Source organism: Leguminivora glycinivorella, chromosome 11, assembly GCF_023078275.1.
Source record: "Leguminivora glycinivorella isolate SPB_JAAS2020 chromosome 11, LegGlyc_1.1, whole genome shotgun sequence".
NCBI lineage: Eukaryota > Metazoa > Arthropoda > Insecta > Lepidoptera > Tortricidae > Leguminivora > Leguminivora glycinivorella.
Window position 1 is genome coordinate 14,918,251 of NC_062981.1, and position 144,179 is coordinate 15,062,429.

The window sequence follows — 144,179 nt, forward strand, 5'->3', positions numbered from 1 at the left end:
CCGTCATTTTCACAGATCGTGGCACCCCTAGTTCGCGGCGGGTGACATGTCAAAACAAAATGGCTGCTGATCAAGGTCAGACGTGACTGCAAATTAGCGACGGCGATTTACACCAATCATGACACGGGAGTTTGGGTTCAGGTAAAATTAATTAATAACCTTAAGTAAATTGTTTTAAGTATAATAACTAATAAGCGAAAAAATAATCTTTTGAATCGGGTGAGTTGTAAATTACTGTACTCATTCCTATGATCATTTTTTTCTATGAAAGCAACCATGAAACCTAAAAGGAAACATGTCGTCACTACTTTAAAAAAAACTTGTATCTTCGTCTGTCAATGAAAAGAAAATTGTAGTTAGTATGTATGGAATGCATATAGACTTACTGCCTTTTAACTTTAAGGAGCAGCGTGAGATACGAGGTTTTTTCAAAGTAGTGACGATGTGTTCCTTAACCTGCGTTATTGTGGATGTTACATAATGAACATTATAAGTACTGACCGAGTATAAAAGCTTTTAAAGTTTTCATTCTGTAATAAGTGTGCACTGCAAATTATACGCATTTCTAAACATCGGTTGTACGGTTCAGCAGATACCATTTATTTTCGACTTGACATAGCTTCATCAATTTCGCTTTTGTCCTCCCACGCTCGGCTCGGGATGAACGTCTGTATTCGCAGTTCAAAGGTCTCAGTCCGTTTTGACATTCAATAGCTAATATTGGAACACGTTATTAATAATAGATTACATTTTATCAATGTTTCATATTGATCTCGTATTTTCTATGAGATTGATTTTATTGCATTTTTTGCGTCTAATAGAAAAGTATATGAAGAGTGTCTTGTCAAATGAGATCTTCGATGAAATCTATACAGAAGTCTTATCCTTTTGAAAATACACTTCTCAAATATGCTGTTTATTTATTTAGATAATTATGTACTCAGCAATAGAAATGAAATACGTTTATTGTATCAAGTGTTTGATCTTGCGCTCTCGTTACCTACCTACGCAATGTTTAAAATGTATTAAGTTTATGTATTAAAAAAACAAAATGCAAATGTCGCTAACTAGCGAATTATCATTTCAACATAATGTATAGGTTATAAAAATATATCTGAAAACTTTGCTTTTATAGATTTTTCTCAAAATATCTCACATCTCGCTACAGTCGTTACTCTTAATTCTGAAATAGAAAACAGCGAGACAACCGCCCGCCAAAACTTTCCTTCCTAACTGTCAAACTTGGCGCGCTGAAGCCTCCCTAGGATGATGTTCCTAATAGCTACAGAATACCGCTTCCCAGATTCTTCTTTCAAACCAGTATAAAGAAGCTTTTCGTTGCTATGGAATTAAAGGTCTCATGTTGGCATTGTCTGTGTTAAGTAAGTTGTGATAATGAGACGATTGCGCGCGCATATCGTTCCTCTCTTTTTCTTACACGGTAAGACGTATCTATTGTCTCGTTCTGCGTCTGCGGGTCGCGGCTAACCCTCGGCGCGAGGTTTGCGGCGGCAAAAATGTGTGTTTTGGTGTGCCGATAGCGGGGCGCCGCAGCCCTCAGCCCCGCCTCTGCTAACGCGTCTTCGGCCACTTAGTCGCTAAGACGTCGCGCACACTGCGTGTTTTCAGCGTCTTTGTTCTTCCACTCGCTAAGAGATGGTGCAGTAGGAAATGTTTCGATGTGTTTATGCTTTACTGATCATATTGTAAGGTTGTTTTAGATACTTACCTATATAGCTAGGTCGATGTCCCTTTGTAGTTATGGGCTGCTTATTTTTTTGTTAAGATAATAATGTTAATAATTGTGCCCACGTTGTTATGTTTAAAACTTTAGAGATTGATTTAAAAGGATACTCTGCTAACGCGTTTGCAGTCAATTGCAAGTCGGTAAGACGTCGCGTCACACACTTTGCGTAGTTTCTGCGTTTTTATTCTTTCAATCGCTAATAGATGGTGCGGAATAGAGATTAAGTAAATTGACAGGATACTTTCAGTTTCAGATTTTGATATGACTGTCTTTTGGGATTGTGGATACTTAATATTTTGTTAAGTATTATTATCTGGTTGGAGCTTAGATAAATTGACGTACCTTGGAATATTTCTTTTTGTCTTTGTGTACTTAACAGTTACATTGTTTTTTGTAGTGTAGTATTTTTATCGAACAATTTTGGATGTGTCTTTTCTTAGGCAATTTTCTAACTTGTCGATTGGGTTTGAGAGGATAGTCTAAGGCGTTGGTCATATCGTGGATTTTCCGATATGTACCGAAACATTTCGTAGAGATGATGAAGAGCTATAATGTGGCACGGTAACTTTAGGAGAGGTAGTAACTGAAAAGCAATAAATTACCTTTTATTCTCAAGCATCTGTGAACGCTGTCTTATTTTCCGGCCAGATATGGAGCCGCGAGCTGTCAAAATGGAGTGGGAAAAAAGGCGGGAATGTGGCTCCGCTTTATGTGAAGCTCGTCATCGCGGGACAGAGACAGCCGCAGGGGATGTGGCGGGTGAGAGCGGGACGTCGAACACAACGTGGTTTATAAGAAAACCCAAGACGTTGGGCGTGTTTGGCGGGTGGGCGTGTGGTTCGCGCGCCTGTGTGCGTGACGCGATCATTTGCGGTGGCGGTGTGGGTGAGGTGGGCTCCTTTTGTCAACGATACAGCGCTATATCGGCTTGGCTTTAGTTATTAAAGTGCGCACTTAAATTTTATGACGGTATAAAATTTCCATTTTCGGGTTTTAGGGGTTGTAAAGTTTTTTTCATAACGTGGAAACACTTGAGATTCGGATTGGGTGTTTTAAATTTTGTATGACTTCTGCCCTACAATAGATTGGAATAAAGAATTAAACACTTATTTATGACAAATACTTGAAGGTATCATTCACGGGAGAAAATTATCATTGCATATCTTCAGTGAAATATATTAAGTACTTAACTGTAACTTTGTGAAGCATTCGCAATATAAGTCTCAAATTTCATTTGGCATTGCCATTTTTTGAACAAATGTAACTTTTTTTGGTGGATTACTCCCACTGCGACGAGCTACTTTCTAACCAAGGAAATGTTATTTAGGAATATGGAGACTTATAATTATGGAGGCTATAAAAAATAATTTACATTAAAGTTGTTATCAGTTATGAATTCTAAATATCGTAAATTCAATTTTTTCTCATTCTCATTTTAAATCACATTTGAAACGTAACCATTTAAGGCCACTAATTGGTAACCAGTTAAAAAGATAATTATCACCCGGTGAACCTCGTAAGCGAGCGTAACCGCAAAGGTCGGGCGTAGCGGTTCGTAGCGCGTAGACCGGCTACGAGGAGCTACGAAATAATGTTTGGGAATTTTGACATACATAGTTTATGATATTGAGAAATATTTTATGAAAGATTGTAGGCTTTAGATTAAATTAAAGATTTTATTGTTTTTTTTATTAAGTAGTAAGTAATAAAGTTGTTACCCTTCGGGTTGGAAGGTCAGATGGCAGTCGCTTTCGTAAAACCGGTGCTTACGGCAAATTTTGGGATTAGTTGTCATAGCGGACCCCAGGTTCCCTCGAGCCGTGGCCATTGCCGGGATAACGCAAGGAGGATGATAAGTAATAAAGTTGTATTTTTTTCCAAACTTCGAAACAAAAAAAACTTTCGAAAAAAAAACTTTCTGATATGGATTTTGAATCTTCAGTTTTCACCATACAATATAAAAACCTATTATTTATTGAAGTAAACAGTGATTAAATTAGTAGCTAAATTCAGGTATGTACTCTCTGTACTTCAAAAATGGACGCATTTAAACGATAACTATTTCTACTTATAATAATTTATTTACTACAAATATTACGTAAAATAATATCATATTAACTCAGTACATTAAAAAAATACGTTTGGGCACCAGGGCCATTTTTTTCATAGTTGTCCCCCCACACTTGTTTTGGATTTGGAAATTTTTATGTAGTTTCCACTCAGAATCGCGAGCTCTTTCAATTCTAATAGGAGAAAAAATGTATGGAAATCTTGGGACATTTTTTTTCTCCTATCAGAATCGAAAGACCTCGCGATTCTGAGTATTAATCGCGTATATAACCCATGTTACAAAAAAAGTGGAATGGACAACTTTGAAAAAAAAATGGCCCACCAGCACCACGATTTAGATTTAGAGCCCTCTTGGCGTAGCAAGCTACGAACTCGCTACGAAAAGCCAAGCCAGAGGACATGGATTTGTTATGAATTGGTAACTATTTCAGCCTTGCAGATTGTTCCATATTTTGTTGTCACCGCTGCATAAATTCTATTGGAATCTTATACTTACATACACTATCAACTGTATGTTAAAATGTATGTATGTGTAAATGTATTTCGTAGCACTTCATTCCTTTCTGTCTTGTTGTTATTATGTGTATTTTGTCTTGTCTGTGTTCATGAATAAAGGTTTATTCTATTCTATTCTATTAATTCGTGGATAACGTTGTTGACTGTGCATAAAACAATACTTATTATGTAATTCCATTTATAAAATGTATTTATCGTTGTTATTATAGTTCTTTGTTATCCCTTAAAAATAATAAAATAAAATAAATAATAAAATATCTTCACTAGAGAGTTCAGAATTCAGAATTTACGAATGAAATAAGAGAAGATCTGTTTGTTTAAGGGCATTTTCGCGAGAAAAAACCTAATATTTTTTTTATCTTGCATAGATAGGTAAAATTAATGTTTTTCCTACACAGAACCATAAGCCGTTTCGAACCTACTAGGTGAAGAAAAGTATCTGATATTTAATTTTTCCAATTCGTTATCATTTCTTCAAATACTTAGTACTGCTGTTACAAAGTGGAAAGTATGCAAAATATAAAATTTTGAGACCATTTTTAACTTCCCTGTTTTTGTCATAGGACGAATGAGCTCGTGATTCTGATATATGATATGAATGTCTATTTCAGAGCTTTCTCATGTAACTTTAAAGTGGAAACTGTTTTGGCTTGTGAGCTACCTTTAATTTGTAAGACATATGTATTATTAATGCTGTGTGTTTCCCAAATCAATAAAAAAAAAAAATAAAATGGACCTACCTTAACAAAAAAAAATTGGTGTTTTTTTCTTCTCAAGTGATGTATTTGGGATGTGACAATCGAAGCTTCTGTTATTTCGATCATAATACGCCACATGTACGAGACATTAACACTTTCAGTGCCAAGCGCACTTACACGGTGAACACACTTAACGTGTTCTTGGCAGTGAACGGGTTAGACATTATTATAAACCACTGGCGATTTCAGAGAGAGAAACTTAATTACCTTACCTCGACTGCCTTGGCAGTGTAAAACTATAATATTCGAGCATTTTATAGGTGTGTAATAATAATAAGTTATAGGTGCTACGTAATAGAAGAGTAAGTATTTTTTAAATTTGTTTTTTTTTAAACCCTTTGGATATACGTAACTAAGGACTATTTCTTTACTCATGTTGTATGTTATTGGAAGTTCTGTCACAATTAGAAATTCTTCTGGAGTAGGTAATGTCTATTTGTAAAAGGACAAATGAAAATCTAAATTTTTAAAGAACCATTAAAAACTTTTTCCTTTTTTACAGTATTATTTCCCTGATAGCGTAGGTACAGTCAACCTGATAAGTAATCAGTATTTATGGGTAATTTATTTATATTAAGTTTCTAAAGTCTATTAATATATGGAAGTGACTGTACGGCTCATGTGCAAGGTACTAGCCCAACTATCTCTTTTAATACTTATTTCTATCCTACCCCACGCACACAGGCGCACCGTCCCCCCATCTTACCCTGTGCCGTGTATTTCCCCCGCGTCTGTGTGGGTGGACTTCTTTCGCGCTGGCTCTGTGTGCGAATTTCTTTCGAGACGTAATAAGGGGACGGTTTCTTTCCCGCTAAGGTTTTAATGTCGACCACGATTCGGCGGCAGACGCGCGCCTTCGCGGTTGCAACTTTCAGTGCAGTGTTTTGTGGCTAAGGATTTTTTTATCCAGGTAAATGAAAAAAAAAAGTTTGTTATTTTTTTCTTCTGTGTTCGACTGTAAGGGTATAATTGTAAAGTTAGTTGGAAGTTGGGTAAGGCGCGCGACCGCAGACTCATTAGCCCGGGCGCACACTGGCGATTAAACTTCGCAGATAAGGCACACGTGATAAACCGCTTTCTCTAAGTAATTACAACTTTAATATATGGGTGATTATGTTTAATTTTATTTTTTTGTAAATGATTAGTCTTGAATTTTGGTAAATCGAAATTGAGTTTATAAAGTAACTGTTATTTTTTATAATGTAAATTTATATATGAGGCAAGTAATTAATTTAATAAACATTTTTTTTGTTATTTCAGTGTTAAAATTTAACTGATAAAATAATTTACGTTTAGTTATATTTAGTTCAGATTATTAATTTACATTATGTTTAAAGTCATAGTTTGGAACATATATTATCATTTGCGCACCTCAGAAAATATTTTAAAGATATTATTTAGAACAATAATTTTGACGTGTGACCAAAAACTATTTGATTATTACGTACTAAAAAAATATTTCATAGAAATACTTTGTTATTAAACTAAAAATACAAATAACACATTTGCATGAAAAATATAAAACTTTTGTAAGAAAGAATAAAGACGAAGTTCATGTAAACGCAATTATTAAGTAACAAGGTTGGAAACCAATCGTAAACTCATAGAACAGATCCACGGAGCGGACCTCGGCGGGAAGTTGTTAAAAAGCGAGGCAACTGCCATTAAGGGCAACTTTACCTGTAATTGCCGCGTGCGAAACGACGTACGTCCCACTTTTGGGTGACAATGTTCTTGGTTTTATACAATAAAAGTTCAATAAATTATATTACTAAGAGATATAATAGTACATTACGATACAAGTACGAAAAAAAGGAACCGAACTTAAAACACGACCGAAGGGAGTGTTTTAAATCGACACGAGTCACGAATTTCCTTTTCCCACGTGTATCGTACGACGTTTTTCAGTACAGATGGCCATCCGAAGTTTCGACCTGACATATAATGACCCACTTCTCGCACTAGTGCGTAAAAAGCACCATCTGTACTGAAAACAATATTTTGATATCTATAGAGACAGTTTTGCATTTTTATTATTTACATTACACTTATTTTTTTGTGTACTGTATTTTATGTCGTGGTAGATTATTTTATGTAAAAAAAATACTGAGTGATCGTTTACGTTTGAAAACCAACCGAGCTTTTGTAATAATTTGTTAATTTATTTTATTTTATTAATGTATGTATCATATGGTATATCTAACACTTTATTACCTAAGTATGTATGTTTAAAATTTAAACAACATTAAAAATATAAAAAAAATATTTGTATTGAAAATTTTGTTAACATATAAAATTTAGGACGCACAAAGTCACGCGACTCTAACAATAAACCTGTCAATCCGATCTAAAATCAATAACGTGATTTAATTTTAATTCGCACCGTGATAACGACAGAGGGGAGCCCGTGTAAGATAATTCCTTCATCGGGTTCACATTTTACCCTTTTAACCATACGCCCTAATCCACTTGAAAATTCATTCAAATTATTACCTTACACCGTCAAAATACGTTGCATACTCCAATGGTTTTTTGAAAGTAGTTAAGACGTATTTGATTTTCGTGTCAGCATTGTTCGCGCCCCCGACTTGTTTTCGCGGCATTTGAATTTCGAACATTGAATGTTTTGAATTTGGAAGTCAGTCGGAGATAAATGAAGAAGCTGATGTGTACACGCCTTTACTTATAGGTACAGTTGTGCGTAAAATTAGTATGAAATATAAAGTTTAGTAGAAACCAAAAACATATATAACTCCGTATAGACAGATAATGTCTAAGAAAAAAAGCGTTACACCTTTGGAGTACGCTCAGCTAGATGGTGCTAATATTAATATTACTTATTTGACATTTTAACACATATCAAGCTAAGAATATGGGCCAAATTGTCAAAACTGAGGTTCAAAAGCTTTAAGCTTGTGTCGAGAGATGGCAGTCTATGCACTGTGATTACACATTTTACTTCGACAGTAACTCTTTATAATACTCGATCCTCTTTGGTAGAAACTGATAGCGTGATTTAATAAAATAAAATTGTTAGTTTCAAAAACTGCTTCAGCACCTAACTCATATTGTTGTTTATTTGTTGGTCTGGCTCAGTCGGTAGTGACCCTGCCTGCTGAGCCGCGGTTCCAGGTTCGAATCCCGGTAAGGGCATTTATTTGTGTGATGAGCACAGATATTTGTTTCTGAGTCATGGATGTTTTATATGTATTTATCTATTTAAGTATGTAAATATATCGTCGCTTAGCACCCATAGTACAAGCTTTGCTTAGTTTGGGGCTAAGTTGATCTGTGTAAGGTGTCCCCCAATATTTATTTATTTATTTATTTAATTACTGTGTCTACTCTCTATTGTGAAATCATCAGTCAGTACTTTTGCATTTAATTAGAAAATTACATTATCTCCTTACATTATTACATTAAGTACTTCATGACTTTCATGAGTTTTACCCGACTGCCAGGAAGTGATTATTGTTTAATTTTTACACTTGGAAAATTAATTAAAATCCATACTAATATTATAAATGGGAAAGTGTGTGTGTCTGTTTGTTTGTCCGTCTTTCACGGCAAAACGGAGCGACGAATTGACGTGATTTTTTAAGTGGAGATAGTTGAAGGGATGGAGAGTGACATAGGCTACTTTTTGTCTCTTTCTAACGCGAGCGAAGTCGCGGGAAAAAGCTAGTATTATATAAGTGAATTATTGGAGTACACGGTTTTAGCGCTGCGAAGCGCTGTTAGTGTATAGGTCCGGGAGCTATAGTTAGACTGTTTGTCATTAATATTGAAACACAAATACCTATAGATATTAAATTTTAAACATCACGTACATACTACCCGTTTGTTTTAAGAGTGCTTTACCCTAATGCAGTGTTATTAATTATTAAACTCAAATGCAAAGACATGCATGTACTAGACTAAGGGCCACTTGCACCACCCGCTTAACTCAAGGTTAATGGTGAGTTGACCTCGGGTTGACCCTGCATTTTCGGTGGTGCATGACGTGCAAGTGACCCTAATGACCCTATTTCATAAAAACAGTAGGCAGATTGTATCACAAGGGGTATGTGTGTAAGTGCGAAATTTACGACAAGAAGTTTAGAATATTTTATAATTTTATCATCACTCATAGGAAAATAGTTATGATTAAAAATATATATATTTAAAGCTAAAGAAAATTGTATCTACACCGTGTTTTTATTGAATTCCGTTAATTTTAAGGGAAGATTATTTAGTTCAAATACAATTAATTTCTCTAAGTAACTAGCGTCTTAAGTAACTCTTACGGTTATCGAATTATTAAAAAAATTTTATTATTTAATTACTGAACATGTGTGTGGCATCCTTTATCACTTCCTAATGTTATTTGTTTTGACATGTGCCGTCAAAAACTTGACAATGACTTTAATGTTATGATTACGGTCCTCTCACACTAATTAATCCATTTATTATGTATGTAATATTGTACTTAATGTACCTACATAAACCAGTGTGACAAAAAAAACAAAAAGCAAGTCATTTGTGCGATGCTGACGAAGTAAATATCATTTGTCAATGTTCTCTATCAACTAGTAGTACATATACGGAGGTCGTTGCGCGTTAGTAGATTTATGCGTATTATGGAGATGCGCTTTACGGGCTTATACCGGCAGTGGAAGGGTTAGGGGAGCGATGTGCTTTTTATACCTCTACTTTAATTATGTTGATAGCTTATGTTTTTAATTGGCTAATTGGTATCCCTTAGAAAAAAAATTTTTTTTTGAAGAACAAGTGCTATTCTATTGATGTAAGTATGTGCGAGTACCTACTTTGTGTCAGTTGAAAACAAAAAGATTTTAGTTGGCATAGTTGGAAACTAAATTTACGTATGTATTTGTAACTATAACGTAACGCTTCATGATTGACCCTACATGATTTGTCACAGTAAAATTTGTAGTCATGTTGCATTGACTGCTATCTGTCAACACAGGGTTAAAATATTTCAAGTTAAACAATTCATCCATAATTATCTCTTTTCTAATGTTGTTGAATATGAATATAAGCGCCATTTAAACGAATATAGAGGTTACCCGTGTGGTGACGGGTTAAGAATTTCACCACCCCCTTTCTTCCCGTGGGTGTCGTAGAAGTCGACTGTGGGATATGGGTTCAATTGTGGCGTAGGCGAGAGGCTGGAAACCTGTCACTGCAATGTCACAATTCCAATTTTTTCAACCCTTTTTTGCCAAGAGTGGCACTGAAACTTAGTAGTTCATGTGCTCTGCCTACCCCTTTATGGGATACAGGCGTGATTATATGTATGTATGTATGTATAGAGGTACATACATTTAATTATAGTTCAAGATAAGCTTTTTTAGTCTTTATTTGTCTTTTACGGAGTAATACAGTTTACTCAGCAAGCAGGCTTTTTATAAGGGAGCGTAATTTAACATAGTTATTTAAATAAACCATGCCTTTAATTTAATTAATAAACAAATATGTTGACTTTATAACAAATATTTGATTACAAGCAGTGTGAGCGATGTGAGTAATGACAAATACGAAGTGGACGCGGTACATTGAATGTGTGGATTTCGGAAAATGACTATGACTTGCTGATACGTGCAAACGCTAGCTAATGAACCATATTATTATTGGTTTTAATAAATGCCCTGCCCACGGTGGTAACACACTGTAGTCTTCGATCGCAGTGATGAGAATATTTCCAGTGTGCGTAGCCGAATGGCTTTTTTGCGACGCGAAACGAAAACGAAACGCCGTGAAAGTACTCTGGCTCTGTCGCGCCAATACGCAAGAGCGATAGAGATAGATATCTACGAGCGTTTCGTTTCGTGAGCGTTTGTACCATACGGCTACGTACCCAGAAATGTAAAACCACTAGCGTCGGGTACAGACTACAGGGTGCGTCTAATAAATGACGTCGCCCGCGTGCCGCGCATTCTTCTTTAACAGGCTGATTGTGCCATCTTGTTTATGCGCTGGGGTGCTTGAGATTAAAACTTTTAATCTCTGGTTAGGGTGCCTTATTGTTTTTTTTAACGGTCGGTTAACTAAATGTACTAGGGACACATTAAAAAAGCTTACTACAAAGTTTTGAGAGGTTCAGTCTTTCCACGTAAGATATACTTAGGGCCGGTTTTTCAATCGCCAGATAAATATATCTATCAGATAAAGTTATCACTATCCTTTTCATCACACGTATAAATGACAATGACAGCTAACATTTATCTGACAGATATTATTTATTTGGCGATTGAAAAACCAGCCCTTAATTATGTTATTTGAAAAGGTTACTCGACTTTTTTTAAATGATATTATTTTACCATTGTCCTCTTCGTTGTATAAAGTATGTTGGTCGTAGAAATCATGCCCTTATGGCTCTTTAAATAAGATCATGCAGATATGTTTGCGGTCTTCGGCGTGCAACATATTATTGAAAGCAATTGTTTAGGCATTTCTTTTTCCCCTCACTAGCTCGGAAACACGTGTTTTGTCCTTTAATACCAGCCGGTAAAAACGCATTTTATCACTAGTGGGTAAAGTAATTTGACCTCGAATAAAGTCAAATTAACTGCTTTAAAATTGATAAAAGTAGGTGAATCTAGTAATAAAGATGATTTACCACCTGTGGAACTACTGGAAGCAGTGATAAACGCATTTTTTGCGTTGTAGTGTCCTCGCTATACGTGAGGGGAAAAGTTTTGTGTTACACTCGGGTGCAATAGTTATTTGTTATACAAGGGGGCAAAGTTGTATTTTAACGCCGAGTGTGGAATTGAAAAACGAGCAAGTGAAAGGATTTTATAGTTGAACCACGAGCGAAGCGAGTGGTTCGAGAATAGAATCCTGAACTTGCGAGTTTTTTAACACAGGAGAAGTAAAATACATTTGCACCCGAGTGTAACACAAAACTTTTCGCCTCACTATAGCGAGGAAACTACAACGCAAAAAATGCGTTTATCACTGCTTCCAGTAGTTTCACAGGTGGTAAATCATCTTTATTAGTAGATTCACCTACTTTTATCAATTTTAAAGCAGTTAATTTGACTTTATACAAGGTCAAATTACTTTACCCACTAGTGGATAAAATGCGTTTTTACCCGCTGGTATTAAAGGACAAAACACGTGTTTCCGAGCTAGTGAGGAGAAAATGTATTTTACTTCTCGTGTGTTAAAAAACTCGCAAGTCAGGATTCTATTCTCGAACCACTCGCTTCGCTCGTGGTTCAACTATAGAATCCTTTCACTTGCTCGTTTTTCAATTCCACACTCGGCGTTAAAATACAACTTTGCCCCCTTGTATAACAAACTAGCTTTTACCCGCGGCTTCGCCCGCGTAATAAAAGTATTCTTATTGAAACTTTTACAAAAGAATAAGATTTTCATTTGGATCCGTAGGTTTCTTTGTAGGTACATCTGTCCGCGATTATTTCGATTAAGGTAAAGCGGGGCAATTCTCGACTGGGGTGCCATTGTAACTGATCTATTTGCTGTACGGTCAGCCAAGAACCTTACACTGCTTTTTGGCTGACTGTACCTTACACATATTACTATTGTTTTAAAAGAAATTCTTGCAATGATTGTAGAATTGTTACACAGCGACCACAGCGTAGGTAGTAGGTACGAATATGTATGTATTTTACCTATATAAATATTTATACTGGGGAAACTTCATACAACCCACATAGCCAGTATCTCGACGCTATGGTCGGTAGGGTAAAAAGTACTTCCTTGCATTATCGCTTACAATTTTTTCCATTTTGCTTATACTTATTGCAAATGTAAACATATAAAAGGCAAGCAAACAACGATCTTCTTACAGCACATTGAATATAATAGTTATCACGGATGCAGGATACTCGCCGATGCCTACTTACTAATCCCTTCCCGCTGAGCCACCTGACGCCCCCAATCCCTATTCTTATCCCCGTCCCTATCTGTATCCTTGTCCCCGTCCCCATCCCCGTCTCGTCCCTATCCCTATCCCTATCCCTATCCCTATCCCTATCCCTATCCCTATCCCTATCCCTATCCCTATCCCTATCCCTATCCCTATCCCTATCCCTATCCCTATCCCTATCCCTATCCCTATCCCTATCCCTATCCCTATCCCTATCCCTATCCCTATCCCTATCCCTATCCCTATCCCTATCCCTATCCCTATCCCTATCCCTATCCCTATCCCTATCCCTATCCCTATCCCTATCCCTATCCCTATCCCTATCCCTATCCCTATCCCTATCCCTATCCTATCCCTATCCCTATCCCTATCCCTATCCCTATCCCTATCCCTATCCCTATCCCTATCCCTATCCCTATCCCTATCCCTATCCCTATCCCTATCCCTATCCCTATCCCTATCCCTATCCTATCCCTATCCCTATCCCTATCCCTATCCTATCCTATCCCTATCCCTATCCCTATCCCTATCCCTATCCCTATCCCTATCCCTATCCCTATCCCTATCCCTATCCCTATCCTATCCCTATCCCTATCCCTATCCCTATCCCTATCCCTATCCCTATCCCTATCCCTATCCCTATCCCTATCCCTATCCTATCCCTATCCCTATCCCTATCCCTATCCCTATCCCTATCCCTATCCCTATCCCTATCCCTATCCCTATCCCTATCCCTATCCCTATCCCTATCCCTATCCCTATCCCTATCCCTATCCCTATCCCTATCCCTATCCCTATCCCTATCCCTATCCCTATCCCTATCCCTATCCCTATCCCTATCCCTATCCCTATCCCTATCCCTATCCCTATCCCTATCCCTATCCCTATCCCTATCGATAAACCATAAAAACGATACCCATATTGATTTTTGACTTTATCACCCCCTTTTCACCCTTTTAGGGGTTAAATTTTCAAAAAACCTGAAACACGTATTCAGTCATATGTCTTAAGGAATCTTCCTGTGAAGTTTCGAATAAAATAGTCAAACTAATCTTGTTTCCCCATACAAACTTTGAACGCCCATTTGACCCCCTTAGGAGGTGAATTTTGGAAAATCCTTTCTTAGTGCTCCTCTACACTACATAAGAAACCTACGTGCCAAATTTGAAATCTCTAGGACCAGCGGTTTCGGCTGTGCGTTGATGTCAGTCAGTCAGTCAATATCTTCTTTTATATATATTTTTGATATTTAAACCCCATTGCACCACAACAGGGGAGAAGGTATTTCACTTCCGCCTCGTTAGATTTTAAAAACGTTGTATTTATCGTGATCAGCGACCCGATAAATCATAAAAACGATACCCATATTGATTTTTTGACTTTATCACCCCCTTTTCACCCTTTTAGGGGTTAAATTTTCAAAAAACCTGAAACACGTTTTCAGTCATATGTCTTAAGGAATCTTCCTGTGAAGTTTCGAATAAAATAGTCAAACTAATCTTGTTTCCCCATACAAACTTTGAACCCCCATTTGACCCCCTTAGGAGGTGAATTTTGGAAAATCCTTTCTTAGTGCTCCTCTACACTACATAAGGAACCTACGTGCCAAATTTGAAATCTCTAGGACCAGCGGTTTCGGCTGTGCGTTGATATGTCAGTCAGTCAGTCAGTCAGTCAGTCAGTCAGTCAGTCAGTCAGTCAGTCAGTCAGTCAGTCAGTCAGCTTCTTCTTTTATATATTTAGATAACTATTACACTTTCAATGGACTCAAGTTTGTAGCCGTTTTTCATTATTTTGCAGGATAGCTAGCTTTTGTCCGCGACTGTTCCCACGTGCTAACGTCATAATATACATTTAGCCATACCCCTGTAATGTTTCGAATAAAATAGTCAAACTAATCTTGTTTTATCATACAAACTTTGGACCCCTATTTCGAACCCTTAGGAGGTGAATTTTGAAAAGTCCTTTTTTCAGCGCTCCTCTACTCCTCATAAGGTTGCTAAATTTGTGAAAATCTCTAGGACCAGGAGGGCGATTTTTACATTTAAACGGATAAAAACATTAAGGAATATATATGTAATATTAATATTTATCGTAATAATAAATGAATAACCATAAATTAACTGAGTATTATGCTCCTTAAATTAATAACAACGATTAATACTATATTATTAATTTTAACATTGTATAAACCATTTCAAATGTAAACGCATAATTATTTTTATCTTTTAAAAAAATATCACCACTAATCCCTAATGTGTATCCCGCCTTATAAATAGTTGCAACAACCGGTCGACCGCATGCTCGCCGCGCGTTATCAGCTCAGCTGTGTCGCTAACCAAAATGCTCGAGTAGTTTTAAGAATTGAATTTAAAAATACCGACATCCATTTTTATTAAATAGGTACATAAATTGATGAAATTGTAAATTTTAATTTTAGTATAATTAATGTTTTGCTCGCTTATGGCTTACTTGTAATTTATGTAATTACTTAAATGTTGTTTGTTTCTCGCTTAAGTGATTTGTAATCTTAGAGAAATAAATATATTTGAACTATTTTTGAATCTCGCATAGGGGATTTTGTCACTAAAATAGCTGTTGAAAACGGTGACTTGTATTGGTCGAAGCTATTGGTGCATGTTCTATTCGGTAGGGATGTAGTAGAGTTTAATAAATGAAACACATGTTGACTCTCCAAGGCATCAATATGTAATGTCGATTAGAATACAGATAGAATAAGCTGATCATTATGAGCTATATATAGCTGTCATATTAAGCTGTCATATTAGCTGTTATATTAAGCTGGTCATTTTTGGAGTTGGATAATTTTTAATCGCTAAAATTTTGCTTGGATCTGGTTTGATTCCATCTGACGTAACTAAATGGCCTAAATATAAAATTTCCTTTTTTAGAAACGTACATTTTAGTGGGTTAAGTTTAAAGTTGACTTTCCTCAGCCTCGAAAATACGTCTATTAAATTTTTGCTATGCTCCTGAAGATTTCGTCCCATGACGATAATATCGTCAAGGTAAACGATACATTGTAAGTAATTCAAACCCGTCATTGCAACTGTCATCGCTCTGCTAAACGCACTAGCACTCGTTTTTAGACCCATTGGGAGGCGCTTCATTTGGTAGTGCTTATCAGCCAAAAATGCCGTGTATTGCCTACTCTTAGGGTCGAGTTTTACTTGATAGTATCCTTGATTAAGGTCCAAGGTGCTGAAATAAATTGCACCAGACAGTGAATCCAATATCTCGGTAATATTCGGTAATGGAAATTTGTCGTTCTCTATACGCTCGTTAACTTTTCTGTAGTCAATTACGACCCTCCATTTCTTTTCCCCGCTGGAATCTGCTTTTTTAGGTACTATTAACAAAGGACTAGCCCATTCCGAATAGGACTCTTCGATTATGTCATCTCGTAACATTTGATCGATTTGTTTTTTAATTTCCGCTTTTTGAGAGTGAGGCAATCTGTATGGCTTACTGTAAACTGGAGATTCATTAGGCTTTAAATGGATTTTTTGTTCGTAAAGGTTCATGGTATTCAGCTTATCACCTGGTAGGTGAAAAATATCGGCAAACTTAGCGCAAATACTTGAGATGCTGGCGTTTTCTTCCGAATTTAAATAATTCAATTTTAACAAAGAAAGCAACAGTTTCACTCTTTCGGCGTTATTTGGACATTCATCAAAATTAAGAACGTCAAATTCCTCCAGTCGCCTAATTTCGGGAGTAACACACTTAATCCTCACAACCTGCTCTCGCGTGTTCAATAGTTTAACAGTCAAATTACCATCCGTACTTCTAGACAAAGAATTTGCTATGAAAATACCCTCGCATACTTCGCTGGCATAAACAACAAAATCTCCCGCGACATTAATGGGAACTTTTACAAAAATTTCACTTCGCGAAGGTAACTCAATGAATGATTGTTCGTTACTGCTATGTGTAGAGTAAACGCGTACCGGTATAAAGGATGTGCGGTTACCGTTTTTCAATTTCAAAACGTCCGTTTCAAAATCTATATTGCCTCTATATTTTTTTAAGAAATCCTGACCCAGGATCCCGTCCGCGTCAACCGGTAAATTTTCAAAAACATGAAATTTGTGACTAAATGATTCATTTGTCTCATAAAATAAATCGAGATAGCTGTAACCAACAGATGTAATTACACCGCCTAGCCCATTTACGTTTGTTGTGTGTGGGTGAATCATCGGAGCTGTTGGTCTTATCGAACCATACTTGACTGCACTCAATGACGCTCCGGTGTCCAATAGCCATGTCAACGACTTTCCATTTACGTGAAGCTGAACTGAATTCACGTTACCGAAGGCCATAATATAAGGTAAGGTGTTAGTTACGAAAAAACTGAAGATCAGACGATCTGGCTGGTGACTCGTTCGTGTCATTGCACTCACGAGCCGTGTTTACGTACTGCTTATTATGGGGCTTACGGGGTCCGAAACCGTTACCATTATGCCCGTAGCTCTTACGATATCCATGGCCGCGTAAACCACCCCTGAAAGCGCCACCGCCTCTGCCTCTGGGCAAGTAGGAAGCGCGTCCTTCGGTTTTCCTGTACTCGTACTGCGGGTGTCTCGCTGCACCTACCCTACTGTTGAAATATACATTTCCACGACCCGAAGCTATTTGGGCTCTTGCACCCCTACCGCGCACCGCGAACACCTGCTCTGAGGGTGTTGGTGTCATCGCAATCTCTTCATCCTTAGCACCCTGTATTGCGTCTTTAAGAGACGTGTAATTGCGAGCCGATATTACCGTACTTAACCGGTCATTTCGCAAACCACTGGTAAATCTGTGAATAGCCTGCCTTTCATTAAGGGGTTTTAGAACACTGTAAGCACTCGAATCACCATTGGCTTGTGAAATTGTCAGCTTGACAAAAATATCCTCCAAATCTCTACCGAACTGCTCTATACTCTTTCCCGCCTGCCTAGCCGTCTGCAACTGCTTCTGCAAAGCGGTATCCGACCTCCGAGTTAGCAGATGAAGTTTCATATCTGCAATTAAACTCGCTACTGTGGTATAGGTACCTGTTAACCGCAGTTTTGCATTGTAAGACAAACGTGTTTTCAAAACGAAATTTATCAACACCGGGATGTCAGCTTCGACTATCATTGTCCCATACAACTCTATGGCGTCGATTAATTGCAAAGAAACCTTTTCAGTATCATCCATGACGGGCAAAAGAGAGACTGCCGTCTTCAAGTCGAAATTCGATTTGGAACCCATGTTTGAATTAATTAATTGTTGCGATTCCCCGAACAGTTGCAATATTTTAGCATATGCTCTTTCGACTTCCGCAATATACTGTTGTACCTTATTGTCGAGGGGCACTTCCCCCTTTTCTACCTTTGAAATATAAATCTCTAAATAGGCATTATACTCGTTATAAACCGACTTTGCTTCCGAAAATTTTTCCTGCCCTAACTTCTCGCTTCTTCTAACTGGCCCAAGCTTAAGCAAATATTCCTTAAAATAATTAATGCGCTTATAAAATTCTAAAACATCTGGCATAACTATAACGAGCCTTAAGCTAATATAACGCCACACGATAAGGTCTACAGTCCATAGGAAAATAATTCACTACACTTACATGATTTCCCGGCAGGCCGATGAAAGTCTTTGTCACTTCACTACACTTACATGATTTTTCCGGTAGTCCGATGAAAGTCTTTGTCACTTAGTTCGTGGTAGGACACTCACACTGCTTTGCCGATCCGCAGCGCTCCAGGAATCCCCACGACAGCCGCTGCCCGCCACCTTAGACGGACGCACGCCTGCGCATCACCATAGCAGCCGCCTGGCGCTCGATCTTCTGCGTCAGACACTTGTGGATCCTTTTCCAGACGAGATAGACGAAGATAACGGTGATCATCACTCCCATAGCCATCGTTATGTATGATTGCCCATCCGCGTGGCTGATGTCCTGACTCGTCCTGGCGCTATTGCCCTGACCGGCCTGAGCTATGATGACCTCTTCCTTCTCCACTCTAGACACAGTTTTCCCCATCTTGAAAATAGCAAACCGACGAAATGCTGCAGAGAAGCCTTAGTGGTCGTAGTTCCTCAACACGCTGACACGCTTTGGCAAGGTCGCCATGTATTGGTCGAAGCTATTGGTGCATGTTCTATTCGGTAGGGATGTAGTAGAGTTTAATAAATGAAACACATGTTGACTCTCCAAGGCATCAATATGTAATGTCGATTAGAATACAGATAGAATAAGCTGATCATTATGAGTAATACAGTTTCCATATATAAAGCATCTAGCCTACTTAATCTAATTAGGTATGCTTACACATCACAGACTTGCTTATTATTTTCAGTGTCAATTTTCTGAATTCGAACGCGTGAGACTCAAAAGTCGGTCCGCAGTGGTTTCGGCTGCGTATTGATATGTCAGTGAGTTAGTCTCTTTTTAGGGTTCCGTAGTCAACTAGGAACCCTTATAGTTTCGCCATGTCTGTCTCTCTTCTTGTCTGTCTGTCTTCGCCATCTCAGTAACCGTTAGCACTAGAAAGCTGAAATTTGGTACCAATATGTATATCAATCACGCCGACAAAGTGCAAAAATAAAAAACGGAAAAAAATGTTTTATTAGGGTACTCCCCCTACATGTAAAGTGGGGGCTGATATTTTTTTCATTTCAACCCCAACGTGTGATATATTATTGGATAGGTATTCAAAAATGAATAAGGGTTTACTAAGATCGTTTTTTGATAATATTAATATTTTCGGAAATAATCGCTCCTAAAGGAAAAAAAGTGCGTCCCCCCCCCCTCTAACTTTTGAACCATATGTTTAAAAAATATGAAAAAAATCACAAAAGTAGAACTTTATAAAGACTTTCTAGGAAAATTGTTTTGATCTTGATAGGTTCAGTAGTTTTTGAGAAAAATACGGAAAACTACGGAACCCTACACTGAGCGTGGCCCGACACGCTCTTGGCCGGTTTTTTATACATACATACAATCACGCCTGTATCCCATAAAGGGGTAGGCAGAGCACATGAAACTACTAAAGCTTCAGTGCCACTCTTGGCAAAAAAGGGGTCGAAAGGAAACTCTTTTTTATATATTTAGATATTGGATCTATTATTTGGAATTTTGGTTCGCTACCAAATTTATCCTGATATGTACACTTCTCCCTTTTCCCAGTTAAAGTAACCAGCCCCATCCAAATTCAGCCCGTGTCCCACAATCAGGACATCCGGCGTCCGTCTTGCGTCCAAGACGCCATTTGAATATCACCTAGGGTCGACGGTCGGATATTACATTTGCTAACCCATTTGTAACCGTCACTGCCCGTATCATTATCCTTGTATCCCTTGGGAGACCCTTAGGAATTTGTCCCATTGATTCCCTCTTTAAAATTGGTCCGATAATCGATGTTATTGGGAGGGAGGAATTTTTTATTAGTCGCGCAGATGTGACGCGAATGTGTGATTGAGTAAATCAGGGGCTCATGTATTGCGATGAACGTGCATTGAAAATTTTTCGAACTTTTATTCTTTAATTCTTCTGAGCTTTCTACCAAGATAATCTACCACTCGTTTCGTTTCGACTATTTTCATATTTAGAGGGTAGGCTTTGAAGGATAAAATTGTTTTAAAAATAAGACTACATACCAAATAATTAATTTCTTAAATATAGGTACAAACAACATGGGTACAAAAATACAATAGGGTGCATTGGGGTAATTCCGAAAGTCGTCTAATTTCGAAAGTCACATAAAATCACCATTATTTCCATCATATCAAGATTCCCCTTTCGAAATTACCCGAGCATTTCTGTGATTCGAAATTACCCCAATGCACCTTAACAACTTATTATTCGCTATGTGGCATACAAATAGTTGTAATTACAGACATGTAGAATACATTTAATACTAAAGTTTCTTCTGAAGTTGTAAGTTACTAATAGGTATATTGAGACAGTATCATTTAGCTGACTAGCCAATTATTATTAACTTCAAGTATTAGTCGTCCCCTAAACAATTTTTCCATTTTACCAGTACCATTTTCATCAAAACCCGGGTCTACTCAACTGTACGAACATCAAGACATGTATCAATTGTAACAGCCAGTAAAGGGTGCAACACACTCTCGTACGCAACCCCGCGGCCCTACAAGCTTTATTATTTACGACTCAGCCCTTTATATGTTTTACGCTAAGATTTTATTGCAATCGTATTCATGAGCCCTGTGGAACCGGAATCACGACTGTGTTTTGTTTTTGAATTGTTTTGATTGTATGTTGTAGGGATATGAAATTAACGAAAAAATAAAACCGCCTTCAAAAAAAGCGTGTTACAAAACACGGAGAAACTAAAAAGCCAAAAATAATAAACTTTCGAATTCAGATTTCTTATCGGATTGCAATAATCTAAACATCCAAATTATAAACAAATCAATTATTTTTGTAGTCGGTACCAGACCTGTTCGTCGCCTTGCTATTTCCTGTTTGCCCCACCCAACCATACGCAGGCTGGCCCCGACTCCAAAAATAATTGATTTGTTTATAATTTGGATGTTTAGATTATTGCAATCCGATAAGAAATCAGAATTCGAAAGTTTATTATTTTTGGCTTTTTAGTTTCTCCGTGTTTTGTAACACGCTTTTTTTGAAGGCGAATTTATTTGTTGATTTTTATTAGTGGTTCCTAGTGATATTATATGTATCAGTCCGAATATGTGTACAGTAGTGAAAGAATTATCCTTTAACTCCTAACCGTTGAGGAGTTGACCTTCCATCATCAGCTCAGCCACATAAAATTATTACCATCAGGCGTAAATACTGGTGTACCTTTGAAAAATACACTAAGAACATTACATGTGCCTATAACATTTGAAGAGTTCCCTCGATTTCTCCAAGATCCCATCATCAGACCCCGACTTGGTGCCAATGGGACCATCTCGGGGTTAGACCCGTTCGATCAAAAAAAAAAATTTTGAAAATCGGTCCACGATCCTCGGAGATATCGAGTAACATACATACAAAAAAAAAACCGGCCAAGTGCGAGTCGGGCTCGCGCACAAAGGGTTCCGTAGCAGCAAATATAATAAACCAATAACTTAACCAAAATTACAGTTAAATCAACCTATCTCAAAAACTATAAGAGATACTTTGATCAAACCAAAAATCGTTGAAAGAGTTAATTAGCATGCATCACCTCTATTTTTTTTAGAATTTTATACCCCGTAGTTATAAAAATAGAGGGGGGGGACATACTTTTTACGACTTTGAGAGCTGATATCTCAAAAACCGTTCACTTTAAGAAAAATGTTTTTTAGAAAACTTTATATCATTTTAAAAGACCTTTCCATTGATACCCCACACGGGTATGTACATCGAAAAAAAAATTTTCATCCCTCAGTTACATGTATGGGGGCCCCACCCCCAATTCTTTTTTTTACTATTTAGTGTCATAATTTTGTAGCGGTTCATACAACACATATTCCCATCAAATTTCATCACTGTAGTACTTATAGTTTCCGAGTAAATCGGCTGTGACAGACGGACAGACGGACAGACGGACAGACGGACAGACGGACAGACGGACAGACGGACAGACGGACATGACGAAACTATAAGGGTTCCGTTTTTGCCATTTTGGCTACGGAACCCTAAAAAATCAGTCGAATTGAGAACCTCCTCCTTTTTTGAAGTCGGTTAAAAAATGATTTTGATTAGTGCAAGCCTAACTGTAATTTTAAACGTCGAATTCGTCGAAGATGTTTTTTTGGCGTTATTGATAAATATAAAGTATAATGTAAACTATATGAAACTTGTCCATTGTTATAAGGCCTCCAATACATTTGCAAATCGTACCGAAAAGAACATATAATTAACGTAGGACAAAAACTCTATAAAACGTTTTAAATAAAATTTTGAATAAAAAAAATTATACATGGTCTTGTGAAAACATGATATCTTAAGCAAACAGCGCTGTCATATAACAACGTAAAACGAAAACTAAAAAAACAGGGATAAAATATTTAGTAACACTTGTTGCAAATGTCGCAACTCAAAAGTCGTGACTTCCTATCTCGGCCAGCTAATATCAAAACATCCCTCATAACTTATCGATACACCTGCAGTATTATCGACAAATTGTCTAAACGTTTACGACAAAGAGTAAACACGGCGACATGTTACTCGTACCCTACCGGAATTAGGTTTACACGATCGACATATCGACGATCTCCGTTCGAAAACGTCTTATCCTCTCAATATGTTGGTGTTATTCCTATTAGGGTATAGCGTTCGCTTCAAAACCAGTTTTTCAAAACTAAAAGTTAGAGGAAGTATATTTTCAACTTGTCTTATTAGACAGCGACTACCACTTGTAATTTTGTAACTTATAGCTTCGAGAAGTGAGATGCAGTAAACACAATTCGAGATAAAATGCACATTCGGAGATCACTTATAGACTGGTGAGGATGTCACTAAGTCGCTCGCATCTTACATCATCCTCCTTGCGTTATCCCCGGCATTTGCCACGGCTCATGGGAGCCTGGGGCCCGCTTTGACAACTAATCCCAAGATTTGGCGTAGGTACTAGTTTTACGAAAGCGACTGCCATCTGACCTTCCAACCCGAAGGTAACTAGACCATATTGGAATTAGTCCGGTTTCCTCGCGATGTTTTCCTTCACCGAAAAGCGACTGGCAAATATCAAATGACATTTCGCACATAAGTTCCGAAAAACTCATTGGTGCGAGCCGGGGTTCGAACCTGCGACCTCCCGAACGAAAGTCGCACGCACTTACTGCTAGGCTACCAGCGCTTCAAGTCGCTCGCATCGTACATGCTTTGAAAACCAGTGTAAGGGCTGATTTAAACGGTACGATATCTGGAATGCGAGTTTCATAATAATTCAGCTTTTGATGGGTCAGCTGAATTGGTTGTCACCTCAATAGAAATAGAAATAGTTAGAAATAGAAATAATTTATTATGAATAACATAAGTGTAGTACAGTGGTTATTCTTAAAGACTAAGAATTTTATAAGGGATGATTTATACAAATGCCTGAGCTAGGATAGTTCCTGTGTTTCAGGCAATAACAAGGACTTAATTGGTAAATTATTTTGAATTATTCACTAGAATGAAGCTAATTATTTTAATTATAAATAAACAAAAAACATATTACAGCAGGTTCTCAACTAGGTAATTAACTATTTTACAACCATAAGCAAAATTTCTGTATCATCGTACCTACGTCATACAGTAAACATAGCTACATAGGTGGATATGAGTAAATCAATAATATATCTCAAATCGTATGCGAGTTCGCACGCCGTATAAATAAGCTTTAAATATGTAGGTAATTTAGAATCCAGACAGCCTTACATAATGTTATTTGGCCATTGGTTATAAGATGACTATAACTCGCTTGCGTAAGACTCTTCAATAACTTAAGACATTCTCCAAAGGAGTATGTTATCGACGACTGCATTTGAAAGAGGAAGTGCCCCCAAAGTGGGTTGTGGGGTGATATGCCGTTTTAGACGCGAGAGATAAAGCGTAGTAACGGCCTATTTGCGCCCCCGGCAAGGGTGTAAGTATTATCGCCGGTGTGTTAAACGTAGTCTCAGGAAATACGAGCACGTATCAATTTTATTTGGACTTGTCACATCATCACATTTCAATGATTCCTCTGATATTGTGGCTATCTATCCTAGTTTATAATACGTTCCAAATTCAAATCAAGGGTGAACAAAGCCCCTTCTGAGCGAGTTCGCTTCATCGTAGGCCATGTTTTCGCTTAGACTATTCTGTGGCCATGAGTAAACCTCATCTATATTAAATAAAATAAAAAGTTACAGATATAGTGAGGACGTCACAAAATGTGAGTAATTTTTGGTTCTAGTAAATAACCGCTAGAGAGCGCTGTTCACTTTTCTTCATAACACTGAAACATCAAAGAAGCACATACAATAAAGTGACATCTAACCAACCATGTCGAAGGGTGCACTTCTTATTTCCATAAACGACTTTGAAATACGCACGGCAAATATAAATTGGTAGCAAAGGTTATCGATACGTATTTTCATTGTATGTCTCTTTTCTATATTTAGGTACTATCGGTGATGTTGCTTTTAAATTTTTAACCGACTTCAAAATATTATTTTTGGAGTCGGGGCCAGCCGCAGCCTGCGTATGGTTGGGTGGGGCAAACAGGAAATAGCAAGGCTCGTGAACAGGTCAGGTACCGACTACAAAAATAATTGATTTGTTTATAATTTGGATGTTTAGATTATTGCAATCCGATAAGAAATCTGAATTCAAAGGTTTATTATTTTTTGCTTTTTAGTTTCTCCGTGTTTTGTAACGCGCTTATTTTTGAAGGCGGTTTTATTTTTTGTTAAAAAGTTTATTTATATAATTACTAAGTAAATACAAAATGACATTTGACAAAAGTTAAGAACGAATCATCTGTACATTAAAACTTAATATGCAAGTGAAATAATGATTTGATTAAGTCTAAAGACAGACTCAGAGTATTAGGTACACGACATTTTCTTAGATAGTTCTGCTGATAACTTTATATTTTTTCTATAAACTGAAACTTGTTTATTCCCAAACTTGCATAACTTTAATCTTCTTCTTCATTCTAGCGTTTTCCCGGCTTAGCGCCAGGGTCCGCTTTCTTGCTCAGTCTTTTCCACTTGCGTAACTTTTAATATTAATAAAAAAATCCTAAACAGAAACTTAAGGAAACGAGGGCCTACCAAAGGCCTATCCTGCAAAAGGATTCATATAGGAGGTGCAAGCACAAATTGCTCGCCCTTAGAGTTGGTCAAAGGCGCCTAGCCTTCAGAGATAACATACACTAGAGAAATTTCGACGGGTACCACGGCGGTCGAGGTGGTGTAGCGGTTTATCACGTCAGCCGCGTTAGCTGGAGACCCGGGTTCGATACCCGGCTTCGCCACCAGTGGGCTTGATCGCTTTTTCTTTAGTGTATGGTATCTATTTCAGTTTATAATTTATATATAGTAGTGTTACTACTTAAAAAAACAAATAAAAAAAAAATTAATAAAATAATTTGATTTGTTCCCTACATCGAGGGCCTACCAGTCATAAATAAAAAATAATCAAACAAGATATCCTTTTTTCCTACAAATGTAAGCAAATAATGTGTATACATACTCGTACGCACTGTGTATAGTAGCAATCCCGTGCGGAAGTGGGCCCGGCTAGTTCGATTGTCAAAGCAAATTGCGCTTCAAAACGCGTTCACTTTCATGTTTTCCCTTTTCTGTGTCTGTGAAAAATGGGATAGTTAGGGACGCGTGCGGCCGGGAGGTATGCAGCATACTATAACACTTTTTAGAAGCCATTTTGCAATATCTGCTTCTTTTTTTGAGACTATTAAAATATTTCAAATTAAACCCTCTTAGGTGAATGTACCATGTTTCATATAGTACCTAATCATATTTATTTTAAATATGAATGACAAGTTTGCTTCGAGTATAGAATGTTTCTTATCGTGGTAACTTAGTAGTCGGATGTAAAACCTCAAAAATGGTCTAAAGTAAAGAATTTAGGCATTACTTTAGTCCCGATTTCAAAAATAAACCGGTATTTGTAGTTTCTCCTATCGACAGGTATCTCTTACTATTGTTCCTAATTTTTATAATTTTTGCTACAAAATAATAATGCAAGATATTTTCTTACAGGTCTGGCCATTTAAAATGTCTGCGTCATCATTACTACACCGGCAAGCTAAAGCCGATTCAAGCACGAAGCTTCTTACATCGGATATGTGACAGACTATGTGTTCATAGACAAGTGAATGTGCAGAACAATAAAGTGTTTAGACGATGCATTTATCGAGTGAAGTGACGTCAACCACCAGTGGGTTGGGGCATGAAGCGCCATCTTCAAGTTACGGGACTTTGCCTAGCCAGCCGTTGACAGCTGAGTTGTTAGCTGAGCGAACGTTGGAAGGTCTGTTGGCTGACCATCCAGGGGAGCTTGTGAAGACTGGCAGTCCGCATGTGGTAAGTTGTGATATATTCTGTTCTTTATCGCCCACTGCCGAGCATAGACTTCCACTAATATGACCCACTGTATTCCGGAGGGCTACTATCGTCCAGATCTAAAAGTTACCCCACAATCATTCAAATGGCCAATCACCCAATATGCCAACATTGCCAACGTAAGCCAGGCCTCCTTTATCAAAATGTGGCAACAATTTCGCTAACTTTTCATCCTCTTGCCTTCACACTGCTTAACTACTCCCACCCAACTATTTAGCTTGGTGATAGTTACAGTGTAGTCCGTATCTTGTGTCGAACCTCGACATTCCTCTCTCAATATTATAGCTATCAATCATGCATTTACCAGCATACCATTCTCTTCTCCCAGGTCTGCACAGTCCTGCCCCCACACTGGCGCTCCAACAAGACCCTCCCCGTCGCCTTCAAGGTGGTTGCCCTTGGCGACGTGGGCGACGGAACCCTGGTCACAGTGCGGGCAGGGAACGATGAGAACTGCTCCGCGGAGCTACGGAACTGCACGGCGGTGATGAAGAACCAGGTGGCCAAGTTCAATGACCTGAGGTTCGTTGGGAGGAGTGGAAGGGGTGAGTGAATTATATTTGTTATCTACTTGGTGTAACTCAGGTGTTCCCAAATTAAACTATTTTTCTCATAGACCAGTTTCAAAAGTTAACTGTTTCTGGTGGACCCCCTACACCACATTTCTACCATACTTGTTTTCCCTTACGAATTGTGAACCCTCGTGTTTTTGTCACGTAGATCCCCATCGACCCCCTTGGGGGGTCCACCTGAACAACTTTGGTAACCCCTGGTAGCTTGATGAGACCTTGAGATGGTCACAGGTTCACCAATGACACCGGGTTTAAATAAAGTCCTAGCATTAGGAGGTAGCTGCATGTCAATTTATGACTTTAGTGACTAAGTTCAATTTTAATCAGAATGAGCTAGACGTTCTTTGTTGGATAACTTATCTAATAAATGAGTGATCTGCCAGAGAAAAAGTGAATACATGGCATGAGTATCGATTTGTAAGTAAGTATATAGTTTCAGAGGTATTTCAACCAAGCTTGAGAAGGTTTAGTGGAAAAAAATCTTGTACTCCGGCATACCGATAACAACCCGCCTTCAAAAATTCACCTGATGCGCCTGTTTTAAATAATTACCTACTTACTCTTTGAGCAACCTCATCCATCAAGCTCTTTACATTTATCTCAGATCAATTACCCCATCGACTTAATATAGCAAAGAGAGCCCGTTCAAATATTCACCAGGTTGCCGCTCCGGGCTTTGTCTTGAGTGCTTGGGCTTACTTAGGGGAGGTTTTTTATGATCCCATGTCTGTATTATTGTAAACATCCATATTTGTTTGTATACATGAATCGAACTTAAGATGAAACAAGTTCAAAATTGTCGAATTTGTTGGGACTGCTTTAACTCGAGATCTCTTTATATAAATTTGTATTGGATTAGATATTATTTTGTTCCTCTTTTTATTATTTAAACCTGGATTTATCTCTGAAGGTCATTTCCAAAAATTAATGAATCTAGTTAAAGCTCAGAAATTAGCCATGGAAATAAAAAAATGACATAAATATATATGTAGGTATTTAGTGGAAAAAGCGGAGTCTGCCGTTTTAGTTTGACTTTTCCAGGCAAAAAAATGTCTAAATGGTAGTCTGGTACAATTATAAAAATATTCCACATCCACTCCACATCTAGTTACTCGTAAAAAGACTGAAATTACATTATTTAGAAAAGGTTGGGAAACTTTTTTTTCTTAAATGTTTCATCTTTCCGAAATATCAAGTTTCTCGTATAACCCCACAACGTGCAGTTGGTAAACTAACAGACTGAAACAATGCTGTTGGGTTAATGCGCGGTCAACCGCCCCGACGTGACGCGACCGACGCGAGTCACGGCACTTCTACTGATTCCCGACGGCTAAGGGCCGATACAGACATACAATCTAACCGCAACTTGTATGAGAGCTGCACGCCAACATTGTATCGTGCAGTCGCTGCTTTTTAGAACCTTGCACATCTGTAACGTCAATAGTTTACCCTAAAAACAGGCTGAAGCAATGTTGTGGGGTTAACGCGCGGTCAACCGCTCCGGTATGATGCGACCGACGCGAGTCGCGGTACTTCCCGACGGCTGAAACGGGAAATTATTAATAAATAAATATTATAGGACGTGTGGTGACGGGTTAAGAATTTAACCACCCCCTTTCTTCCCGTGGGTGTCGTAGAAGCCGACTGTGGGATATGGGTTAAATTGTGGCGTAGGCGAGAGGCTGGCAACCTGTCACTGTGCTCTGCCTACCCCTTTATGGGATACAGGCGTGATTGTATGTATGTATGTATGTTAATATTATAGGACATTTTTTTCACACAGATTGACTGAATCCCACGGTAAGCTCAAAACGGATTGTACTGTAATTCATGCGTTCCATGATCGCATGCGTTTAACTCGTCTACCGCATAAAATGAAACAACCGCATCCAAGAAATGGAACCTAGTTTCGTTGACTCTAGCGGCTGGTGAAGCTTTTCTAGTAAACTGGCGAGATTGCGGGTGAGTATTTTGTGCGTTTCCTCGCCTTATAGCAAGGAGACGGCGACAGAGGGGTTTTCTTGGGCAAACCACGGGTCTCTTCAGCCTAGGGATTCTCACATAACCATCCCAGACCCGACCTCGTGCCTGGGTGGTATGCGTAATGCATTTCCCCTTTAAAAAGTTCTTTGTAATTAAAAATTGATCACAGTTACTGTGCTAACCCTTTCACATTGATAGTATATCATTGTTAACCAGTTGTGCAATTGGTATAATCGCCTTAATCGGTTAAGTCGAGTGAAGTGCGGTCAACTGCCTCTTGCACTTGTGTTGCTTCCTAGACGGATCAACGCGGGACTATATACTTAGCGAATTACTTCCCGTAATACTGGTAATATACGCTATGTTAATGCAAGACTTTTAGGATTTTTCCCTCAGTATCCTACTCAACAAAACACCCTCTGTAATTAGGTTGAAGTAAGAAATTCCTGTGGAACCGAGATACTTCTCTAACTAGTATTAAGGTAACGGACCCAATCATGGACAGTTTAAGATAAAATTTTGCCTATTTTGGATATTTCACTGATACATGTAAAAATTCAACCGCTAACCGTGTTAAAACTTTAATGCCCTATCCTTCTTTTACATTTCAAGCGTATAGCAGAATAGATTCTCCTATTGGTTTATTTTCTTTTATTTATAAAAATTAGTTTGAAATAAGAAATTCGTTTTGAACTAGTATTACCTCGTTTTGTCCATCGATCAATCCAGAACAACGGAAAGCGCAAACGGAAACTTTAGGGTCGCAAACAGCCGAACTCATATTCAAATAGTGCACTAACGAAGGGGCAAGTTGTAAGAAATACTCGGATGGGGGCAGGTTGTTGTCTGTTATTATTGTCTGACGGGCGTTGGTGTGGGTAAAACCAGTATATCGCGACCTTGAGATCAAAGTATTATACTTCAGAGATGTGTCACTCAACTCGTATTAAATTGGTAACAATTATTTTCCTTCTTCTTGTTGAGGATAATAAGTGATGATGATTTTGGTTCTCTTGCTCATCCCATATTTTGGGTAAGGTGTTTGTGTCTTAACAAGTGATCTCATACTTCAGAGCTGACAATTACGAGTAGTTATTACGTGACTCAAATCAGAGAGAGAATTTAGGCTTATGAGCTTCGTAAAACACACCGGGACACGTCCCTGTTAGAAGATTGATCAAGAAGAGATTTTGTCACCGCCAGGGTCAGATCCGTAGTCTCAATGCGTATAGAGTGAGCACCCACTCTTACTTAATTCTCTATGGTTCGACTAAACCCTCACGAGGTCTCGGCTAGCAAGTGTAATGTCACCCAAAATGTTAGTTTAGGCGTGCTATCACAATTAGGGATCTCGTCAGTTTAACTTGTAATCTTAAGTGATGTACGCACTTTTGTAAAGTATTTATGCCATTTTGTTGAAATTATAAAGTAAATCCCATTCGAAAGTGCGTACGATCGCATTAATTGATTAAATTAAATCGTACTTATTTGTTTGTATTGATTATTTAATGAATTTCTCTTGGGACTATTTAATAAATGGCACGCATTTTAGTCAACGAATTTACTTATTTCTTTCTGGTCAAATCCACGACATTTATCTGTTCGAAATGTGATATATACTACCATTAATATTTTTATACTAGGACGTGTGCTGCAATTGATTAATACTTTCCTGTCACAAAGCTCTAACAAGCGATATGTTGCAGTTATATTTGAAGATTCTCCCGTTGTATTTTAAAATATTCTTACGTCTTACTTGCAATTTATTCATTGCTTGTATCTCTGCGAAGTGAGACTTGAAAGAAACAGGTGAGAGTGCGTAATTCGAAAAAAATGTTTAATTGTGATCGACACGTGCCAGAAAAAGCACGGGCTCCCCAGGCAACACAATAAAAATGCTCATTAACATTTCCTTAAACAAACAAAAGCTTTCTGGTAGCACACGGAAAAAACCAATATAGCTCAGAGCGGCTAAAGTGGAAAAGAAGTTAAGAGGTGTCTATTTGTCACGTTCCTTCCTGAATAACGCTCTGCTTTCCAATTAAGGGTAAGCGCTCTCTTTGTTTATCTTAAATTGCGAGAAAATCTCACTCAAATTATCGAGTGAAAAGACAAAGGGGAGATAGGTGCCCCGCGAACATAACTTTTGTTTCGTTCCGGGATAAAAAGTTGGCTATCTGATGCCGAGGGAAGGGGCGCGGGGAATTTTTAATAAGCGAAAAATTTAATGAGGGCCCCCGACGTTTTTTGCTTCGGTTTGCCGTGTCAGCGGGGGCCTTCACTTTCATTTAGCTGGGAATTATTAATTACAGAAAAGTTTTCATTCTAACAAACCGAATTGATGATTGAAATAATAGGGTAAGTTTGGGGCAAGCTCGAGGGAAAATTTTATCTTTTCTTAGACACGTGTCGATATAATTTTTACATTTTCTCCTCATTGTTGTTTGATTTAAAATTAGCTTTCATGTCATTAGATACTCGTAAGTCATAAGTAGGTATTTTTTTAAGTCACAAGTACCTATTAAAAAAATATAATTCCCTTTTTTCACACAAAGCTCACAAAAATTCACCAAAGATAAAGAATCAAAGTTCCAAAATGAAATTTCGCATTTAACTAACGATCCGTCCTGCCTTATTATGCCGTGCAAGCCCAATTTACCGCACCAGTAGTCAAGGAGTGACATCTGCTAATCGATGGTTGACCCCCGCCTTGGAGTCTCGGTAAAAAACACCCTCGCTCGCCCCCACACGTCTTTAATTGGCTGACGGTAGATTTTAAGTGTGCTTTGAATGTTTCGAAAAAATATATATATATCAAGGTCGCGCTGTTTGAGTGTAGGTGTGCTGCTCATGTTTTCAGAGGTAAAATGTTTTTAGACACGCAGACGAGTTGAGATGACCAATACCAGTCAAGTGCTGCTTCGGCATTAGATTTTAGAGGTATAGATTTTTAGGATTAAGCTGACTTTTTGATGGCGCATAACTTGGATATTATAAACTGTTTGTAAGTATGCTGTTGTTATTAGGCTTCGCCATTATTTTATTCATAATCTACAAAATTATAAATCTAATTAAAATATGTTGCAAACTCTTGGAACAAAGATGTAAGTTGTAACACCTTCTTGGATCCAGCGTTTGACTAGTAGAACTAGATGTATCCGGTGATAAAAGTTTTCTTCTAACTTTTACTCCAGTTTTTTATTCAATCCAGTTTTATCTAGTTAATACTAGTTCATACCTGATAGATGTAGATGTAGATGTAGTGTAGGGACGCCTGGCCGGATACAGGCGGGCTGTCGATCGCTGGTGCGTTCATTCAGCTCAATTCCCTGGAGTTGGAGCTGCAGGTTACTGTCCCGGCTGCCCTCCCACACTTCTCTCCTCAAATCTTCTTGTTTTCCTGCAGAACAGAAGGACATCTTTAAGTTCGACATCCTTGAGTTCATCTTCTCCCAAATTGTCTCTGCCGAATGTATCATATCGCGGTGCCGCATACATGATACATTCTGCTAGTAAGTGCAAGCTAGTCTCCTCCTTACCACAATGTGGACAGGATTCGTCGCTACTGATACCTATTAACTTCATATGTCTGTTGAGAGTGTTGTGTCCCGTTACGATGCCGGTCAACATTCTTAGACTATTCTTAGCTCTACTAACCCTCTATTATAAGTCACGTAATGCATGCAAGCGGCCGCAATTTGTCACTAAATTAAATATAAACAAACTGGAGGATGATTTGCGACATATTGACTTTGACCCTGTTTACAATTCTGCTGATGCAGAAAATAGCATGTTGTACTTTATTAAAAATGTGCAACAAGCTATATTAGATAACACCAGAAAAACACGTATAAGTAGTAAGAATTTCAACATAAAACCGTGGATTACCCCTGGACTTCTTCGATCTATGAGACACAGGGATAAATTACATTTGAAAGCCAAAGCGCACCCGGAAAACCTTATATTACAAATATCGTATAAAAGATATCGTAATTTTTGTAACAACCTACTAAAAAAGGTAAAAGCCAATTACGACAAAACACAGCTGGAAACTGCAGGAAAAAACAGTAAACTAGTATGGAAATATATTAAAAACGTAACATATACAGCAAAACAACGTGAGTCATCGGCATGCTTGTTGCAAACAGGCTCGTCAGAGTTTTCGGCTGCTAATTACGCAAATGAGTTCTTCGTAAATATAGGGAAAAATCTAGCAGAAAAAGTCCAAGGCCCGTTTCCGTCCACCACACACTCCCACTCGAGTACAAATAAATCCTCTAACTCTTTCGTGTTGTTAAACACGGATGAGGCTGAAGTTGAAAGGATTATCATGAGCCTGAAAAACGATAGCGCAGTTGGTTGGGATGGCATATCGAATAAAATACTAAAATGTTTCAGACACATCCTAGTCCCCCCATTAGCGTTCATTTTCCAAATGTGCATCTCTGAAGGAATATTTCCTAAATGTCTAAAAAAGTCCATTATAATTCCGGTTCATAAATCTGGTAGCAAATTTCAAGTGACCAATTACAGACCCATCTCCATTTTACCGGCCACATCTAAAATTCTGGAAAAAATTATTAATAATAGACTTGTTCAATACCTAGAGAAGCAGGCTATTTATCAAGCCAATTTATCAACCGCAGATGCTGTACACGAACTAACGGACTACTTAGTTCAGGAACTAGATAAGGGTAATAAGACAATCGGTATCTTCTTGGACCTTGCAAAAGCATTTGACACCGTTTCTACTGCAATCTTACTGCACAAGCTTGAATTACTTGGTATAAGGGGCACACAAAACAAATTAATCGCGAGCTACTTAGACGAAAGAACCCAATGTGTAAAAATAGATAACATTATCAGCTCCGACTTAAAAAACACAGTTTTTGGTTTACCACAAGGAAGCGTTTTGGCCTCTACCCTATTTTTGGTTTATATTAATGACTTATGCAATCTAAACTTAGACTGTGGCAAAATTATTTCATACGCAGATGATACTGCCCTACTTTTTTCCGCAAAGTCAACAAATGAGGTACACGAGCATGCCCAGCACGGATTTAATATTGTAACTAACTGGCTAAAACTTCACCTACTAACATTGAACTCTGACAAAACGAATTTTATAAGTTTTGCCATGCGGAAATCCTACCCGATTCCCAATAATCTAAAACTCTACGCACATACTTGTGAGGATACGACAAACAACCATTGTTTATGCCCGTCTATAGCCTGTACAGATAAAATCAAGTATCTAGGAGTGATGATTGATGAAACCCTCTCTTTTAAAAATCATATTGAAGTACTGTGTAATAGAGTTAGGAAATTAATTTATGTATTCAAGAAACTTCGTTCTATCAGTGATCACAACTTAATCAAGCAAGTTTACTTTGCCCTGTGTCAATCGATATTAACATATTGCATTTCATCTTGGGGTGGCACAGCTAAAACCACTCTATTAAACTTAGAAAGAGCCCAGCGAGCGGTGCTAAAAGTAGCTACTTCCCGACCTTTTTTATACCCTACAGATCTTCTTTATCAATCATGTCAAGTACTAACTGTTCGTCAATTGTTTATTTTAAGCGCAACATTAAAGCAGCATGGCCGAATATCCTTCAACACAGATTATAATAACAAAAGGCGGAAAGATATCGTTTGTATTCAAACCGTACATAGAAAACACGTTTTCTCATCTAGATTTTTCGTCTTTCTGGGGCCATTTCTGTACAACAGGTTAAATGCAAAATTAGACTTATATCCACTTAGCTATGTTTGTTGTAAAAGTGCTCTACGACGAGGCCTGCAAAATATGACGTACGATGATACAGAAAAGTTACTTATGGTTGTAAAATAATTACCTATTGAATATACAATGAATATATATGTAATGTAATAGTTCGGAATCTACGAAAATAAGTCTTGTGTTTATTTTCTTATAAGTTTTATTTTAGTGAATAATTAAAAATAAATCACTAATTTAGTCCTTCCTCTGCCTGAAACACAGGAACTATCCTAGCTCAGGCATTTGTATAAAACATCTCTTATATGTATAACAATTCTTAGCCTTTAAGAACAATCACTGTACAATTATGTTTTTATTAATAAATTATTTGTATTGTATTGTATTTGTATTCTTACCTAGTTTCAAAAGATACCTAGTTCTCCTTTGGTCTCTACCTTCTATCATCATCTTCGTTTGTCTACAACTGGTCTCTTTTTCCCAGTCTCTTTGTGCTTCCATCTCTTTTATCTTCTCAATGACTCCTTTCGTGACGTCAGCTGACATCGGCAGAGCCGGTTCCGGACCCAAGAATTCCGTCTCCGCCCCCGCCCTTGCCAACTCGTCCGCTTTCTCATTACCTGTAACTCCCTGGTGTCCCGGTACCCACGCAACCGTTACACTTCTATCCTTGCTTATCGAGTTGAGCTCTTCCCTACATTCTTTCACCAGGGACGAGGTCACCGATATTCTCTTCAGAGCCTTTAGCGCCGCTTGGCTATCAGTGTATATTACCACGGCTCCATCTTGTATGTCACTTTCTTTTATTATACGTGCACAGCGCGCTATGGCACATACCTCTGCTTGAAACACGCTAGTGTATCTCCCTAGTGGTATTGACACCTTTTCTCCTAGTTTCGGGATTACTATTCCCACCCCTGCTAACTTTGTAGAGCTTCTCCTAGAGCCATCTGTGAAGCATATAGTCGTTGGGTGCACGACCCCTACCTTCCAGTTGTCTCTTTCTCCTATATGTACCCTGTACTTCTTATCGAAAATCTCCTCCCTCTTTATGAGGTCATTATTGGCCATCAGCATTTCTAGTTTTGATAGTGCCTCTCTTTGTATCAGTGCATGTCTCTTGTCCACACAACTTCCTCTCCATTCCTTACATGCTTTCATTCTGTACCACTGTTCCATGGCTCTCTTCTCTGCCTCAATCCAAAGGGGCTTTAAGCCTATCAGCACCTCCATAGCATGAGTCGGGGTGGTTCTCATAGCCCCCGTCGTCATGAGGCAGGCTAGTCTTTGTACTTTTGTCAGATTCTTCCGATATTCTCCAATATGGGTCCTGTGCCACCAGATCACTGCCCCATATAGCACCCTGGGTAGGATAATAGCCTTGTAAATCCAGTGGATCATACCCGGCTTCAGTCCCCAGTTCTTCCCCACTGCCCTTTTACATTGATACAGCGTTCTTATGGCCTTAGCCGTCTGCTCTCTGATATGAGTCCTGTATCACAAACCAGTCTTGCTTATGACAATTATATTAAGCATATTCAAGCCAGAGTCACTAGCAATCCACGCGATTTTTGGCGTCACGTTAATAGTCTTAAAACTAAAGGTGGGTTCGACTCGAAAGTTGCCTTCGGTGGGGAACAATTTGAGGGTCATGATGCGGCTCAAGCATTTGCGAACTTCTTCTCTAGTGTCTTCCTGCCTGGCGAACCTATTCTTGACCCTCTCAGTACTGCACGAGTGGAGCTTTCCACCAATGCCAATTACATTCACATTAATAAAATCACTCCTCTTGAAGTGGAGCGTGGCATAGCCAGTCTCAAACCTCGTAGCTCCCCTGGTCCAGATAGAATTCCATCCTATATCTTGAAGGGTTGCCAGGAGTGGTTGATAGCACCGCTAACTTATATCTTCAACCAAATTCTGCATTCTGGAGAGTATCCTTCTCAATGGAAGGTCACTCGTGTAACGCCCATCCCGAAGTCGAGTGATACGGCCAACGTGGAAAATCACCGCCCCATTGCCATTCTCTCCGCGGTTGCTAAAATATTTGAAAGTATTTTGAGCAGGATTATCTCTCCTCAACTAAAACCTTTCCTTTGTGAGGCACAACATGGTTTCAGGCCAAAGCGCTCTGTTGAATCGAATCTCTTAACCTTGGTTGATTCCGTTTCGGGCTACTTAGACAGAGGGATGCAGGTTGACGTGCTGTACTTCGATTTCAAAAAAGCCTTTGATCGCGTAGATAACGATGTACTCTTAAGCAAATTATGCAGCATTGGTTTCTCGCCTAAACTGCTTTGCCTTTTTGCTAGTTATCTACGTGATAGACGGCAATATGTGCAGCACGGATGCTTTGTGTCGGGTGCCTACCCCACCCGTTCCGGGGTCAGTCAGGGCTCTATTTTGGGCCCTCTGCTCTTTGGCGTTATGGTCAATGATCTGGCCTTGGTGCCTAAGCATGCGCAATGCCTACTCTATGCTGACGACCTGAAACTGATTTACCGGGTCCAGGAAGAGTCTGACTTACAATCTTTACAAAGTGATATTGATCGGGTTTATGAATGGAGTCTTGTAAACAAACTTCAGTTCAATGTTGACAAATGTGCGGTTATTACTTTTAGTAAAGTGCGTAGTCCCCTGTGTAGGCAGTATCTCATGGGGTGGAAACCCATCGCCCGTGTCACATCAATACGTGACTTGGGGGTTGTTTTAGATTCCCACCTTAACTTTCATGAGCATATGACAATGCTTGCTGCAGACTGTTACCGCAGGCTTGGGTTTGTTGTCCGCAACGCCAAAGAATTTGACGATCCCAGGGCCATAAAGCTTCTTTATGCTGCCCTCGTGAGAAGTAAGCTAGAGACAGCCTCAGCCGTTTGGAATCCCCATGAAGCGTCCTATATCCTTCTGCTTGAAAAGGTCCAAAAAACATTTTTGCGCTTCTTTTATAAAAAAATGTACGGGTATTACCCATTCTTGTACCCAACAAAATTCCTTTTGGGGACGTTGGGTTTCTTCTCGTTAGAAGTTAGGCGTAATTTCGTGCTGATGTCTGTTGCTTGTGGTATTTTGAAGGGGGAGTCAGATTGCCCGGTTTTAGTATCCCAGCTGGTACGTCTGTTTGTTCCTCCTGTGACGAAATATGCCTTCCGTGAACGTAGGCACCCTTTACTGGCGGTGCCGGCCGCACGGACCGTGTCTCGCCGCAAGTCACCGTTAGTTCGTGCAATACAAATGGTGAATGAGTTTTTAGACGGGGCACCTAATGTAGATATTTTTGCGAGCAGATGGGCGTTTGTACGTGACGAATGCCTGAGGTTTTGTGTGAGATTGGATGCTAGGCCTTCATCTGTTATTTAGTATATTTAGTGTGTTATGTTATGTTTAATTTTGCTGTTTAATATTTTATTTTGTGTTACTTGTTGTAATGTTTATTTAAAATTCACGGTGCTTTAGTTTTATTTACTGTCATACTGTGTAATTTTCTTTGTGTAAATAAATAAATAAATAAAAATAAATAAATAAATCTGAGTGAACTGTCAAGAGTAATACCCAGATATTTGAGCTCGTCTACCATTTCTAATTCTACACCCTCTATCTTTATGGGTTCCATCTCTTTTTTCCTCTTGTTAGTGAATAACACCAGCTTAGTTTTCGACGGATTGAGATCCAGTCCTCTCCCTCTACAGTGTAGAGTCTACACCATCCCAGTACCTGCCTGAGACCTCTTACCATTATGTTCCTCATGACACTAAGGACCATACCTCTCACCAGTAGTACTCCGTCATCAGAGTAGGCCTGCATATACAAGCCTCCCCTGTTGAGTTCTCTTACCATAGAATCCAGAAGTAGACACCACATCAAGGGTGACAAGCAGCCTCCCTGCGGGAACCCCCTCCTGGGACTAATCGTCTTTGTTGTACCTCCCAACTCCGCCGTTATAGACCTGCACCTAAGCATACTGCCTATCCACTGCGTTAATGTCGGTCGGATGCCTTCTCTCTCTAGACTCTCTTCAACGGCCTGGAAAGTAGCCCTGTCAAAGGCCCCCTCCACGTCGAAGAAGCAGCCTAGAGCGTACTGTTTTGATTCTAGTGCCCTTTCTACCCGCACAGCTAGGTTATGAAGAGCCGTCTCCGTTGACTTCCCAGCCATATATGCATGCTGAATCCCGTGAAGCGGGTGTTCACTGCAGTTGACCTTCTCTCTAATATGCTTGTCCATCACCTTCTCTAGGGTCTTTAGGACAAAAGACGATAGACTTATGCTTCTAAATGATTTGACCTCTTGATATGATTTCTTGCCTGGTTTAGGTAGAAAGACCGCCCTTACCTCTCTCCACACCTTTGGAATGTATCTGAGAGCAATACTTGCCCTGTATAATTCCAGTAGGTCGTCTTTTATGTGCTCATACCCTTTCTGCAGTAGTACCGGTAGGACTCCGTCCGGACCCGCAGACTTGAAGGGTGCAAAGGAGAAGAGCGCCCACTCTATCCTGCTCTCCTCCACCACTTCCGCTGCTCCCTCCCAGTCGGCCTCCTCCCGGCTTAACTGCTCATCTGTCTCTGTCACCTCTTCACAGCCCGGAAAATGTGTGCTCAGCATAATACTCAGTACCCTCTCCGGTTCTGTGATTAAGTCTCCGTCCACTCTTAGGCTCCCCAGTTGGCACGCCCGGTCTCCAGCTAACAGCTTTACCACCCTCGCACCTTCTGAGTAGCTGTCTATGTCTTCTGTAAATCTTCTCCAGCTCTCCTGTCTAGCTCTCTCTCTTAGTCTGGTATACTTATTCCTGACCGCTCTATACTCGTCCCAGCTATGAGCGTCGCCTTTCTTTACCGCTACCCTCATAGCCTTGCGAACCTTCTTCCTTACCTTCTGTAATTCTTTGCTCCACCATGGCTGACCTTTACCTGCCTGCACGAGTCTCTCTGGACATGCCTTGTGGTATGCTGCTGTTACTAGCTCCTTTAGCCTGAGTGCTCCTTTTTCCAGGTCGTCAATACATTCGTACCTTCCACCCGAGACGGACGCTCTCTTTAGCTCCTCTCCGAACTTCGTCCAGTCTGTTTTACGTGGATTTCTTACCTTCATCTTTTCTACCCGACAATCAATGCTGTAGAGTATCCTACGGTGGTCAGACATGCTGTCCTCCTCGTCCACCCTCCAACATTTTACCTTGCCTGATATCTCCCTTGATGCTACGGTGATGTCCAGCACTTCTCTCCTCGCCCTTGTTATAAACGTAGGTGTATCTCCTGTGTTTATAATTTCCAGGTCATTGCTTATTATGAATTCTAATAGAGATTCCCCCCTTTCGTTGGTGTCGGTGCTACCCCACACCTCATGATGTGAGTTAGCATCGCAACCAACTATCAGGGGTATATTCCTACCTCTATACCTCAGAACCGTTTCTTCCAATTCCTTTGTAGGTGTCTCTGCGTCGCCCGGCTGATAGCAGGACGCCAGCGCCACCTTGCATCTCTTCCCTTCGTCATTGATGAAGTAGGTCTCCACCACGACAAGGTCTCTGCAACACATGGTCATGAAACATCCCATATTTCTCACTTTATTACTCACATATATGCATGCTCTAGGAGGTAGCTCACCATTTCCTTCATAGTACAGAGCTCCCCCCAGATGTCCCAGGCCTGCCACCCGGTTTCTCCATGCATAAGGTTCTTGCAGCAGTGCTATTTCAACTTTGGCCCTCCTACCATATTGTCCTAGCTCAGACATAGCGTCCTTGCAGTGTTGGAGGTTTACTTGGCATATGTTTGTGTGTGTGTTTGTGTGTAGGTGCTTGTGTAGTGTTCTTTGTGTGTCCATAGTGTTAGTTGTGTGTAGTGTTGTTGTCCCCGGACTGTTACTCGGAGAGCTCGCCCCCGTCGACGACGTCCATACCCTCCTTCTCTTCCGTATTGACGCCGCTCGGTGCCGTGCCCTCCTTTCTCAGTTCGGGTTCTTCTGTATCAGGTTCTGAGGGTTGTTGAGTGGTGTTGGCCCTCAGAATCCTGACTCTCACACTGGTGGCGGAGAAGTCCATGACCTTCGTCTTCTCTTCGCCCCAGATCTCCTCTACTCCTTCCGGGACCAAAAAGGTCAACCGGGTCCCTAGCTCTAGAGTGTCCCTGCCTGCAGCCTTCCACTCCAGGAATTTGAGATCCCGGCGATCCGGATTCTGAGCGTAAAGGAATTCCTTAACGTACTCCGTATCCGCATCGCCCGGAACCCAAACTTGCACCCTAGTCTGCTCCAGCTTAAGCACGATGATTCGGTGTCCGCCCAGCACTCCGAAGTCCTGACCCAGCAGCCAGTCCCTAGCCTCCGTCGACTTTGGTGTCACAAGGAAAAATCCTTCCGACACCAAACCCGACGCAGCGAACCTTGGTGCTACTACGCCTGGCTCCCCCCTTACTACCTGCAAGACGACCACCTCTATCAACTGCGTAAGCTTCTTCCTGATGAGCTTCGCCAGAGCCTCGTCCACCGAAGCCCCATCCTCACGACTGACAGCCACAGCCAGACCCCGGTTCGACCTAGCGACGTTCCGTGGTCCATCTGCAGCCGCCCTGCCCTGATTCTGGCGTTTCGCCGGAGGACGCTCCGAACGACCCTCATCAGTACTCTGCCTCTTCATCTTGAGACCGCGTTTGCTCGGGCCAGGTTTGGGGTCCCCCTTAAACTCCACCACCGGAACACCACCCCTTTCCCGAGCAATCGCAGCCTTTCTTCTCAGTTCCTTGGCTCTCTTCTTCTGTGCCTTGGACTCATACTTGTAGAACGGCTCGTTCTCCGCAGGTGTGGCCTCCCTAATGGTTTTCCCCCCCTTTGGCGAATCTTCCTCTTCTCTCAGAGACAGGCCTTCCAGTTGTAGGACATCCGGAGTACCCTGCCTAGCTCCTTGCCGTGGTCCACCCAGCTCCTTTTTATCGGAGCCACTCTCCAAAGCGATCGGGGGTCTGTCCGTAGACTTCCCGCCCTCACACCCTTCTACCCTTTCGGGTCGCTTCGCCGCTGACGCGGTGTTGTTTATAGTTTTCTCTAATTTGTGCGTAAGATTCTCCATATTTATCTGTGATTTATAACTATATAAGTATAGGAGTATTTCAAGACTAGAGTATATGCAGAGCCCCCGTGCATATACCCAGCAAAAAGTTAGCTCCTACGACAGTGGCGCCACCCCCCTGCGCATAGTCGTTAACGACAGCGATTGTGCTGAGTAGGCTCGCAAGCATGGTAAGACAGCTCCTGTGTTGCTTGTTGTAGTGGGAATGTGCGCGTCGGCTCACCCCTAGGAACCCGCTCATGGGCTCCCGAGGCTAGCACTTGCACACATGTTCCCCACCACTCCAGTCGACGGGTCAGAGTGGAAGTGTTTCACCCCTAGGGTATCTCTCCCCGACACCCCGGGGTTCCGCGACAACCACCCCTCCCCGCCAAACCAGACACAACACAGGTCCTGTCCCCCTCCCCTCTCCCGCTTGCGAGCCCAATCAGCACCACCCCCCGCTGCCCACAGCCGGCTGTGAGGGTCCTCGGCACGTCCTCCCACCTTGACCCTGGGGGTTTTGGGGCGAGTTGCCATGACGGGTTACCCCGAGACGACAAAACGACCATTGCACTCCTCATTTTTGTCGGGCTTGTGACCGACTCCTTCGTGTACCATGGATGAATGATACTCGAAGGAGGCTGAGTTTCATACCTGATAACCTTGCAAGCAATAAAAAAAAAATTTGATACAAATGTGGTTTACTTGTAGATCAAAGAACATAAGAAAATTCTTCACGTCGTTTTAAACCAGCACAATGTCTTTAGGTCTTTTCAAGAATATGAACATCATTCATGCACCTCAATCTTCCTTATTTCTAATGCCAGAAAGTTCAAAACTGTTTAGTTGAAGCTCCATACCAAGTTATAACACACACACTTCAATTCTTCTTATTCATAGTACCAGAAAGTTCAAAAATCTTTTATCCAAGTGCATTTTACCTGTGCCAGGGAGGCTACCCCTTGGTGAAATTATTTTTGTAAAAGCCGTGGCGAAAAAGATCTCCACCTCACCTTTCGTTATTAACTGGAGCCCCTTTGATACAGTTCACTCGGCCCTTCGCTGAACTAATGATTTTAAATTAGCCTTGTTATTTCAAAACATCTCGGATATGTTGTGGGTTGTTTTTGTACTTTTGGACGCTGAGGGCGTATTATAATTCTAATACGTGTTTAATAAGGGATACCTAAATACTTATTTTATTTTTTCTACTCCCGTTTATTATTTACAGGGTTGTCCATAAGTCTTTAAAACCCTACATATGGCGACCGGTCTGGCGCAGTTGGTAGTGACCCTGCCTGCTAAGCCGCGGTCCCGGGTTCGAATCCCGGTAAGGGCATTTATTTGTGTGATTAACACAGATATTTGTTCCTGAGTCATGGATGTTTGCTATGTATATAAGTATGTATTTATCTATATAAGTGTGTATATCGTCGCCTAGCACCCATTAGTAGAAGTTTTGCTTAGTTTGGGGCTAGGTTGATCTGTGTAGGTGGCCGCCAATATTTATTTATTAAAAGATGTCAAAATAAGCCTATTCCCCGAAAACACAGTTGTAGCAGTGTTTTTTTTTGGTTTTGAATATTAATTATCTACTGCATTTATATCCAAAATACAAAAATACCGCGTTTAAAGGAAATAATTACCCTACTGAAAAGAAAACACATTACTCCCAAGACTTTCCGGGCGGGTGCGTCAGATTAAAAATCAGCTTCATGCCGTCATAAAGAAGGAGAGTTGAGATAAGAACGTCCGCTAAATAAAAAATGTGCCACAATCGTAATGGCTGCCTCTTTGATCTGGGTTTCACGGGCTTACTGGGGATTTGTGAGCGCCAATTTGGATATAAAATAGGCTGATACGCATTAGGGATATTAGCCGATTGACTACACGTGCGTTTGACACACACGCGTAATTTTTAGCGTAACATCCCCTTAAGAATAAAACGTGTAAGAATCACTCGGCTTTTTATGGCCATGCAACTATTGCCAGAAAAAAATATAGATAAATGTAGATTTAAACCTATTAGATTGTACAAAAATAGGACTAACATTTTCCTGTATTAGAAAACAGGTTACTTAAGAAGGTATTTGTTGACCAAGATGTATGATTGTGATGGTGGTTTTTATTAAGATTATTAAGAATTGTGATTTTTAATTCAAGTGAACTGTGACTAAGAATGTAAGTACAGTCAACCAATTGGAACCCTAGGCCACTGCAGAACTATGTCACAGTGACGTTATAAATCAGATTGTAAGAAATCTCTTACTGCTTGTCATTTTGACATGGTTGCAGAGTGGCCTAGGGTTCCAATTGGTTGACTGTACATATAGGTTAAGTTAATTTTCTCAAACATGGTATGAAATATTGATGTTATGTGCCTTATAATTGGCAGCGAAGTATGACGTTGCAGGTGCGGCTAGGACGATTGATAGATAACGGAATTTCATACAAACCTTGCAGGCCAAGGCCGGCAAAGTCCTCTTTTTTAATTTCCAAACACAGATAATTGTGACATAACATCCAGGTATTTAGCCAATTAAAAAAAAAAACTATAAGGGGCTTTATAAACGTGCCGACTGCAACTGGTACGGGCCCTAGACAATATTTGATTTTGGGTGCGTTTTCATACAAAAAAAATTTTTTTCGTTTTTTTTTTGAATTTTTTTTTACTTTTTGTTTTTTTATAAGCGTATACGGGGTATCAAAGGGGAACGAAAATTCGATTATTTTTGCGCTACGACGCACCGTTTAGGAGATACAGCCATCCAAAGTTACTATTTTCAGTAGACTTTATTTATTTCATACCATGTCTGAGAAAAGCACTATACATACCTCGGCGGGAAATGGGGTTGCCCGCCTCAGACCTATCCGGCCTCGCTTCACTCGGCCGTCTATATGTCTTCGGCCGGCAACCCCATAATTAGGAATGAGTGGTTCAATAATTAAAAACGGAAAGAGAACAACCCGAAAAAGACGGGCCAAACTGTAAAGAAATTCACGCTGTCCCTCTCTGATGTTAGCTAAGTGAGTGCTTCCGTTTCGCTCGTCTCAATTTGCTTTATGAATTTTTTGCACCCCTATAGTTCCTCGTTTAAATTTATTAAAATTGTAATGAATGTTTTGGGCTGTCTGCCGTTTAAAGGAAAAGTAGGTAGGTAATATCTTTAATTATATTTGAAGAAACACGAGTCACAAGATAGATTCAGCCTTGATTTACACCAATCACCAGCTACCAGCAGTGATTTCTATCGATGCTTGAAATATGAAATTAGTACCAAAGCTTTATTGGAAGCAACACATTATCCTCCACACTATCCTCTAACATTATCCTCCGGTACCTACCCTGCTCTAAATAAGTCAAATTACATAAAAACACTTCTACATATTTATTAGATCAAATTAAATTATAAGAAACAACAACGCGTTTAAAAACGAAATCACCCCAAAGACTGAACGCCCTACAAAACTTATTATTCCATTCCTCCAAGCTAGATGGCGCTACGCGTCCCATTATGACCAAATTCGCTCTTCAAACAGAACTAAGCAATAACTGCAACTTATTTATTCAGACACAATATTTGTATGAGCCCGTGTAGGTACATTGTGGCGCCCCCTAGGGGATCAATATCAGCAGTTTATGAAGTATGTCGCACGTGCAAACTGCAATATGTTCGCGAGGGGGCAGACGAAAGCCTTTTTATGAATAACTCAGTGATTTATGTAGAAGGCGGCGAATGCCTTCATTTTTAACCGCCTTCCAAATCTCAAGGGAGGATATCAATTCGTCTGTATGTTTTTTTTTGCTTTTTAATGTTTGTTATTCGAACCGAAGGTTATTTGTAAATAAATATCAGCTTGCCCACATCGCCAGCCAGATCTCTGTATGTATGGGTATTTACGTAAGGATTCTCTCCATGGTCATGCGTCAGGCTCATGCGAAGGTCGGCAGCTACAACCACCCCTCCCCGCCAAACCAGACACAACACAGGTCCTGTCCCCCTCCCCTCTCCCGCTTGCGAGCCCAATCAGCACCACCCCCCGCTGCCCACAGCCGGCTGTGAGGGTCCTCGGCACGTCCTCCCACCTTGACCCTGGGGGTTTTGGGGCGAGTTGCCATGACGGGTTACCCCGAGACGACAAAACGACCATTGCACTCCTCATTTTTGTCGGGCTTGTGACCGACTCCTTCGTGTACCATGGATGAATGATACTCGAAGGAGGCTGAGTTTCATACCTGATAACCTTGCAAGCAATAAAAAAAAAATTTGATACAAATGTGGTTTACTTGTAGATCAAAGAACATAAGAAAATTCTTCACGTCGTTTTAAACCAGCACAATGTCTTTAGGTCTTTTCAAGAATATGAACATCATTCATGCACCTCAATCTTCCTTATTTCTAATGCCAGAAAGTTCAAAACTGTTTAGTTGAAGCTCCATACCAAGTTATAACACACACACTTCAATTCTTCTTATTCATAGTACCAGAAAGTTCAAAAATCTTTTATCCAAGTGCATTTTACCTGTGCCAGGGAGGCTACCCCTTGGTGAAATTATTTTTGTAAAAGCCGTGGCGAAAAAGATCTCCACCTCACCTTTCGTTATTAACTGGAGCCCTTTGATACAGTTCACTCGGCCCTTCGCTGAACTAATGATTTTAAATTAGCCTTGTTATTTCAAAACATCTCGGATATGTTGTGGGTTGTTTTTGTACTTTTGGACGCTGAGGGCGTATTATAATTCTAATACGTGTTTAATAAGGGATACCTAAATACTTATTTTATTTTTTCTACTCCCGTTTATTATTTACAGGGTTGTCCATAAGTCTTTAAAACCCTACATATGGCGACCGGTCTGGCGCAGTTGGTAGTGACCCTGCCTGCTAAGCCGCGGTCCCGGGTTCGAATCCCGGTAAGGGCATTTATTTGTGTGATTAACACAGATATTTGTTCCTGAGTCATGGATGTTTGCTATGTATATAAGTATGTATTTATCTATATAAGTGTGTATATCGTCGCCTAGCACCCATTAGTAGAAGTTTTGCTTAGTTTGGGGCTAGGTTGATCTGTGTAGGTGGCCGCCAATATTTATTTATTAAAAGATGTCAAAATAAGCCTATTCCCCGAAAACACAGTTGTAGCAGTGTTTTTTTTTGGTTTTGAATATTAATTATCTACTGCATTTATATCCAAAATACAAAAATACCGCGTTTAAAGGAAATAATTACCCTACTGAAAAGAAAACACATTACTCCCAAGACTTTCCGGGCGGGTGCGTCAGATTAAAAATCAGCTTCATGCCGTCATAAAGAAGGAGAGTTGAGATAAGAACGTCCGCTAAATAAAAAATGTGCCACAATCGTAATGGCTGCCTCTTTGATCTGGGTTTCACGGGCTTACTGGGGATTTGTGAGCGCCAATTTGGATATAAAATAGGCTGATACGCATTAGGGATATTAGCCGATTGACTACACGTGCGTTTGACACACACGCGTAATTTTTAGCGTAACATCCCCTTAAGAATAAAACGTGTAAGAATCACTCGGCTTTTTATGGCCATGCAACTATTGCCAGAAAAAAATATAGATAAATGTAGATTTAAACCTATTAGATTGTACAAAAATAGGACTAACATTTTCCTGTATTAGAAAACAGGTTACTTAAGAAGGTATTTGTTGACCAAGATGTATGATTGTGATGGTGGTTTTTATTAAGATTATTAAGAATTGTGATTTTTAATTCAAGTGAACTGTGACTAAGAATGTAAGTACAGTCAACCAATTGGAACCCTAGGCCACTGCAGAACTATGTCACAGTGACGTTATAAATCAGATTGTAAGAAATCTCTTACTGCTTGTCATTTTGACATGGTTGCAGAGTGGCCTAGGGTTCCAATTGGTTGACTGTACATATAGGTTAAGTTAATTTTCTCAAACATGGTATGAAATATTGATGTTATGTGCCTTATAATTGGCAGCGAAGTATGACGTTGCAGGTGCGGCTAGGACGATTGATAGATAATGGAATTTCATACAAACCTTGCAGGCCAAGGCCGGCAAAGTCCTCTTTTTTAATTTCCAAACACAGATAATTGTGACATAACATCCAGGTATTTAGCCAATTAAAAAAAAAAACTATAAGGGGCTTTATAAACGTGCCGACTGCAACTGGTACGGGCCCTAGACAATATTTGATTTTGGGTGCGTTTTCATACAAAACAAATTTTTTTCGTTTTTTTTTTGAATTTTTTTTTTACTTTTTGTTTTTTTATAAGCGTATACGGGGTATCAAAGGGGAACGAAAATTCGATTATTTTTGCGCTACGACGCACCGTTTAGGAGATACAGCCATCCAAAGTTACTATTTTCAGTAGACTTTATTTATTTCATACCATGTCTGAGAAAAGCACTATACATACCTCGGCGGGAAATGGGGTTGCCCGCCTCAGACCTATCCGGCCTCGCTTCACTCGGCCGTCTATATGTCTTCGGCCGGCAACCCCGTTAGTTCCTGATGTATGCAGATTAGAAGTTTACCTTCATTTTATAAATTCTATGTTTTAATTTGCGAAAATATTTTGACTTCTCAACTGAACGCTGTGACGTTCCTTTATTATAAGAATCATTGTGAATTTAAGTAGGTTGAGGTAGTGTACCGTAATTTAAAAAAATCTTTGTAGTTGAATCAATAATATAAGCAAGAACGATTTTTGTAGTCGTCCTTGATATAAGTTGATATAAGTATTACCTATTTACCTACTTGAACCAAAGAATTAAGTAAATATACCCGTATATAAAATACGGAGACAAAACAGGAAGAGCCGATGACTCCGCCGACGAGACTGCCTCCCCGCAACTCGCGAAATTGCTTATTTTCGCGAAAATTGCAGCCGAAAAACAATTTCTTGGTCTCTCTTAAGTTCGCGTTCACTTTATGTGGGTTTTATGAAAATAAGTGGGAGGCCGCTCATTTCGGGTCGAAGGGGGGGTTGGGTGCGGGAAGAGGGGGGTGTTTATGTCGTTTTCATGGCCCGAAGGACCACGGCTGCTGGCGAACAGCCAGACGCTGGGAATGTAACACCCTCCTTTGTTTTGAGCTTTGCGGAATTTTTAGATTCTTTTAGACGTAATTAGGATTCGAATTATTTCGAATGTGTACAATGGTCAGCTGATTCTGTATTAAATTCAATAGTTATTTGAGTGGCAACATTAGTATCTAAATATTATTCCTACTTTGCTTCAATATAAGTATTATTCGTTTTTGTAGACAGTAAAATAAACGGTAGGATGGCGTTTATTTTGTAAAATTTAACAGGTTACAACTATTGTTTTTTACCGGTTTTTCTTGCATTTTCTTAGAATTATGTTTTTAAGAAAGATAATACTCCTAAATGTACGATTGTGGCCAAAGGCAGCCAAGGAAAATATGATCGCATGGGACGTTAGGGGCAAACCGCGCGACCCGCACATGCGGCATCTTGTGCCCGCACGAAAATTATACTCGCATTTGATATAATCACAGAGTTTTGCCTATTATTTATTACTTTATAAAATGTGCTATTACCACAGAAAACTCTTGCATTTCAAGCAAGTTTTCATGCATCCGAAAATATACTAGATTGTATTTTTTACTGAAATCACTAGGTAGTAGAGGTACAATTAAGAAAAAGTAAATAAATAAAATGGCTTCATGAAAATCAGTATTATTTAGAAGTTAATGAACATTAGGTATTAATGCAATTTTTGGGGAAAATATCTGAATTTGAAATACTTAAGTGGCTTTTTTCCTCTCTTTATGAACTAGTAGCTTTTGCCCGTGGCTAAATTGGCATTTTAGGGAAGTGGTGGGTTAAAAAGAGACAAAAGTAGCCTATGTCACTCTCCATCCCTTCAACTATCTCCACTTAAAAAATCACGTCAATTCGTCGCTTCGTTTTGCCGTGAAAGACGGACAAACAAACAGACACACACACTTTCCCATTTATAATATTAGTATGGATTAGTATGGATTTTACAGAAAAATTACACATAGGTATCGGGCATCGCTTCATCATTATCACGGAAATTTTACAAAGCGCAATGGATGAGAATGTCGCATAGACCCGATTGTGGCCAAACTCAGCAAACCGAGCGCTGGGGTCAGGGTAGACCACGCTACCCGCGCTCGCGGCGTGTCTTGTGCCCGCAAATAATGTTATTATTTCATACAATTGCTTATCCGTGTTATTATGCCGTATAACTACAATTTAAAAAGGCGTTTCAACAGTGTTAAATTAAGAAGATTGATTCACGGTTATTTTCATTTTATTGACCGGGATAAAGACCGTGATTACCTTTTTGATTTTTGTCGAGCTCCCGATATTTCGATGCATCATGATCACGGAAAACTGTAACTGCGTGATTACTTGCGTGAGACTAGTGTAAAATTTTTAAGAATTATCTTTTAAAAAATTATATGGTACTAAATGTATGGAGAATTGACTGTGCCAACGGGTGCTACGAGCTATGTATGGCACTCGTAGCTACGTATTATGTATGGGAAATCTTTATATTCTACTTAACCCTTTCTACAATGGCTGTAGTGTAGCGTAGTGTATCCACGTCGCGAGATTTATTTATTTATTATTTATATATTTAATCAAAAAGTAACACAGCATTACAGTTTACACCAAGGCACTATGAAACTACAAAACAAGACATACAAAAAAAAAACAAAAGACATACAAAAAATAAACAAATTAAACATTAGATTTGGGCGACGACGTAACAGCGTGGCTCCGTTGTGTCGTCTGACCGGCGTAGGATTCGGCAGGTTGCCCCGGAACCGCCGAAATACCACACCCTTCGGCCAGAACTCGGATCTCTCACTGAGCTGCCGGGTGATTTGTGGTGTTCCGCGTGCCGACACAACCCAGTGGATTGACACAAAACGTTTGTACTTTCAGTTTTAAATCTGTAGTATATAAATAGCCAGATGATTATTCGTATTTTGCTTTAAAAAAGGGACAATTCTTCCTACAAAGGTTAAGTAGCGTAACAACGTCGGGAGATCATCTCTCACCAGCTGTCGTTTGATTTTGGTACCCCCGCGTACCGACACCACCCAGTCGATAGACACAAAACGCTTACTTTCAGACAGACACACACACACACACAGACAGACAGACAGACACGTCAAACTTATATCACCCCGTCGTTTTTGCGCCGGGGGTTAAAAAGGGACAAGCTTCCCCATTAAAGTCTCGTAGCGTAACCACGTCGCGAGATCATCTCTCAACGGACCCCGATAGCCCGCGTGCCGACACGACCCAGCCGTTTTAAATCTTAGTATTTTCTTAACCTTTATGGTGGTAGCCTAGTGGTAAGAGCGTGCGACTTTCGATCCGGAGGTCGCGGGTTCGAACCCCGGCTCGTACCAATTAGTTTTTCAGAACATATGTGTCATTTGATATTTGCTAGTCGCTTTTCGGTGAAGGAAAATATCGTGATTCGTGAGGAAACCGGACTAATTCCAATAAGGCCTAGTTACCCGGGTTGGAAGGTTAGATGGCAGTCACTTTCGTAAAACTACGCCTACGCCAAATCTTGGGATTAGTTGTCAAAGCGGGCCCCAGGCAAAGAGCCGTGGCAAATGCCGGGATAACGCAAGGAGGATGATGGTGGTAGCATACGACACAGCACCACAGCACATGAACTGGAAGCGGAAAAATTGTGTTTACTTGCGCTAGTCAGCGATAGTGCTGCAAGCTGCAACGGCATTTAGGTACTCGTATTGATACTGTATCGTGGCTACTAAATAGCCTTGCTACTAAATACTACTAAATACAATCAGCTCTCTTCTCACTCACTGAATAAAGAACACATGCTTGCAGGTCCGGAACTAGTTGAGATATGATTTTGCTATAGAAATGAGAAATAACAAATACATGATGTTTACCTTCAGATGCTACACAAACTGGTCAATAACCGATATACATAGATTTAATAAGTTAAAACTATTATGTAATACTTCACCTTGGCTACGAGACAATACTATTTGGTCTATTTGCCATCTTCTACAGTCGACTACAAAGATATGTATCCACTTTTTCACCTTATTGCATTGTAATAAGGTGAAAAAGTGGATACATCTCTTTGTAGTCGACTGTACCTAACAGCTCTCGAGAATTTGCCCGGGGCGTTATGTAAAACACTTGCGTCAAACACAATAACTCAGGTATCTGCATAATAATGTGCAGCGTAGTTATGACGTTGATAGCAACTGTTTACCTATTTAAATTTTCATACTTACTTCTGTACATGACATGACAGCTAAGGCATATTCTGAATGCCACGATGTATGAGTACAGGATGGAAAAATAAGTCATGCCCTCGAGGGAAACTACCATAAATCCTTAAGCTGGCTCATTTTACTTAAAGAAGATATTCTTTTTTTTTAGAACATAGGCCTTCTTGAAATTACCGTGTGGCTTAGTCTGTTTGTGTAAGAATCCATACTTCCATACTAATATTATAAATGGGAAAGTGTGTGTGTCTGTTTGTTTGGCCGTCTTTCACGGCAAAACGGAGCGACGAATTGTCGTGATTTTTTAAGTGGAGATAGTTGAAGAGACGGAGAGCGATATAGGCTACTTTTTGTCTCTTTTGCCAGCGAAGCCGCGGGCAAAAGCTAAAACCCTAATATTTCTAATATCTTTGCAGGTAAATCCTTCACGCTGACAATAATGCTGGCCACGTCACCGCCGCAAGTAGTAACGTATCAAAAGGCCATCAAGGTGACAGTGGACGGGCCTCGTGAGCCGCGCTCCAAGACACGTCATCATGGGTTCCATCCGTTCCACTTCGGACCACGGTTTGCGCCGGACCCTCTGATGGGATCACTGCCGTTCAAACTATCAGGTAAGATTAAAATTGATAATGATTATCTTAGTTATCCCAACTGCACATCAATATCGCCAAACATATTTAAAAATATTTTAAGCGGGTTACTCACGTGTTAAATGTTTCGATCCATTTTCGAGGATCTTTCTCAAGAGTAGCGACCGAGCGAGCGAGCGTGAGTATGCGTCGCGCTCTCGGTATGTAAAGGCGGGGTCGCTACTCTTGAGAAAGATCCTCGAAAATGGATCGAAACATTTAACACGTGAGTAACCCGCTTAAAATATGTTTGAGTCTCACGGAAGTTTTATAGTTAAAATCCCCAAACATATCAAAACGGAACACATATTTATCTCTATGCTGGCTATAATGGTGGTGTTATGGACACTTTGATCCAGCTTCTTGGTTTATATTCTTCCATTTTTTCTCTGACGAAGAAAGTCATCATTTGATTATCTAAGCATGAGCAAAGTGCTTAGTTAACCAACGTTCAAAGAGAATAACTAACATAAAAAGAGTGCTCATAACAGCCACGATCTTACGCAGCTAAGCCGTACCGTATCGGTAAAGTCCAACACACTTTACGTACTAGCTCTTATAACATCCCAGGAAGGTTTCATTTTATATATGAGACACATATATGGCTATAGAGGAATAGGTGTGCAGGGTACCTAGCCAACGTGACAGTTGCTTACGCTTCGTAGCTAGCTTTCCCTATCGCTTTTCTGTAGTGGCGTGACACAACCAGACGTTTCGATGGCCACGTTGCGTCAGGAACTGTCAGTTCGGCTATGTCGCAAAGGATAGGTGTGCAGTATGGCAGCTGTTAGAGTCTTCGTGTAACGATATCTGGCGCGAAGTTAGTCACGGAGACGACTCCCTGCTGCGTCCCTTTGGAAATTATAAAGTGAAAAGCGACTAGCGGGTTTTAAAAAATATAGTTGATAAGTTGTTATTAAACGTTGAAGAGTTAGTTATTGTAGGACTGATTATAGAAGTCAAAAGGCAATACTAATTAAAATAAACAGATGTCTAGAGAACCAGCAAAACAGCATGTAGCAACCATTTTCGGCTCGTATTTTAACCATGAAAGAGATTATAAAAGCCTTGAGTTAGAGCCTGGGTAGATAATGATACTAAATCAGGTCAATGGCGGAATCCGTTTGGTATGTATAGTTTTACTAGACTAACCTGTCGGAGAAGACACTGCTTAATTGACTTTATGACACCAAACAAAAAGTCGAATAAGTATAAAGAAAGAAAGAAAGAAAGAAAGGTGTTTGTTGAAAACATTAAACGTTGGGGATATTAAACCAGGTCCCCAAAGACTGGCTTACTCTGAAGAAACGGACCTCCCTAAGTATAAAGAAGTCAAAAATGTCTTGTATAGATGTACGTATGAGAGTAATATTACATTCGCATACAATAAACCAGTCTTAGCTCGCAGCCCGGGTTTGATTCACGATTCCTAAACTACGTAGCTGGCGCAGCCGGTAGGATGAACTAATATGTACTGTCAGCTGCAAAAGTGCATGGTGAATTTATCAATGAATTCATTCATATTTTCTCCATGCACTTTATTTACCTTAACAGATTTTATACCGATCAACCTAAAATGCTAAAATAGGGACACGATGTTGTAAGGAGGTTGGCCTTCTTAAATATTTTATTACATTATGCCGCTAACGCCTATATCTTAGGCCTACAAACGTAAGGTCGAGGCGGGTCGACGTTTCTATCCGCCAGATATTAAATTGTCACCGTGGACCTTTGTCAGTCGGCCGCGTCCGACGCCTCAAAAGGGATTTAATTTGCTCCAAAAGTTTTGCGAAACAATTAATTATCAATTTGGAACCCTTCTTTTGACACCAGACTGCCTCATTATTTTACCTTTGTGAAGTTTTGTTATAACTGTTCTTGTAAATAGATTGGGTCAACGCTTTTCTGTGGCCGAATATTTTACCTAAGACTACTACATTTAACCTAGTTATGAACGCAGTTTCAGTCTAGCTTTGCCTGCGCGGGTAGGTACGCTCGTTTCGGCATTACGCGTGCTATATTTAGGGTAAACTCGCCTTATTCGGTGACACGCCTAATTCGGTGAAACAACCAAAAATCGTCTTTCGGAATAGTGCTTCAAAGCTTGTATCACCGAATTAGGCGAGTTTACCCTATTTCTTCTCTTCTTTCGTCCTTTAAAAACTATCTTGTATAGGCTTTGACATCGCTATACCGGGTGTGTTCTGTAACCTAAGCTAAACTTTAACTGGAGGCTGTAAGTACCTATTCCTCAAACTTAAGTTACCGATATCCAAGTTAAAATGGTTTAACATTAACTATTTTCGTTAACAATATGAAGAGCGTGCAGGATCGGTTACAAAGGGTAGGAGAAGATACAGAAAGGTCGGTTATAAAGCTGCATTTTTTGGGATCATAGGAGAGAACGACATAGTGAGAAATTCAATCGCTTTCTCTGTTGATTTTTAATAATAATAATTCTTCTGTAGTAGCAAGAGGATAAAAAAACATAAACTAATTTATAGAGATTTGTCTACAGGTCTACATGTAGGTTTAGATATAGTTGCTAGCCGGAAATTCGTGGCAAATTAATCGGCGTAATAAGTGGCGACGGAGTAGGGCGTCGCTAGGCACCGGTTTTTCACTTGCGAGCGTATTCTCGTATTACTACCTACACTTAGGTAGCATATGGTGTTAGGTGACAATAAGTTCACATCATTGGTATCGGAAATTTTTAACTGTGAAACATTTTATATGCATATGTACCTTATGTACGAGTGAGCGAAATAGTATTTTATACAATCGTGATATAATACAAAGCTTTTCAGTCGAGTACCATGTTTAGGCCACGAAACTTGCTGAGTGGCCTAATAGTACGGTACGAGAGTGAAAAGCTTAATTATATCACTATTGTATACAATACTTTTTCTATGAGTCATCATCTTCATCATCAATGGACGAAAAATATCATCATTCAAGTTAAAATTAATGTTAATAGCGTCGTTCACCGTTGTATCAACATCGAATTACCTGGCAACCAATTGTTTGTAATAACCGTCTCTGATTGGTCGATAACGCGATAGATAAAAAAAAAGTATTTCAGATGCAGAAAAATTTGCCAGGTATCGCAAATTAGTAAAGAACTTGTATGAAGTTCTATTTTTGAAATTATTACAGTTAACTAAAAGTGAAGTGTAATGAAATATTATAGTTGACTAAGTGTCAAAGACTATCTAACACTGAAAATGGAGGCCTAATTGACAGATTAAAGTCGACGAGTAGAAAAAAGAAGACTAGAGGAATTTCAGGAGTCCGAAACATTATATTATTCTTACCGTACTATTAACGCTGATGTTAATCACCAGTCACCACAAAATAGATAACGATACATTCACCTGTCTATAAGCATCAGTCTTAAGCGATACCTACACAAACTATAGTATGTGCCTTTGTATTGCGCAGAGGCGAGAAAACCTCGTTAAGGCGAGTATCAAAGAAAACCAACCTAAGTAATAATACTTACATTATTTCCAGTATCTATGTATATTACACGAAACATTCACCTGTCCATAAGCATCAGTCTTAAGCGGCACCCACATAAACCATAGTCAAACTACGTGCCTTTGCATTGCGCATGCAGAGGCGAGAAAACCTTGTTAAGGCGAATATCAAGGGCCCTGTCTTAATTATACATACGGTCTCCCACTATCTTTACAAAAGCCAAGTACCCAAAACACATCTATTATTTTGGTTATACGTTTAACCAATACTTGTCCATAAATATCAGTCTTAAGCGGTACCCACACAAACCATAGTCAAACTACGTGCCTTTGTATTGCGCAGAGGCGAGCAAACTCCGTTAGTGCGTTTTCACACTATCCGATCCGATATCGGATGTCGGACCGATATCCCATACATTACAGGCGCCATCTTGGATTTTTTTTTAGTTCTCCCGACTTCCGATATCGGATCGGATAATGTGAAAACGGACTTAAGGCGAGTATCAAAAAAACCCTATCCTAAATTTTATAATCATATTGTAAATTAGCCTAGCCTAAGAGTTAAAATAAATCAATAATTAAACTAATAATACTTATATTCTTCCCAGTATCTGTATAGAAACATCGTGTATACGAAACATTCACCAATCCATAAGCATCGGTCTTAAGCGGCACCCATACAAACCATAGTCAAACTACGTGCCTTTGTATTGCGCAGAGGCGAGCAAACCTCGTTAAGGCGGGTGTCAAAGGGCCCTAACCTAATTACACACCTCGCGCTCCTGCGCCCAAGATCCTGCCGGAATTAATGCATGCTAATATACTTTAGCTTTTAAGCTGGACGTATATTGAGTTTGGAATAAGTTTTGTTTCGAAGGGTTTCGGCGATAATTCTGTTTGGAAGTTGGAAAGAAGTGAATGAGTTTTACGAGATAGCCCAACATGTTTGGCTTGAAGTTTGTTTTACGAAGCTTTGAAATAAGTTAATGTGTATGATTATATAGCATTATTTCAGTGATGTATTTATGCTGCGAGGGACTATACCTACCTATATTATGTAATAGAGTAAAATATGTAGTAGGTAAAACTTCTTTACATTTGTATAAATATTAGGTTTAGCACAAAATTACATAATATATAGCTGATAATATTTGTGAGTGTGTTTAGTAAAACGTCCCACTTTGTCAGTTACCATTAAGGCGAGATTTCCATGTATATTTATATGAATAAACTGACAAAGCTATAGCAATCGACAAAGTGGGAGTTATCCCGTGCACACTCACATTTATGAGTTCAAGAAAATTTAACATAGTTTCAAAAATAAATACCTAACCGATGAGTCCTAGAAAAATAACTGACTCATTCATTTTCATTTCAACACACTCGTAGGTACGATTAGCACGAGTACAATTAATTTACCTAATGGGATAAAGTGCAATTAAATAAATACTAACCTATCCATAGTTTATTATTCTCATTGACCTATTTTCTAGCCTATTTTAATCAGGTCACATCAAAATCAACCCCCCATAGCTTACATTCCATAACACACGTATATCTGTACACATCTCCCATCAACTACCAACAAACAAGCTACAAGTGCTCCCTCCGAGTCTTCTTTCAACGCTCTCATTCGCTTTGTTCCTCAGAAACAATTTAGCCCACTTCAATATGTAAATTCCCAAGCACCGTCTCTGCCCTCTTAACTGTAGTAACCCCGTAATTATAAACAGGTCGTATGTCCTGTGCCATCGCTTCTACAGTTTTTACCAAATCTTAAACCTTATTGCTTAGATTTACAGTCCATCTATAGTCTCCTTGACAGTACGGTTAAGCCGCTCACTTGTGCCGTTTCAGCGCGGGGCGGTAGTCAAGCACCAATAACCTCGTGAAATCATGATAAATTATCCACATTCGCGTGGCTTCAACATGGGAAGGTGTGGATGAGGCTTTATAACTGCTTTGCTAATTGACGAACACTTCATTGAAATGGTTAAAGAAAATTTTAGGTGTTCAAATTGTTTCGCCCACCCCGAGCCGGAAGCAGAATTTAGTCACATTTTTCTGTTGTCGCATACTTAACTAAAGAAACAGAGAAGATAATAGTCCTAGAGGGTAAAGAATCGACAAATATAATGTTTATAGAAATGGGAAAGACATTGAATACCACTCTTATAAAAAGTAAGTAACGTAATAAACGTGATTTGAATCGTATGTAGTTAGTAAAAACTGCTTACTACCCAGTCTTCCCGAACTTACTACCTAATAAACATAATATATCGATTTAATTTATGAATAGAGTTTGTATGTAAGCATTGTTAAATTGACCTTCATGAAGTTGACATAATCAAGGCCAAGACCCTGGACTATTAATCAAGCCTCAAGAAGAGAAAGCCTAAACAACTTTAAATAATAAACCCAGCTGAGTAACATCACCTGTCACCTCAAAATTGCCTTAATTACCAATTTATACCCGAATTAATGCACGCCACTCAGTACGCCGCGGTGCGTTTCTTCCAACGGCCGTATGAGCACCACTTTAAGTCGCGACTCGCATTATTAATGAGGGAGCCTTAGAGAAAATTAAATATAGCATTAGGCCCGGAAGCCCGGATCGTGGGGGAAGAAAGGTTGTGGGGGGAGAGGGGGTTAACCCTTTCGCCGCCCGCTCGCGACAATGCGGGTGCATAATTACGCATTTGTAAATTTTAAATGTCCTCATACAGCCTTTTGTACGGCGTGATTCGCTTTTACTGAGCACTGGGATAAATTCGAGATGATGACGCGGGCCCCATTAACTGGTAATGCGAGTAATTTTCGTGTCTATAGGCATGTGTATGTGTGTAAGGTGTGCAGTACTTAATCCATTAATCCTTTGAATCGTACATAAGTCGTTGATTTAAATTTTGTTTCAGTTTTAATTTATTATTATTAAATATATCATAATACGGATTCAACTAAATAAATAATTATGCTTAGATAGATGGTACAGGTTCATCGATATCCGGCCGTATTTGTACTCTTCTTAAAGATCAATGCGATATATTAATATAAGCCAGAGATCGGACGGATTTGCGACATTCTTAGTGTCTTACGTCATTTTAATGACTTTTGGTATGAGATGACGCACAAAAATCCGATCTCTGAATATAACTGATATGCACAATGCACGATACCGATCCAACTGTTGACATTGAAATTGACATCGCACCTAGAACTTATATTTGACGTATATTAAAATAAGAATCGGGCCAAAACTGTGTCTGTGGGTAAAAGTATAGTATTGTATGTTTTAAACATTTTTATGCAGGATACAATGCTTTCAGTTTCTTCATAGTCGTGTATTATTGAGTTGAATTTATGGGTTTACAGCTGAGTTAATTTAATACGTTTTGCAGTTAAGCGAAGTTGCACAAAATGTATGAACCCTTCTAATAAACATCACTATTTCATTAGATCTTTATTATGCATCTAGAGACGCGAACTGTTCAGATACTTACTTACGGAGGATTAGCATTTTAGATACCATTTAGATAAGATAACGGTGAAGACAACGGCTTATAAAAATAAACAACCATAGTTAAGCAAAATATCAAGTCAACCTTCACTCTCCCTTCAAAACCAAAGGTTAATTAAGCTAAACAAAAAGGGGTTAAACAAAATCAATAGACACAAATTCATTAAGCGCTAAGTAGATTGAAATCCAAAATGGCGGCAAGATGGCGGCGGGTTAAGGCGCGTTGACAAAGCGGAGTCGTTAGTTCGCGAGCCCTCTTATTAACCTTATGATGTACGGGGGACATCCGTCTTGTTAACCCGTGCTGTAGGCACTAATGCTGAGCAAATCACTGTGTTGTGATTGGTAAATGTACACAAATGCTAAGCAAATCAGTGTCTTGTGATGAAGACATCGTAACTTTTCCAGAGGTTTCGGTGCAGCATAATAGAAATAAGGGAATTCATACAATCATGTTTTTAGGTACCAATTAAGGCTAAAATCTTAATTAACTATTTCAGCTGTCTTCCGACAGTTCGGACATCCATTCTAATATTATAAAATTAAATGGGAAAGTGTGTGTGTCTGTTTGTTTGTTCGTCTTTCACGGCAAAACGGAGCGACCGTGTGACGTGATTTTTTAAAGTAAAAATAATTGAAGGGATGGAAAGTGACATAGGCTACTTTTTGTTTCTTTCTATCTAACTCCACACTCCCCTAAAATGGGGGGGGGGGAGTTTGTATGGAGCATTCCGCAATTATTAATTTTAACGCGAGCGAAGCCGCTGGCAAAGGCTAGTATATTATACTTCTTTAACGCGACAATTCTGCACCAAAATTACTGAAAAAGTTACGATGTCTGGATCTGGACTGATTGGTAGGTAATTGTTAGTTAGTATGGTTGAAAGTTTTTCTCTGGGTCAAGAAAGAATTGGGTCATGTTATAATCTACGAAAACTCTAAAATTTTAATGAATGTAGTAACCTACTCGCTACTAAAGCTGATGCATGAAATTTACTTATTGACTTTGTTACAAATCTTCACATTATAAACTGAAATAGATACCATACACTAAAGAACAACAAATCAAAAATATTTAATAAAATAATTTGATTTGTTCCCTAAATTTTTATATATTAAAAGTAAGTAAGTATCTATACTTCTATACTTAATATTATAAATGCACGGAGAAAAAAATCTCGTCCATGATACCTAAATACTGTAAACTGAACGATGGGAAAGTGTGTGTTTCTGTTCGTTTGTCCGTCTTTCACGGCAAAACGGGGATACTTGAAGGGATAGTGTGTGTCATAAGCTACTTTTTGTCTCTTTCTAACACGTACCCCACTTCCCTAAAATGGGGGTGGGAGTTTGTATGGAGAATTCCCCAATTTTAGAATTTAATGCGAGCGAAGCCGAGGACAGAAACTAGTTTACCTATAAGTGAAACCAGTATTTTCTTGCAATAAGCGTAAAATTTGATTAGGTAGCCCTGCCCTGTCAAAATTCTAACGAATATTTGTCATTTACGTACTTAGTCATAGTTTACTGTATAATAAAATGTGAGTGTGTTTAGTAAAACGTCCCACTTTGTCGGTTACCATTAAGGTGAGATTTACTTGTATCTTTATATGAATAAACTGACAAAACGGCTTTATAGCAATCGACAAATTGGGACGTTTTCCCGTGCACACTCACAAATGAACATAACACAGTAAAAGATAAATAAATAAAATGCGTGGTTGATATATGTATTTTCCTCTGTATTAATAAATTCCAAGTTCATTACTTTTCAAAGAAGATATTAAGTAAACCTCATAAATGCTAAGAACAGTCCGTTGTAAACATAGCTTATGCTATCGGGTCAAACTGGTTCCTGAATGATTACTTTCAATTTATAATCGGCAAGGGTTTCTGCGTCGAATCAAACTCCTGTCAAGTCGCATGTGCCCATCATTTCTCATAAGTTTCCACCATTACTCCAACCACCGACTTCCAAATGAATGTTGTAATTGCTACGCGTCACGCCTTACAACTTTACGAAAATTAATTAAACTTATAAACTTACGCTCAGAAATAATTAAATGTTAACACTTTACCAACTAGCGCTCGAGCCCTGACTCATCTTTTGAGAGTAAACATTTGCTAAATATTTTAAACTTAGCTTTACATGGTAGTCTACACCGGTTTTCAATTTTCAAGCCGTGCAAAGGGAAATCGCTCGCGCGTTAGCACTTCAATGATGTTCGAAGAAATGTAAAATAATTACTCGAAAGTGCTTCCAACCCTTTCTCTAATCACCGCGAGGGTTCGAAGAGCCGTTAAAAAATTCCTCCCTAATCTGGGACATCGGAATCACACTAAAAACGTAAATACTTTTATCCCTGTAATCCCGGTTTTCTTCGCGGATTAGCGCTATAACGGGGAAAGAAAAATGCAAGACGCAATCTAGCAAATGGCATTAAAATGTTTGGGTTCAACCCTCTCGCGGCGGCGCGATTTTTCAAAGTCGGAAAAAACCCCTTCGTCTGAGGCAATGTAGCGGACGGGCACGTCTTCGAATGCGGCCGGTACACTACTGACGGCGAGCTGATCTTGATACTTGTTTTGTTATCCTCCAATTATTTTGTGTATTATGAATGTGTGGAAAGTTCTTGGAAATAAGTATCAATGCGGTGAAATAACAATAACATGTTTCTCGTTATTAAGTAAATTAATTTAATGTTATAATTTATTTCTGATAACAATACAAATATGATTACTACTACAAAAAAACCGGCCAAGTGCGAGTCGGGCTCGCGCACAAAGGGTTCCGTAGCAGCAACCAAAATTACAGTTAAATCAACCTATCTCAAAAACTATAAGAGATACTTTGATCAAACCAAAAATCGTTGAAAGAGTTAATTAGCATGCATCACCTCTATTTTTTTTAGAATTTTATACCCCGTAGTTATAAAAATAGAGGGGGGGGGGACATACTTTTTACGACTTTGAGAGCTGATATCTCAAAAACCGTTCACTTTAAGAAAAATGTTTTTTAGAAAACTTTATATCATTTTAAAAGACCTTTCCATTGATACCCCACACGGGTATGTACATCGAAAAAAAAATTTTCATCCCTCAGTTACATGTATGGGGGGCCCCACCCCCAATTCTTTTTTTTACTATTTAGTGTCATAATTTTGTAGCGGTTCATACAACACATATTCCCATCAAATTTCATCACTGTAGTACTTATAGTTTCCGAGTAAATCGGCTGTGACAGACGGACAGACGGACAGACGGACAGACGGACATGACGAAACTATAAGGGTTCCGTTTTTGCCATTTTGGCTACGGAACCCTAAAAAAAGGTTAATAATTATTATTTATTAATTATTATACCGTTTCGCTGGCTGTGTAATGCGGCAATGCTACTGCTAGCCTTGTTTCTTTGTCTCAAATGAAAATAATTCTTACGAAAACATTGGCACGAATCTGCTAGATTGAGATTCAATTATTAGATGACAACACCACTAATTAGATGACAATCATGAATATCATGATGTTGGTTATCTTGTTTGGCGCTAATCACGTTATGTTTCTACAAAGTATTTTCGCTACGAACTAGGAAACTCAATTCTCATATTATTATAGCTCAGCGGTAAATGTGTTATCTAAATGAATGTAGTAATTACTAAGTAACATTATTTGTCTCTCTTCTAATAATAAAAACATAAAATGTAAAATATATACATTTATATGTTTTAAGTGTTATGTTATAGGTATTACGAGTAGATTCGTTTCTTCATATTTCGCAAATTCATTTAATTAAATTAACTTGGAACAAACCTATGCTTTGCTATGTTGTAAAAAAGGCTATGCTGTCGAAGCATCAAAACCGATCAGTCCCACCCGCGATTCCACATTGTGCACAGCACACAAACACGAAGTATTCCACATTTTTAACGAATGCAAATCGTCTGTAGCTGCCCTTTCTTTTGCAACTTTGATCAAGGAACACGAAACGAAAATGCCTCCTCGTTTTTCTTCCTACGGAGTTCTGTGAAAGTTGAACTTTTCAAAGGGATACGAGTACATTTTACCTAAATTAACTTTACATAATTATAATACACTTTTACTAAACACGGAGGTGTAGGTATGTACCTACAGTGTGACAGTACATTTTATCAATTGTTAATAAGTAAAATAGACATTACATAATTACAGTACATACGTTTGCATGGTTGTACCAACCCCCATCTACAAATTTCCACCCCCCATTTTAGGGAAGTGGAAGTTAGAAAGAGACAAAAAGTAGCCTATGTCACTCTCCAGCCTTCCAACTATTCCCACTTATAAAATCACGTCAATTCGTCGCTCCGTTTTGCCGTGAAAGACGGACAAACAAACAGACACACAGACTTCCTCATTATTAATATTAATATTGATTAACAACGTCCAGTGTTTTGGGGACGGCGGTGTCCTTATAGTCACGGAAAATCAGAATTTTAATTTAATTTAGGGATTTTATATAAACAGCAGTTATCTGACAATCAGGAAATTAATACTGCTGCCAACAATTTTGATTTAAAAGCAATCACAAAAAATGATAAATAACTGTTGCAATTATTTATACCAAGATCACTTATTGTCAGTCACACGAGTGTTTCACTATAAACTGTATCTAATGAACCAACTTTCGGCCGTGAGTGTACACTGCACTTCCACTCCTGAGTGGTAGTAGAACAAAACCGGGCAATCTTGAATTCAGTCCGTATTTTTTGCGTCTCGTCCGTGGATATTGTCTGAGCCGCTGCAGTATACATATCTTATACAGTACTTCGCCGCCCTAAGAGCTTATGTCGAAAGATGGCAAAAGAATAACGTAATAACAGACGGAAAGGCTTTAGAAAGTAAATTGAATATGAATGTATATTATCTGCAAGTAGGTACCTAAATTGAAAAAATATACCTATGTTATATTTTGTATTTTACCTAAAGTCGAGTTCATAAAGGTATACATTTGTCACATTAGACTTATATTGACCGGGATATAGACCGTGATTACCTTTTTGATTTTTGTCGGTCAATATAAGTCTAATGAAAATAACCGTGAATCATTCAAAACTCTTATTTGTCACATTATTGCAACGGGTTATAAGTTGAATAAATGTACAGTCAAATCTGATTTATAACGTCACTGTGACATAGTACTACAGTGGCCTATGGTTCCAATTGGTTGAATGTACACATTATGAATTGGTACATGATCTTCCATTTTACTAATGTCGTCAATGTCGTCATATAGGGAACTTGACTGTAGTTAAAATAAAATATTTTATACCATGCACGAAATAAAGCATCAGATAATTATTTTTAAATCCAATTTCTATTTAATAAGTCAGGTAGAAATATATAAAGTAACTAAGTTCCGTGACGTCACTCAATTCGATTTCATATAAATTCCGTATTAACAAGTCGATCAAATTCGTTTTGACAGTTTTTAAAAAGAAGCTGTTTTGACTAGGAGGCAAGTGCGATAATTACTAAATTACTGTTTAATAGTTATTTGTTATACAAGGGGGCAAAGTTGTATTTTAACGCCGAGTGTGGAATTGAAAAACGAGCAAGTGAAAGGATTCTATAGTTGAACCACGAGCGAAGCGAGTGGTTCGAGAATAGAATCCTGAACTTGCGAGTTTTTTAACACACGAGAAGTAAAATACATTTGCACCCGAGTGTAACACAAAAATTTTCCCCTCACTATAGCGAGGAAACTACAAAGCAAAAAATGCGTTTATCACTGCTTCCAGTAGTTCCACAGGTGGTAAATCATCTTTATTACTAGATTCACCTACGTTTATCAATTTTAAAGCAGTTAATTTGACTTTATTTAAGGTCAAATTACTTTACCCACTAGTGGATAAAATGCGTTTTTACCCGCTGGTATTAAAGGACAAAACACGTGTTTCCAAGCTAGTGAGGGGAAAATACAATTTTCTGTGCCCTGAATGCTCTTAGCTGAAGAAAGGCCGGCCTGAATAGCGACCACCCGCCTTGGCTAACACTTATTAAAATGAAATAGACATTCCTACACAATGTTTTTTATTAACATTGTGCAGGAATTAAACCTTGCAATTTCTTCAGGTGGCTGCAATAAATTGATCGACATTTTATACAGATTCTATTTTAATAAACTATAAGTTGCAATTTAATAACTCTGAAAAAAAACACTGCGTTTTACCAAGGACGATTATAAAGGACCAGCAGAGTCCATACTAAATACCGTACCCCGTTGGCAGCCGTAAATCTATGTCACTAGATGTCACTAAGAGTGTCATTTGAATAAAAATGTCGTTTTTTTTTTAAATACGCACGTGGTAGTTCAACGGCATTACAAGTGATACAGTGAAAAATATATAGATGACGCTAGGGGCCCGTGTCATGTTTCAGTCCCTGTTTACAACGCAAGCCATCGTTCTTATTTTGAATTATGACAATCATGCAAAAGAGTACCATACTGTCAAATTTTCTATCTCTTTCATTTTGAGCGTGACGTCAATAATTAGTAATATTACTTTCAATATATTTAAAATTTAGATTTTAATGAGGCCATTTCGAACGGTGTTTATGATAGATATCATATTGACAATCAATCTCCTGACCGTCTCGCTCATACCAATCCTATCCTATATTTGAACGAGTGCGACCGAAACAGTTGAGTATTATTGAAGATTTTTGAATGTCTAAAATCTTATTGGTAGTTGTCGAAAACCCGCTTTTTCCATAAAGTGTTGGCGCGACGTCAAGTGGGTGATAGGCGTACGAGCAAGTACGCTTTGGATGGTCAACTACTATGCGCAGCGGTTTTTACGCGTACTTACGGTGACACACAATCGAAAAAGGTCGTCGAGCCATAAGTACGCATACCTGCTCGTATCGTACGTTTATCACCCACTTCAGACTGCGTTTCGATCGGCGTTTAGCGACAATGATTATCAGCTCAGCTTCATGGCTTTACGAACCTTAGCTCGGACCATCGAATATGTAACTTATAAACTTCTTTATACACAAGGGTATAAAGAAGTTTATAACCAGGTGCTCCATGACACCATTGCACCAATCTGTCGCCAGCACCGCTACACTTCAACGGCCAAGTCACACAACATCCATACTAATATTATAAATGGGAAAGTGTGTGTGTCTGTTTGTTTGTCCATCTTTCACGGCAAAACGGAGCGACGTATTGACGTGATTTTTTAAGTGGAGATAGTTGAAGGGATGGAAAGTGACATAGGCTACTTTTTGTCTCTTTTTATATCTCCCTACTTCCTTAGAATGGAGGATGGAAGTTTGTGGAGAGATTTTCGAATTTAACGCGAGCGAAGCCGCGGGCAAAGGCTAGTTAACTATAATAATAAAGAAATCGCAGTAAGGAACTTTATGTAGATTTCATTACTTTTTAGAGATAAACAAGCAGCTCCATCGAGACGGCTATTTTTTACAGAATGTTTTTGGTGGGATATACATAGGCATAGGTATATAACACTAACAAGGTATCTATTGTCTTAGTCCGTTTTCACATTATCCGATCCGATATCGGATGTCGGAAGGATTTAAATGGAAAAAATCCAAGATAGCGCCTGTAATGTATGGGGTATCAGTCCTACATCCGATATCGGATTGGATAATGTGAAAACGCATTTAGTCTCATTAATTATTACTTATGTCAGAGTTTCACTAATTATTTCCTTTTATTCATTTATTATCTCAGTTTAGGTATATACGAGTACCAACGAGTAGTATACGAGTAGAAAATATATTACCAAAACAATACAAACTATCATTAATTTATTATAAAAACGTAATCCAAAGTGCCACACCTGGCGGCCTAACTATCCGCGTTGTGTCCAAGACGAAGCCTGACCGACGAAGCTAGCAAGTCTCTCTACATGTTAGCTGAAATACTGTCAAACCATTCACTGTGATTACTTAGATTATTATAAGCAAAATGATCTTCGAATGAACTTTCTGGACAATTGAGATGCATGGGCGCAGTCGAAACCAGCTCGCCCCTTCAGCCGTGTCCCGTTGAAAATCGGAAAGATTCTTTTCCTTAGCACATTTAATGTTTACAAATTGGATTCGCCTTCTGTCACCTAAACTGGTAATTTTATGTATGAGGTCATTGGTCATACAATTATTAATTTATACAGTTATTAATTCTGCGTATCTCTACTCGCATTGCTGCTGCGATTCTAAAATATTTAATATCCATATATTATGAATATTCAATAAATCATACAATGACATTTGTGATGTGACATGGATGTCAGATGTCACATCTGTTGGCACAATGATTGCGTTTTGTTGAACGTATTTGAGCTCAACATATAGGTTTATTATCACTAAGTATAATATATTAATGAACAACGAAACGGATGTGACATTTTCCTAGTCCACCAACGTCATCTAGTCATTTTATTTGGCAATAATTAGACAACATGCGAACAAACTTAGCCAGCGAAGCGATCACAACTACGTCGAGGCCGACCAAAAAATATAATTTGTAAAAATTGTGTTTTGAGCCAATATTTTGATATTAAAATAAAGTTTTTTGATAGTTATTCATAGTATAATATAAAAACAAGTAAAAATATGTGTGAAAATATGTTTTTTTCCACTCCCGGGTTACTAAACAACGCCATCTAGTTTTAAAGCAAAAACTAAGCTTTTTTCAGGGGTACGCTTTTTTGTATGGGCTATATCAGTCTAGTATTAAATGGTCCTTGGTTTTACACAACTTGTGTGAAGAAACTGTCAAAAATGGGTTTAAAACATTTGCATTCATTCCTGATTAGATAAATAATTGTTTCTACACCCATTTTTAGACATAAAATATGTGCAATTCTTTGCACATATAAGATGCATCTACGAAGCCTCAATGTGAAATTTTCGTGAGCTTAAAGCTAGTATACTCTGAATAAGGTAAGGTACAGCGGGGCAAATCTCGACCGGGGGGGCAATTGTAACTGATCTAGATTTTTTCCATTATTGCACTATGATGTTGAGTTCTACATGTATCCACTGAACACGCCTATATAACCGGTGGACACTCTATTTAATAATGCAAACATTGTAAAACATGGAGAAAATGGACCAGTTACATTTGCCCCCAGTCGAGATTTGTCCCGCTGTACCTTATATACAAATTTTATCAAAAAATATAATCATTAATTTGGCGGCGTGCTTATAAAACGATTAATAAGCTCAAAGGGTTAGATTGACGTTATAATCCGATATTGATGGTCTATTACTGAGAAACAACTTAATCTTCAGACTTTCCCCAACACTGAGCAGCCGTCATTAGTTAAATTGTCAACGGTGAACTTTCTTTAATTTTTCTCCCCAAAAATGTGAGCTGATTTTCTTCGTAAAAGTGAAGCATAAAAATGTGGAAGAAAAGTAACTACCTAATTTAACGAGTAAAGTTTTCGGAGTAATAAACTTTGCAGATGCAACGGTTCCAATCGAATCGTAAATATTTGGCATAATCTAAGAATGGCACTAGTTTTATTACCTATCTACGTACCTGTAAGACCCTGAAATAACCGTGATATTTAAAAATATGTATGACATCATACATAACCATATCGTGACGGTTAGACAAATTTTTGGCGATAACAAAGTTAAGTGTATACCTAAATCTAAAAAAAATCGAACTCGAAGATAGAAGATGATCGGTTTGGAGATAGCAAGTCTTAGAAACATTTTGCAGCAACTTTTGCACAATAACATTATGTCATTTACATAGCTCCCAAAATGAGCCATAGCCGAGCGTTTCTTTTTTTTTCGCCACTTTTATGAAATGTGATATTTTTGAAAAAAAAAATGCTATTTCTACTCAGAATCACTAGCTTTTTCAATCCTAGTAAGTAGTTAAAAAAATTGTCTCATACGATTTTTTCTTACTTCTTACCATTTTCCGTACATGTTGTGTGGGGTAACAAAAGAGGAAAGTAACAAACATGTATGGAAATTCTGGGACACTTTTTGTCGCCCAGCGAGATTGAAAGTACTCGTGATTCTGAGTACAATTGACCTAAAATTCCCTAAAAATATCAAAATAAAAAAAATGGAAAAAAAAAGAAATGCTCAACCCACCTTACGTCTTACGTCCCAGCTTACGTCTACATAAAAAGCCTTTCGTCTAATTGCAACAAGAACTATAAAGATTAACCGGCCGGATTGAAAATAATGCGTTGTACATTTTCGCAGCGGTATCTGTGACATAAAGCGGCCTGTAATTTATTCTATTGCTGAAAGGGTCGGAGGGTGGGAATTACCCAAGGTGGGTGCTAAAGGGTTAAGCCGAATGTACGGGGCCGCGCCGGCAACTTTGTTAATTTATGCGCTTAAAAATGTCAACTGTGAATTATGACGCCAAAACAAATTTCCTATGTATAAATGCTTTGCGATTATCGTGGCGCTATTTTATATCGGATTGAATACTATTGCTATTGCAGACTATTGTATATGTAATGGGAATAATATTTCTCATGATGAGGTTTTAGATGGTTCACGTTAAGTGCAAATGAGGTGAATAAAAAATAAATGTACATGATTGTATCAGAGTTAGGTATTTTCAAAGCTAGAACATAACACCTATATCTACAGGTGTTTTTGACATTGTGGGCAAAGTAACAACGAGTTTAGGTCTTTTAAGTGTCTAAAAAGATAAAAGATAACCTAACCACAAAATTAAAATTTTGAAAAAACCCCCGACCGCGACATAGTAGACAGATTTTCATGATGCATGGCTAAGAACACTCCCGACTAACTCAGCTTTCAGACAAAAAAAACTAAATCTAAATCGGTTCATCCGTTCGGGAGCTACGATGCCACAGACAGACACACACACAGACCGACAAACAGACAGACATACAGACAGACAGACAAACAGACAGACAGACAGACAGACAGACAAACACACAGACAGACACGTCAAACTTATAATGCCCCTTCGTTTTTGCGTCGGGGGATAAAAAACAGACATATTCCTAAATTGATTTTGTACTTTTACTGAATAAAGAGTTCTAAGATGATCAGAATAAGTCGCATAAACTAAATATGTTAACAAACAGCTACGTTACTCTCCAAAAACACTCAACAAACACATATAACATGATATAACTTGCTTAAAACCCGTCTTATTTTGATTCCCGATCCGCGCATTTGAAACTTGTCAGAGCCAACAATTGAGGAGTGCCGCGACGGAGATAAGGCGGGAATTGAAACAAACTTGTGGGGGAGCGAGGGAATCGTCTCACTCATTATTTAAACTCACTCATTTACCTTCTATACCTCTTATATTATGAGTGACTTTCACACAAATACTAACCTTGGCATATACAGCTTAGAGTACACGTTTTTGAAGTAGGGGACAGGTAGTAAAGATATCGTAAAGTTGGATTTTGTATGCCGGTTGCGTTAAGTATCGCGTTAAAAGCGTTATACGCCATTGTAGTGTTGATTGAGTTGTTAAAAGCAGTTGAAAATGTTCGCGTTATCAATCGTAATAAGATGCTTTTTAAAGAGAGTTTCGTTCACTGCAAAGAGGATAGAGTATTATAGAGAGTTACTGTCAAAGTAAAATGTGTAATCACAGTGCATAGACTGCCATCTCTCGACACAGGCTTAAAACTTTTGAACCTCAATTTTGACAATTTGGCCCATATTCTTAGCTTGATATGTATTAAAATGTCAAATATTAATATTAGCGCCATCTAGCCGAGCGTTCCCTAAAGGTGTAACGCCATCTAGACCACCGTACCTTTTTCTCTATGGCTTTGAGGTACGTTTTTTCTTAGACTTTATCCGTCTATACGGAGTTACATATGTCTTTGGTTCACTGGTTTCAAAGATTCTCCAGAAATCGGTTAGATAACGTCGGTTATAACGTCGTCTGGCGTTTATAATAAGAACTTGGATTTTCTAATGATTACTTCCAAGCACCTTCCAAGAATATTACGTCTCGTAATTTCTAACATTTATCCAAGGGCTTGAACGCAACACTGAATCGTGTAAGGTCATATAATTAATAAGTATTCAGCCTGACATGAAGTGTATGTATTAAAAGTTCTGTTTCCTTGTCGCCAGGCATAGCGCATCAATTGGCCGGTCTACCGAACGGCGAGTGGGGGGCGTTGGCGCGGCACTACCCCCCTCCCCTGCTGCCACCGCACGCACACTTCACCCCGCATGTGCTGCCGCCGGCCCATGCGCCTGGGCACCCTCCACCGGCACATGACACTGGTGAGCATTAGCCTATACTTAGGTACTACCTTCCCTGCTGGTTTAACTCTTTCACTGTCTTTAACTGAACTGTCAACCTTCGGCTTTGTACTCACGGGACAGTGAACGTGTTAAGAGGTATAACACTAAGTTCTCGCGCTTTTTTTACACATATTTAAAGTCACATATTATAGGTCGAACGCGATTAATTAACATTATTTTAGACGAGGAGTTATTAGCCCATGTTCAGAAGGTGCTGAGGAGAAATGGGTACTTGCAGACAATCCCGTGCAAGACTAGGAAGGGGGAGAGACATCCGCAGGTTGACAGGCAACAAGCCTTTTTGCCGTATGTGAAATGGATAACGGATAAAGTTGGATCAGTACTAAGAAAAGTCTCCATTAAGACTGTATACACACCATTAGACTTATATTGACCGGGATATAGACCGTGATTACCTTTTTGATTTTTGTCGAGCAAAAAGGTAATCACGGTCTATATCCCGGTCAATATAAGTCTAATGAAAATAAACGTGAATCATTCAAAACTCTTATTGTATACACACCGTTATCTAAAGTAGCAAGTCTCTTACGCAGTCCTAAGGATGCCATTCCGTACCAAAATCCTGGTGGCTACAAGATAGATTGCGGTTGTGGAAGTGAGTATTTTGGCCAAACAAAGCGCAGCGTTCAAAAAAGGGTGAAGGAACACATAGCCCCAATTAAAAATCGCCATATACACTTGCTTACCACGGAAACGAATCACTGGATTGAGCTACACAAACCCAAAGTTCTTTCCACCGAGCGACACTATTATCCCCCCTTTTACCTTCATTTCTTATAACACTAGTATTAAAGTGAATTGTCTTTCACAGATGTGACGTCGGAGAACCCAACAGCTGTGCACGCGCACAGCACAACAAGCCCCGCCACCTCGCGGCCCAGCTCCCCGCAGAGCGACGACATCTCCGTCACCGCCTCCGTCAGCCCGCCGCCCGACGACCGTCCAGGAGCCTTCACCTCCGTCACCAGAACCAGGAAACCCCTCCAACCACTACCAGCACCTTCCAGCCTGTTCCACAGCGCGTTAGCCGCACAACTCTTCCTAAACTCCCCTCTATTACCAACCCCGCCCGCGTGGCTTTACTCACAACTTTACGGCGGCTACGATTGGTGGCTCAGACCCCCACCCCCTCAAGAAGACTCAAATTCCAGTCCAGACAGAGAGGAAGAAGCTAACTCTTCCCCAACCAGCGGAAAAAAGCGACCCGCTTCACCAGAGTGGACGGAGCAAGGAGTCAGAACGCGCAGCAAAGCATTGACCACTTCCGAACGGAGACCCGTTGATGTGTGGCGTCCGTATTAGACAATTTTTATCTAAGGACTAGTGACAAATACAGGAAGACTTTAGTGTTCGGCTCGCTAACCGTCCGGAGTGATAAGTGTGTGGACAAGTAATAGATGTTAACGGTGGCTAAATATAGAGATTACTGTCGATAGATGGTGTTTTACGTTAGATAAATGAATGTGAACTTCAATTGTAATGTTTAACGAAATTGTTGACTGTATTATAAGATAATGCAAAAATGTGTAAATAAAGTTATTGAAATTTTCATTGTTTACTTAATTAAGTGGCGTAATTGAGTTTTTGATAAATAATTCCAGCGAATTTCGATGGCAGCGAGAGGCAAATACTGTTTTGGACCGGACCTATTATTATTCCGACCGCAACGAGAATTCATCGCTTGGATCACTATACAGGGTGTTTCAATGACCGTATACAAAACATGTTTTTCAAAGGTCGCGTGTTGTTAAACTAGTTAATAATCAATACTATCATTGTTTTCCTAAATCCTGTTATTTTGGTCACAACATGGTTACCCTACCCAGGTTGTTAAGAGAAAATAGTTCGAACCTGGTTTTGTAGTATAAACTCACCTTTTTGTTTATCTAGACTGACACTATATGAATAAAATGCATTCTGACATGTTACCTGTCACAATAATTACCTTGGATAAGTGTCGCTTAACTTCAAACCGGTAAATCCATTCTGCTTTAAGGTTGAATATATAAAAAATATAATATGACCTAAAAGATAATCAACCTTATAGCAGAATGGATTTACCCAGTTTTGAAGTTAAGCGACACATAAGACACCTACAACTGACGTCATGCCATGACGTCACAATGAGTGACCATGACCACACATCAAGAATTGGATTTATTTTTTTAGAAAATTTGCAAAATTTAATTACGAAGAATTTTAAGACCTGGATACGTGCATTATATTCTTCGTCGTTAATAGAGCCGGAATCACTTATTTTGTATTACGTTCATTGAAACATCCTGTATTTTATGGACAATTCATATGTAACAAAAATTAAATGCACTTGAATTGCAAAAGGACCGTTTTATGATGAAAATAACGATCGAGGGTTAGTAAAACAAGGTTTAGTTTATTTCAGACGCGTCGTTTGAGAAAAATTAAAGACAAATGTTGTTCATGTATTTTACTATCATTTATTAAATCTTATAAATATTTAGTATAAAATGCGTTTCTGACGACATTACTGGGTTCAGCCCATTGATTATAAACGTAATTTACAAAAGTTTTATTTCACTGTATCTACATGTAAAATATAAAATCAACCTAATTTAATAAGACTAATAAGCATTTTTGAATGAGTTACTTCCGACAGTGTGATTAAAATATATACCAGTAAAATAAATACTAAAAAGCAGATTGGTTTAATCCAAATCTCACTATGCAAATTCGTATCATCTAACTCCAAACAATAAAATGGGTTATACTCTCAATTATTTCCGCTACAAAAAAAAAACACCAGTGCTATAACTTAGAAGAAACACAACAGACCGACGTCGATTTATTTCTCTTGTCTACGAACTGCATCAACTCAGTCAGTCCACAAAATACTTCTTTCGCTGTTGGGATGATCTGTTCCTTGGGTAGGAGGAATCGGTGTTGCTTACTGGGCAGCTCGATCATGTAGGAATAGGGAATGTTGGCTACACCGTAGCTCCAGTCGACACTGGTACCGGCGGAGTAGTACATGATGTCTTTTGTGCTTCCTACTTTGTAAGTACGCCCGTTTACGCCGTGTATGGCCTGAGGATAGGTTTGTTTTTAAAAATGAAACATCAGGCTTACAGCTATTAAATAGAGCATCTATATATATAAAAATGAAATGCGTTTGTTAGTTACCTATAAACTCGAGAACGGCTGGACCGATTTACGTAATTTTGGTATTGAAATGTTTGTATTAGACCGCAGAAGGTTTAGGCAGTGTAAAAACACGTAAATATTGTGATGATAATTAGAAAACAGTGATTCTTTTTTCCCATACAAATTGTTCCTACCTGACAACTTGACAATGACGTGACGTTAATGACAGGTGCGTTCCAAACTTACATTAATGACGGATGCGTTCCAAACGCATTGTGATTTTATTAATTTATCTTGGCAAAATAATGTGAAAATTAGTAATTATTCCGTTAAAGAAATAAGGAATGGCAAAATAATGTGAAAATTAGTAATTATTCCGTTAAAGAAATAAGAAATAATACTAAATCGGAACGCACACGTCTGTTACAGCTATTTTAGTAGTCTATGAAGTTGTCATTGTCAAATTGCTTGCCAGATTTATAAATTTTCTCTAATAGCTGTAACAGACGGTTAGATTTGGTTCGGGCCGGACCGGTCGGATTTGGTCCGCGTGCTCTACAGACGGCCGGATATGGTTCGGAGCGAATTAAATCCGCTGTCCGACTCGAACTAAATCTGACAGTTTGTTACAGCTATTAATTTTATACTTCACAAAAGTAGTGATGAACCGGTACCATCGCAAATAAATAGTTACATTCGCTCCGTGCAAAACTTAGGCGAAGGAAACCGAAACGATCACAATCCTCAAGATCTCTACACACATGGCGATCGGTTGCTCGATTAGAGTGAGATAGAGCGATAGAGTGAGGCAATACATGTTTCTCCTTCTCTACCTATTGCTCCATCTCACTCTAATCGTGCAACAAGTAGTTGATTAGGTGGATGTCACACTGGCTCCGATTCGCATCGCACAACCGGAGCCAGTGTATCATCCACCTTAATATGTAGCGGCCAGGTAATGCGGCTAAAAAATATTGCTTGAAATGAAATGAATGAGAATGAGCTGTCATAACAGAAAAAAAATCTGTTAGACGTTGTCAACTGTCATTGCTGTGATTTTAGTAGGGGGAAATTAGCTAAAATTACGGCATAATTAATGGAAGGTTTTTTTTAATTGAAATATGTACGTTATAGACTGAAGTTATTTTTCATCAACCCTCCCCACTCCTCCCCCCTCTGCGTCACCCCTCTACCCTCCCTTAAAGTGCCGAAAATGCGGTTTTTCTCGATTTCTGACAAAACTGTTGAAGATACAGAAAAAGCGCGTAGGAACGAAGTAATCCTTAATAAATTTACTACAAATCATTCATTAACACTTTGGTTCTAGCACTTATAGTTTTCGCGTGATCCGTCACGAAAGTTGGTCCTTTGCTGCAATTTTCTCATTTGTTAGTCATATACCTCGAAATCAAAAAATCCTTGTAGCTTTTCACCTATTCGCTTTTCGCCGCGATCTCAAAATTTCTGAACCGATTTTTTTCTTGTAGTATGATTTTTGGTCGCTAATTACAATGGTGTATAAAATTCATAGTATATTTACTTCCCTGCCTTTCTTCACTGTAGTCGCTTTTCACCTCGATAGATATTTGTTTGTAATGCGTTATTAGATATCGTGATATTTCCTTCAAGCACTTTTCCTCAATAGTTTTGTTTTGTAAATCGGACGACCGGTCTGGCGCAGTCGGTAGTGACCCTGCCTGCTACGCCGCGGTCCCGGGTTCGAATCCCGGTAAGGGCATTTATTTGTGTGATGAGCACAGATATTTGTTCCTGAGTCATGGATGTTTTCTATGTATATAAGTATTTATATATTATACACGGTGTTTCCGGTAACACTCAAAACCTCAGACACCCCAATTGATTTTTATTTTTTTAAACTCATCTAGAGTATTCATCTTTTAATCTGATGGTTGCTTTTTTTTTAATTGAATTTTTAATTTTTTGTACAGCTCTACTTGACTTTTAGCTCTACCAGGGGCGGCTCACTCCGCGATCCTATCGCCGCGCTACAAGTACATGCCGGCGGCCGCGAGTTCGCGGCCCATTCAGTGGCGACGACCTTCGCGCGGCGCAATAGAATTCAATGTCGGCTGCTTGCGTGCGGTCCGTTTGTTAATGTAGGTAAGAATTTAGAATGGCGGCATTTTGTGAATATCAAAGGAGTGAGCCTTCTGTACTTGTACTATTATATATTCTGTGGCTCTACACTCAATAAAATAATTGCTAACTTCCACCATAAACCACAAAACTATTTATTTGTGTACGTTACTGCAACGACATAAGGTTTACCAATAGACAGCTAATATGTCACCGTAAAACACTTTAAAGCTTTGTCACAGTAAACTTCAAATTGGACAGGTAATCTAATTTAAACCCAATGTTTAAAATGACAAGGTTGTAATTAGGTACGAGTTCAATTTGTTATGACTTATGATAAACATTAAGATTAAACTGACAAACAACGTCAAACTCGTAGCGAAAAAATAATCGTCCAAGTAACCAGCCAGTATTAATACCCCTAAATACTGAAAAAGGTAAACAACCTCTAGCAATGCGATATACACAATGTTGTCTTACGAGTACAATAGAATAGGCACGTAAAAAATAACTAATAATACAAATTTAAATAAAAATATTACCCCCATCAAGATATAGCTGAATCGATTCTACTCTCGATTCTGAACAAACTGTTTTCAGGTTTTTAGTGTTAAGTGAAACACGGTGTATATATCGTTGTCTGAGTACCTGCAACACAAGCCTTCTTGAGCTTACCGTGGGACTTAGTCAATCTGTGTAACAATGTCCTATAATATTTATTATTATTTATTATTATATTTCGCATTTGTAGTTTTTCTCCTGGTTATATAACCTCGTTGTGAATATCACTGATATTACTAAAAAAATAAAAGACACAATTTGCTGTCTGTCACAGAATGCAAATGATGATGTTGATATATGTCCATTTGACCACGTATTATATCCCAGTGATAAAGCCTGTTTCCAAAACTGTTAATACAATATGCGACCCAGGTAAAATGCGACTAAAAATATTTGCGGCTAACTAAAGAGGCTATTAGTGATAAATGCTACATAAAAATCTGCTATTGTTGTAAAAATCTATTGAAATTTTACGCGGTTAACTAAATAGGCTATTGATAATATGCTACATCAAAATTTGCTACTGTTGTAATAATCTACTAAAAATATATGCGAGTAACAAAATATACCATCGATATTAAACGCTACAACAAAATACGCTATCGCGGCAAAACGCGAATAGGTGAAAAGCTACTAGGATTTTTTGATTTCGAGGTATACGACTAACAAATGAATTTTCTTTATTGAATGTTAAGTTTTCGCCCAAATGCTTACGAAATCGTCGAAATTTGTTTGATATGACTAAAATATTGTAACACATGACTAAAATAAAATTAAGGGGGAAAAATCACTACCATGAGTGGAATTTCCAATATGTCTTGGAATTCCAATAACTATTTAAGACGTAATATTTTCACAGTAGTAGTCGCTAGGAGTACCATTGATCCAAATAGTATATCGATGACTGGGGATGAGCTTTTGGTAGCTGTTGGTAGAGCCCTAGAGTTTCAATCCAGAAGCCGTGAGTTCAAGTTCCACCCATGGTAGTGATTTTTCCCCTTGAAATTCATTTGAAAAGCAATTTGGGAGAAAACTTAACATTCACTAAAGAAAATTGCAGCAAAGGACCAACTTTCGTGATGGATCACGCGAAAACTGTAAGTGCTAGAACCAAAGTTTCAATGAATGATTTGTAGTAAATTTATTAAGGATTACTTTGTTTCTACACGCTTTTTCTGTATCTTCAACTGTTTTGTTAGAAATCGCGAAAAACCGCATTTTCGGCTATTTAAGGGGGAGGAAGAGGGGTGACGCAGAGGGGGGAGAGATGGGGAGGGTTGATGAAAAATAACTTCGGCCTATAATGTACATATCCCAATCAAAAAAAATCTTCCATTAATTATGCCAATATTTTCATACAACATAACTTTCCAGAAGCAACGTACTATTTGTGTTTTGAGATAAAATAAAAATAGTATATTTTTGTAGTTGGAATAAACTAGCTTAAATGGTGTATTTTAAATGAATGGTAAAAAAACTCCAAATTGATTTCAAAAGCAATTTAAAGTATTACAGTTAGTAACTAAAACAACGCAATAACCGGATGATTGCCACAAGAGGAAAAAGGTAAGTCATCTTATCTCTTCAATAGGTATGTGCATAGCCGGGCACCGTTAATCAAATATTTAACTTCGATAATCGTTAATCCGTTACTAAAAAAGTTAACTTCGTTAATGCGATACATTTCAACAAATTTAACGTAAGTTAAAGTTAATCGATAATCCGTTAACGCGTGACAAAAAAATATTTTTACTGTAGGTATATATTTAGTTGTATCAGTAATCCACTATAATGTATTATATTACTGTAAAAGCCCGAATTACAGCAAGCCTATTGAACTCTAGGCTACATGTGGAAGGCAGTGATTGCCTGAGCTACTGCCAAGAACTGTGTCAGGAGAGCTGCAAGATCACAGCAGGCGGAAGCCGGGTAGAAGCTAGGGAAGAGAATGTGGTCTTAAATTGGGCTCGAATTTGCTGCCCTGTCACTAGAACCACAGTATAATCTAGAACAGTTGCCATGGTAAAACTTAGGATTCATCGAATCAACGTTGGTAAAAGCGAACCCATGTGAACAACAATTCTTTAGGTAATATTTGGGCTTTTGGCGATCAAAATCGGTAAAAGCTGGGATTTACCGGTTAAATCCTAGGATTTTCCGTACTTCGGACTTTTACAGTAGCGTGTTTTTCGCGGCGCTGCCCTGCTAAATTAACGATTAACGGACTCGGAGAAATTTAACGGAAGTTAACGAGTCCGTTAACATTTTTTAGAGTTAACTTAAAAGTTAATCCGTTAATCTAAATGTTAACTTCGTTAATTAACGATTAACGGATTAACGAGTTAATGCCCAGCTATGGGTATGTGTATATTAAATAGGTACGCTATAATGTAATTAATGATGTAGCTACTTAATTGTGTCAAGTAAAAATGGTCACTTCTTTGCCTTGCCCCATGTTTTGCGCTTCCAAGTATAAGGCGATACGAAGTACGCCGGGCAGCTAGTATAAATATAAATAGACGTAAATCTTTTGCGGGTGAGCAAAGAAGAAACCTATCTATCTATCAGATCAAGTTGTAAACAACAGCCCTGACTTCTTCGTTACTTGTGACTGACAATATAAATACATAGGTAGCACTTGAAATAGAAAATAAGTAATTGTTGGATTGAAAACAAATTGGGAAGGCCAAAATGATAATCTAATGGACTCATATTTTTCCTGATCAAAATATTTGCAATGTTGAGATTGGAATGATTTTGAAGTGTTACCTGCAGCTTAAGTTACGTCAGTAACGATAGGAAAAGGTAAAAATGAATACTTTTAAAATAATCATCATCATAAGGCCTCGTATATCTTGACAGATGATTTAAACAGCGTCGGAATGCGAGAGACAACTTGCCTCGTGAATATAGACCGTGACTTTTAACTTACCCTAGCCATAACAGTGCCTCCCTCCAGTAGTTCCACATAGGCCGGGCAGGGGTCGCTGGTGTAGCCCCATGGGAAAATAATCACTTCTCCGTAGCTATGAAACGAGAGGAACGCCTTGAACTCTGCTTGTGACTCGAGTATCGCTTTCTGAAAATAGTGAAATATTGCTTACTGATCGATTTACATAATGTTTATATGATCACTACTCCTAGCCCCAAACTAAGCAAAGCCTGTACTATCGGTGCTAGGCGACGATATACATACTTATATAGATAAATACATAGAAAACATCCATGACTCGGGAACATATATCTGTGTTCATCACACAAATAAATGCCCTTACCGGGATTCGAACCCGGCACCGCGGCTTAGCAGGCAGGGTCACTACCAACTACACCAGACCGGTCGCCATTGTTGTGATTAGGTAAGGCATAGGCAATAACTTATTGCTAATTGAATATGTCCGTGGTATTGTCCAAACAGCTTAGGTACTTAAGGTTAAGGGCTCCTTTAGACGGTACAATAACTCGCATGCGATTTTAGGTAGAAACATAGCGGACTATTGAGGTTACAAACAAGTGAGCACACTAATCAATAGAGAGCGGATTTCAGGTAGCGATTTAAATATTAATATGGATATGACTAGTGCAATTTTTAAAATACATGTCATGTGGTTTAAGGTACAGCGGGGCAAATCTCGACTGCGGGACAATTGTAACTGACCCATTTTTTCCATGATTATAAAAGTAAAATACAAAACCACATACAAAACAATACAAAATATATAAACACATTATAAAAAACCTAACCTAGGGTGCCGCCAGCAGCGGGGCATGGCCCAAGCTGCCGGTGGTTAGGGCTGCAGAGAGAGGAACCGTCGGACTATCCGCGCCGTGTCCAAGATCACCGCCTTCTGCATCTGACCCTTGATCCAACCACCTAGCGAGAGTCTCTCGAGATGTTGGTCGAGACTCTTCGCTATGAGACCGTTCGCTGAAACGACTATCGGGACAATGACCGTCGAATCAACATCCCACACGGCGGTTATCTCGTAAGCCAAGTCTAGGTACTTACTGGACTTGTCCTTCTCGGCTTTCACGAGTTACAATCTATTATTATTACCTGTACTGCCGCAGTTTCGGCCTCTGAGAAAGCCTTCGGTCCTCGGTAGAATATGCTGCCAGGGTCTTCAGAAGAGCCGTCTTCCCCTGACTCTCCCCAGCCGTAGCTGTTGAAATAAACGTAATAGGTAAATTGCCAGTTACTAACCAGTGTCCAATAACTTGCCACTGAATACTGAAAAAGAATTCTTTTATCTAAGTACAAACAGAGTTCACTTTACATAAAACTTTTATTACTGGCCAACTCTTAGTAACTGGTCACGTTATCCTGAAATTAATTCAGATTACTATTATACAAAGTTCAATTTTAGTACAAGGTGGCGAACGGCATTACTGCGACGCGAAACGAAAACGAAACGCCGCGAAAGGTAGTCTGGCTCTGTCGCGCCAATGCGCAAGAGCGATAGAGATAGATATCTACGAGCGTTTCGTTTCGAGAACGTTTGTGCCATTCGGCTATGTACCCATTTATTAGAAAGGGGTCAGCTACTGGAAATTTACCCTATAGACAGGATTTAACAACGAGGAAACCGAAATATTTTAACCACGCATTCCAAAAGGTAAAAAAGTCAAAAACTTCTCATAAAATATTATTTATAGAAATATATTTATTTTTCAAGTAGGCATATTATAATGCGTATATGAACGTCAAATAAAGCTACGCCGGCACTAACCCTACGTCTCAGCCTCGAGAAGATTTGGTTAAGTAAAGAACCCAATAGTGTACAGATTGAGCGGCGAAAGTTCGCGCAGATTTTTGTAAAAACTTAAGTACTAATCTTAAACCAGTTTTCTTCCGACTGTACTGTGCCTTACAAAATTTCGAAGATATCTACTTCTAATACCTCTGCTACACTATGCTCCTCGCGCTGTCCCTCGTGCTGCTCCTTGCGCTGCTCTTCGCGTTGCGACGATGTTGTCCTCTCCGGCCACACACTACCCTACTTGCGCAATTATCGCACTAGGTTGTTGCCGGTCTTTTGACTCACGCCAAAAAACCGACAAAATAGGGAGCGGTGGGCATGACGAGGAACATAACGAGCGGCATGACGAGTAGCGCGGCCACACTATGACTCTACCTACTTCCCTCGCTGCTCGTCGAGTATGTGAGCTTGTCGAGTATATTATAAGTACCTGAATCACACACTTTTGGCCACCTTACTTGTCATAGACCGCATACTTTCCTCGATACTTTCCATGCCCCCCGTTAAGTGTGTCTGTGGGTTATTACTTTTATTAGATACTAACTTTTGCAAGCGGCTTCGCACGCTTTAGAAAGAGACATAAAGTAGTCTATGTCACTCTCCATTCCTTCAACTATCTCCACTAAAAAAGTCACTTCAATTCGTCGCTCCGTTTGGCCGTGAAAGACGGACAAACAAACAGACACACACACTTTCCCATTTATAATATTAGTATGGATTAGGTACATACCTGAAGTTCCTATTTAGGTCTACTCCCACACACTGTCCATATTTCGCTCTGTTTTTGCGCCACATTCGATCCGTGGTGTGCGTATAAACGTAACCGTCAGGGTTCATTACTGCAAGTATATACCTAAAACAAACACTATTTTTACTAACACTTTTATTTACAAACATAGTAGAACATTAAGTCATTAACAGAGATGTAACCAGCAGGAAATCAGTCTATCTAGACTCTTTTAGAATTATTTTCAGGTAACTTACGGTTTACGGAAGACACAAGGCTGCAGGCGTAGAAATCTGCTTAGATGCTTATATTGCTTATTGCCCGAGTTCTAAATATTAGGTACTGGCAACCTAAACCTACCAGTCTTTACTGGTGACGCTGTCAGGCATACTGTGTGGAAGTTGCGGACAATTTCATTGGCGATGTAACATGATCACATTAAATTTGACACACACAAGTTCGTGGATGTAGGTATTTGTCTCTGACTATACCTAGATTAGGGTTTCTGATTTCTCGACCTGTTAGAAGTCTCGAGTTTCGAGAAATCTCGAGCCCAAAGTCTCGAGTCTTCTCGAGTCTCGAGTCTTTTTTTATAAATGGTAAAATTTTGATAAAATAATAAACAACAATATGATTATTAGTTTTTATTGCACCAAACTATTATAAAAAATGCGTAAGAGCAATAAAAATCTTCTTTGAAATAAACATAAATCAAATTTTAACAAGAAAACTACAATTATAGTCTTGAAAATAATACCTAATCCTTTAACTTCCCCGCCTGTGCACGGGTTAAGTAAATTAAAATGTCATGTATTAAATCATAATGTCATTGAAATTAAACGTTTAAAATAACTTCTTCTTGCTCGTTGCCTCATTGCCGAGAATCGCGACCACAAGTAGCGTGTCTCCATTGAACGCGGTCATAAGCCATGTGGACTGCACAGTATACGATGTCGCCACACGATTTCTTCACACAGTCAGACCATCTCTTACGAGCCCCACCCCAAGAATGTTTACCATTAATTCGCCATATTATGCATTGGTGCTCTCATAATGTGTCCGAAAAATCTGAGGGTCGCTCTTGGCATATTTTAGAGAGCCGTGTGGTGATATTCAGTTCTTGCAAAATAGAGATGTTTGTTAGTTCTTCTAGCTTTTCAAGTTATACTCGTAGCAGTCTTCGCCAGCACCACATCTCAATAGCGTCAATCTTAGGCACATCAAAACTTTTCAGGGTCCAAGTTTCGGCACCATACATAAATATCGAGATTATCGAGAAGACAAGAGATCAAAATAATCGCACTTTATTTTGACGTCGGATTCCTCTGTTCTTCCAAATCTTGTCGAAGTTAGCCATAGCACTCTTCGCAGGTTATCAATGACCCAAGATACATAAACGCGCTGACTTTTTCGTAATGACGAATTGCTTTTAAATACCTAACACGAGGCTGTCAAAACTAGCCAAAGTCGCTGCCAGCTTACGTTGGAATGAGAGGTTAGATCGCTTTATCTCGTTATAATTTATGGCCGCCGTTCGACACCGTCCCCACCGCCTCGCGATGAGACCTGGCAGATGGTAAAAAGTTGCATTTCACTTCAGGTCGTACTTTACATTCGGGCCTCGAGACGTCTCGAGCACCTGTCATTTTTTTCTCGTCTCGAATGAAGCCGAAATTCTCGAGAAGTCTCGAGTTCGAGACTCTCGAGCAGAAACCCTAACCTAGATGCTTAATGTTTGACTTTAAGTATTGCTGGAAACCTACCAGTCCCTGTCGGTGACGCTATCGGGCACAATGTAAAAGATACGTACCTATAGTTGGCGATGTAGACACTGATCCGCTCGCAGGACTTTGGAATCGGTGGCTTTGTCTCCGTCTGAGTATTTTTTAGTGTTGCACATGACTGTCACGAGAGTATGTCGCCGCGAGGTAGATCACACATCTTTTTCTAACTGTATTAATGACATAAGGACGGGTAATTAGTCTATCTCGCGGCGACATATTCTCGCGACAATTATGTGCTAAATGGAAACCTACCAGTCTTTATTGGTGATGCATTCAGGCATGGCGTGGAAATTACGAACGATTTCATTGGCGATGTAGGTAGTCACGGCGACACTGACCCACTCGCGCGCGTGGATTCCACCGTCCACCCAAACACATTTGTTGTCTGGATTGCCATTTGATATCTTCAGGAGCTAAAATCGAAATGGTAAGATTTTTTTTATACAACATATACTTTACTGGATGGCTTTTACGGATAGGAGATTAAAATCCGTAGGTCATATTTTAAAGCATATAGGCAAACTTTTTATTGGGGGCCAAAGTAATAAGAATTTTTAGAGGCGGGTCAGATTGTGTATTGTTACTACAGTGCTGGCCATATAACACACTATTTTGACCGAACGACCGGTGGCGGGCCGGATACAATTCTTTCGCGGGCCGTCCTTTGCCCACCACTGTTTTAAAGCTTGAATATAAATTATAGAGCGTAACGTGGAAGGAATTATTGACAATAAGTGTAATAAGTAGATTTTGGCGGGTGTGTCATAATAGGTACCATATTCAAACGATACTCGAAATCCGTTTACTTAAACGGTTATACCTTAATATCTACTCATTACTGTTAAATTTCTGTACGCATATAAACTGCAATTTATTATTTTCCTGTTAGAGTTCTTTAAACTCATTATCCTTGGTGTTTAGATAGTAAACTGGCTATTATTAACAACTGTATATAATGGTAACTAGATAAATAGTCGCGATGCGAATATATTGCTAGACTCTTTATGCGATAAAGATAATATCGACCATGTAAATATAACGATGCTTTTATTTGAGAAAATGCATAAGTATAAAGTGAATTACCTACTTATTTATTTATAGAGGGTATGTAATTAAATAAATGCCTGTCTTATATTTACATAGAAGCTCTCCTAATTTAATATACTTTAGGATATAGCAAAGAGGATTGAGTATTATAGAGAATTACTGTCGAAGTAAAATGTGTAATCACAGTGCATAGACTGCCATCTTTTCACACAGGTTTAAAACTTTTGAACCTCATTTTTGACAATTTGGCCCATATTCTTAGCTTGATATGACATAGACATAGACATAGACATTTTATCAATAATATTATAAATATTACACGTTCATCAATAAAATTATTTAACAGCAATTAAATTAAGATTATTACAATTTCAGTCTAGTTATAATTTCGAATATTTAATTGAAAGATGCATTCATTGATTATATTACATATGATATGTCATATGATATGTTTTAAAATGTCAAATATTAATATTAGCACCATCTAGCTCATAGCTGGGCACCGTTAATCAAATAGTTAACTTCGTTAATCGCTAATCCGTTACTAAAAAAGTTAACTTCGTTAATCGTTAAAGCGATTCATTTTGACAAATTTAACGTAAGTTAAAGTTAATCGTTAATCCGTTAACACGTGAAAAAAAATAACTTTTCTTTAAATATTTAGTTGCATCAGTATCCACTATAACGTATTATATATCTGTAAAAGGCCGAAGTACAGCTAGCCTATTGAACTCTAGGCTGCACGTGGAAGGCAGTGATCGCCTGAGCTACTGCCAAGAGCTGTGTCAGGAGAGATGCTGGCGGTGACGGGACTGTTGTGGCACTTTGGGCGGTAGAGGCTAGGGAAGCGAATATGGTCGTAAATAGGGCTCGAATTTGCTGCCCTATCACTACAACAGTCGCCATGGTAAAGCTTTGGATTCACCGAATCAAAGTTAGTAAAAGCAAATCCACGTGAAGAATACTTTTTTAGGTAATATTGCGGACTAAAGCAAGCGACATCGGTAAAACCTAGGATTTGCCGTACTTCGGGCTTTTATAGTAGCGTTCAGAACGTGTTTTTCGCAGCGCAGATGGCGCCTGTGCCCTACTAGATTAACGATTAACGGACTCGGAGAAATTTAACGGAAGTTAACGAGTCCGTTAACATTTTTTCAAGTTAACTTAAAAGTTAATCCGTTAATCGAAATGTTAACTTCGTTAATTAACGATTAACGGATTAACGAGTTAATGCCCAGCTATGATCTAGCTGAGCGTACCCCAAAGGTGTAGAGCATTCTAGGCCTCCGTACCTTTTTCTGAATGGTACAGAGTACGTTTTATTCTTAGACTTTATCTGTCTATACGGAGTTATATGTCCTTGGATGTAGTAATAGGATGACACAAGGTTTTAAAAGAGAAAATTTATAAAATTAAAGAAATTAAGAAAAGAACAATATTATCTACCTTAATGTCTCTTCCTTCAGCAGTCTTCCCGATGACACAGCAACAGCATAAAAATGGGTATGCCGCCGCAAGATCGTCCATGAACCCGTAAATAGTGCGTAGCCCGTGGTAGCTATTCCAGTTCATGCACTCGCCTGGAAGATCCATTTTCGCGGGTAAACAACAGTCAACCAATGGCAGACACTTGTAGATTGACTGTATTGAAGAATCTGCAACTTGACTTTATGCAACGGTGTAAAATATACCTCACTCCAGTATTGTTGAAGTGGAAATGAGACAATATTGACTCTTTTTGTTTAAATAGCTGTCCTGACACATTGTTGCTAATTAGGGTAAAATGTTATCTATTGTACCTGATCTATTTAGCGGCGGGTGGTCTTTCTGTAAAGGATTTTTACAGATAAACCCTTAATGTAACCTAAACTTAAGGTCAAATATATGAGGTTGAGATTCCTGCAACTTGTCTGTTTTGGGTTTAAAAATGCGTTGCGTCGTTCACCTTTATTAACACTTTCTAAAAATGAGGTGGTATGGTACCTACTCCTAATTTAGTCAGTGTGTAATCTGCATGTTCAAATTGGTCAATCCGAACGAAATATGAACTCTGTATCTTAATGACGTCATTTACTTATCATGCGTCACGTTATCTCTAATATAATTACATGAAATGCACTATTATGACATCATCTCGATATTATTTTTACTATCAGTATTCGATTTGTCCTATTCGATAAGTACAGTCAACCAATTGGAACCCTAGGCCACTGTAGAACTATGTCATAGTGACGTCATAAATCACATTGTAAGAAATCTCTTACTACTTGTCATTTTGACATGGTTGTAGAGTAGCCTAGGGTTCCAATTAATTAATAAATAAATAAATATTGGGGACACCTTACACATATCAACTTAGCCCCAAACTAAGCAAAGCTTGGTTGTCACTTGACAGTACTTAGACGATGACTGATTAGACCATAGGTAATACCTACTCAGTAGTGGAGAATTTGATTATATTAGTCGAGCACTGAATCGGTATTTTGATACCTTAACAGTCCTCATAAAAATTACTAATATGTCCACATATAAGGGTTTCCAAACCTTTCGACGCGAAATCGGCTTTGCCGATCAAAATCCTAAAAATCGCTCGTTAATGCAAATCCTCAGTGCGTTTTCACATTATCCGATCCGATATCGGATGTCGGACGGATTTCAAAAGCGAAAATCAAAGATGGCGGCTTATATGTATGGGGTTATCGCTCCTACATCCGATACTGCACGGGAAGCATGGTCGATCGGATAATGTGAAAATGCACTTAGGTAAACCCGTTAACGTTTAGCTCACACAGGAGCGACTTTACTATGCAAGTAAACCCGAAATCAGGAAAAAAATTTGGCTGTTTCTTACATTTTGACTGTGTCAAGCTGATTTTTTGTACGAGAGCTTAATTTGTTTGTGATTTCAGCGTTGGTCCCATAGTAAAATTTGCTCAAGGAGACCTAATCATAAAAGGGTGTTAATGTTTGATCATCGTTCAGGAAGATACTGTATAGTCACACCTCGGACACTGGCGATCAAATATATGAAAGAGGCGCGTTCCTAGCACACATTCTAAGCTCGTGTACGTGAACGCGTACCATGCTTGTATGAGTGAGATATGACAGGTCGACTGTTCGCGTTTTTGACAGGCCGTAACTGTGAGGTAACCGAGAGGGGGTGGGCGGCACTTTCATCGGGGAGCGGGAGTGGCCATACTGTACGATAGTACTCTTTATTATACTGTGGTATAGTGTTCAAAACGCTTACACGGCGCCTTAGTCGATTGCCCAGGCTTGTCAGTGGTGCTGACGTTGACAGTGACCGTGGAGCCCTGCTCACGACTCTTCAGCTCATCCACATCCCTGATGGACACGGAGAACGGTATGCCTCTCTCATGCAGCATGGATGCGACTTGGGCAACCCGCGGCTTGTCCACGAAAAAATCCATTGTGCTGCGTTCTTCCTTCCATATGTTTATTGCTAGAAAGATGATGCCAAGCGCTGAAGATGAGGTAGAATTCTATGAAAGAGTCGTTGTCCGGTACAAACGCGAATTTTACACAAATTGGCTGGTGTAAGAGTATCTAGTACAGATGTAGTGTGAAAAGGGTTTCCTTCGGAAACGTTCGTATTTGTCATGCTAGTTCAGTCAATGTCAGTACATCTTGTACTGAGACTGACTGAAATAGCATGACACGTTCGTACGTTTCCGTAACAATTCGAAGGCAAATCTTTTCGCGTAAATATGTAGTAGAAGTAGTAGTAGTAGTAGTAGTAAATTCTTTATTCTACAATGAATAACAAAAACACAGTAATTACAGTAAAAAACAGTACAAAGGCGTGTATTTTTGCCAATGTGCAGAATTAAGTATGCATGAAAAATTATCGCCTGCTTTCAGCGTTTAAAAAAAATCGCAACACACGAAATAAATTCGTTTGTACGGGACAACCTGTGGAATTCTCCTGAAGTGTTTCTTTGCAGTGATACTAACAAAACAACAACACAACAACAACCTTTTAAAGTAAATATACATGTGTTATGTGGGAAAACAGGACCACCACACCACGATAATGTCACTTTTAATTTTCTAATGTCGTTTGCCAAGCTGAAGTTAGGGGGAAATAAATAAGTGGCTCTAGATTTCTAAAAGGGCATAATATATAGGTACTTTACTTGGTTAATTAAATCGATTGATCATTAACATACATCGGTTATCTAGCTAAATAGCATTATCTACAATGCTACAAATACGACGGGATATAATGAGATTACCAAAGGTAACAGCTTTGTAGGTAATATAATTAGTTTAAGCTAATTTGATGATTAGAATAATTTACCCCGTTATCATTAACGAGGAATAAAAAGAAATATTGTAAGACTTAAACTTAACTACAGATGTAGTGCAAAAAGGGTTTCCTTCGTGTTTTTCCGGAAACGTTCGTATTTGTCATGCTAGTTCAGTAAATCGGTATTTTTATTTACCGCTATATTTCCGAGCTCATATAACCCGGCAACCTTCAAATCAAGAGTGAACAGGCATCTTCTGGGCGAGCTCACTCCATCGTAGGCCACGTCTTTGCCTTTGGCTAGTCTGTGGTCAAGAGTAAGCCCATTTATAAAAAAAAAAAAAAAAAAAAAAATCTTGTACTGAGACTGACTGAAATATACATGACACGTTCGCACGTCTCCGTTACAATACGAAGGCAAATCTTTTCGCACTACATCTGTACTTACATAATACACTTTAAATTATTTTAGTTCTCGTTACTTCATTAACTACCTTTTGATAAAATTTAATGTAAATGATGTAATTATCTAGTATTGTCTTGTAAATAAAATAATTATGTAAGGTAAGAAATCTTGATTGCTCACCTAGCCGAGCACGGAAAAGAAAAAAAAACTTAATACGGTAATTTTAACTATAAAACTCCCGTGAGACTCATACATATTTAAAAAATATTTAAATATTTTATGATATATATCGACTTAATACGTGAGTAACCACTCACGTATTAAGTTCGTTCGTTCACTCACGTATTCGTTGTATATAGCGTTCGACATGTTTCGATGTTTGTGTTCGAAATTGGACCGAAACATGTCGAACGCTATATCGACTTAATACGTAAGTAACCCGCTTAAAATATTTTTTAATGCGGTAATGTTCATAAGTGCCACTTGTAGCAACGAAAATGGATGGTTAACCCGAGGGGTTAACCCACCATTTTATATAGAATTTGACAAATGACAGCCCTGTAATCCTGGGTTAAGTGATTGGTGCAAGTGGGCCTAAGTGTCACTTGCGCCACCGAAAATGGAGGGTTAACCCGAGGTTAACCCGCCGTTTTATATGGAATTTGACAGTTGACAGCCCACTAAGCTTGAGTTAAGCGGGTGGCGCAAGTGGCCCTTAATGTATTGTTCACCTATCCATACTAATATTATAAATGTGAAAATGTGTGTGTCTGTTTGTTTGTCGGTCTTTCACGGCAAAACAAAGCGACGAATTGACGTGATTTTTTAAGTGGGGATAGTTGAAAGGATGGAGAGTGACATAGGCTACTTTTTATCTCTTTCTAACTCCCCAATTTCCTAAAATGGGGGTGAAGTTTGTATGAAGCATTCCGCAATTTTCAAATTGAACGCGAGCGAAGCCGCGGGCGAAAGCTAGTACTTTATACACGGTCTGTGAGTGCGGTGTGTATAAAAATGCAACTAGTTACTAGTTATTGGTAGAGAGCGGATTTCAAGCAGCGATTTAAATATTACCTAATAATGAAAAATAACAACAGAAATGAGGACTTACCACCGCATGTGTCAAGTGACCTTACGAAACATTTTTGACCCTCATCAGTGAACTTGACCGCCCATACTTGAGGAAGAAGAGGCGCCACTTTGATTATAAACTAAACTTTTACAATTATAAATAATCACTGAAATTTAGAGCCTAAAGTTACAATGTTTTTTTCTTTACAAATACATTGATTTTGATAAAGATATATGGTTTAGTGATTTTGTCATAGTGACAATTTTTGACAGATTGACATAAGTTAGTGAAGGTTAAGCAAAAGTACGAATAAGAAATAAAACATGCAAACTTTTTATTTACCTACAATTTCAGGAGCTGAGTTTCTGGAGACGAATGTGCGCAAATATTACTTATCTGCTTTACAAGTTGTAGTTTAACCGTACGTGCTTGATATCCGAGCAAGCGAAAGATTCCAGTATTGAACCGCGAGCGTAGCGAGTGGTTTGAGAAATGGAATCTTGAACATTGTGAGGATTTCAACCATCGTTGGTTAATCAAATTTTGCCACCGAGTGACACAATATTTTTCAATACACAAACACGAGGACAATAGTAACGTAAAACATCATGATAAGTAAATCATTTTATCAAACTATTACCTAAACATTTATGTTTAAAATATAAAAATATTGGGGGACACCTTACACAGATCGACTTAGCCCCAAACTAAGCAAAGCTTGTACAGATGTAGTGCAAAAAGAGTTGCCTTCGAATTGTTACGGAAACGTACGAACGTGTCATGCTATTTCAGTCAGTCTCAATACAAGATGTACTGACATTGACTGAACTAGCATGACAAATACGAACGTTTCCGAAGGAAACCCTTTTCGCACTACATAGTCTGTACTATGGGTTGTTTATGATTGAAGATCATCATTTCAAGGTTAATTTTACCAGCCAGCTTAGAACATTAAGTTAAAAATGTCACTCTTGTGGATGAAATGCAACTTTCTCATCAGTTTAGGTAGTAACTATGAAGAGTGGAGAGAAACTTTTCCAGTTGAGGTGGTGAAAAAAATAAATCCCATCGCTTTTTGACGAAGGAATTCAACGTGTGGAGACCGGACTTTGGGGATAGTGATAGAAGAATTAGAGAATTCTTCGTTAATTGACGGGAAACGTACTTCGGATAAAATAAATAAGATATAAAAAAAAATGTATTTGTAAAAGTTCAAAATGTCATCTTACTACAAATCACTTTACTGTATTTAATTATGTATACGTATTCACATTTTCGGGCTTTCTATAAGATTACCATTTATGTCATAATTATCTACAAAATTCATTAACGCCATAACACAACTGAGGATTTCTTTGCCTGTCTCTTCTATTTCAATCTGTGGTAATCTGAACTTGTGCTTCTTGCTTCTAAGTTCTAGAAGGTAGCAGAAGGGGATCTTGGCTTCTCCGTAGCTCCAATCGCAGCTGGTACCAGCTGCGCCATACATGACGTCTCGAGAAATGCCTACTTTGTATATGTTGCCGTTTGCTGCGTAGATCGCCTGTGGACATAGGAATGAATAAACTCATAATGTACCCAGGCTTCTTGCATGTTTAAAGACTCATTGATTCAAGGATTGCCAAACCACTAATTTTAAAGTTTGATTTGGTCAAACCACTAACTTAAACCTCAATTTTGCAAACATTAGTCATGGGCGTGAGTCAAGCTTCCGTAGTGTTCAATTTTGATACAGAAAACAATACAAAAAGAGGGTCAAAGGTCATGATAAGTTGAATAAAGGGTGAATAGAAAGAGTCGTTGCGTGATGCGTCACCATACCGCTAAGCTTTTCTAGAAGAATAAACTCACATAATCAGTGATCGGGGCTTGGTTGCAACTCGGTCAAAATTCCCTATACCTACATTTTATTTGATTACCCAAACTCAACTAAACATGGACTTAAAATGGTATCAATGTTACTATTTCAAAAGGTATCGCGGAGTCGCAACCTAAACACCGATCACTACACAACTGCACATACCTGTAATACAAGGAAGGTAACAGATTTGGAAAATATGTACGTACATATACTGAGGGTTTCCAATATAATTATTAACATACCTTTGACATCACAGTGGCCCCTTCTAATAAACGGACGTAGTCTGGGCAGAGCTCATCCCGATAAGCGAATGGAAATAAAATAACTTCTCCGAAGCTGTGCAATGTTATGTATACTTTAAAGTTAATCCCTGATGATTGTAACATATCCTGAAATAGATAAATAATTTGCATAAGAAGGTTTCATTTGTTCGTTGAAATACAATATTTTAAAAGTGAGGGGCTAACTGAGGTGGGAACTGTATGTCGGCAGAGCACAAGAAACTACCTACTCAAGTTTCAGTGCCACTCTTGGCAAATAAGGGGTTGAATGAAAACGTAATTGTGACATTGCAGTGACAGGTTGTCAGCCTCTTGCGGTTTCAGAGAAGGGAAATAGTGCAGAAAAGATGGTCTTTAAGATGACATAATGTTCCTACGTATAGCCACATCTCGGACACTGGCGATCAAAATATACATATAAAAGAGGCGCGTTCCTAGCACACAGTCTAAGCTAGTGTAGGTGAACGCGTACCATGCTTGTATGAATGAGATGTGACAGGTCGACTGTTTGCGTTTTTGACATGTGGTAACTGTGAGATAACCGAGAGCGGGTGGGCGGCGCTTTCAGCGGGGAGCGGGACTAGCCATACTGTACGATAGTACTCATTATTATACTGTGGTATAGCTGTGCCAGCGTATTATATAATGTAAGACGTAAATACAGTAGAACTTGAAGGACATAATGTGTTTAGGCGACATTTTGTCGATGATACATAAAATATTGCAACAGATCCTATAGGTAGGTACGAGTTTTTGACGTGTACACGATAATACACGTAGCGTAAACATCGCGCTCGAATATGTTCGCCATGTGTGAATATATCGCTATGCAAATAAGCCAGCAATCGCATTTAATTATTTAATGCGTATCATAAAACAGGTGCAGCGTCGGCGGCAAATCCTGTTTGCCGTATAATCTCCGCGCCGTCTGATGCCGACACGAACAGGTATCGGACGTTTGTTCCATTTTACTATCATAATGCGTTTCTGTTGCTGTGAAAACTACTTCAATATCGAGTATGTATTTGTTTCCCGCAGTTTCTATAAGCCTTTTGACGCTATCTGGGCATTTTCGCGAATAAAGGTTCAAAAACTTTTTTTTCCCCTCACTAGGTCGGAACACGTGTTTTGTCCTTCAATACCAGCGGGTAAAAACGCATTTTATCCACTAGCGGGTAAATTAATTTGACCTTGAATAAAGTCAAATTAACTGCTTTTAAATTGATAAAAGTAGGTGAATCTAGTAATAAAGATGATTTACCACCTGTGGAACTACTGGAAGCAGTGATTAAACGCATTTTTTGCGTCGTTGTAGTTTCCTCGCTATAGTCAGGGGAAAAGTTTTGTGTTACTCTCGGGTGCAAATGTATTTTACTTCTCGTGTGTTAAAAAATTCGCAAGTTCAGGATTCTATTCTCGAACCACTCGCTTCGCTCGTGGTTCAACTATAGAATCCTTTCTCTTGCTCGTTTTTCAATTCCACACTCGGCATTAAAATACAACTTTGCCCCCTTGTATAACAAATAACTATTGTTTTACAGTATTGTTGTTTGTATTGTTTTGCGTGATAAGAGAGAAGTGTGGAGTGGATGTAGATGTGGTGACAAAGATTGAGATGGGTATGTTAAGGTGGTTTGGGCATGTAGAGAGGATGGATGAGAGGAGATTAACCTTTCGTATGCGTCTGTCAAAAAATTGTCATTAATATATTAGTCATAATAACTACATGTTAAAGTTGAAACAATATGGAGCAGATCTGCTCCTAAGCATACGAGAGGTTAACGAAGAAAGTATATGAAAAAGGAGTGGAAGGGTCAGTTGGTAGTGGAAGACCTAGGCGAACTTTTCTTGATCAAATCGGGGAAATATTGCAAAGAGGCCAGGTCAGAAGTACTCGAAACCGACGAGCGTGTATGAGAAATGTTATGAAAGTGTGTGAAGCGAAAGTGGTTTGTCAGGATCGTAGTAAATGGAAATCCGTGATCTCTGCCTACCCCTCTGGGAAACAGGCGTGATTGTATGTATGTATGTATGTATTGTTTTACAAGGGGGCAAAGCTGTTGTTTAACCGCACGTGCCAATATTGATATCCGAGCAAGCGAAAGATTCCAATATTGAACCGAATTCCAATATTGAAATCATCATTTATTGGTAAATTCTACCAATCAGCTTAAGGCATCAAGTTAAAAATTGTATGAAATTACTTTGCACTCTTGTGGATAAAATGCAATTTTGCTATCTGTTTTCGAATAGCAAAGTAAGCCCTTAACAGTTGGAGTGGTGAAAATCACTTTTTATTTCACTTAGGGTGATATTGATATTTGTCTGATTAAGCTAGAGATTAAATTTTTGAATATAACGCGAGTAAAGCCGCGGGCAAAAGCTAGTAGTATATAAATCACTAATATTGAATTGACTTACTCTTACAGCTCTTGATTCAGGTTCAGAAAATGGACGAGGACCATGGTAAAACGGACTCTTTGGTTCATCTGATGAGCCTTTACCACCCCAGCCAAAGCTAAAAAATAATTGTACATTTTGATCAAATATAGAATAAATCTAGTACAATAATAAGTTGTGTGCTTGGAGGATATAGACTTACCCCCTTATTCATAAACGTTCAATAAAGTTATCAAGCCGATAAAGTTCGTTTGTCCCTTTCTATCACACCGATACGTCGGAAAGGGACAAACGAACTTTATCGGCTTGATAACTTTAGTGTACGTTTATGAATAAGGGGGTGTGTGTAATCGTCCTGCAGATCTATTGAGTATTGGTTTGCTAATTGCTTGGACTAGGTATCTCAAAAAGTTCGACGATCAAGTAAAATATGCATTTGATGAATATAAACACAATGTAAGGCAATTTTAGAGATATATAGGTGCCGCAATGGACATCTTTTCGAAGCTACATCCTTATTACGTAGAACATTAGGCTATTTAATATTCTACCCTGGATTATTACAAGTAAAATAAGAAAATAACTTTTATAACTGCAATATGTGCAATGCATACCTAAAGTTTCGGTTAAGATCAACGCCCACGCATTCATGGCCGACGAACGCCTTGTTTTTGCGCCACATTCGATAGTTAGTGTGAGAAAATTCGTAGCCATCTGGATTCATTACTGGAAGAAAATACCTAAAACAAATGAAATTTTGTATCTCAATCAATCAAACGGTGAGGATTCCAAACATAAATATGTCTTTCAGTAATCCAACGTCAATAAATCGAATCGCAGCAGATGAAAATTTACATTCAATTTATTGCTATATGAAGAAAACATCGTGAACAATGTAAATACTTATGAGGGCATTCATAATGCGTCATGGATGTGTTCCATGTATATCTATGTGTATTTATATTTTATATGTTGTTGTCTGAGTTCCTGTAACACAAGCCATCTTGAGCTTAACGTGGAACGTGGGACTCAGTCAATCTGTGTAAGAATGTCCTGTAATATTTAATTATTTAACATTTATTCATACGTGCGTGTGGAAAATCTATTAGTATTCTGGTTTGTGCTAATATGTTAAATTGTTAATCCCCTTATTTATAAACGTACTCTAAAGTTATCAAGCCTATAAAGTTCGTTTGTCCTTTTCTATCACACTAATACGTTGGAAAGAGACAAACGAACTTTATCGGCTTTGTAACTTTGTAGTACGTTTATGAATAAGGGGGTAAATATACATCAACCATTTTTTAAGGAGAGCTCAATTTGTTAGTTAGTCAAATAGATCGCGCGACCGTCGCCGTCGCGTCTCATACTTCCATGTCGATAAGGTTTGATTTCGTATGCATTGCATCGCCGTCGCGCGACCATCGCCCACGCAAGCCACGGCGTTAGACACTTTCCGAATCTTAAATCACTGCTATAAAATAATATTTGTGAAACACTCACCAATCCTTGTTGGTAATGCACTCGGGCAGCACATCAAAATTTTTGACGATGTAGTTGATCATATAAGTGTTGACGGCGGGCGCGATCCACTCCCGCGCATGAATGCCGGCGTCGATCCACACACTGGAGTTACCGACGTTACTGTTGGACACTTTCAGAACCTGCGGGTGTAGCACACTAATTCGATAAACTTTATCGCAACGGTGCGTCCCTATCGCACTTACAAATAGTGCGAAAAGGACGGCCTGGCTTTTTTGGCATAAATCATTTCGTAGATTTTTATAATACCGAATCGTATGTTGGCATATTATTGATGAGCATAATAGTCTTCCAGTCGAATATAACTTTCGGAGATAATATTTGTGCATAATATTTAGGCGGCATAAAGATGTCCTTCTCAATTTGCTTTTTGATGGCGAGTCGGATGTGTTGGGGATGCTAGTCGCTGGTCGTCGTACCTAACGGTTGTTCTGGGGCAGTATTTATTTTTCGATAGCGTGTCATAATACTGCTCTTGTAATAAGTAGTATGCTATACGATTATTATGGTACATAAAATTATGCTAAATCAAAGTCGACCAAAGTAATGTTATGTAAAACAATATTCTACCAAATGTGTCGTATGCGTTGTAGTAATAATCCCAACTAAGTTTTCTGCAAAGTTACCATTCGACCGAAAGTGTTTCTGCGAAACATGTTATGCGAAGTGTGTTTCTGACCAAAATTATTCTGTCAGATGAGGGTAACCCAGTGCGAAAACGACGGCCTGACGTTGTATCGTTTATCACGCGACCATGCTTGCTTGCCTGGAATCATTGATTTGTATTCAGAGGATTTAAGGAATAGTTTCGTTGTTAATGTGAGAGTGATAGTCAATAGACAAACTAGGTATGTCTATACAGTGGTCTTCACGAAAAACTAAAAAAGACCTTAACCCCTTTTTTAGGCGTCGAGCTGAATCGAGCCCAGATACAACTTTGCCGATTCATTTGATAGGTGTGGGAAGACATTTGCAATTACTACCAGTGAGGCCAAATAGCAAACGTCGTCGACAGACGCCGACAGAAATGCAGTGAGCGTTTGTGCATGCGGCTACGTGCCATCCCATTTAATCAAGATTCACTGTAATTATTCTCCTTATGTATCAGGGTAAACGTACCTTCAGCTCACGGTTTTCCAGCGACGATCCAATGACACCCGTAGTGCAAATAGAAGGATGATTATCTTGCATATCATCCAGGAACTTGTGTATTGTGCTTAATCGATGATACTCTTGCCAGTCCAGGTTAGGTGTTATTTCAGGCTCTAGAAAGGAATAGTTTTTTTCCAAAATTTGTGACACACGGTGCAATGCGATAACTTGGACAATGGGTGATTTTGGTTTTTAAATTTAGATTTGATAAATAGAACTAAATTACAAATAATGCACGTAAATAGCTGATTCAGGAGCAAGAGCTTAAGTAGGTAATCCTATGGCATATTACTTAATTACATTTTAACTGCCGCTGTGGTTTGAACGAGGTTTCTTTAATATTTTACCTTTCGTTACTTCAGACGTTCGGTCTTTTTCCCAATCCATATATCGTGATTTGATGACATTTTTTTTAAATACATCTTTCGGCTTGTCAGTAATCAGTTCATCACTAATAACAGTCTCGGTAGCTTCGTATGGACAAGTGTAGTGTAAAGGTATTAAATTTGAATCGGCTTCATCCAAACCTTCTACGACAGTACCTGATTCTTTTCTGTCATTTAGATTTTTGTAGTAAAAATCCATGTAACGGGATTTTATAGGTATGTCCTTCCAAGTTTTTCCTTCCAAGTCTACATCGTTAGAAGAGTGTGTTGGCGAATCACACTTATTAGTTTCTTTCGGTTCATCTTCACTATGTTGATTTAAAATTATGTCGCTAGGTTCCAGAGAACGGTTTTCAAACTCTTGACTACAAGAATAAATCGGCGAAACACACTTATCTTTTAGTATATTTTCCTCATCATGACTTTTATGGATAAAATCGACGTGTCGGGGTTTTACATTAGGTATTTCTTTTAAGTCTTCTTCCTCTTCATAATGTGTTGTCAACTGTTTCATTAGATAATCTGGATCCATAATGTAGTTGTATAACCTTGAACGTCTGTCTGGGTCATCATAGTACATAGTTGTTGCACGTGGATTCGTGACGTAACAAGAATTTTCGTTTTCTTTACCATAATTATTAAGCTGGTCCCTCCTATTTTTATAAACAGGAATAGTATTGAAGCTTTGATAATATGACTGTGGTGGTGTCTCCGTTTTAGTTTGTTCCCTCTCTTCTTTTTGCTTTTTATGATAATCCATGTACCGTGACTTCGCATTGTTTTGCTTTCGCTTTACGGTCGTCTGCTGAACAGGACTCTGAGCTCCTGATATTGGACTTGATTCGCCGTATGACCAGTTTTGGTTTACCATATTTAAACAACCGTTATGTGAACAATATTCGCAAGTTGCCATTTCTTCCTTTTCGTCTAAATCTTTATAGTAAAAGTCCATATAACGAGATTTTACTTGGTTACTAAGCTGATTTTCTTTAGCGTCTTCATAAGAAGAATATGTTGGTGAATATGTTGGTGAAAATTGATCAATATTAAAGTTGTACACATTTGGTTGGGTGTTAAGAAGTGGTTTATGGTACCGGTATGGTGCATTGGGGTTGGTCAAGATATCAGATACCTGATAAGTCTTTTTGCTTCTGTCCCTTCTGAATATTGAAATTGTGCTTACGTCCTCTTCGAAGAGTTCCGCTTGATTCCCCATTTTGTATTTTTTTTTAATTTATTGTAATGGATGGATAACAACTGTTATTAGGTACTTATTTACTTATGGTTATACTTGTTCATGTTAGTATTTCCTGTAGATTATAACTTAACACGAAGCAGTAGGAGACAGTGCTTGGTGTTAAGTTATTTTATAAATTTATGGCTTCATTTTGTAGCGAAAGGAAGGTGTTTTTCTTTATCCATGCTAGATTTTTGATAATATTGTGCGTCTTTTAAACAGTATCGAAATTTAATATATTATATTTGGTGTAAACATGAGTAAATGACATTGACACTGTCAAATATTTCGATTAAATGTGTTAAAGGAGGATGCTTATAAATAGAAAACCTCTAGATTAATAGATCAAGAGCCCATGCCCGCCAGACCTTCCTCAAATTCTCAAGGATGAAACTTTGGGACAATGTAGAGTTCACATCGGCGTTTAATGTGTGCATATTTTCTAGTTCGGCCCATCGGCCAATTTTTTGCTATCAAGTGATGAAGGTGAAAAAAAAAAGTGCTTACTTTCCTTAAATTCTCAAGGCTGATTTTTATATTTATGTGTTAGAGCACGTTGTTAGAAATTGGTTATCATCAATGCCAGACCGTTTCCGCCGGCCATAACTTTTACCAGACGCGACAAAGTTGGCAAAAAACGACTCTAACTTACCTCATTTTCTCAAGCCTGATTTTGATATATGATACGCAGGGACCTATAACTAGACCGTTTGTAAGCAGCCAGACCAATCGGATGGACCCAACCATCCGCCAGACCGACTTAAAGTTTCGATATGAGCATTAGTAGAATTGAAATATTCCGGGTCTATAAAAGCTAAAAACTTGAATTTTCTACATTAAGCTACGTGTATATTGTATACTTGACGTAATAAGCGACTTTCAAAAATTTTTCTTCTAAGGAAATAAAAAAATGAAAGTTTATATGTGGTGCAAGATTAATTTTAAGCTATGAATTTTATTTACACTGCGTAAGTACATGTGTACTTTATTATAAATATAGCTTTTACCAGACGCGACAAAGTTGGCAAAAAACGACTCTAACTTACCTCATTTTCTCAAGCCTGATTTTGATATATGATATGCAGGGACCTGTAACTAGACCGTTTGTAAGCAGCCAGACCAATCGGATGGACCCAACCATCCGCCAGACCGACTTAAAGTTTCGATATGAGCATTAGTAGAATTGAAATATTCCGGGTCTATAAAAGCTAAAAACTTGAATTTTCTACATTAAGCTACGTGTATATTGTATATTTGACGTAATAAGCGACTTTCAAAAATTTTACTTCTAAGGAAATAAAAAAATGAAAGTTTTTATGTGGCGCAAGATTAATTTTAAGCTATGAATTTTATTTACACTGCGTAAGTACATGTGTATTTTATTATAAATATAACTTTTACCAGACGCGACAAAGTTGGCAAAAAACGACTCTAACTTACCTCATTTTCTCAAGCCTGATTTTGATATATGATACGCAGGGACCTGTAACTAGACCGTTTGTAAGCAGCCAGACCAATCGGATGGACCCAACCATCCGCCAGACCGACTTAAAGTTTCGATATGAGCATTAGTAGAATTGAAATATTCCGGGTCTATAAAAGCTAAAAACTTGAATTTTCTACATTAAGCTACGTGTATAGTGTATACTTGACGTAATAAGCGACTTTCAAAAATTTTACTTCTAAGGAAATAAAAAAATGAAAGTTTTTATGTGGTGCAAGATTAATTTTAAGCTATGAATTTTATTTACACTGCGTAAGTACATGTGTATTTTATTATAAATATAACTTTTACCAGACGCGACAAAGTTGGCAAAAAACGACTCTAACTTACCTCATTTTCTCAAGCCTGATTTTGATATATGATACGCAGGGACCTGTAACTAGACCATTTGTAAGCAGCCAGACCAATCGGACCCAACCATCCGCCAGACCGACTTAAAGTTTCGATATGAGCATTAGTAGAATTGAAATATTCCGGGTCTATAAAAGCTAAAAACTTGAATAACGAATTGAATTTTATATTATAAATAACGTAAACAAGGAAAAAACAAATTGGTACAGTGCATTATAAATTAAATATTCAATTCAAAGAAGTAAACAATCAATGTTACAACGGTATATAACTAAACGAATTTCCTTTCTCCTACAAAACATGGTAACATACCTAAGTGACGAACTTTAGAATTACAAGTTTAGGAAGTTTAAACATTTGTACTCAATACGAACATCATCAACCCCGTTATAACCCATGTCGGAGATGCTGAATTTTCAGACACGAATACATTTTTGGCATTCTTCAAATACATGTATGCCGTTATAAAAAGTTTAGAATACTTTACGTGTGTACACAACATATACACTTATACTTTCCACCTCATTTTAACTGAACTTATATAAATGCTTAAATAACTTTTGTAGTATGCGAGGGATTTGACATTATATGCAACATACACATAGTGCATTTATACATAGTGTGAGGTCCCTCGCCCACAAATTAAAAAAGATCGATCTTAAAACTAATTTTAAACCACCTTGTTCGACGACCGAAAAAAAAGTTTAATTTACTTTTCTTCTTTAAATTTATAATAAAATACACATGTACTTACGCAGTGTAAATAAAATTCATAGCTTAAAATTAATCTTGCACCGCATATAAACTTTCATTTTTTTATTTCCTTAGAAGTAAAATTTTTGAAAGTCGCTTATTACGTCAAGTATACAATATACACGTAGCTTAATGTAGAAAATTCAAGTTTTTAGCTTTTATAGACCCAGAATAATTCAATTCTACTAATGCTCATATCGAAACTTTAAGTCGGTCTGGCGGATGGTTGGGTCCATCCGATTGGTCTGGCTGCTGACAAACGGTCTGGTTACAGGTCCCTGCGTATCATATACCAAAATCAGGCTTGAGAAAATGAGGTAAGTTAGAGTCGTTTTTTGCCAACTTTGTCGCGACTGGTAAAAGTTATATTTATAATAAAATACACATGTACTTACGCAGTGTAAATAAAATTCATAGCTTAAAATTAATCTTGCACCACATAAAAACTTTCATTTTTTTATTTCCTTAGAAGTAAAATTTTTGAAAGTCGCTTATTACGTCAAGTATACAATATACACGTAGCTTAATGTAGAAAATTCAAGTTTTTAGCTTTTATAGACCCGGAATATTTCAATTCTACTAATGCTCATATCGAAACTTTAAGTCGGTCTGGCGGATGGTTGGGTCCATCCGATTGGTCTGGCTGCTTACAAACGGTCTAGTTACCCCCTGTTATGGTCCCTGCGTATCATATATCAAAATCAGGCTTGAGAAAATGAGGTAAGTTAGAGTCGTTTTTTGCCAACTTTGTCGCGTCTGGTAAAAGTTATATTTATAATAAAATACACGTGTAAATAAAATGCATAGCTTAAAATTAATCTTGCACCACATATATACTTTCATTTTTTTATTTCCTTAGAAGTAAAATTTTTGAAAGTCGCTTATTACGTCAAGTATACAATATACACGTAGCTTAATGTAGAAAATTCAAGTTTTTAGCTTTTATAGACCCAGAATATTTCAATTCTACTAATGCTCATATCGAAACTTTAAGTCGGTCTGGCGGATGGTTGGGTCCATCCGATTGGTCTGGCTGCTTACAAACGGTCTGGTTACAGGTCCCTGCGTATCATATACCAAAATCAGGCTTGAGAAAATGAGGTAAGTTAGAGTCGTTTTTTGCCAACTTTGTCGCGTCTCTGGTAAAAGTTATATTTATAATAAAATACACATGTACTTACGCAGTGTAAATAAAATTCATAGCTTAAAATTAATCTTGCACCACTTATAAACTTTCATTTTTTTATTTCCTTAGAAGTAAAATTTTTGAAAGTCGCTTATTACGTCAAGTATATAATATACACGTAGCTTAATGTAGAAAATTCAAGTTTTTAGCTTTTATAGACCCGGAATATTTCAATTCTACTAATGCTCATATCGAAACTTTAAGTCGGTCTGGCGGATGGTTGGGTCCATCCGATTGGTCTGGCTGCTTACAAACGGTCTAGTTACAGGTCCCTGCGTATCATATATCAAAATCAGGCTTGAGAAAATGAGGTAAGTTAGAGTCGTTTTTTGCCAACTTTGTCGTGTCTGGTAAAAGTTATAGCCGGCGGAAACGGTCTGGCATTGATGATAACCAATTTCTAACAACGTGCTCTAACACATATATAAAAATCAGCCTTGAGAATTTAAGGAAAGTAAGCACTTTTTTTTTCACCTTCATCACTTGATAGCAAAAAATTGGCCGATGGGCCGAACTAGAAAATATGCACACATTAACCGCCGATATGAACTCTACATTGTCCCAAAGTTTCATCCTTGAGAATTTGAGGAAGGTCTGGCGGGCCTGGGCTCTGGGTCTATAAGTTAAAGAAGCACAACGCGGAAGTAGGAAATTGTTATTTACAGTCTGACGAAAAAGAGTAGAAATTAAAAAGTGGTAACATTGTAGTGTCATCCCTTTCAAATCAATATGTGTGAGAAAACGAGACGACACTACGATTTGCCATTATTTGATTTCTACTCTTTTTGGTCAGAGAAATGACTGGACGGCAATGGTTTATGCACGGACCTAAAACTATCCTAAACAATGATCCGAAAACGTCTTCTTCTTTGTCGTATCCTCATGGCTGAGAACCGTGACGAATGTGGACACTCTTCACCAGTTGTCTCCACGCCACTTGATCCTGGGCCCGGTGCATGCTAGCCTGCAAACTGGTCTTTGTCACAGACGTTATTCTGTCTGTCCAACGTGTGCTCATGCTTCCACTTCTTCGCTTCCTTGCCATGCGCCCCATCTATCTGGTGCGGTCCTGCTCAGATGGCCGAAGAAACCCAGCACACGTTGTGTGCAAATAGTGGAGAGCCGCGTTTTGATGCCGAGTTCCTCAAGAATTGAGACGTTTGTTCGGCGTTCAGTCCATGAGATCCGGAGCTTTCTTCGCCAGCACCACATCTCGAACGCATCTATTCTGCGGCGGGTTGTTGCTTTAATGGTCTAGGTCAAGGTTGGTTGGAATGATCCTAAAACGTAGTGATTCAATAAAGATTCAATACTCTTTGTACGGACATAGATAATAACTTTATAGGTCCCTGCACGGGAAGCATGGTCGCGCGATAGACGATAAAATATCAGGCCGTCCCTATCGCACTTACAAATAGTGCGATAGGGACGGCCTGCTATTTTATCGTCTATCGCGCGACCATGCTTCCCGTACTGGTTTTATGTAGGTTTATCAATAGACAAGCAGGGAAAGCGCTAATAATGTTTCTCCTAGTTATACAAATATACAGTCGAGTTCATAAATATGTGTACATTTTTCACCTCATTGCAACGAGTTAAAGTGAAGAATGTACACATATTTATGAGCTCGACTGTACCTACACACACTTTTCAATGCACTTTAATTTTGTTTTTATCACCTATTCATTCATTCCATGTCCATATCTTACCTGTCTCAAAAATTGATGATAGTCTAATGATTTGTTTTACCTCGTCTGATTAAAACCCTATCCACATAAAACGACGTAGATATACGAGTCTTCCTTTTAAACGACGGTTTTGTGTTAACGCCAAGAATGCTATTAAGTTGGCAGTTAGGCTCTCGGCTATGCAACGCGACAAGCTATAAGCGCCTAATGAAAAACAAAGCAGGGGTTTGCCACCCCTGACCCCACGTATCAGCAACTAATAACCTCTTGCTGCTAAATCGAGGGATTTTAAGTTTTATTATTTGGGAGCAAGGGGGAGTGAAGCTGATGTTTGTTCGATTTGCGAGTTGCGAATTCTTGGCGTTTGTTTTATGATGCTTCGATTCTGGACAAGAGGTTTAAATAACTTGCAGGGGTCGTCTACAATGTCCATTTAAAAAAAAGTTGTTCAAATTTTAATCCGTTACAAAAATGTTAGCTATATATGTATATTCTTACATATAGAGTAATATTAAAATTTAAAGCACTGTTTTGTTTGCATTTATTTTTTAAACCTAAATAAGTTCGTTTATTTGTACCAAAATAAACATAGGTTTATTTACCTAGTTCAATCAAGTATCAATATTTGCGGTAAAGGTAAGCAAATCTATTTATTTAAGAAAAACTGACCAAGTTCACCGCCGGCCAAAAATTATTTCATAAAAAAGTTTAACTAAGGTAACTTTGTCAGATACGCTATACTCAGATTTAGCCAATTATCTAATGGGCAAGTTATGGGCGACTGCTATAAATCTGACAAGTAGCCGGGGAGCCTCAATTAAAAAGACAAACGTGTAAGACGGCGGGGGACCGACGCTGGTTAGCGGGTAACCAGGGAACTGAGTTACCTTAGTTTCGCGATTGTATTTTAATTTATTTTTTCGGAATCATTTGTATTTCGTTATCTCGGAATTTTCCACGGCTTACCGGATCCTTATTGCGTTATTCTGGCATCAGCTCATGGGAGCCTGGGGTCCGCTTTAACAACTAATCTCAACTAACGCACTAGTTTTACAAATGCCACTGCATATACGATTCACTGCATATGAGGTCCGAAAAACTCATTGGCTAAGTTTTGAGAGGCTCGAGCCTGAACCTGTGACCTCCGAATTGAAAGCCGTAAGCTCTTACCGTAAGAAAAATAGCACTTTCATTTTTTTTTCGAAATATAAAACTTATTTTAGTATCTTTACCGCTATCATCTTTTTGGTGTAATCTCTTGTCTTTACGCAACGGCACACGGGAGTCCCATAATGGGACCCTAAGGTCCTCATTGAACTTTGACTTCATATCTAAAAAATAACAGAAATAATAAATTATTTTTTAGCAAGCAGAAATGTCTGCAACGATGTTATCAAGCTTGAACTCAAAACTCACTTTCATACTTAGAGCCAATGGTAACCCAGTTTCATTAGGAGGGGTTGATAGCGCGGCGCGAAGGCGTTTACTGAAAATAATGTATATTCTGATTAAATCTAACTACTTATAGGAAACCTTTAGTTTATTCGTAACTTATCGTCGTTACTAGTAGTTACACTTTCAAACTCATGATTTAGGGCCGGTTGCATCAAACCGTCTGTCACCGTTAAAGCGTTCGTTAAATTTTATTGTATGGGAAGTTCCGTAGACGTCTGCTGCGTGACGATGACGTGTCTGTCAAATGTGGTTGATGCAACTGGCCCTTAGACTGTTATAGTAAATTGCCTTGCTTTTTTGCCTTCTTGATATGTTCGTGGGCCTGGTGCAAAGAATATAATACTCACGCCTGGTGTCGTAGCCGAATGGCATTTCTGCGAGGCGAAACGAAAACGAAATGCCGCGAAAGGTAGTCTGGCTCTGTCGCACCAATACGAAAGAGCGTTAGAGCTAAATATCTACGAGCGTTTCGTTTCGTGAGCGTTTGTGCCATTCGGCTACGGGGTCTGTAGCTAAGAGTGCAATCGTTGCCGATCCGGAGCGTATGGTAGTCATCTCATCTCTCTCTAAGACAGTTGATTTCCTTACGGAACGCGCCGCGAACGATTATATACTCTTAGCTACGGACTTAGCCTGCCTACAGTGCCTAGCCGAAGTGACACTCGTTGATCTAGCCGAAGTGATACGTACGTGGCGATGACGCAGTCTGACTCTGTCGCGCTACTAAGAAGAGCGACAGGGGGAGCGATATGATACGCTTACGCTACGCGTGATGTTGCACAGTTACCCAGATATTGATGGAACTACATAGTGAAGGCAGAACCTTATAAAAGTTCGTGGGTGCGTGGGTATGTCATGACTCGAGTCGAACGTCATCATTTTTGGACACTGAGCCAACGAGAGTACGTAACTGAATGCGAGTTTTGCTTTTAATAACATAAAGTTATTAACTGTAAAAATAAAATAATTACAGGCCATCAAACGCAAATAATAATTATCCCACAAACTTTTAGTGGTAAGCATTTATAAAATTGGAAACTGGAGAACACGGATATATACTCTGTCAAACAAGTCTGTCAGTAAATAAGAACAAAGAAAACTATATGCATCCTTTTCTTTAGGGTGCTAGAGAAAAGGATACCTATAGTTTTCTTTGTTCTTATTTAGTGACAGACTTGTTTGACAGAGTATAATTATTTTACTTAGTATGTCTTCTATTACCTGATAACATCTTATTAACATTTTGTTTTAAAAGTGCTTATTACTGATGCGTTTTGTGACCTTTTTTAGTGTTCGTTAAGTTACGGTTATTTGTCTATGAATAGTTTGTTTATTTTCAGTAAGCCACGACTTTGACATTTGTGTACGGCGACATTTTAACGAAAACATGTTATAATATCAAAAATATACTAAAAATATTAAAACCGTACACAAACCACATGTTATATCAAAATTATAACTAAAATTTCTTCAAAGTGGCCAAAAGATTCGGAATATACCAAATATGGGACGTAAAAACTGTGAAAGATGGACAAAGAACGTTTTTAAAAAACTTAGAAAACAAAGGTGGTGAGTACCAGATAAAGATGGATATATTACAAGTAATGTATTACTTTGTACCTTCTTATACCTGTAGACAAATATGCCTACTTACCATAATCTAATTCATCGCATATAAGTGCCATTTTATTCACAGCTTTACCCTATTGAAATTTAATCGAACCATTTCCTACGTACTAACGCAAGATATTCTGTGACAAAGAAGTTCAACAATCCGTAACGTACTGACTAATCAGTACCTGTTTTTAGGATTCTTTATAAATGGTATGCCCAACTGCCAGCAGTCCAATCCCCTATTCTAAGCTTAGAATTCTTACTAATTAGTTACTTTCGACGTACTCACATAGATGCTACGTCAAAACTTAGGCAACTCCATCAAACTAATTAAATGTTATACAGCCATAAACATTATCCGGGAGAATGAGGACAGTATGGAGCTGATGGTAGACGGAAACCGCAAGGTGCAGCTGGGCAAGCTTCTGCAGTCGAGGAGCATCACATACGTAGTGTCTTCAGACCGATCACCGCCGCCATATTATCCTGCGACTCCGAAAACGAACTCTCGACTCAGCAGCCCAAAGACAAGACCTATATCACCTTACAGCAGACTGTCATATGATTCAAACAGTTTTAACAGTAAGTAGTAATAAGACAGATACTGATATCACTTTAATGCAGTTATGATTCGAGCCTTTTTAATAGGTTATCTAGACTGATCGATCGTTTTGTATTCATCATTAGCCCTGTATAAATAATAAACACACTGACACACAGTTTCTAAACTGTTTTTAGGCAGTGCGTCTAGCCTGCGACGTTTGATGACAATGATTTTGTGTCAAGCTAAATTAGACCTTACCTGTAGTTACAATAAGTAGCGCTACATACCTATGTAGCAATTGAATTAGGAAAAAAACCGGCCAAGAACGTGTCGTTCCACGCTCGCTCAGTGTAGGGTTCCGTAGTTTTCCGTATTTTTCTGAAAAACTACTGAACCTATCAAGCTCAAAATAATTTTCCTAGAAAGTCTTTATAAAGTTCTACGTTTATGATTTTTTTCGTATTTTTTAAACATATGGTTCAAAAGTTAGAGGGGGGGGGGGGCGCACTTTTTTTCCTTTAGGAGCGATTATTTCCGGAAATATTAATATTATCAAAAAGCGATCTTAGTAAACCCTTATTCATTTTTAAATACCTATCCAACAAAATATCACACGTTGGGGTTGGAATGAAAAAAAATATCAGCCCCCACTTTACATGTAGGGGGGGTACCCTAATAAAACACTTTTTTCCATTTATTATTTTTGCACTTTGTTGGCGTGATTGATATATTGTACATACACATTGGTACCAAATTTCAGCTTTCTAGTGCTAACGGTTACTAAGATTATCCGCGGACGGACGGACGGACGGACAGACAGACATGGCGAAACTATAAGGGTTCCTAGTTGACTACGGAACCCTAAAAATAGTTCACGGTCACGTTACAAGTACAGATTGAACGCTTTCAATAACATACGTACAAAAATATTCTAGTTTCTGTGGTACTGTTGGTGCATACAACACTTGGTACTAGACAAGACAATAATTATAGTTTTTACAATGAACTTGTTAGATTCTTTTTTTTATATATTTCAGAACGTGTTCTGGACTGGAGAGATTATTACCCGCTGCATTTCATCAACGATTTCATGACAAGTTTGGAAAAGCAATATCCGTCGACATGCACTGTTCTATCATTGGGTAAAACTGTGGAAGGAAGAGACATAAAGGTACTTTAAATTCGTTATTTGTTGTTAGTTATTTCTCCTCGGTGGAGTAATTTCCAAGTATTTCGCCTTGTTTTAGTCGTAAGTGTCGTAACTACCGATACTACGTTTCACTTGTCTTTTACTTTGTTATCATAACTCACAGTTGTGTTCTTAATTATTAACTACCTTTTTATTACCAATTGCTCTTACTTTCATTTTCTTTTTCATTCTAAACTAACTATTAGATTTTTAATTTGACTTGTGCTTTATTATTTATTTAATTTTTAACGACGGTGGTTTTGAAAACCAAATTTACAAAATGTTAATTTCATAATTTCTATTGTTTTTGATTCTTATTGACATTACATTATTGTATCTTTGCATTCCAAATTATTATAATTTACCGTCATAATGTAAATTCATATAATAACCTGGTTAACGTAGATAATTTATACTGTAATTTACCTTTATGAAATAAATAAACTAAACTAATAACATGAGAGTAACAATATTAAGAATTATGCGTGGCTCCTTACTCGTATCTGCTTTCAAATTTGTCAGTTTATAAATTGTCTTAAGACTTAAGTATTTGTCTAAAACGTTTAGTGTTCAATACAAAAGTAAGTGTCAGATGTGACATTTACTGTTGTTTAAATTGTTCCTAGGTGCTAAAAGTATCAAACAGTGATGCCGGCAACACAGGAGTATGGATGGATGGGGCAATACATGCGCGTGAGTGGATCAGCGCGTCCGTCGTCACCTACATCGCCAACCATGTCGCCAGGCATTTCACTAAGAGCTCAAAACACATCACCAATAAGGACTGGTAATTAGTTCTAGTTTCCTGTCTATGTACCTTATTTCTATGCATTTTTTCTACAATTATTTTGTTTTCCGTATGCAGTTCATACAACCGAGTGAATGTCGATTTTTCTCTAATGTAAATGGTTAAAAGGATAGGGAACGATCATAGCTTTCAAAATATTTTTGTCGCTCCTATAATAATTAAAAGATCGAAATTTAAAAGTGTTATGAACGCCGACCTAATGTATGTAGTACAATTAACGTTTTAGCACCTATATGCGTAGTCGAATGCACAAACGCTTCACGAAACGCTCACGAACGTGAGCGAATCGTGAAGCGTTTGGGCATTCGGATACGCACACTGAAAAGACAAACATTTTCTATCTCTTTGATGATTATGTAAGTTTATCATTTTCTATTTGAAGGTATTTCGCCCCTGTTCTGAATCCAGATGGCTACGAATACTCACATTCAACTGATCGCATGTGGCGTAAAAATCGAAGTCGCTTAGGAAACAAGATCGTTGGAGTCGATCTCAATAGAAATTTTGGGCAAGTTACAAATACATACAATACTAGCTATAAATTAATAAGTCTAATAACAACAAGTACGAAGTCACCATTGCACCTTATTAGGTGACTTGGAAATTGCAGAATGATTTATTGTTTTAAAATAAAAGTATAACTAGAAAGATATATTTTTACTAGCGCTACTGCAAAATCATACCAAGATATCTTGGCCATAGAGGAAGAACTTAGACATCCATTTAAAAACTAAGGTTTTTATTAAATAATCTGCATTTATTTACAGAAATACATGGACTTTCCAATCATCAGCTTGTGATCCAAGCCACCAAAATTATCCAGGTCAGCAGCCGTTTTCAGAACCAGAATGTGCTGCTGTCAAGGTTTATCGAAAATTTATTAACTTAATGTATAAGTTCACATACAATCATAAAATTAAAAAAAGAAAAACTAAAAGAACCCGTTCTGTGCCATGCGGGGTCCTAAGGTCCCCATCACGCTAGCAGCGTTACCCCGCTGTATGGAGATGGAGACTTGTTGGACAAGCCATGACTCAGAACGGGGATCTTTTGTTATTATCCCTACGGCGCTTTCCGATCTCTTGGAAGAGTTCAGCGCCTCCCTTCCCCAGGGCCCGGCTATCTAATTTATTGTGTACGTTAATGTGAAATAATGTGTTATTAACTGTTTGTAATACTTTTAGGACCTGATACTGTATTCTGGTATACGCTTCAAGATATTCCTCACTTTCCACGCTTATAGTGAGCTTATATCATTTCCCTGGTGCTTCACAAATGTACCTTGTCCCGACTATGTGACCTTGCTTGAAGGAGCCACCGTCATCACAAAGGTTATTATTAATAACATCTTTGTAAATGCATACATAGATTCCGTTTAAACTGTATCACTATTTAATTAAAACCAAGAAGATTATTTTGCTAATCCTGATAGACAATATATACAAGAGAGAGAACATTAATTGCAAGTATGCGACTTACTGCAAAAAGAAAAAAAAAGTATTGGGGACACCTTACACAGATCAACTTAGCCCCAAACTAAGCAAAGCTTGTGCTATGGGTGCTAAGCGACGATATACATACTTAAATAGATAAATACATACTTATATATATAGAAAACATCCATGACTCAGGAACAATGTTCTCATCACACAAATAGCCGGGATTCGAACCCAGGGCCGCGGCTCAGCAGGCAGGGTCACTACCGACTGAGCCAGACCGGTCGTCAATGTAATAAACCATCACAAAAAATACAAAACTCGACACGTGTTCCGTGGAGAGTTGGAGACGTTGATGGTTCGAGGTCCGGCAACATCAGCACGTTATCTATTCGCGGATTAGCAAAGTAATCTTGATTATCATGGATTTCTGCAGAGTAACACCTGATTCTATCGGTTATTTGATCACTAATACTAATTATAGTTTTATCCTTTTCTAGGCTATGTATGATACCACCGGCCGCATGTACAAAGTAGGAAACTTCAGAGATCTTATGTACCACGCTGAAGGCACGAGTATTGATTGGAGTTACGGAGTAGCAAACATACCTTATTCATACCTAGTTGAATTGAGGAGTAAAGAACACAAGTTTTTGCTACCCAAGGATCAAATACTCGACTGTTGTAAAGAATCATTAAGTGGTGTATTAGCTTTAGTCGAATTTGTCGACAAAAAGAAGCTCTGAAACGTTTTGTGGTCTTAAATAGACCTTAGTGATATTTTTTTTACAGTTTACGTCCTAGTATCTGTGTATTTAATAAATATACGTGTATGGTTTTAAATTGGAAATCTAAATGATTATTGAAAATATTATTAAAATTCCTTTTGTACTTTATTAAACGTCACTTAAAATTACAAAATAGTACAAGCGTGATTATACTGCATAAAAAGCATAATCTTCCGGCTGAAAATCTCGTCTTCAATTTTCTGCTGGATTCATTGGTCTTCTTTGTATGAGTTGACATTTTGAAACTGAAGAAGCCGCCAAAGAAGAAGTTAATTACATCATTTCGTGCTTTTCCTTTGTGTATACTTGTGCAATGGATATGAAGGATTATCAACGTAGTCCATCAAGCTTTTGATTGCGCACCAACTCTCCATGCAAGTGTCAAATATTTGGTCTCTCGGCAGTCGGAACTTGTACTTTCTGCTTCTGAGCTCTATCATGAAAGAGTAAGGGATGTTGGCGATCCCGTAACTCCAGTCTACCGACGTCCCACAAGCATAGTACGTCAAGTCCTTGGTGCAACCGACTTTATATGTTATCCCACTGTAGTCGTAGATTGCCTGAAATAAAATGAAACAATAAACAAATGTTTGTGTCATCATCATCCTCCTTGCGTTATCCCGGTATTTTCCACGACTAATGGGAGCCTGCGGTCCGTTTTGACAACTAATCCCTTGGGATTAGTTGTCAAAACGGACCGCAGGCTCCCGTTGTTGTATGAGAGTCGCTTTCGTAAAATCTATATACGCCAAATCTTGATTTGGCGTATATAGATTTTACGAAAGCGACTCTCATCCGCCTTTCCAACCCTACGGGTAACTAGGGGTTATTGGAATTAGTCTTTAACATATAAAAAAATATGTAGAATCGTATTTAAATTGTAGGAAGGTAGGTCAGGTAAGGGAAGAGAGGAGACAAGAGGAGTAAGGGAAGTAAGGGAAGTCGAGGTATTTTTATTACTTTAGCTGCCGAATTACATGCAAGTTAAACTCTTCATGTGGATATAAAATCATCACGGAGATTTTGGCTAACATATGCTGCATTTAGATTGATACTGATATAAATATAGTATTTAATATTTAAGTGTTTGAATAAATAAATAATAATACCTACTTTCGCCATCCGCATTCCTGCTTCCATTTGGTTTAAGTAGTCTGGGCAAGGATCCTTTTTGAAACCCCAGGGGAATATTATCATCTCGAAATAGCTATGGAATGACAGGAATACTTTAAATTGATTTGGTGATCCAAGGATGTAATCCTGAAGAAAATCACAAAATTTAGATCAAGCAAATTATGATAACTTTTAATTATTTTTTGAAAATTTTGATAAATACCCTGACAGCTGCAGTTTCTGGTTCCGAAAATGGCGTTGGCCCTCTGTAGAATATATTCTCTGGTTCTTCAGATGAGCCTTCTTCTCCATTGTGACCCCAACCGAAACTGCAGAACCGAAGCATAAAATAAAATAACCAGTTACAAACATTGTCTTCAAAATATTGACATTATCAGTAACATTTGAATATCTCTCTTTGTCATGTAGTTAGTAATAAGTATCTTAACACTTTGGCTGTATGGCATGATCATCATTATCATCGAAGGGAATATATAATTTTGAGTGAGAGCTGAGTTATAATAGTTGGGTGTTTTGACTGGTATCACCGGTGAGATTTTTATGAGGCGTGGGAGAACACTAAATGCAGTATGGTGACCATCCAACGTGTTAATTAAACTAGTGTTTTGAAAGCATTGATACCTGAAGTTCCTATTCAGATCAACGCCTACACAATTTCCGTCATAACTAGCTCTGTTTTTCCTCCACATGCGATCTTTTGTGTGTGAGTATTCATAGCCGTCAGGATTTAAGACAGGAACAATGTGCCTGGAAAACCAATATTAAATAGTCAAAGATAGTGAGAAAATAAATATATCAATTTAAATACAGTAAGGAAAATGTAGTGAAGACAATATAGTACTGTCAGTTGCAAAGAATGTCATAGGGTATGAAGAAAGAGCTTAGCTTCTTTCTGACTTTATTCGATGCGTCGATTAGAAAAGGCATAATATGTAGAACTAAACCGCAGTATAAGGACGACTCAGTCAGTACTTTATATCCCGCGATCGGTATTTGGCTCTCTCGTACTCGCCGCGCGCGACCTTAGCAGCGCCACGCAGCGCGGTGCGTACTGACGCGACCGGCATCACCCGGTTCCGCCTGTACCTGCACGGGAAGCATGGTCGCGCGATAGACGATAAAATATCAGGCCGTCCCTATCGCACTTACAAATAGTGCGATAGGGACGGCCTGCAATTTTATCGTCTATCGCGCGACCATGCTTCCCGTGCTGCTCCCTGCACCTCACTCTCGCAGAGCGCTACTCAAGCACAAATCGCGCGGCGCAATACTTGTTAAAAGAATTATTACTGAGTCGTCCTTATACTGTGACTAAACGGGACATAACAAAATACGTTTTTATTTGGCTCGTTGTTTCGAACGTCACATTAAGTTTGTGTTCACGAGACGACTCGTGTTAAGTGCTACGGCGATTAAGGGTCGGTTGCACCAAACCGTCTGTCACCGTTAAAGCGTTCGTTAAATTTTATTGTATGGGAAGTTCCATAGACGTCTGCTGAGTGACGATGATTTCTGTCAAATGTGGTTGATGCAACTGGCCCTAAGTCCCGGTTAGTTCTATAAATTATGAGTGCCAATCGTGTTAGTTTAAATCAATAGCATAGGTGTGCTCACCAGTCCTTATTAGTCATGGATGTGGAGAGACTATTGAAGGCTTTAACAATATTTTCTGCTATAAACGTGACCACAGCGGCGGTTATCCATTCGCGGGGATGAATCGCACCGTCCACCCACACGGAGGAGTTACTTGCATCGCTGTTTGATATCTTCAACATCTTACAGAATAACAAGAAATTTATGGAATTATTGCTGATTTACTAATAGTCGTAGTTTATCATGATAAATATATAATTTCATCCGGAAGTGTCAAGGTGACAATCTTTGATACAGAGCATACATAATACATCACACACCTGTATTCCCATAAGTGGTAGGCAGAGCACATGCAACTGTTATTTTGTTATTGTGTGGTGTTGTGTGTGTTGTGTTATTTCAGTGCGACTTTTAGGAATTTATGGGTTGAAAGTTAACCAAAGATGAAAAATATAACATGTGACTTTTCGAACCGTCTCATCTGTTGTTGTTGTTCCGATAGTGAGTACAAATTTTATTCTGGTTTAGCTTTTGTTGATATACGATTGCCTAAGCCTGCTGGACTTAATTTAAAAAAAAAATGTGACTTGAGATAAGACTGAACAGATTTTTGGTTTGGGATGAATAGCGTAACAAAAGGCTAACCTAAGGCACTGGTCCCACCGCGAGCTAGTAAGCTCACACGGCGGACACGGCGAGACACGGCGATGTTTATAGTTACTCGCCCAGCGGTGAGCTATCAAAATCGCCGTGTCTCTTTTATTTGCACGGGAGTGCTTATCTTTTGTTCGTTTTTGTAGCCGATAGCTCATAGCTTACTAGCTCGCGGTGGGACCAGTGCCTAAATAAAAAGGGACAGTGGTGACCATAATAAATACCTTAATATCTCTTCCTTCAATTGATTTCCCAATAACATATACAGTGCATATTGCTGGATAATCTCTTTCTAAATCATCAATGAACGCATAAATGACGCTTAATTTGTGATATCTTCTCCAATCCATATATTTAACTGGAAATTATTATAGGTATATTATTGAAATGTTCGTACTTAGGCTACACTATAAAAGCTATGCTATACCCTCAAATGTGATTTTTTGTAGACTGTGACATACTTGTTTCTGTACAATAGGTAGTTCGTTTTCTTAAAAATTATGAACGTTGAAGGAATTCTTAATAATAATTTAAAATAGAGCTCGTTTTAATGAAATATGGTTAAGATACTTGCCTTTTTTCCGTTTGACTTTAGGGCGAGGAATCAGATGCCTCGTGTTCTTTGGATAAGGAATCGGAGCGCTGTTAGCTGCAACATTGTATGTACGTAAAAAAAATACAAGCAATTGAACAATGTGATACATACATACATACAATCACGCCTGTATCCCATAAAGGGGTAGGCAGAGCACACGAAACTACTAAAGCTTCAGTGCCACTCTTGGCAAATAAGGGGTTAAAAGAAAACGAAACTGTGGCATTGCAGTGACAGGTTGCCAGCCTCTCGCCTACGCCACAATTTAACCCATATCCCATAGTCGCCTTCTACGACACCCACGGGAAGAAAGGGGGTGGTGAAATTCTTAACCCGTCACCACACAGGCACAATGTGATACTTAATTTGGAAAACTAGGTATTATTATTCTCTAGTTGTTGAGTTTAAGGAGTCCTTAAAATAAAATTTAGCTCAAATTATAAATTAAGATAATACGTTTAACGACATTTACGAGTATAATTATCAACCTGTAATTGAACCACTCTGCCAACAAATTTAGAAATAGCTCGTTACCAATCGATCACGCGATCCAAGTACAGATGTTGTGCGAAAAGATTTGCCTTCATATTGTTATGGAAACGTACTAACGTGTCATGCTATTTCAGTCAGTCTCAGTACAAGATGTACTGTCATTGACTGAATTAGCATGACAAATAGGAATGTGTCCGGAAAAATACGAAGGATAGCCTCTTTGCACTACATCTGTATTTGAAGGTCGACGATTTGTAAAAGACATGTTTTAACACGTTTACAGTCTAAAACATTTACGATCGTAAAGTTTTGCAATTTGAATGTGTTGTATATAAATGTTATTATAAATTTATTGTCATATCATTCATATTGTAGTTTTTGAAGTGAAACTTCTATGCGACTTCCAACTGATAGAGCGTAACACTCAATCAGTGTTACGTTGCGCAACCTCAGTCCTCAACTCATTAAAATCTACTTGAACATTGGTAGCACATAAGTTTTTTGCAATTGGTACCCATTCGTATGAACCACGGTGGTCCAGTGGCATTCATGGTACATTTTTGCCCTCATGCTAGCCATAGTTCTAGGTTCGATCCCAGGCAGACGCAAAGCTTTTTGCATTTTTATATTTTTTCTTCTGGTTGCCCCCAGCTATCACAATTATGTTACGAAAGTTCATTTTTTCCGCGCGAAGGAACTCCACGCATTTTTTTTTTCATTTCAATTCGAAGAAGGTGAATGTAGTTGTAAAGTGTTGATGACTTCTACGCTACAGAGCTCGTCAACTTACTTTGTGGCATTGATGGCTTGTTATGTGTCTGTGTGCCATTATCAGCAGAAAAGCTCTTGGTAGTTGCGATAGATATCTCTGCGTCACTGTATTCTATACTTGGCTTTTTTCGAACAGGGGAACACTGGCGCATAGGAACAGGGGAACACTGTCGCACACTTGAATTTCCTTTTAAATTATTTGTGGCCATATTTTTACTGAAAATAAAATGGTAGGTATCTTAAAATAGAATACTATGTAAGGCTGTAATATGTAAGTCTGGTGATATATGAACATAGGATTGCTATTGGTAAAGTATTTAATAAGAATTTTGCCATAACATTTTTTTAAACATTCGCAGCCATATTCTGATGGTTATATTAGCAGAAAATATGTCAGGTAGCCCAGTCAATAAATGATGGCTAATCGAAGTAATCGATACTCAAAAGTTAACTGCTTGACCTAATGAAAGTCAGAATACTGACACTATTTCACTCAGCTAAGTGATTTAAATGTACTTAAACCTAAAAAACGAATGCAGAAGAAATTACACAAAATATTGCATTTCAAAAAAATATTAATGAATAACCTAACCTTACTTAACGTATAAATTTCATCTATGTCCAATTACTTATGGTCTACACGACATTGAAGTCACCTGGTCAAACGCAGCTATCAATGAACTAGCTATTTTTCAGCCATTTTATCATATGCCGGTTTATAATTAACTGGCTAGTCGGTTTCTTATACAGCTAATTTAACCAGTTGGTTGCGACATAGGTACATTTATAGTTGAGTAAGGACATAAATAAAATACCTTGTTTGATTGTCGAGTTTTAGTCACTATAATTTGATAGTATTTACCATCAACTCATTAGAAAATTTTGACAATTGCCTATACTAGATCACATTCCAAATACGTTTGCGATCTAGTATAATAAAACTAAAATTTAGTTCACATTAAATCTAGTTGTTATTATTCCTAAATAAAGGCTTGGTAAATGACATATCATATGACACTGAAGACATTGACATGCTTGACACAGTTTAGTGTATGAAGGATATAATTGATTGCATTATGGTTGTCTAGAGGTACTATAATGAGTTTCGTTTTGTATATGAAGAATAGAAAAGAAATCCATACTAATATTAACAAACAACTAATTAACTAATATTATAAATGGGAAAGTCTAAGGATGCTGATACGCAATAATGTGTTATCCCACATGCATTTTGCAATAAGATGTCAACTTAAAAATTTGACGATTACAGTTGACATTTTATTGCAAAATTCATGTGGAATAACACATTATTGCGTATCAGCATCCCTATATGACTGTTTGTTTGTCCGTCTGTCACAGCAAAACGGAGCGACGAATTGATGTGATATTTTAAGTGGAGATAGTTAAAGGGATGGATAGGCTACTTTTTATCTCTTTTTAATCCCCCTCTTCTCTAAAATGGGGGGTAGAAGTTTGTATTTTCGAATTTAACGCGTGCGAAGCCGCTGGCATAAGCTAGTAGAAACTAAATAGAAACTCTACTGCAAAGTTCTACTCTTCATGGTTTTGTACGTGCTTTCTACGAACTGTCAAAATGATTAGCCGCTGTATGACCTATTCATAAATTTGAGTAGCATGGACCTACTTATTTATTTATTCGCAGGACTCTAAATGGCAATGGACGCATACGAAAAAAGCCTAATGTCTAAAATGTGGTGCATTTTGTATCGAGATTAGAAAACCACGGCGCGACCGCTTTCCGACGATCCGTTGCGAGCATCGCGGCCCGCGGCGCGGCCACGCGATTCTAGACTACTATCTCGATTCTGGACAAATTTAAGTGATAATACAAATGAGTTGAAAAATGGTTGAAAATAATCAAGGTTGTCCAAGTAAAATGCTGTTTTGAGTGTGACATATTTATAAAATGCGGTGCATTTTGTATCGAGATTAGAGAAGTACGGCGATACGTATGGGCGTCGCGGCCCGAGCGCGACCACGCGCAAGTTTGTGTTAAAGTGATTTGAAAATGAGTTGAAAAATACTTAAACTCGTGGTGAAAAACCCTGAAAAATATGTAAGTACTATCTGTATTACTATGAAATGCGGTACATTTCGTACCAAATCTAGGTAAAAGAAGGTAGGAAGATTGCGTGTCAGTTTTTTTGATAAGAAGGACAAAAAACCTATCTCTTTTATTGGTTTTGATCAATTGTTAAGCTGAGTTTAGACCGGCAAGTTATTGCTGCAAGTTTTGACACAGAATTATACGCAAGAAAGAGATGCAGATATTTGCCACTCACTCTTACCTATAGTTGCGTCTCAAAACTTGCAGGAATAACTTGCTGGTCTAAACTCAGCTTTATAGTAAAATTTAAGGACCTTTTTTATCCAGTCTGATAAAACAATGCGTAATGCCGTTTTTGAAATTATTCTCCATATTACACATGATACTCGTCAAGCTTACACTCTCAAGCATTTCAACAATCACCAAACTTTTAGAAAGCATCAGAATAATACAGCCCAACTAGCACGCTCGCCATGTTATGTAGACGGACACTAATTGCAGACAAATGAGATTGATACGGACGGATGGACGTGTCCGTTTGTCCGCTTTTTACACTTCTAATCTTCTTAATTTGACAAGGGAAAAGTGGTGAAGAAATGGAAGTGAAATGTTTCGCTTTGGCGCGGCTTTCTAGTTATTTGTCGCGGAAAGGCGGGACATGTCTGGATACTCTGATGTTTATGCTTTTGTTATTCGTGGATGTTTTTCGTTGGTGTTGGTATTATTATAATTGATGTTGATATTTATGGTGCCGAGGTAGACACGCGTGCTCCAGCTATTACTAATACAAACAAGCTTAACGTCAGAATATATCCATCAATAGGTATTCTTAACAAAATATTATGTTTATAAAATATACTTACCACAGTATAGGCTACTTGCCTCCTAGTCAAATCAGCTTCTTTTTAAGAACTGTCAAAACGATTTTGAAATACTTGCTAATATATGGAATTGATATGAAATCGAGTTGAGTGACGACACGGCCAACTGATTTACTATATATATTTCTATCTGATTTATAAAAATAAATTGGAGTTAAAAATAACTTCTGTCCATGTTTTTGTACATGGTGGTTTTTGCTGTATGGTCTTTGTGTCGGAAGGAGTTTTTAGTATATTCATTGTCTCACTAATATTTTTGAGAATACAATAGTCTTATTTTCTGTTTAGTATACTTCTTTCCAACAAAAAAAACGTTGTAATTCTTCCATCAACTAAACTTCATCTCACACTAGACCTAGACATTGCAGGCTCACCCCAAGGAAGGGTAGTGGCTCCGATTATCGGCACGGCACGATAATTAACGCGATTACGAAGATAGTGCGAACCCGCCCTAATTGAAATGTAGGGTGTCTCGGCTTCAGAGCAAGCACAAGATGGGCACGACAGTATCTCGCCCGTGAGATGGGCTCTCTGTCCCGTTCTAATTAATACAGTTAGACAAGAACAGGTAATCTATCTCGCGAGATATTGTCGCGTCCATTATGTGTTCTTTCTGGGCCCTTATTCTATTAGCTAACAGCACTGGTCTAAGACGAGAACCATCCAGTGTAAGATCTCCAGTAGGTACCGTATAGATTTCACTTATTTCGAGTTCTTATTAGTTTGGTTTGTCTGGAAGTTTCACTTGCCTGTGTCGGCAATTTGGTTGGCCTGTTTGTGTCGCCTGTGTTGAAGAAGTTGTACTTAACATTGATTGCGAATTTGTTCAGTTTTTGCTAGCTTTCTTTTCTTACTAGGTCCATAAAATATATAATAGTACAAGTATAGGATTTATGTTTGACTTGTAAAATTCAATTTTGCTCACATAACGTATGCTCAATTGCCCATAATACTCGTTTGTTTGCTTGTAACTACTAAGTTTTCTATAAACTATCAGCAAAAAATCTAGAAATTCATAGTTCTCGTCATATTTAACTTAACGATTTAATAACTGATTATCTTATAACGAAACAACTTATATAATTTAGGAGTGTCTTTTCAAAAGGGTTTCTATAAGTCAACAAGGGTTATTTCTCTAGGAAGACATAGATAAAATTAACCTCGGTTGAATTTATAGAAATAAACATTTTGAAAAGACACTCCTCATATACTAGGACATTAATTGCGTTAGCCTAGAGATTATTGTCTTACTTTAAATTATTTATTTACTAGTTAAAATTTTATTTCATTAATGTACCTGATATTCAAGTAATTTTTTTTTATGAGTATTTCATTCTGATTTAAATTCTTGATAGTTTTGTCATATAATAAAGGTTGGCGGAAAAGTCTTGCACCAAGATATAAGACTTAATGAATTTATAGACAATTTTGTTATTTGCAACAATTAATCGGTAAATGCAATCCCCAAATAACTCTATTACTCTGGCCCATCTAGTTGGTAGATTGTTGATGCCCTGCGCTCAGAATTCCGAAGGCTGTGCAGAAAAGAAATTGTCAACTGCCATTTTGAGGTCTTCGTAATTTTTAATTTTTTCTCACGCAAATCAGGCTTTAGTGGTCGGAATAAGTGATAGTCGGATGGCGTGAGATCCGGTGAGTACCCACCTTACTACACCGGGCAACCGGGTGCCATCCAAGCTCAAAGATTTTTTGTCGAGTCTCCGAAGCGACGTGAGGTCGCGCATTATCATGGAGTAAGTGAACATTTACACGTCTAGGTCGTTTTTCTCTTATTTTGTCAGCCAGTTTCTGAAGCTGTTCGGTATAAATGGAACTCGCAATCGTTTTTCTCGCAGGGAGAAGCTCGTAATAGAGTGGGCCCTTCGCATCCCACCAAACGGAGAGAAGATGCTTCTTGCGTGACGGCTTTGGCTGCGTTGGTAGCTCTGCGTCGTAAGGAAGCCAGACGGCGTGCCGTGTGTTGTTATCACAGAGAATCCAGCTCTCATCGCCGGTTACCAGATCTTCAAGAAACTCTTTCCGATGTGGCTGAAAAAGAAGCGATTCACAAATACTAACTCTGACTTGACGATGACTGTCAGTTAGTTGATGTGGAATCCATCGTGCCATTACTTTACGATAGCCGAGTTTGTGTAAATGAGCCTCGACAGTCGAATGATGACAGCCAAGAGTCTCTGCTAAGTCACGCGTATTTATTTGTGGATTAGCCTTCAAACAGCGGAGTAATTCCTCATAGTCGAAGGTGGATGGTCGCCCAGATCGCTCGTGATCTTCAAGAGTTATATCTCCCAATGCAGAACGAGCAAACCAGCGGCTTATCTTCCATCGCGATACAACACCTTCACCGAACGCTTTGGTGATGTTAGCGGTAGCCACAATCACGTTGTGTCCCTGACGCCACTTGTAAAAGATGATCGTTCGAAGTTGATGTTCACTAATCATTTTTACAAACTAACCAAAACCTCACTAGCGCGCCTTTATATACCCTTGATGTGATAGCTTCGAGAACCTTCTACAATATTTTTACGTATCCCAGATCAATACTAAATATTCCGGAAAATTCTAGTAATTTACAATTTCTTGTGCAATATTTTTCCGCCGACCTATATTTTAGCTGTAGTGTAAATATTATATTTGCAATTTGCATGCATGTTTATGTCTTTTCATGCAAATAAATATGAATATATTGCGCATAATAAATTAGATAAGATAAGATAAAATTTATTTCATAGAAAAATGTCTAAAATTATAATTAAAACAATCACATTACTCTTAAAGAATGCTTAAACACTATAATAGTACATTGTGAAACAAGGGGAGGAACTTGAATATTACTAACGAGAGTAAGTTAACTCGAGTTTATAATATTCATACTCTCCGAGTTACACACAATGTTTTTCATCACACTTGCAATATAAAAATATGTAAAATTAAATACGGGACTAGAAATTTCATAACTCCCTTGGGAGAACGATTCCGCTCACGCTCCGTCTGCGTGCAAAATCACCATTTAGTGTGCGGGTATGATGAAAATATAGTTACAAACATTTTCTAAACGAGGTGTTTATAGACTGAACCTGACCTAGCATGCTGATCAGCTCAGAGTGACGGATCCCGTCGGTTAATTGGTCTGATCCCGCAGCGTGGTCGCGTGTGCCACGAATACAGGCCCTGATACAAATGAAACGGACAGACTGAACGAGCGTTTCGAACGCTCAATGAATCTTGAATAGGCATTTTAGAATAGAATAGAATAGAATAAAATAGAATAGAATAGAATAAACGTTTATTCGTGAACACAGGTAAGACAAAATACACATAATAACAACAACAAGACAAAAAGGAATGAAGTGCCACGAAATGGCCTCATCTCAGCGTGTTGCTGGTGATTGTGTCATATACCTTAAATGTCAAAGTTCCACATCGCTTTTTATTTTCTTACGGAATGATTTTCAGTAAAGAAACTGTCCTATACCTTCCCCGGTACTAAATATTTCCTTAGCACGGAATAAACGGATTAATAGTTATTTGTTATACAAGGGGGCAAAGTTGTATTTTAACGCCGAGTGTGGAATTGAAAAACGAGCAAGTGAAAGGATTCTATAGTTGAACCACGAGCGAAGCGAGTGGTTCGAGAATAGAATCCTGAACTTGCGAGTTTTTTAGCACACGAGAAGTAAAATACATTTGCACCCGAGTGTAACACAAAACTTTTCCCCTCACTATAGCGAGGAAACTACAACGCAAAAAATGCGTTTATCAGTGGTTCCAGTAGTTCCACACGTGGTAAATCATTTGTATTACTAGATTCACATACTTTTATCAGTTTTAAAGCAATTAATTTGACTTTATTCAAGGTCAAATTACTTTACCCACTAGTGGATAAAATGCGTTTTTGCCCACTGGTATTAAAGGACAAAACACGTGTTTCCGAGCTAGTGAGGGGAAAAATATTTTGGGATTTATGTAAACGGTTATCACGATTCAGTGTCAATTTAATAAGTTTATCCAGGTGCTAATTAAACAACATAAGGTACAGCGGGCCGAATCTCGACTGGGGGGCAAATGTAATTAGTCCATTTTTTCCAAGAAGAAATATTGCAAAAAGGCCAGGTCAGAAGTACTCGAAACCGACGAGCGTGTATGACGCCGTGTCTTGCGTGAGCGACGGTCGCGCGACCGTCGCCGTTGCGTCTCATACTTCCATATCGATAAGGTTTGATTTCGTATGCGTCGCATCGCCGTCGCGCGACCATCACGCGACCGTCGCCCACGCATGCCGCGGCGTGAGACGCGTTATGAAAGAGTGTGAAGCGAAAGCGGTTTGTCAGGATCGTAGTAAATGGAAATCCGTGATATCTGCCTACCCCTCTGGGAAACAGGCGTGATTGTATGTATGTATATTATAAATAACATGAAGGTTGAAACGCCGGACTGCCTTGAACAGACACAAATGAGCACAAACACAAATTGTATCCGTAATTGTTCAAAGAGGTGACTTTGTCATTAGCTTGCGGTTGGTCCGATGTGTTAAGATTCACTGCAAACTTTGATATAGGCTTGACTAACTTTTTTCTTGCCGTTTTTTGCCTGTGTGGTGACGGGTTAAGAAGAGGCTGGCAACCTGTCACTCAATGCCATAGTTTCGTTTTCTTTTAACCTCTTATTTGCCAAGAGTGGCCTTGAAGCTTTAGTAGTTTCATGTGCTCTGCCTACCCCTTTATGGGATACAGGCGTGATTGTATGTATGTATGTATGTATGTAACTTTTTTCAGGGAAAATATGTCTCATCGGTACAGACAAATAAAAAAAGTAAAACGAATGGACGATTAATCAACTGCGTAAATTACAGGTATATTTGGTTATTTTATCTGTGCGGTTTTGCATGAGTTATAATACGTTTCGGATGGAAATGGTATCACGTAAACTAAAAAAAAAAACAATGTAATGCATGAAGATATACAAGCACTTAATACTTAATTTCCTCAAGGATCTTACCTTATGTGGTGATGTAGCGTATTGAACTGTAAGCACAATACCATATTTGGAGACGATTTTGTTGAACTGAACTTACGGAAGGGTACCTATAACTTAATAATTGGCATACTTTGACCGAAATTGAAGCTGTCAATAAAACACGTTTTCCAAGAAAACCATTAACTTACCGATGCCGCTGACACTTAAAAAATGACCCACGAAACCAATCTCCCCTTCTCAGCGAAATATTTTTCACCATCGTCCAATCACTCCTGGCCCTATACCGATCTATCGTAACCAAAAGGGCTCAAGTGTTAGCAACACTAGGGTACATAAGATGTTTTTAGATTGGGGAGGATGCATTGTCTGGGTAATGCGAACAAATGAGCGACGGCTACGAACCAAATTAGATTCTTGCCGGACCGACGTCGCGCCACTTGCTGGTTCGTGTTGTTCTGCGCTGCGTGAGTCGGGGCGTATTGGGTAAACTGGGTTAAAAATCGAGACATCGAAAATATCGACATTTGCTAAGAACTATGCAGAATAGGCTAGTACTCGTATTGAATGAGTGAGCTCCATCTCAGACTCTACACTTTACATCATCAGAAAATAATTACAAGACGATTTAGCAGACCCGGGCTCCAAGGTTAAGATGAGAGAAAGATTTATCTGCTTTTTGCACGAAATTAAAAATGTTAAGACATTCCTGACTTCGACTCGTACTTGACGACCGGGTCGGCTTAGTTGGTAGTGAGCCTGCCTGCTGAGCCGCAGTCCTGGGTTCGAATCCCGGTAAGGGCATTATTTGTGTGATGAGCACAGATATTTGTTCCTGAGTCATGGATGTTATCTATGTATATAAGTATGTATTTATCTATTTAAATATGTATATCGTCGCTTAGCACCCATAGTGCAAGCAGTTATTTTATTAAATGTGATACTTAGTTCCTTTCCTTAATAACGTGTATTTGTATTGGACCCTATAAAGCTTAGTGAATTAGGTTTTGGTTGGTTCAACCGGATCATACCCTCGATAACAAAAGAGCCAAAAATGAAACTCGATTACCTTTAGTATGATTCCTAGTAAACTTTTAGTTTGGTTATTAGTAAGCTTAACTCCGACTAAAATTGTTTAGATTAGACAAATCAAAGGAAGGTTATGTTTCATCGATGCCACGGAAAAGCGGTTTCGATGTACGCCAGCCCTTTGTTTTCCATTTGACTATGTGGTAACCTAACTGTGACGACATGGTGTTGTGTTTTCCTTTACTCCTTTAGGTCTCTCCTTCTAGGAACATCTTTGCTTCAACTCTCCTTTTCTGAATTCGTCGTGTCAAAGTCGGTGTCCAATCATTTCGTCTCTTGGTACAACGCGTATGCGATCAACCGATTGGAACCCTAGGCCACTGTAGAACTATGTCATAATTACGTTATAAATCAGATTGTAAGAAATCTCTTACTGCTTGTCATTTTGACATGGTTGTAAAGTGGCCTAGGGTTCCAATTGTTTGACTGTACGTTACGGTTTCCATTCAATTTTTTTCTATGAATTAAGTTACACTTAAGCTGGTTTTCCTTGCTTACCGTTTGGAATAGCACCCCTGTTTGGGCAACTTATCGACGGTACAACACTAAATTGGGAGCAGTTTGTACCAAGTTATTGGCGCGGTACAACACTAAATTGGGGATGGAAATCCAATTTAAGAAAATTTCTGAGAGGTTTCTTTTTCAGAAGTTGTTTACGGCAGTTTTGTGTATTAACATGATACATTATGTTGACGCTTTGCTTGTGAGAGTAAAATTCTCGTTAGTAGTAAATACGATATTATAGAATAGCAATTATTTCTGGTTATTGTTATGTATTGTAGGTATTATTAGTTTTTTTTCCTATAACAATACAAACCCTTTAAATGATATCAAAACGTAGAATATTGCCGCAAAATAGAAAACCCTGAAATAGCACAGTCAACAACACCGCTGTGAATACAGACAATGTGCCAAAATTATGTATACACTCCTTAATCTATTTAACAAGTTCGATTTGTTGAGGGTTTATCCGTTTGAAACAAAAGTATTTTAGTAAACAGAATAAATCACAATAATGATGGTACAAGTCGAATTTGTACGAACAACAAGGTCAAACTTTTTAAAAGATATTTGATTGAATCAGCCAAAACATACCTGTTTACCTATGTTTAAAACAATATGTGTCATGTTGCTTTTATAAAATCGACTTGTTGATTCAAATAAAATATTGATTCAAATAATATAAAACTTGTAGACCGTACTCTTAACAAAATCAGACGCTATTTTAACCAAAAAAATTGTTGAACGAACACGAAATCTAGTTGTTTTTTCTCTCACCTACTATTATCACGTGCGCGTGCGTAAAACCACTCAAAATACCTGCATTAAAATCCTGTAAGACAGTTTTTCAAATCAGTATTGACCGAATGCAAATAAACGGCCTGTTATCCGGTGTTTAAACATTGTACCCCCTCGCTCCTAATCAAAAAATTGAACTTTCAATAAAGGGCATCATTAATTCTACTTAGGGAGGGATCCCATAAGATTCTAACGAACTCCGCAAGAGTTGGGAGATGTTTTTTTAAGGAATAATTATTTGTTGGTAGGCATTGGTTGGAAGTTTTGCTTGTTAATAGCATGTTTAGAAGAGATTATTTAATTGAATATAATAAGTATTTTTTTAATTTATCACTGTAAAAAAGTTATAAATATTAATGTTTGAGTAAGGATAATATAGCGGCCGGTGGTCCGATTCAATGTAAAAAATAGATCTAGATATAAATGTGTGAAAAATTATGCTTTTGAAAGCATCCTTCGAAAGGATCCTTCTAGTCAAATCAGCTTTTATTTCAGAACCGTCAATATGAGTTTTGACGATTTGCTAATCGTGCTGAGTGACGTCTCGGTCAACTTATTTCATAAACGTACACTAAAGCTATCAAGCCGATAAAATTATTTTGTCCCTTTCTATTACATCAATACGTCGGAAAGGGACAAACGAACTTTATCGGCTTGATAACTTTAGTGTACGTTTATGAATAAGGTGGTAAATATACAATACTAGCTTTTGCCCGCGGCTTCGCTCGCGTCAGAAAGAGACAAAAAGTAGCCTATGTCACTCTCCATCCCTTCAACTATCTCCACTTAACAAAAATAAGCGCGTTACAAAACACGGAGAAACTAAAAAGCCAAAAATAACAAACCTTTGAATTCAGATTTCTTATCAGATTGCAATAATCTAAACATCCAAATTATAAACAAATCAATTATTTTTGAAGTCGGTACCAGACCTGTTTGCCCCTCCCAACCATACGCAGGCTGGCCCCGCCTTCAAAAATAATTGATTTGTTTATAATTTGGATGTTTAGATTATTGCAATCTGATAAGAAATCTGAATTCAAAGGTTTGTTATTTTTGGCTTTTTAGTTTCTCCGTGTTTTGTAACGCGCTTATTTTTGAAGGCGGTTTTATTTTTTGTTAAAAAGTTAATTTATTTGTTGATTTTTAGTGGTTCCTAGTGATATTATATGTATCAGTCCGAATATATGTACAGTAGTGAAAGAATTATCCTTTAACTCCTAACCATTGAGGAGTTGACCTTCCATCATCAGCTCAGCCACATAAAATTACTACCGTCAGGCGTAAATACTGGTGTACCTTTGAAAAATACACTAAAAAACCTTACATGTGCCTATAACATTTGAAGAGTTCCCTCGATTTCTCCAAGATACCATCATCAGACCCTGACTTGGTGTCAATGGGACCATCTCGGGGTTATACCCGTTCGATCAAAAAAAAAAATTTTCAAAATCGATCCAGGATTCTCGGAGATATCGAGTAACATACATACAAAAAAAAAATAAAAAAAAAAAAACATTCAGTCGAATTGAGAACCTCCTCCTTTTTTGAAGTCGGTTAAAAAATCACGTCAATTTGTCGCTTCGTTTTGCCGTGAAATACGGACAAACAAACAGACACACACACTTTCCCATTTATAATATTAGTAGGGATACATTGGGTTTCAGAATATCGACTGTCAATGTTTTTAACCCCCGACGCAAAAACGACGGAGTGTTATAAGTTTGACTGTGTGTGTGTCTGCCTGTGGCATCGTAGCTCCCGAACGGAGGAACCGATTTGGATTTAGTTTTTTTTTGTCTGAAAGCTGAGTAAGTCGGGAGTGTTCTTAGCCATGTTTCATGAAAATCGGTCTACTATGTCGCGGTCGGGGGTTTTTTCAAAATTTAATTTTGTGGTTAGGTTATAAGATAGGTACACTCGTCTGGCTCGATATGTTCTTCAGACAATCGCTATTGATCGGTTATTTTTGCAGACGCCGAGGGCTGCCAATTGAAATTAACGACGTACTCGTAAAGGACATTATCAAGGTTAGTTTACTGGATAATTTTAAAAATAAGTACCCTACAGTTAACCGACCGACCGAATCGGTCGATTTTTGTAAGGTCTCCGATTTAAAAAAAACTAATAATATATATTGTTCTTGAAGTGCTTTTAATTCATTTGAATCTTTATCATGTTTTTACTTGCCCATACGAAATTGGGTGCTAGGGCTAAACAACTGTAGAACCTTTTAATAGAAAACGACAAATTGACTTCTATAAAGTCAAATATAGTACGGTGTCAATAAGAAAGGGTTCTATAGTGGCACAGTATAATAAAGAGTACTATCGTATGATAGTGGCCTAGGGTTCAAATTGGTTACCATGCATACTTGAAGAAAACAGGACAACAATTTTTTCTTAAATTTTTAGGGTTCTGTAGTCAACTAGGAACCCTTATAGTTTCGCCATGTCTGACTGTCCGTCCGTCCGTCCGTCCGCGGATAATCTCAGTGGCCGTTAGCACTAGAAAGCTGAAATTTGGTACCAATATGTATATCAATCACGCCAACAAAGTACAAAAATAAAAAGTGGAAAAAAGTGTTTTATTAGGGTACCCCCCCTACACGTAAAGTGGGGAGTGACTTTTTTTTCATTGCAATCCTAACGTGTGATATATTTTTGGATAGGTATTTAAAAATGAATAAGGGTTTACTAAAATCGTTTTTTGATAATATTTGAAAAATATGAAAAAAATCACAAAAGTAGTCTTTATAAAGTTAAAGACTTTCTAGGAAAATTATTTTGAACTTGATAGGTTCAGTAGTTTTTGAGAAAAATACGGAAAACTACGGAACCCTACACTGAGCGTGGCCCGACACGCTATTGGCCGGTTTTTAAGTCTTAAATAACATGACATAAGCAAATTTTTATAGGAAAAAAATGTATTAACGCTATAAGTATAGTAGTTCAACTATAAGCAATTCCGGGTTTCAGGTATGATGACCAGGCAGGTACCTACGACAAATGAAGACCTCAACGTAGTTGGTAAGGTATTTCACATGGCAGAACGTTTCACAGCGTCAGAGGGCCAGTCAGTACAATAATTTGACTCGAGCTCCAGGAAAGCAGGCCCGTCGCTTAGCAACGCCCGAGAGGTGACGCGCGAAGCGTGAATGACACCTGCTTGCCTTATTACGGGCTACGGGAGGTACGGACTCTAGTGTGTGCCTGCCTAGTCACAATCGTTAATGCTTGATAAGCGTATCGTATCGTTGCTAGCGTTCTCTATCTCGGACAATGACGATCAAAGATAAATTGAAATAGAAATCACACACGAAAGAAAAAAACGACAAGGCCTACTGGTGGCCGAGCCGGGAGACGGGTTCCCGGCTCGGCCACCAGTGGGCCTTGTCGTTTTTTCTTTCATATATGATATCTATTTCAATTTATATTTATATATAGTAGTGCGACTACTTGAAAAAGAACAAATAATAAAATAATTTGATTTGCTCCATAGTTGTACGATCAAATATGAAAGAAGTGCGTTCCTACGCACACAGTTAAAGCTCGTGTAGGCGAACGCGTACCATGCTGGTATGCGTGAGATAAGACAGATCTACTGGTCGCGTTCTTGAGAGGCGGTAACTGTGAGGTAGGCGAGAACGGGTGAGCGGCACGCGGAAGGGCGGCACTGTCAGTGGGAAGCACGGAGTGGCGATACTGTTATACTGTGGTAGTGTCAGTGCGTGACAGAGGACAGAGTCAGACTGTGTTTTGATCGGCATGTAGCGTCAACGATTGTCACTTTGGCTAGGCCGGCAGACCTGTAGGCTGCAGTACGTGGTCTAGCACCTACATCTGAAAGTTCGGATGGATGGATATCTCTAAATATCGGTGCTGGTATAACTTTAACATACAACATAACATACAATCACGCCTGTATCCCATGAAGGGGTAGGCAGAGCACATGAAACTACTCAAGTTTCAGTGCCACTCTTGGCAAATAAGGGGTTGAAAGAAAACGAAACTGTGACATTGCAGTGACAGGTTGCCAGCCTCTCGCCTACGCCACAATTTAACCCATATCCCACAGTCGACTTCTACAACACCCACGGGAAGAAAGGGGGTGGTGAAATTCTTAACCCGTCACCACACGGGAACACACGGGGGTTTCCCGTGTGGTATAACTTTAAAATATTGTTAATGGTGAATTGTAGGTTTGAATCATAGCTTTAAGTGTACAAATCGAAAATAAAATTAAGTACAAATTGATGCGTGTTAGTAACATGAAGCAAACTTCATAAAAACCCTCACTTTATGTTAAAGTTTGATGATCAATTAATTTTATTTTGCAGAACCTTATTGATAAACTAAGGGTAGTTCCACACAGTCTGACCTATTTACATCCCTCCCTCCCTTCCGGACCATTCTCCTCAAACGCGATCTTCCGCCCTTGCCCTTTGATGCGAACAGATATGTGTGAAAAACGGAAATCATTAATCTATCCGAGGCTTTTGGCATTTTTGAGGATGCTGGGATTGTAAGTGGCATTTTTCTTGAGAAGTCTTTGAAATGTTTTCTTGTGAAGTTTAAAGTTTAAAGCCTAGAAGAATGATAATCGTTGAAGCTAGATGCCGATTGAAAAGCAGTCTGTCTGTCTCGCCAATACAAAAGAGCGATAGAGATAGCTAGCTACCAGCAGCGGCTGGTCCATACAAGCCGATTCCCACAGGCTTGCCTAAAATTGATTACTACGTGTGTTAAGGTAGGTTTCTTTTTGCTTTGGTGTTGCCTGGCAGAAATTTTCACCAGCCGCCACTGCTAGCTACGATAAGGTTTGTGTATTTGGACCTACACTTGAGACATACGTTTTCGTAGCGCTACATTGTAGCAGAGACTGTGTTGTAGAGGATAGCGAAATACGAACTACGCCTACGAACAAAACACCAACGTACGGATGACCCTGACCACATCTCGGACACTGGCGATCAAATATATATGAAAGAGGCGTGTTCCTAGCACACAGTCTAAGCTCGTGTAGGTGAACGCGCAACATGCTTGTATGAGTGAGATATGACAGGTCGACTGTTCGTTTTGACAGGTGGTAACTGTGAGATAACCGAGAGGGGGTGGGTGGCACTTTCAGCGGGGAGCGGGAGTGGCCATACTGTACGATAGTACTCTTTATTATACTGTGCCCGGACAGTCAATGTAAAAAAAATCAATCTTGGAAGATTTTTAGGCGCTGAAAAAATACTATGCTACAAATTATCCCCGGATTTCTTAGCTATTGACTTATGTATAATGCTTTTGTAATTTTCTGGTAAGTTGATCATATTGCTATGTAGGTACAGTGATCTGCGAAAGTGCATGGCGAGTTGATAAATTAATTCATTAATAATTTCTTCATGCATTTTCGCAGTCGTACTTACCTGTTTACTAAAATATCTAACTGAACCTAGTCATTAAGAACAAATGAGCTACATCATAAACTCTCCGTATTTCAGTTGAAGATATAAACCATTAAAACTGTGCACGGATTAGTTCCACTTCAGGGTTCCAGCTTAACTCCCACATCCCCAGATCCACTTAATCCAAACAACTTGAATGTCCCCATAAAACTACCAACTAATATAATTGTCGTACCAATATTCATCAAACCTAAAACGACTCTTGTTATAGTTAAACTTTTCATACTAGTTATCTCTAACTTTCCCGATATCCGTAGTAATATAACAAGATGTGTTTTATGCACCAGATAGTGAGGTCCACTGATACGTCTGAGTTCACAGTAGATTGATATATAAAGTAATTCATCTTCAAACCAAACGTATGTGTACAGTTGACATTTTCGTTACAATAAACGCTACCGTGTGCGTAGCCGAATGCACAAACGCTCACGAAATGCTCTCTTTCGCAGCTATTTATCTCTATCGCTCTTGCGTATGGGCGCGACAGAGCCAGACTACATTTCTGCGGCGTTTCGATTTCGTTTCGCGTCGCAGAACCATTCGGCTACGCCCCCTGGTGCGCAACTCGATTGGATCTATAAGAATGAGAAAGCGTCTCCATTCGAGATTTTATCATCAAGCGAAAAATCATCATCATCATTGCCCTTATCCCAATTATTTAAGGGCCGGCGCAGCATTTTTCTTCTTCCATACCTCTCTCTCATCTAATCGGACGTCATCTCATTATTCATTTGTATTTGTTTCATATCATCTTCCACACAGTCCTTCCACATTTATCCGTAATACTAGTCTCGTAACATGAATTTCATCCCTGTGCATCACTTGAGCCTTGAGCCTATGTACCACGCTAAGCGCTTCGCCCTTACTTGTGTCGCTTAACTTCAAACTTGGGTAAATCCATTCTGCTATAAGGTTGATTATAAATAAATATCTAAATAAATATTGAGGGACACCTTACACAGATCAAACTAGCCCCAAACTAAGCAAAGCTTGTACTGGGTGCTAGTCGACGATATACTTACTTATATACATAGAAAACATCCATGACTCAGGAACAAATATTTGTGCCCATCACACATATAAATGCCCTTACCGGGACTCGAACCCGGGACCGCGGCTTAGCAGGCAGGGTCACTACGCGCTAGGCCAGACCGGTCGTCATCTTTCAGATCATATTACATTTTTTATGTATTCAACTTAAAGCAGAATGAATTTACCCAGTAGATGGAGAAGTTTGAAGTTAAGCGACACACTTTTTCTCTAAATGTTGAAAGTAAGTTTACTGTAACGGTCCTTTTACTATAAGGTTACTCTCTTAGTGGAAGCGACTTGTTATCTTTACGTACAACACCGGAGGTCTAGTTAGGGTTGTCGCGACGGTGGTAATGCGCTAGGGGTGTGTTTTTGCTTTATGTCGCGTGAAATTTTATTGTCTCGAACCGGCGGCGCGCCAGTGGCCGAAGCTATGCCGTATTACAACCCTGCTTGTTATGAGTGTTGCGAAAATACGGAATGTGGATGGAAAGTAATTGAAGCGGAATAGGATTACAATGGATGGCTAAGGAGAAGTGTAATCATTTGAGTGCATTAATAGGGTAACTAGCTTAGGCTTGGTGACCTGTATGACTTCGATCGAGCACTGACATTTTTCTAAAATAAACAAAACTGATTTTGCAGAAAAAAAAAACAAATTATATAGGTACAGTCGACTACAAAGAGATGTATCCACTTTTTCATCTAATAAGGTGAAAAACTGGATACATCTCTTTGTAATCGACTGTAATTATGATTATCGATATCGAAATTGATCACCTTTTCGGTACTTATTTACTTACATAAAATGTGACCTGCAAAGGAAAACAGCCGGACAGTAATACTAAATAAAAACTTTGGTGTTGTTTATTTTTTAACACCCGACGCAAAAACGACGGGGTGTTATATGTTTGACGTGTCTGTCTGTCTGTTTGTCTGTTTGTGTGTCTGTCTGTTTGTCTGTTTTTCTGTCTGTGTGTGTGTCTGTCTGTGGAATCGTAACTCCCGAACGGATGAAACGATTTCGATTTAGTTTTTTTTTTGTTTGAAAGCTGTGTTAGTCAGGAGTGTTCTTAGCCATAGCCTTTCATAAAAATCGGTCCACTATGTCGCGGTCGGGGGTTTTTTTTTAAATTTTAATTTTCTGATTTTTGGTTGACAATTCGAATTGTTTTTCGGTTCCGCTACAATTTTCACAAAAATAACTTACTTAATGAAAGTCTCAAGACTCAAAAAATAGTCTAAAATGTGTGAATAAGAAATAATCCTAATAAAACGTTATGATACCTCGATACTAATACAAACTCAAAAAACATTACTAATTCAAACTCGGGTCCTCCATATTTGCGCACCGTAACCAAACGAGACATAAGGCGTTACACAAATGAGGAGAGACGGCTCAAATGAGACTGAAGGGCTTTGTCCACGTCTAGCGGCCTGATTCCAACTTTAATATACGTCAAATATTAGCTCTACTTATATGAGAAAAATGGATCGAAAATTGGTCTAGGTTTTTGTTTAAAAAAATCTCTCTTAGTTATGACCACAAATCGTATTTTTGAGCGTGATCTCATATCGTCACTACTTTAAAAAAAACTTGTATCTTCGTCTGTCAATGAAAAGAAAATTGTAGTAAGTATGTATTGAATGCATATAGACTTACTGCGTTTTAACTTTGAGGAACAGCGTGAGATACGAGATTTTTTTAAAAATAGTGACGAAATGTCATAAAATCACGTATGTCATTAACCATGTCGCAGATCCGTGCGACCTCTGCTTATGACACTGATACATCCGATCCATTTGAATCTATTTGTGTCGGCAGCAAATCGTCAGATCCGGCAAATCGTAAATAATATTAATTTCTTTTTTTAGGACATTTACATTAAAATATATATTATATAATACCCTCTTATTTATCCATTACTAATATTATAAATGGGAAAGTGTGTGTGTCTGTTTGTTTGTCCGTCTTTCACGGCACAACGGAGCGATGACTGCACATGATTTTTTAAGTGCAGATAGTTGAAGGGATGAAGAGTGACATAGGCTACTTTTTGTCTCTTTCTAACACCCCTGTTCCCTAAAGTGGGGGGTGGAAGTTTGTATGGAACATTCCGCAATTTTCGAATGTAACGCGAACAAAGCCGCGGGCAAAAGCTAGTATAATCATAGTTACCTACTTATTTAGTTAGGTTGCTTCAGATGTTTGGCTTGCAGGATCATTTTCATCATGTTTAATTTTCTTATCCAATACTTTCAAGGTCTGCTGAATCTTACGGCATGCCACCAACATCGACATCTAATATTTGACGTATACTACGCTCGAATCAGGACATTCAGGACGTAGGTAGCTCGCTAAATGAGAATGTACTGAGCAAATACCGTAGTTACCCAATATTTACGTACCGTATGTTACAGTCTTCATAGATTATTTTAAATGTGGATTCAGGGTCTTTTTCATTTGTAAATGTTTTATGAGTATTATGACTGTTATATGGAAAATTTAAGTATATGATGTACAAAGCTAGGTAATAATCAATCAAGTATGTTTTTCACATCACGGAAACCATAGGGTATTCCGAACCTTTGGGAGGTGTGGACTTGTGGAGCTGAAGCCAACACGTTGAGGCCCTTTTGACTATTGATAGAAATGCAAGGGGTACGGTACACATTTAAGTATAATTATTAGCATAGGAGGACACAGTAGTGTTGTATTTTAATCATAGCCATGCCCCTAGGCTTTTTTTTAACTTTCATTGTAGGTATGACGTCAGGATTAAAATATGTTAGTACATATATCAAGTCGTGTAAAAGTATTGCCAATAATTTCAAATATTTCGGACCCCTTTTGTCATTTTTATGATATTAGGCAGCAAACAAGCAGATGAGCCACCTAATGGGAAACAATCATCTCCGCCCATGGACATAAGCAATATCAGGGGAGCCACTAATGCGTTGCCGACCTTTGAGAACCCTAAATAAGTACCTGCTTGTTGATTAAACGTAAATATATCATAGCGCAAGGATAATACCTCAACAAAATTTACTAGAGAAATCCAATTTTAAAACTTAGTACACTCATGAATTATAAAGTTCCAAGTCACGGTATGCCCCAGAGGCGCTCGATCACAGTCAACGCACGGCAAACCCTTGACGGATCGAGTCTTGTCGGAATTAAATCTCATTGTTGACGTGATCGAGGAATGACGGGCGAAATGGCTTTCAAAATGCAAGGACTTATAAGTTGGGTGATCGGTTTTTTAAGGAATCTCATTATGCTACGGCTACACATATCGCGACAGAATTATCGTAATAAAATTTCGCCTTCGGCCTACGGCGATTGTGCATAGCCACACTGAATTGGTGCAGAGCAGAGCACACAAATAAATTAAATGTGCCTTTGATATGCGCAAATTACCGACAGCAAGGCGAAGGCTCTTCGGCTTAGGACAAAGTGCCGACGTATTCGCGAATATTCGGTTACGTACATCGCGATAATGCGAACATTCGTGTTATTGCGATGTGTGTAGAAGTAGCATAAGTAACGACCGAATATAGGTATCATTTTCTCATCATCAAAATCATCTCAAGCGTAAAAAATTCTAAAATAATTCCAATGACCTTAGTGTGTCTATAAGATCAGTATTTTTTTTTCTGTTATTTATAGGCTAGGTACAGTGACCATCAAACATATGCGAGCTGCCAAAGCTCTCATAAATTTCGGAACACGCCCTATTGTCAAGACGTTAAGGCCGGCAACAGACAGTCTTAAATTTCATAATATTAAAAAATCATAATCTTATGAAATCAGATCGAGTGCACGGATTCCCATACAATTTCGCAACTGTCCACACACAGTCTTATTTTTTAAGATTATGATTTTTTTCAGATTGATCTGACAGATTGCGAATAATTTGAATTTTAAGAAGGCAGTCAATCTTATTTTATAAGATTATGATTTTTTAAGATTATGAAAATTAAGACTGTCTGTTGCCGGCCTGAGTAAAGTGTGTGTTGTGTCTGTGTAAGAGCCACAGATGCACAGTATTTATTCTATACATTTTTGGTACCTCTTAATATATCTATCTGGCAATAAACTCTAGCTGTCCACAACCCTCACCGGAACAGCTATGACATCACCTCCCTTTACGGACAGTCCCTAAAAACTAAATCAAAAGTCTTGTCATACAAGCGGGCAAGCGGCTCCGCGCCGTTAATCCCCGTCATAAAAGTGAGCAATAAATGGTCACCCTAACTCCAAATAGTCATAAGTTCATTATTTTGAGCTAGGAAATAATGCCAGGTAATAAGAAAAGAACGAAATATCAAAATGCAAAATTTGTGATGGAAGATTTCACGACTCCGCGGGTTTTACCTTAAATAAATCTGAAATTCCATATCTTAGGTACATTCTGTTTAAATACTTTGGTCGTTAATACTTGGCTAAATCACTACGTTTACTAAGAAATAAACAAGTTCAGATACGGCCCGCCTGAAGGTAAGCACTTACCGTAGCCTATAGACTCCTGAAACTTTAAAGTTTTTAAATACATGCGCGTTGCTGGTCCCAACAACACCTTCGGCCACAGAATATATAATAGTACAAGTACAGAAGGCCCACTGCTTTGATGTTCACGAAATGCCGCCTTTTTAAATGCCTACAAAATTTAAACAAAGAAACCAGCCGCACCTGCGCAGCGTCGGACTATAGGGTTGCCTATGGATTAATACTCAGATAAAATGTTATACAATTATATTCAAGTCTTGGCTACTTTCAAGGTATAATACAGTATTTATATAATATTTTTGTTTGTCCCAACACACAAGCCTTATTGAACTTTTCTGTGGGGCTTAATCAATAGTACCTAGATCTCTGTACTCGTAAGATTGTGCTATTTTATTCGTAATGTCTATTTAACTCAGCATTATTAGCCATTCCACACGCGGACATCGCATTACAAGCCTTAAAAAACTCGCGACGTAAAGTAACAATCGAAAGTGCGTTCTGTGAGCACGCGCGTCACCCCTGATTACCTAGGCCGCGAACTCGCGGCCGCCAGCATGTACTTGTAGCGCGGCGATAGAATCGCGGAGTGAGCCGCCCCTGCTTCGGCCAAATCATGGGCTTGTTTTTGTGACTTTGTAATTTTTCAAAGATTTGTTTAGTGTATGCTCTCACAAATATTGTCTATATTATAAGGTCTATGAGATGCCGATTCGAATGAATTCACTCATACAAGCATAGTAAGCGTTCACCTACACGAGCTTAGACTGTGTGCTAGGAACGCGCCTCTTTCATACATTTGATCGCCAATGTCCGAGGTGTGCTCAGGGTCAGTTCCATCAACCGCAGTTAAGAAACACATCAATATCTCACAGCGGAAATCTATGGAAATTCTCATACAAGCAATTTTGCAATAAATGTTATGAAAAATGTTAAATTCGTTAACAGACGGTTTGGTGCAACTGACCGTTACAGTCTCATATGCTCTTTTGGCAACAACAGAACAGTGATACCGGGCCTTGACCACGCAATGAGGCGAGAACGGGACGAGAGTACTTAGATTTATGGGGGAAGAGGGCAGCACTTTTATATTAATGTTATTGGCCATTTTGTGATTATCGGATTACAGATAGATTGACGATCGGTCTTGGAGAATATAATGTCAGTAATGGATTTAATAAGGACTTAGATTGTGGTATATTTCACCTAGACTTTGTACGACAGATAGGTATGGGAAAATAAACGGATGTTTACTTTAAACTTCCTTTTTATGTCCCCGAATATGTCTCAGGAAATTGTTGGAAAATAAAAATACCTATAAGGATAATGATTATTAAATAAATATAAACCAAAAATGCATCTATTATACGATAAGAAACGGAATTAGAATTATGGTAAGGGGTTTTTCTCTACAATAAAACCAGTATTTTGGAATTTTTGGATACGGTGCTTTTTTTTGGATACGTCGCGTTTAAAAATGTCGCCGTCCCAGACGGTTAAGTGCGCGAATTGTAATATTGTAATATGTGAACTATTAGCATACGTTCAAAACAAATCGGGTTTGATGGACAATGAAAGTATGTTGAGGATATGTTTATCTGCTTTTAACGAAAAGGAAATAAGTGAAGCGAAAAAAATGCTTTTTGACTCCATGAGGGACAAAACGAGAAAAAATGTTGCTAGACGACTGGAGGGGAAAACGCGCAGGGAACTAGAGGATATTATTTTGGTGTTTAATGAAGTGGACCATGAGCTGCTGCCAACTTTTGTAGCCAGAGACTTAAATAAGCTACCAGCAGTGACATTTGATTTTTTGGATGCATCTTCATTATTAAAGGACGTAGTGAGGTTAAAACAAGAGGTACAGGACATCAAAAATACATATGTGACAATTACGCAAGTGGAAGAACTAGAAAACAAATGGCACCAGGATAAATTTGCATCTTTTATGAACGCGCAGGTGAACGTAAATAAAAGAAGAGGTGCGTGCGTTTTAAATAGCGGACCGATGGGCTTCTTATCAGCGTGCGGCGGGTCACTGGACGCGCGACAGGGCAATGACCGCGGGGAGTCGTTGACCTTGAAATCGCAAGACGAGGCGCCCGCGCAGATAATCTGGCCGCGCGACGATTCGCCGTCACATTCGCACGCGGGTAACGAGCACGTGTCATTGTCTCCCTCGCACGAGTCTACTAGACATGACGCAGTGATACCGGGCACTACAGCTGAGCATACGTCACAACAAGGTTGCATGGAGCGATTGCAGGCGACCGTCACTAGCGGAAATAACGTTGAAAGTCCTTTGATGCAACGGGAGAGCAATGTTGTTAGCAAGCCAATACAAGAGGTAAACACATTAGCCAGTGGCAAGGCCGAAACGAAACTATCTTTTGCAAGAGTGGTACAAAATGGGAATACTTGGAAACAACCGACTGAGGATGATGAATGGAAGGCTGTACGTTATAGAAAACAAAAGTATAAGTATATCGGAAATAAAGGCAAAGCCGAGCTGAGCTCTAACACAAAATTTAAGGCCGCGGAGGTCAAAGTGCCATTGTTTATCTATAATGTGCATAAAGATGTGTCGGAGAATGACATACGGGACTATTTACTGCAAAAAACCGGTGAAAATGTCTCCCTGGTAAAAATAAAAATGAGAAAACAGAGGGCCTATCATTCTTATAAATTGTTTGTTGCATCGGATAAATTAAATATGTTTATGGATGATGCACTGTGGCCGGAGGGAGTGTACTTCAGACGGTTCGTCTCTCAGAGGGATCGGCAAGAGGAAGCGCTCAAGGCAAGTGGTGAGAATGGAAATAATATACAGTGCGAACAATAATGTCAGTGGCAGAAATGAGTAATTTAGTAAGTTTTAATTGTAAATGTTTGAAGAGATCGTTAGATGGAGTTAGGGAACTGTGCAAGGAAGGGGACATTATTGCATTGCAAGAG

The 144,179-nt window shown here is 38.5% G+C and overlaps 4 protein-coding genes and 1 long non-coding RNA gene across 6 annotated transcripts; 2 read left to right on the forward strand and 3 right to left on the reverse strand.

Moving 5' to 3' along the window:
• The first annotated feature begins 5,934 nt into the window (after window positions 1-5,934).
• On the forward strand, window positions 5,935-74,186 carry LOC125230986 (runt-related transcription factor 1-like). The gene is made up of 6 exons (XM_048136308.1): window positions 5,935-6,001; window positions 26,705-27,028; window positions 27,396-27,612; window positions 53,114-53,311; window positions 72,446-72,601; window positions 73,455-74,186. Exons 2-6 carry the CDS (start codon window positions 26,849-26,851, stop codon window positions 73,943-73,945), a joined length of 1,242 nt encoding a protein of 413 aa, XP_047992265.1. The 5' UTR covers window positions 5,935-6,001; window positions 26,705-26,848; the 3' UTR covers window positions 73,946-74,186.
• LOC125230988 lies at window positions 32,962-41,077 on the reverse strand. Its single transcript, XR_007177577.1, has 3 exons — window positions 40,972-41,077; window positions 40,756-40,892; window positions 32,962-33,022 (listed from the first exon to the last, which is right to left on the reverse strand). It is a non-coding gene; the product is annotated as an uncharacterized LOC125230988 (long non-coding RNA).
• Window positions 74,187-75,130: 944 nt separating the features above from the next.
• On the reverse strand, window positions 75,131-100,216 carry LOC125231359. Its single transcript, XM_048136805.1, has 14 exons — window positions 100,068-100,216; window positions 99,688-99,833; window positions 98,530-98,690; window positions 97,641-97,766; window positions 97,048-97,144; window positions 94,588-94,734; window positions 93,766-94,027; window positions 89,987-90,220; window positions 88,183-88,391; window positions 85,942-86,102; window positions 83,909-84,031; window positions 82,476-82,581; window positions 81,354-81,500; window positions 75,131-75,706 (listed from the first exon to the last, which is right to left on the reverse strand). The coding sequence occupies exons 1-14, from the start codon at window positions 100,105-100,107 to the stop codon at window positions 75,428-75,430; spliced, it is 2,238 nt and encodes a 745-aa protein (XP_047992762.1). The 5' UTR covers window positions 100,108-100,216; the 3' UTR covers window positions 75,131-75,427.
• A 7,665-nt stretch (window positions 100,217-107,881) lies between these two features.
• On the forward strand, window positions 107,882-114,630 carry LOC125231361 (carboxypeptidase B-like). Its single transcript, XM_048136806.1, has 9 exons — window positions 107,882-107,996; window positions 109,757-109,849; window positions 110,240-110,476; window positions 111,476-111,609; window positions 112,254-112,414; window positions 112,818-112,943; window positions 113,203-113,299; window positions 113,620-113,766; window positions 114,372-114,630. Exons 1-9 carry the CDS (start codon window positions 107,882-107,884, stop codon window positions 114,615-114,617), a joined length of 1,356 nt encoding a protein of 451 aa, XP_047992763.1. The 3' UTR covers window positions 114,618-114,630.
• Window positions 114,631-114,745: 115 nt separating this feature from the next.
• LOC125231281 (carboxypeptidase B-like) lies at window positions 114,746-120,881 on the reverse strand. Of its 2 annotated transcripts, none has more exons than XM_048136719.1 (9): window positions 120,714-120,881; window positions 119,918-120,114; window positions 118,615-118,689; window positions 118,265-118,398; window positions 117,408-117,568; window positions 116,415-116,540; window positions 115,996-116,101; window positions 115,773-115,919; window positions 114,746-115,219 (listed from the first exon to the last, which is right to left on the reverse strand). In XM_048136719.1, the coding sequence occupies exons 2-9, from the start codon at window positions 120,105-120,107 to the stop codon at window positions 114,938-114,940; spliced, it is 1,221 nt and encodes a 406-aa protein (XP_047992676.1). In that variant the 5' UTR covers window positions 120,108-120,114; window positions 120,714-120,881; the 3' UTR covers window positions 114,746-114,937. The 2 variants fall into 2 exon arrangements, with proteins under 2 accessions (XP_047992676.1, XP_047992677.1); XM_048136720.1 differs by having other exon boundaries at window positions 115,043-115,219; window positions 115,769-115,919.
• Between the last annotated feature and the right edge of the window lie 23,298 nt (window positions 120,882-144,179).

Excerpts from the sequence above, each read along its gene's own strand:
- LOC125230986 (XM_048136308.1), top strand. The coding sequence starts at position 26,849 with ATGCATTTATCGAGTGAAGTGACGTCAACCACCAGTGGGTTGGGGCAT. Across the intron at positions 27,029-27,395 it reads AGACTGGCAGTCCGCATGTG|GTCTGCACAGTCCTGCCCCC; the intron begins GTAAGTTGTGAT and ends CTCTTCTCCCAG. Across the intron at positions 53,312-72,445 it reads ACTGCCGTTCAAACTATCAG|GCATAGCGCATCAATTGGCC; the intron begins GTAAGATTAAAA and ends CCTTGTCGCCAG.
- LOC125231359 (XM_048136805.1), bottom strand. The coding sequence starts at position 100,107 with ATGGATTGGGAAAAAGACCGAACGTCTGAAGTAACGAAAG. Across the intron at positions 97,145-97,640 it reads GATCTTAACCGAAACTTTAG|CTTTGGCTGGGGTGGTAAAG; the intron begins GTATGCATTGCA and ends ATTATTTTTTAG. Across the intron at positions 82,582-83,908 it reads GACCTAAATAGGAACTTCAG|CTACGGCTGGGGAGAGTCAG; the intron begins GTATGTACCTAA and ends TTATTTCAACAG.
- LOC125231361 (XM_048136806.1), top strand. The coding sequence starts at position 107,882 with ATGCCACTGCATATACGATTCACTGCATATGAGGTCCGAAAAACTCAT. Across the intron at positions 110,477-111,475 it reads TGATTCAAACAGTTTTAACA|AACGTGTTCTGGACTGGAGA; the intron begins GTAAGTAGTAAT and ends TATATATTTCAG. Across the intron at positions 111,610-112,253 it reads TGGAAGGAAGAGACATAAAG|GTGCTAAAAGTATCAAACAG; the intron begins GTACTTTAAATT and ends AATTGTTCCTAG.
- LOC125231281 (XM_048136719.1), bottom strand. The coding sequence starts at position 120,107 with ATGGCCACAAATAATTTAAAAGGAAATTCAAGTGTGCGACAGTGTTCC. Across the intron at positions 118,690-119,917 it reads CAAGCCATCAATGCCACAAA|CTAACAGCGCTCCGATTCCT; the intron begins GTAAGTTGACGA and ends ACAATGTTGCAG. Across the intron at positions 116,541-117,407 it reads TCCATGACTAATAAGGACTG|GCACATTGTTCCTGTCTTAA; the intron begins GTGAGCACACCT and ends TTGGTTTTCCAG.